Source organism: Pteronotus mesoamericanus, unplaced genomic scaffold (genome assembly GCF_021234165.1).
Source record: "Pteronotus mesoamericanus isolate MK-2021 breed Mesoamerican mustached bat unplaced genomic scaffold, CSHL_Meso_final contig_74, whole genome shotgun sequence".
Taxonomy (NCBI): domain Eukaryota; kingdom Metazoa; phylum Chordata; class Mammalia; order Chiroptera; family Mormoopidae; genus Pteronotus; species Pteronotus mesoamericanus.
The window spans coordinates 30,327,257-30,451,356 of NW_026555247.1; the positions used below are offsets into that span (position 1 = coordinate 30,327,257).

General features: G+C 38.5%; 2 protein-coding genes across 3 annotated transcripts; one reads left to right on the plus strand and one right to left on the minus strand.

Moving 5' to 3' along the window:
• Nucleotides 1-13,493: 13,493 nt before the first annotated feature.
• Nucleotides 13,494-71,862, minus strand: MBD2 (methyl-CpG binding domain protein 2). Of its 2 annotated transcripts, none has more exons than XM_054583676.1 (7): nucleotides 71,312-71,862; nucleotides 56,861-57,020; nucleotides 42,312-42,449; nucleotides 20,881-20,971; nucleotides 19,432-19,609; nucleotides 15,277-15,410; nucleotides 13,494-13,964 (listed from the first exon to the last, which is right to left on the minus strand). In XM_054583676.1, exons 1-6 carry the CDS (start codon nucleotides 71,845-71,847, stop codon nucleotides 15,284-15,286), a joined length of 1,230 nt encoding a protein of 409 aa, XP_054439651.1. In that variant the 5' UTR covers nucleotides 71,848-71,862; the 3' UTR covers nucleotides 13,494-13,964; nucleotides 15,277-15,283. The 2 variants fall into 2 exon arrangements, with proteins under 2 accessions (XP_054439651.1, XP_054439650.1); XM_054583675.1 differs by having other exon boundaries at nucleotides 15,272-15,410.
• Nucleotides 71,863-99,238: 27,376 nt separating this feature from the next.
• On the plus strand, nucleotides 99,239-119,607 carry POLI (DNA polymerase iota). The gene is made up of 10 exons (XM_054583677.1): nucleotides 99,239-99,372; nucleotides 100,755-100,877; nucleotides 101,542-101,706; nucleotides 104,390-104,542; nucleotides 106,549-106,785; nucleotides 108,531-108,709; nucleotides 109,636-109,727; nucleotides 112,048-112,178; nucleotides 116,740-116,945; nucleotides 118,602-119,607. The coding sequence occupies exons 1-10, from the start codon at nucleotides 99,264-99,266 to the stop codon at nucleotides 119,391-119,393; spliced, it is 2,187 nt and encodes a 728-aa protein (XP_054439652.1). The 5' UTR covers nucleotides 99,239-99,263; the 3' UTR covers nucleotides 119,394-119,607.
• The last annotated feature ends 4,493 nt before the right edge of the window (nucleotides 119,608-124,100 follow it).

Below are 124,100 nucleotides of genomic sequence, written 5' to 3' on the forward strand. Positions count from 1 at the left end.
CACGGGTAGTTCTGAGGGTGACTCCCTAGCGGGCGACTCCCTAGCGGGCAGGAAGGCATTAGCCCCGCTAAGGGCAGAGCGCAAGTCAATCTGTCCAAAAGAGGCTGGGATATGTGCTCTACAACTCAAACGACCCACAGCGTACGGCCAGGGAATCTACACGTTGGCACAAACAGGGATGAAGGAGAAACCGTAAGGGCTTTGGAAGCAATTGTTCTAAAGCAATAGCTCGATCACTGTCTAAAAGTCATGTAAAGACTTTTTTTCCAGTTTGCCATTTGTTTTTGTCATATGGTGGGATTTTTTTTTCTTTTTTTGCCATTTAAATGGGTTTTTTGGTGTTTTTTAATTTTTTTCATTAACATTCAATATTACATTAATTTCAGATGTACAACATAGTGACAGGACATTTATATAACTTACAAAGTGATCCCCTGCTAAGTCTAGTACCCACCTGACACCATATGACCACACATAGTCATTACAATCTTCTTGACTATATACCCTATGCTGTACTTGACATCCTGAAGCAACCCAGACCTCCCTAAAGAGGCCCGGCCCTTCCCAGACACCTTTGCTTTTAAAGTGGCTTTGTTTGCACCTGACCAAACATTAGAGCTCAGGGGCTGAAGGGTGCTCCCCAGAGGGGATGCCATCTGCCTTGGCGAGGCCTGGGTCCCATGGGAGGAGGTGGTGGTCTCCAACTCATCACTCCCTGATAGTCTAGGTCTGAGCAGGCAAGAGTCGGGAGTGAGCTCCTAGTCAGCTTTTCTCAGGGCTGTAATGGTCTCACCTATGGCACAGCTGCCCTAAAGCTCACCTCCTCAGCAGTGATAATCATTAACATCGTTAGCACCTCAAGCACCTCAACCGAGCACAAGCCTCGCCAAGGCATGCACCTGCGAAGAAACTGAAGTTACTGAGAAGTGATGAGCCTGAGCAATTTAACCTCAGGTGAATCTTTTCATCCCTATGAACAGTGGAAGAAGGATTTCTAAGCCTACATACACATGGATGTTTGTTTGTTTTTAAAATAAATTTAAAAATTTATTTAAAAAATAAATAAATTTTTTTGACCATTGTGGCTCAGTTCATTGGAGCATCCTCCCTTAACCTAAAGGTCACAGGTTCAATGATCAGTCAGGGCACGTGCCTAGGTTGCAGGTTCAGCCTTGAGTTGGACGTGTGTACAACAGGCAACTGATCGATGTTTCTTGCCTCAGTGTTTCTCTCCCTCTCTCTCCCTCCATTCCCCTCTCTCCTCTCTCTAAAATCAGTAAGTATGTCCTCGGGTGAGGATTTAAAAAATAAAAATAAAAATGAATACCTACAAAGCAGTGGGGTAAGATTTCTAAACTAGACACTTGATTTGACACCAAACATAGAAACAAAATGTAATTCAACTACTCATGCCTGTGACTAAACCAGTTGCCCGTTTCATGAAAATTGCAGTTGTGCCTCCAAAACTTCCCGGGTACTTTCGTTTGGCATCGCAGGCTGTCTTTACTACTGATAATTCAGTAATTGGGGCAGTGATCTGATTTGATGGGTGAGTTGGCCAAAATAATTGGATTGACAGTTTTCACAGATGAGGAGCTTACGTGCCATCTTTTGCGCATTAGCATCTCATGCATTTCCTTCATGGGTTCACAGAGCATCCTAATTATTCACAAAATTTCCCAGTTCCCCACTGCAGTTGTCACTCACAAAATATGCCAAGAAGTTAAAGCAAAAGAAATGCATAAATATGTAAGCACATATCAAATATACCCACCTTACTGTTGGCATCCTTCAGCCTGCAGAGCCCCGGCTTTCACTTACAACGGGTCCTGACGCGGTCAGTCCTAAGCCATGTCTTTTCCCACATGTATTTTGAATTACAAAAAAGTGGCAGAGCAAGCACCTGCCGCCAAACTGTAAGTCTTCATAGTCACTTCTACAATTTCTGAAAATCTGGGAGAATATAAATTTTCCCAAATTACACCAAAAAATAGGCAATTTATACAGTTGACCCCCCTGAACAACACAGGTTTGAACTGCACAGATCCACTTACACACGGATCCACTTTTCAATAAATATGATTAACCCTTCATATCTGGGGTTTCGAATCTGCCAGTCCAATCAACCATGAATCAAAAACAGTCTTTTCACATTCCCAAACGCAGATTCTCAAATTCGGTGGAAAATACATACTGTTTTCCATCCACTGTTAGTTGAATCTGCGGATGCAAAGGGCTGACTGTAGAGTCAAGTTATACACAGATTTTTGACTCTGCTGTTGTACTGATGAGAGAAAAACAATAGGAGGAGAAAGGAGGAAAGGAGAGGAAAGGGGAAGAAGGAAAGACAACCCCAACAGGTAACAGGTCCTTTGATGGAGACTAAGCAAGAATTATATACCAGCTCTGGGAAAGAATCAGGGCAAAGCTCTGAAAGAATATGGTAAATAAAACTTCAGAGAGTTATTTTAGAAACCGCCCTGGCTCTCCAAGACCTGTTTCTCAGAGAGCACATTTCATTTTAAGTATTTCACAGACATTGATGAATGAGCTGGCAATGCTCATCCTCAATTTTCTTGAATAAAAACAATTCAGAAGCTAGCTTGCATACTTTTTTACATTATTTTTTTGGAGAGAATGTAGCATTCAGGAAATACATTAAATTGATGACTTATTCCCCAGAGTACAGAAAGTTTCCCATTTACCTTGCCTGGGTCATTACCTCGGTTTGGTCCATGGAAACCTGAGCTATGGCAACAGCCAGTAAAAATGAAGACAATGAGGCCGCCTCTCCAACCAAAGCTAGGAAAAGGGAAACATTGAAGAAATAAAGTACGCCATTTAAGCAGAAAGGCAAAATGCTGAAGAAGCAATATTTTCTAAGATATCTTAACATGCTTTCTTTCAACATGGGACTAGTGCCCCTATTTTTATAAACTTTGACACATGGTTTTTCTTTACATTTTTCTTTATCATTCCCCATATGTGTCCTTGTCCTATATATACAGGTGAGGCAAAATTAGGTTTACTGTTGTGAGGATGCAAAACAGTGTTTATTCTGGTATTATTAGTTATTATTGTATGATTCTCCATACAAACAACTGTAAACCTACTTTTGCGCCCCGTCCCGTATTTCGATCCAGTCATATTTTCTCACTTTTCTCATTCTTTTCTAGTTCCCACATCACCTACCCCCCTCAGACTCCCCTCTTTCCGATTGTTAAAGGTCATGGTTTTCCTCTCAGTTCACGATTTTTACTGGGATGTTGCCAGGAAGGTTTTTCTTCCACCTCAACACCATCCATTCCTCCCCAGAATTGGCATGGCCACCATGCTGTCCTCTCTGTGAATAAACTAGTCTAATTCACATGGGCAGAATGGAGAGGTAAAAGCAGGGGCGGCCCTGCGTGGACCCTGGCACCTGGCCGCCCACACTGAAGCCCCAGCTCTGATGCCCACCTGTTGAGGGCCCTTGGTGAAGGTTCCCCGAGGACTCTGTTTCCTCATCTGCAAAACGGGGACAGTGCTACCTCTCTTGTGGGGTCACTGCGAGTCTAAAATGAGATCATGCCTATGTGCGGCAGTATTATTTATTATGCGATAAGCTGTTCTCTGGAAGCTCTCCACTTCATTGTTATATTCTGTGGACGTGAAAGGGGCTGTCACATGAAACACAGTCATGGTTACCCTGGAGGTGTTTGACCGGTGTCCCTTCCCTCTGCGCGAGCAGAAAGATGTGCCAGGAAGGCCTGGTCATGGCAGAGGTCATCTCCCTGCCCTAAGGTAGCACCTTAATATGGTCACAGGGTGACCGTGGGTTTATGCCTCACCCACCCTCTCCCCTTCCCATCTGCATCTCCACTCAGGGCTGTGCCTGTAGCTGCCTCACTGGGTGGAACTGACAGCTAGTTCCCATGTGCACTAGTCCGGCCTGCCAATTTCTGTCACCGTGGGAGATGAAGGCAGACGTCAGCATTGTTTTCTTGAGGACCAATGAAAACCTGTCACCAAAGCCAACAAAAGAGAGAAACTAGTCTGCCATCAGAGAAGAAAAGACATTAAAAACCAACATTTACAACAAGGAAGATGTTGTTATAATGTAAGTTCCTCCCTGGCCCACCGCTGACGGAGCTCTGTCTGTGAGCCTGCCTCTTCACAGAGCTTCGAGGGCTGCACGCCCCTTGCCTGCCTGGCCAGCAGAATGGTAGGCAGGTGTTGCAGCCAGAAAGCCCTCCTGTCCACCTTTGTTTCATCTTCGGACAGGCAAAGCTATTCTGCTCACTCGGGAGGGAACTACGTGAGAAAAGAAAAAGATCACTCCATATACTGGATAGGGAAATACTAAAATCAATGTCAGGATCAAGTTATGTTTTTGTAAGCATGTCATTAAAATGTTTTTCTTTTTAGTCCCACAAAGATTGTGGTTATCAAGCAAACAGCATACCCATAGGATGTTGGGTTAGGGCAGAGGACAAAGATGATGTCTAACTCATCGGGGTTCAGAGAGTATTTTGTATTTTCATTATTGTATCCGGCATAACCTTGAGCATATATTAAGGTGAATGAATGCAACTCTTTGAAGCAAAAAAACAGGAGGATTAAAAATAGAGCAATCACCCCATATGTGTATTTGACTTACATTGAATTTGGAACTTCACTGTGCATAGAATATAAGACTACTCCTTTGTTTGATTCTCTCAATAATAAACAAGACTTTTAAGATGCATTAAGATGATCAAGATTTGGTATTAAAACAGAGTGAAATAATGTCCTTCAACAGGTAAATGAATGGCAATGGATAAAAGAACACCTACAGCAATAAAAGAATGAACTTTAGATACATGATTTGTTCTCAAATGCATTATGCTAAGTGAAAGAAGCCAGACTTATAAGGTTATATACTGTACGAATCCATTCATATGACATCCTCGGAAAGGCAAAAGAATATGGGGACAGAGAACAGATCCGGGGTTGACAAGGTTTAGGGAAAGGTAGTAGCTGATTACCAAGGGATAGCACAAGGAAATTTGGGGCAAGGGGTGATAATAGAACTTTTCTGTCTCAGTTAGGGTGGTGGACATAGGCGTCTATCATTGGTTAATACACATAGCCCTGCATATCAGAAGACTGAAGTTAATATAATTTTTAAAATAAATATTCCCCTAAAAACCCAGGATGGTATCTAATCCTTCAGGCATGCAGGACCACTTCACACTTCTCTGCACTCTCTCCAACCCACTCCCATTCCCCTCTGGAGAGTGACATGTACTTGAAAGGCAAAATAAAATGCTCAGGTAGCTCCACGTTTTGATAAATATATTTTCACCTCCTGTGCTGGAACCTCAGGACTCTGCTGCCCAGATATGGTGAGTCTATTACACAAGTAACATGTGTCAAGGGTTTTTCTCTGTCCTACAGCTTCACTGAGTAGGTCTATCCCTTTTACTAGAGTCGTTAGATTGGAACCAAGAAAGTTCTGATATGACATGGATAAAAGAGTGGGTTAAAAAAAAGTCTAAAAATATTAAATTAAAGGTAGGGAAGACACATGACTATGTAATTGCTGCAATAATTAAGTATTTTTGCCAAAGTTTAATAGGGATCATTGCTTTTTTCTTTCCAGGAGGTAAAGTGCTTGCAAGATTACTCAGTTTGTGGCCTTGTTGTTTGTTCTCACACCATTTATTTGCTCCAGATTAAGAAAAAAAGAAAGCAATTATGTCTTAATTACCTTATATAATTGCTGAAGAAAGAGCAACAGAGAGATTCTCTCGCTTATTTTACATGTTGACTGCAAGAGTAACAAGTGGGGGGTTGAAAAGTAAGGTCCTACCGGAATGTCACTGAATGCTCATTGCTCTTTATGTATTATTGTTCTAGAATATCTGAATATTATTTTGATCATCAACAGAACTTGACTGAAGACCCTGGCAATAACCAAGTTTGTATCTGCTCCTAAAATACTTAGCACAAGATATGCAGTAAAGAACTTGGCCTTGTCCGAAGATTGGCTGTTGTCCTCTGCTTCAGGGCGGGGGTGGGGTGTAATCTATGTTACACTCAGGAGGAGTGTGTCTTTTAGGGTGGGGCCTGTCACACCCAATAGTCTGGGGCAGAGAGACTCAGGATGCCAGAAAGACCAACCATGTGACTTGGGATGAGTGCTTTGGGTGACGCTGCACCAGTCATCCTGGAGACATTTCACCCACATGGGCAAGCAATCAATCAATCCATCAATCATGCCTGCGTAGTGTAGCCCCAGCAAAAATCTCTGGACACTGAGGCTCAGGAGAGATTTCCTGATTGGCAATACCTTGTGCCTATTTTCACACATTGAGGCTGGGGGGTAGTGTGTCCTTACTCAACAGGGAGAGGATGATGGAGCCTGTGCATTGGAACCCTCCCAGACTCTTGCTCTAAGTTTCTCTTCCTTTGGATGATGTTAGTCCGTCTCCTTTCCCTGCAATAAACCATAATCATGAATATTCATAATCATGGGCCTTCATTCCCATCATAAATAGCACATTCTACTACGTTGCTGTTTGTATTTAGCTTTTAGTGAGTTCTCTGGGTCCTTCTAGCAAATTATTGAAACTGGCGGTGGTTTGGGGAACCTGTAAACTTGGAGTTAAGTGTCAGAAGTGGTCTCATACAGGACCGTGCTTTCAGACTTTACAGCTCATTCCAGGTATGAAATTCATAATCTCATCCCTATATCACTCTTTAAAGTCATTGTCCTGGAGGAATTTACAAACTAGGTAAGGTGAGAAATAGTTGAGGAAGAGGCAATATGGAGTTATACACAATGTGTCAGGTAGAGTCATCCCACCAAGAAGGGAGAGATCGGAGGGAGGGACGCATTGGACATCCTTCACACAAGAAATGTAATGCTCTTGGGCTTAAAGAAAACCAGGGACTTGAACCGATTGTGATAAAAAGAAGCTAAGTCTACGAAGAAACCAGTAAAATGAAAGCACAAAAGGTTTAGTGGGGAAGGGGAAGTAAGGCACAAAAGAATATTTAGCAACTCGAAGCAGGTACCGTGGTTGACTCAGGACAGTTCCATCACTACCACATCATTAATCAGAGCCATTTGGAGTAATCCCAAATTCCCTTTCTCAGCAAGCGGTTTAGCAATGGCCATGTTACCCAAGTCTAGCCCATGAGGTATGAGGGAAAATGTTTGGGGGCTTCTAAAAAGCAGGCATAGGAAGAAACAGTCTATCTTTTCCCTTTGGCCATTGTCATGTCCCAACATGTGACCTGGAACTGACTTGCTCCTGAGAAGAGGGTGAATCTAATGCATGGAGAGAGGAGGCCAAGGGCAGAGGGTCACACAGAAGCAAGGCTGGGCCCTGAAGCTCTGCCCTGGGATCTGTCTTCCACCAGCAATGTCTTTTATAGACATTTACTAAAAACTTCCTTTAAAAAAAAAAAAAACATTTGAGACTGATTTTTCTGTTATCTGTAGCAAACAGTGTATGGCAAACAGAATTGCCCCTCAAAAACGTCCATCCCGTCCTCCCCAGAAACTGTAAATATATTAGGTTATAAGGCAAAAGGGACTTCGCAGATGCAAGTAAGGTTGTGAACCATAAAAAAAAAAGAAAATTTATCCTGGATTATTTGTAGTGGACTATCAAATCTAATCAAATGAACGCTTCACAAGAGAAGTCTTTGTCTGGAGTCAGAGACGTGAGGCGGAAGTGGAGATCAGACAGTTACAAAACATAGGAAGCGTTCGGCCCCCTTCTGTCAGCTTTAAAGATGAGTTCAAAGAGCCCCGAGCCCGGGCCCGTGGGCCGCCTCTCGCAGCGGAGAATGACCCTGCCTAACAGTCAGGACGGTTGTCTGCCACACACGTCAGACGCTTAAATAAAGGGAAGAGATAAAAGGTTTCCTTCTCATTCGAGGGTAAGAACTAAATTTAGTTTTGGACATTTGAATTAAGGGAGTACTAAGGGGATATGTTCGTAAAAATATTACTTCATTGCCACGTTTTTTTTTCCCAAATGTCCTCTGACACACCTAGTTCCAAATATCCTGGAGCAGTTTGAATTCTCTCCATTCTTTACCTCTCACCCCTATTTCTTTCCTCTTAGTTCTCTAGCGGTCCTTAAAAATGTGGCAAGAGAGACTAGATTTCATTTTTTAAAAAAATCAAAAGAATAAAGACTGTGACTATCCCCCGAATGAACTTAAGGTTCCAGGAAAGTTGAATGTTTTTGACTCGCTGAGTAATACTGCATCCACCCCCAGTGCTGTTTTCAGTGTTAGGTGACTAATTCGTCCTCCTCCCAGCAGCCCCCGAGGAACCAAAATCTCGTTCGCTCCAGTGAGATACGATAGTTTTTAAAAGTATGAGTCACAGCGTAAGGTTGGGGTTTCCTCATTTATAACATTATACTAAATGACTCTGCATTTTGGGGGGAGGGGAGACGGAGGAGGGAAAGAGATTTTTAAAAAAGACATTCATTCCCATCATAAGTAGCACATCCTACCATGTTGTTTGTAGTTTCTCCCTTAGGTTTCCAAATGTTTCTGTTTTCACGCAACTAGCGACTGCTGGGTGCGAGGCCCCCCGCATAAATCATGCGGTGCCCAACCAGGCCCTCGGCCTGCCGCGCACCCGCGTGCGTCCTGCTTTGGTTCTCTGTGTGAGCAGCATCTGTCCAGTCAGCAAAACGCTGGAGAACTCCCCTCAAAGCAGATTCCAATCTTGAAAGAAATCACTGGGTGTTTGTTTTTTGAGAGAAGGAGTTGCTACCATTTATGAAATATGTTACCATATCCCAGACACTGTGATATATTTTCCCTATTAAGAATTTTACGGAAGTCACAGGTACCATCCCAGGCATAGGGCACGTTGTCACAAAACTGCCCAGGATGGCAGGGTGGCGAAGGTCATGAACCTCAGAAGGGGAGTCCTGCCCTGGAGGAGCGGTGTCAAAACCAATACATTTTACATAAAACAGAAGCATGTGTCCCAAAGTCATGGACATTTAATTATACATTATATACATGGACTACTCTCCTAGTGTATTCTGTGCTTAATGAAACACTCAAAAATTAACACCTGAGAAGGATGAGACGAAGACAACTATGAAGAGGTTAGATGTGTTTCTGGCAAGTGAATGTTTTACATGTGTCCTAGACGCATGCACCCCACTTTGAAGTTCCGGGGTCCATGGTCCATTTGTATCTTGCTTCCAGGCTTCTTACAGCGTCAAGTTCATGAATGGTTAAAGAAAGAAATGGAAAGAAATGGAAAAGCTAAAAGTACTATAGCAGGAAGAAAAATGCTGACCCCCGGGATAAAAATAACTCCCAACATGTTGTGACTAAGACACTGCACCTGTTCCCACCTCTGATGAAAGATAAATAATCCTCGTGAAGCTTTCTCAGCAGACGAGGCCTCTGGAACAGCTTTGACTAATCACACATAAAAGAGCCGGGTTTCCTGTAAAGAATCCCTCTGCCCTATATAAGCCATAGTCACACTGGACTTTATAAACCTGTTGTTCTGTCACAGAAAGGCAGCTTGAGACATGAGTTGGGGGCAGCTTCGGAAGGTTTCCTCGTGTTCTAGAAACAGCAGACCTCTCCAAATTCCCTTCTCTTCACCTTAGCTTGAGAAAGGCTTTTCGCCTGCCTGGTTCTTAGATTCCTCAACTCTGAAATGGGGGTAATAACCTGTGCCTATTACACAGCTTATAAATAAATAGGTTAAAACTCAAACATGACATTGAGGGGGTGAAGGTGTTCTGTAAGTTATAAAATGCTATATAAGTGAGAGGAAATAAAAACTTTGGTCCTCTTGCCATAAAAGCAAAGCCAAGTAATTCACAGAGTAGTTTACATATGCCCTTCTAGAGAATCTAGTGTGTTAACTTAAGATATTCAAGTCCACCCCAGGCCCTTTGAGGGGTCAGACTGAAAGCCCGCTGCTCCAGTTCCCAGTTCCTCAGCCACTCCCAGCTGGTCCCGTTCTAAGTGACCGATATAAATGCCCAATCTGTGGACTTCACGGAGGCCATGAAGTACACGCGGTAAAGGGGTCACGTCTGCACCGCAGACGTGAAGGCAGGAAGGACAGGGGTTCTATGACAGCCCTTGCAAAGGCCTGGAGGCTATGACCTCATGAGGCCTAGGGTGGCCCACCCCCGATTCTGTGGAGAATCCTTTCACGCCTTCTGTTCACTAGCGATGCCGGCGGAATAACTGAGCGATTGTCAGAGTAGTGAATCAGAGTGGTGTCACTGGGTAAACTCTGCAAGTTTTGGGTCCCTAAACCTCAGTCCAGATCCCTTTGTGTCTGGGAAACACAGGCCAGAGATGTCCTCCCGGATGAAGTCATTGAAGATGACTTACACAAACATTTTTAAAGCTTCAAAATTTATTGCTGTACATTTTCGCATAGCATTTACTATGGAAATACTAATAGTGCAAATATTTATTTTGGACTTTGTAGCATTTGAGAGGTCACAAAGCTCTTTGATCTTTTGCAATCATTTATGAAGATCTGTATTACTCAACTTATTTCTGAAAATCAAACACTCTTATATTCAGACATTATATAATGCATTTTAGGTCTCTTCTCTAGAACAAAATGTTACCCTGAAAGCCACAAGGGATATTCCTTTCCTTGATAATACAGACTTGCAACACTTGTCCAACTACAAGGCTCTTTGTTCATCCACAGATCCATCAACAAATTATTGACAAACTGTTACATGCCAGGCACTGCGCTAGGCTCCGGGGACATTAGGAAGACGCAATCTCAGCTTTCATGGTGCATACAGTCTCCAAGTAGAAACAGACATGCAAACAAAATGTACAATAAAATACAGTAAAGTGCTTCCTTCCACAGAGTTATTTACAAAGTGCAGTGGGACCTTGGAAGAGGGAAAAAGGTCATCTGCCTGGAGAAAGCAGGGAGAGCTTCACAGAGGAGGTAGCCACTGAGCTGAGACTTGACCAAGGATCAGGGCTTTGCCATGTAGACAGGCAGGCAAAGGGAATGACAGGTTCACAGACACAGAGGCCCAAGGGGCACTTGGAAGAAGCAGGTTACGCAGTCTTTCTTGAGCCGAAGGTGAAATGGGGAAGAGTGTAGGAGGAGCTGGATAAGTGGGAGGGATCAGGTCATGACTTCCGTTTATTCAACAAACATTTATTGAGTGCATACCCTGTGCCGGGCAGTAGGCTAAGTGCTTGGGCTATAACAGAGACCAAGAGGGACACGCCCTTGCTCTCGTGGAGCTTCCATTCTAGTAGAGAGACAGACAAAAAGTGAACAAATAAATAAAATACAGATTTAGAAAATTTCATCAAAGGAAATAGAGTACTGAGGCAGAAAATTAGTACTGGGGGGAGGAGTCTGAGAGTATTTAGGGCTATCAGTAAATGTCTCTTGGAAGTGACAAAAATGACACCTGCAGGGACCATAATAACGTGCTCTAACAGCGGCACTCACTATGCGCCAGGCACTGTGCTAAATAACTTACAAACAGTATCTCATGTAGTTCTCACGACGACCCTATGAGGTAGGTATTATTATTCCTATGTCACCGACGAGGAACAAGCTCAAAGAGATTAAAGAACCTGACAAGTCACACAAATGGCAAACTAGGGTTCAAACACAGGTTCTCTTCCCTTCAAAGTGCTCACTCTTAAAAATTATCCTAAGCTATATACACAGATAAGTGAGGAATTTTAAGCAGGGAAATGAGACACATTTGCTTTGAGGACCATTCTGATGGTCCTCCACTTCTCCATGGAGGAGAAAAAGGGAGGGCTGGAGAGGAAAGAGGGAAGGTTAAAGTTTTTCTGAAAGTGCAAAGGAGATAAAAGGAGGTCACATGACGGCAGTGGCTGCGGGAATGGAGAAGAGACACAGACGTGAGAAGTGCAGTTGCTGGTTCTAACAGGATGGATGGGATGATGGAGGCAAGGGAAGGAGTGGCCTCTGGGATCCCTCCTGGGCTTCCGCCTTGGGCAACGGGGTCGATGATTTGCTTTCACATGAGTTGGGGAATGCGAGATGGTGATAAGTATGTGAGGATAAATGATGAGTCTGATTGTGGGCAGTCGTCCTGTGGGTATATTGGGAACACCTGCACTTATGAGATGGTCCCTGGTTGGACACCAAGTAATGGCTTTCATACCTGTTCTCTACCTGAGCAAAGTATGTAAGAACACAAAGTTTTGTATGTGTGTACATTGTGTTTTTGCTTTTACAAAAAGACATCTTGGTTGGATTGCTTTGTAAAAAGAACATATGATCACCAAGATGAAGTCACCCCGAGTCTGATTACTAACGGAGAATCATGGACTTAGGGAAGGCCGAGAAAAGCCTTCGGACATCATTCTCACTAGTCATACCAGTTCTCCAAAGAGCTCGAGACGAACTTCCCACTGCCGCCCCGGTGAGGGCGGTCTGCCGGGCCCAGAGCCGCTCCCCTCTGCCCAGAGCCTGCAAGTCCCTGCCCATCCACCAACGGGGCTGCTCCCAGGACCTTGGCAGCCTAAGGCCCTGCGATCAAAGTTGAATGTAAATCGGGAACTTCAAGAAGGGCTTATTTACGTAATTTGGCATAGGGTCCAGAGAGAGAGCAGCCCAGACCTAGCCAGCTACAGACTACTTTTATTCTCTTCTCTCCCTTCCTCGGGAACTTGAAGGGTGCTGGAGGTAGTGTTAATCAAATGTACGCGTGACACTTTCATGGGATTGGTCACATCCTTGACCACATCATTTCTGGGTCCCATTTTAAAAGAATTCAGAATTAAGGAGTACATAAGCCGTCACAGACAGAAAAATATTATTTTTGCTCTTTCTCCTTAAATTTGCTTGTAACCACTGCTTCCTTTCCTTGGTATCAGACAAACTTATGTTTTTATCTGTAGAACTCATTAATAATGCTATGCAATTTTAGTCATTAGATATCAAGGAATTCAAGTGGTGATGAAGTTACACTTACGGGTTTTAACAGAAAAAAAAAAAAAAAGTTAATGCTTTGGAGGCCAGGTATTGTCTAGTGAAATATTACAATCCAGGTCATTACGCAACTGCGCCTAGAGAGACGCCTTGCTATGGCAAACAGTCTGACTTGTGCCTGCTAACTTAGTAAGCTGGCAAGGAATTAGAAAATGCAAACTGATCTAGAAAAAACACGGGCTTCTAGTAACATTGAAGGGTACCTGTGTACCCAATTCCTGTCCAAGGGCCAAAAATGACTTATTCTTACAGAACTAACAACAGTACTGGTCATAGGCAAAGGGAAAAAATGACACATGCTAGGTGGCAACTTAAGAATTCTCGTGAAAACACAGTTCTCATGACACCTGGAAGCCTGTTGCAAATGTATAAACTACTTGCTACCACCTCCATTTCAAAGCTAAGGCCCAGGGGTCAGAGCTGAATGGAAATCAGGAATGCCGAGGACAGGCTGTCTATTGCGTGTGTTCTTTAACAGAAAGAATCCCAATCAGTCTGTGAATATAATCATTTATTTGTCTTTACAGCGATGATGGAAGAATGTACAGATGTCCTCTTTCAATAAAGTATAAAAATCTGTTTATGTACAGTGAAGTCACAATAATCTTTAATTGGGAAATTTATTGGTTCTCTTGATCCATTCATATTAAAACTGGGTGGCAACAAACATTTCTCATAAGTGCTACATTTCCAGTAGATTGCACCTGGCATCCAAAGCTCAGCTTCATCTTAAGGGTCCTGCTTGATATTACAAAAGACTACTTTTAAGTCCTAGGACTCAAAATAAACATCATTTTTTGAATAATAGATATATACATCAAAAATACATCTAAAAAGGCATTGGTTAGTGCTATTAAAAAGCTCTATGTGCTCGGGTACATTTTTTTTTTCTTACAGGCAAAACCCAGTGGAAACGTTTTGGTTCAATTCTAGGAATTTACTCTTGGGGAACATCAGTCGAAGTTACCTGTAAGGAAAAAAGAAACAAACTTAAGTAATTCAATGATTTCTCAGGTGAGGTCAGCAAAACTTGAAAGAGTAATCAGAGGCTAAATTTCCCTTAGCACCATCTTTTTAAAGCCTTGCTTAGCATTGAGTTATACGGTGTTGTGCATAAAAAGTGCTCAACTCGTCCCCTCATCTTGCAGGCTCAAAGACATGGCACCTCCTCAGGGAGCCTTTGTGGACCCTCCCCGGCAGCGCCCCTGCCACCAGCTCTCAGAGCGCCTTTATTTTTCCTCTGACAGCACACAGCACAGTTGGTAATTGCATGGTTATGTGAGTGTTTATTTAATACGGCTCTGTGGTAAGGCTTTGTGAGCACAGGAACTGGGCAACTGTGTCCATCACTGCATCCATCACTGTGTCCCCAGGCCCTAGCCCTGAGTGCAAGGATGACACTCGGGATGAGGCACGTGCCCCGAGGCTGAAAGGGAAGGGAGGAAAGGTTGAAAGCCAATGTCAGGGTTACAACTCTGTGGCTCACTCTGCTCATTCCCTCCCTCCCTCCCCTCTATCCTTCTCCTCCGTCCTCAGATTTCGCGTCCAAGGACAAAAAAAAAAAAAAATCAGGTACGCATGGTAGAAAGTCAGACAAGACCTGTCGGTAGAAAGCAGGACAGAAGCTGGGAAGCACGATGCTGCACAAACGCTTGGAGATTTGAACGTAATCATTTAAAGAGAACTTACACCCAGCGGAACAAAGTCCATGAAACTCATTATGTGAGATGAGGACGGGATCAAATTCTGCATTTGTTAAAATAAGCTATTTATTATAATTTGAAATGTCCTCATTCTCCCTGCAGCAAATCCATGCTACAAAGAATCTAGAAGAAGGGAGGGGTTTTGCCTACTTTGCAGCCATAATTGTAAAGGGGAGACGACAGACCCCAGAGAGTTGGTGGGGTGGAGGTGGCAGCCCCCTTCACGCCTTCACGTTCTATGGCCATTCCTCCCTACCGGGCTGAGTCCTCTTCTTCTTCCCCTGCTTTTCTCTAAGGACACCTTGGTGGTTTTTTACTGTCTTAATAAAGGTGGCGCGATCCCTTTCAAGTGGCTGTGGGGCCATGATGTCTTCACAGAATGAGAACAAAAGGCTGCAATAACTATCTGGGCCTTGACTACAGAGAGGCGCCAAACAAGGAAGAGCTCATGCACCACCCACGCGAAGGAGAAGCCTTCTTATTCCCCACGGAGGAAGGCGACAATAGGCCACCGCAAGCAAAGAAAACACCGGCAGGTCCAAGCCCCTCTCCCTCTGTGGTGTTAGTTCACCTGACCGTATTCTTAAGCTTCATCTCCACTCTCCATTTCAATATCCATCTCTTCTGTATCAGCAGCTCGTGACAAGATGTCTGCCATCAGGGCTTCTTCCAATTTCTTACGCACTTGTTGTACTCGCTCTTCCTGTTTCCTTTGTAACAAGAGAATGAAAAGACACGGGTCACTGGGCAAGTAATGGAAATATGAAGCTGCTACTGAAGTTCATCTTTACTTCAGAACCATGAACGTTCCTGAGGAAAACACATTTCCTTCTCCCTACACTTTGCAAAAGCTGCTTCTTGCATGAAACAGCCATGAAACCCAACCACACAGGAGGTGAGCGGCATTCCTCCCCTTGCAGAGAGTGCTGGTAGCAGCAGATTTATTTCAGTGACCTTTTCCTCAACTTCAAGAAGTTCAAGTACATGAAGATTTGGGGTTATTCCTATAAAGGGTAATCAAAAATATCTTGGAAGCAGGGGGAGAACAGGAAGTAACATGGAAAATAAAGAAGAGACTTGTTCAATGAAGCGCTGAGACGTGAAGGCAGAGGGTGGGGTGAGCTGGGAGGCCGCTCGGCATTCGGTGGCCAGTACGGGAGAGCCAGCCGGGCTCTCTCCCGGGTTCCCAGGCCTGCTGGCAACTGGCCATCAGGAAGGAAAAGACCACACGCTCCTCTGAACCGAGGGCAAACAGCGAAAAGCAGATCTCGAACTGAAACGAGCCGAGTAGGTCAAGAACAAGGCACAAGTATCTCGGTGTCTTGGTGACTGCAACCCTCAAAAGAACTAATAACATCAAGTTATTAAACAGAAATGGCTCTGAACTATTAGAGGGAAAACAAAGCACAGGGATAAAGACTACTGGTGTGCACTTTATCTCAAAAAATATTTCAGAGCAGAGTTGCTTCCTGACAGGCTGAGTAAGGGACTCCTAAAACAGCTCAAGCAAACAAGGGAGGTAAACAGTAAGTCACATCCTGAACCACGTGGAGAGGCAAAGGTGAAGAAACAGAAGGAGGGAGAAGACTGGTCCATAAAAGTCATAGGAAAAAACAAGGGAGGGAGAGAGGGAGGCAGAGGCCCAGGCCGGAAGGTTAGCCTTGACTGGAAGACAGAACCTGTCGCCTCCCGCGAGCACAGGAGGGTGGGAGGATGGTCGTCAAGTGGGAGGAGAAGCCTCGTGACAAGAGGTGCAACAAGGAACACTTAGGGCTCCACGGGAAATAAAAAAGTGGGTTTCCTCTATCAGCAACCGAGGAAGACAAATTGCAGCGACGCCCACACCTGGGTAGCAGAAGGGGAGAGGAGTGATGTTCCAGAAGACTCCTCAGGGTCCCTGAGAAGTCACTCCTTGGGTGCTCAACCAGTTGGAAAGTTACATTTATATACTCCAGCCCACGTCTCTTTATCTCATGAGATGACCCCCACGGTAGCGAAGTTACCACATATTGTGTAACCACAAAAACCTTCTATGGCATCTTTATTAAACTCTAAAAACAGCACAAAATGTTGAAAGGTATAGACTTCCGCTTTTTAAGTAAATTTTCTAAAACAGGGAGGCTGTCAGTGAGTTAGTCAGAGTCCTACTGCCTCTGTCATATTAAAAGAAACTGGAGTTGAACATATTTTCATGTAGTGCAGCAAGGTCAAGAAGAACATATTGTTTATTTCTTATATAGTTAGTCTTGCCTCCAGCTCAGTGACTCAAGGTTTATGACAAATGACATATGGGTCTCATTGGCAGTCTCTCACTCCAATAATAGAGCATGAGAACGTATGTGACTGCCCTCGAGTAATTCCATTAGAAAGACAAAGGAAATGGAGTGAATGGTGCTTTTGGCTGGAGAAGGACGTCTTAGACCCTAATATTGCCATGATTCTCTTTCGTCTTGGGAATTACTCCCCACATTTATGAAAGCTGAAATTGAAGCACTTTCCCACTGGGGTAGGCAGGATTCTAACACAGTCCCCAAGTTGTCCCCTGTCCTACCCCTGCATAAACTCCCTGTATAATCCCCCTCAAGGGTAGGTGGACCTTGTGAGTATGGTGGACTAAAACTCCATGATTAGGCTACTAATCAACTGACCTTGAGTCAATCAAAAGAGAGTATCGTAGAGATGCAGACCTAGTCAGAAGAGCCCCTGAAAGGTGCTGGCCCTTCCTGAAAGAAGCTGCAGAGGGGGTGTGGTGGGACCCACGGGACGAGGAACTGCCACCGGCCTCGAAGGGCTGAGGATATCGCCCACCTCACAGTCAGCGAGAGCACAGGGACCTCCGTCCTACAGCTGCAGGGAAATGAATTCTGCAACAACCACTGGAAACCGAAAGGGGCCCCAGTGGATGCAGAAGGAAGTGCGGTCCAGCAGACACTTTGATTTCAGTCTGTAAGGCCTGGGCAGAGAATCCAGTCGGGCCTGGCCAGACTTTGGACCTATGGAACTGTGAGTTATAAACGGGCATTGTTTAAAGCCAGTAAGTTTATGAGAATCTGTTACTTAGTATGAGAAAACAAATACACACATGGATGAAAATATTATCAAAGAGGCTGAAAAAATATATACTTAAGGTTGAGATCTTTAATTGAAAGTTTAATATAAACAGAATATTGGCAACACAAAGGGCAGACAATTCCACTGGCAGTAATTTATTTTGAACCTGTAATAATTCAGCAAAAAATGTTTGCTTAATTATTTCTGTTATGATACTTACATCAAATGGACAATTTACTAAAGTCTGCCTTAAAAGGAAATCATCCAATGGCTTTGAAATCGTTTCCTTTCCTATCAAAAGATCTGGTGTTGAAGCCACCAACATTCCCAAGCTATCGCTCAGACAACCTCAGTCAACACCGAAATGACCTGGTGAAATCCTGCTGATTACTCATTGCAAGACAGAAAACAACTTGTCTCCTGAGTAATTTCCTTCCTTAAGGGTAAGTTAAGCCAAAAAACAAGTTGATTCCTCTCCTTGATTTTACATTTTGTTTTTCTTTAACACTGATCATAAATTCTATGTAATCAAGGCATCTGAATGAATGCGGCATTGAACCACTCTGCATCTTTGTAAATCCAGACAGGTTTAAACAAAATTATAAACCTAGCTAGACTCATGCATTTAAAAACATTCTCACACCACCTTATATGGATTCAAGGAAAAAACACAAATATAATACATATTTGTAAATTATATGATTCCAAAGTGCCATCTGCTGGTTTTGTCTAGGAATCAGACCCAGGAAAGCTTTCCGATTTACATCAGAGGATAGAAACAATGATGTAGACACACATTGCCATATTTTTAAAGGAAATACAGTATGCTACACTATCATTATAAACTAATGGTACTCGAGTTCACAAATCCCTTCTAGGAATGTCTTTGAGGTCTTCATATCTAGAGTAGTGCTGCTTCTCCTGGGCAACAGTTTGCTTCTGCTTTCTGGGCCTTACCAGTTTGAGTTGTGCACTTTCCTTCCACTATTAGCAGCTCAACACCTGATTTGTGGCTCAGCCTCAGGAAAAGTAAAAGGTGTTAATAGATTGTGCCCTCTCCTTATTCCCAGCTCTGTTTTATTGCCTTACCCTTTGTTTCATCTTTCCCATTTGCTAATTTAGCGTGTGTGTGCGTGTACATACATGTGTGTCTGTCTCTCTCTCTGGAACCACCTTAAATCTTTCCTCGAAGGTAAAGTAGAGATAAATAAATCTCTAAATCGAGCTAAAGTGAGGTAAACATAATCAAGGTAAGTAAATTAAACATGGAAAACACAACTGATCTTAAAGGAGCATGCTTATGCTTTGCTTTAAAGAGAGACTGTTTTGCAGATACACCAGTGCAGGAAGCAATGCAAAAAGGCATAGCCGGTGAGAGGGAGAACCCCTAACTGCAGAAGACGCAGCAAAGATGATGAGCAGAGTACAACTGACCTGTCCTTTGGACATGATCAGGATGACGCCCTTATCCACACCACGTCTGCCTTTTTCAACATGTGTTTGTTTTAAATGTCTATGTCACCTTCCACTGCTTTCAAAAAAGCTCCGTAAATAGACATACGTAACTTTCCCAGTTACCTATGTATTACTAGAGATTCCACTGAATCCAACAGGCAGTAGAGTACGCAATTTTATCGAAAGTAAAAGACAAGTTTTGGAGGTCAGATCAAATGGCCTTACCTAATGTCTTCATCTGTGACAATGAAAGCTTTGCAGAGGGGTTGAGATGTGTTGAGCCAAACAGCGGGGTTCTTCTCCACAGCAGGGGAGACTTGCCCTGTGATGGGTGCAGAGCTCGTGTGCAAAGCACTGGCAACAGCAGATAAGAGGGTCTCGTCATTACTGCCTGGACCGACTCCTGCAATCAGAGATTCATGCTTGTTGAGGGAGATTTCCAGATGTGCTAAGCAAACCTTGTATCATCGAGAACCACCAATATTTTTATGTTCGTTTTATATTCATGTATTTAAAATTGAAATAAGCCAAAGGAGCAAAGGATTATATAATATCTCCTTAATAGTTATTATACACCAAAAAATTAACATTAAGGAAATGGTAACAAAACAGCTAAGCACTTCAATAGAATTTTACCATAACTTTTAAAGTACATTTTCCAAATTTTTTTCTAAACTTTATAAAAGTTAGCTACATTTCCTCAAGCAAGGTTAATGCATTCCTGAACTGTTTCTGGAATGGTTTCTCCTGTAGTTTTTACATTAATTTCTAGCAATATCTCAACACTTATCTTCTTTGTTTCAAGACTTCAAAGGAGAAATCAATGCAAGCATGCTGTGCCTACAGTTTTCAGCAATGTTTTCAAACACCTAACAGAATATCCAAGTTAATAGATTCACTTAATGACTGCACACCTTGCCTCCTTTTAGGAGACTGGCCACTATGGCCACATTTAAATGCATTGCTTAACGTCATAAACTTGTTACACCGGTTAAAGCAATATTTCCAAGGACAGAGAGATGAGACAACATTCTAACCATGAGTCAGGAGGACTTTTAAACAATCCACAATACATCAAAATTTAGATGCTGAAGTTCTCATACTTGAAAAATGCTTCTCTAGAACTCGGCATTAACATGACACGGCAGGCACAACAGCAACTGCGTCCCCCACTCCAGACCCCACGGGCTGCGGCTCCCGGACGAGGGCGCCTCGGCTCCCACTGCCGGCTCCCACTGCCGTTTGCAGCAGCAGTTTGTGGAGGGAGAGGCGGAGGGGAGCTGCTAGCTGTTCTTTCGATAAGAGACAAGAGCCAGCAAGTGCCGGGGCGGGGCCAGAGGCTGCACGAGCAGGAAGCTTGGGGAGTTCTGCCACTCAGCTGTGTTTGGTTCTAAAAGCAGCACACAGGTTAATTTATATGAGAAACCTAACCTAAAGCCAACATTTTTACACAGAAAAAACGCCTTAGGTAACAAACACTGCCCTGAAGCCTCCCTGTAACATACGAACGTGTCGCGGACATTGTCCCCTGGGTTTACTAAAACACAAGAGGCTGTCATCCAGCAAGGCATCCATTCCCCCGAGGAGACCTCGTCTAAATCACTGCTGACTCCACAGAATCTAACACAGAGCCTGGCACACAGTGGGTACTGCTCGACTGAACTGAGATAATACCTTGAAGACCTTTAGGTAGTTCCATGGTTTTTATAATTTGTTCTGTTACATCTGATGCACTAAGTCCTTGTAGCCTCTTCTCCCAGAAAAGCTGTAAGGCAAAACATCACCGTTAATAGATACATTCTCGGAACAAGAAAGTAGCGCATCGATGCTGTTGAATAATGAAATTGAAATCATTTCAATAGTTGCCTAATTTCCCCATATTTTTCTTACAAAAAGCTAAATGATACTCCAAACAGGAATTACTTCAACATATCATCATTCTTTCAAATGATACTACTAAAAAAAAAAAAAAGTTTTGTTATTTGATGCAACCTGTTCACTTACACAGTACTATAGCTATGTCATATATTATATATAGGTCTTTATAAGGCATCTTCCAGAGAATATAACTTGAATTTTTAAAGCTTCATTTGGCATAAAAATGTAAGGTTATACCTTATCAGGGGAAAGAAAACGAATTACATTACATAAGGCCTCTATATCCAGTACCGTTAGGGACAGAACTCTTCCACCTGTGATTTTTCCAAGACAATCAAGTTTAGCCCTTTAGCATACTTTAAGGAGGAAAAAAAGGCCATTTTTAATGGGAACTTTTCTAAAATGTTTTAGACACTTCCTTGCTATTGTTAAGGCCGATGCCGCGTCCCTGAGCGGCCGCCTCCCTGCTGCACAGAGCCTGGGCCCCCTAACCCGCTCAGGGCTGCAGTGGGGCCGCCGGAGGCCCTTCGTGCCCTGGGCGGCCACTGAGCACACAATTGCTTCTCCAAACTCTAAACGGGCTGAGGCAGCTCTGCCGTTTGATTTTATGTCCCTCCAATAGTTCACTCTCTCCTGGTTAGCTACTACTTCTCACTACTGTCATTGATCCGCTCGGCATGTATTTTTCAGCTCCTACTATGTGCTGTGTTTGCCCTGTGGATGCAACAGTAGGTAACGTAGTGTCTGGGTCCTCAAGCCTTCATCTTTCCCTAGCCTGTTTCATATCCACCACAGGCCACAAAACAGACAAAGGTACTCCGTAGGACTCCCTATGTTTGTCTTTAACCTTGGATACCCGAGGCCTGTCACAGAGAGGGTATGGAAAAAAGGTTCGTGTGAATGACTCAATATGGGCGTAACTGGACTCAGAATGAGGGTCTTGAGGGACACACCAACCCAAGCTGAAACCCCAGCTCTAGGTGTGTGGCTTTGGACACGTTCCATAACTTCAGAAGCTTTGATTTCCTCTTCTGTAAACTGAGGCAGCAATGACTACCACATAAGATCCTTGTGGGGATTAAACAAGGCAGGACATACACAGCACTGGTCACAGAGTACACCTAAGGTTTGGGATGTTTACTTTCTGTAAATTTGAACTATTCTGAGGGCTTTCTGGGCTTCTAATTCTGACCTCCAGATATATAAAAATAATCAGATGACTGCCATCCCCCGCCATACTGTATTTCATTTAAGATACAATAATAATTGTATTTATGGCAGAACAGTAACATGTTGGATTTACAATAACCTCAATGCTAGTACCAAGAGTAACCTGCAATAGAACGCTTCCCTCTCCTTTGAAGGCCTCTGGTACGTGGTAAGACCTCCTTACATCTCTCCCCACAAATTACGTCATGAGCTGAATATGTAGTCAACATATATGAGAACACAAATACATTAAGCATCGTGGGTGCATAAAAGTTAGGGGAAGATTATAACTGACGAATGTGACAAATGTCCCAAGAAACCCTGCCTGCTTTCTATTTCCTCTTTAGGGGAATAACATCATCTAAGTTTTGAATGTCACAACTATAGAAAGAGACAAGGAAAACAAAAACCAGTTAATTTCTAATGAAAACATATTCAGAGGAATCAGTGAATATGAGAATAGTAAGTACTTTTATAATAAAATTTTATACATAATTTAATTTGCAAAAAATAAATCAACACTACCAAAAAACCAAGTATGAAAATTATGTACAGATAAAATTAATAATATTTTACATCTAAACATTCCAATTCTAAAATATCAAGTTAAATTTTTTACTTTCTATCATTTTTAATTCTTAATTTTTAAATTCCTATTAATCTGAAGGAAAAAAAAACAATGAAAAAAATTGAGGACGGAAAATTTTGCAAACTAAATCTCGGCCTGAGACACGCATGTGCGGCTGCACATTACACTCCTGGGACTGCCTCTCCTCAGACGGGCCCCGAGTACATCCGAAGTCGAGCCTGATAGGCAAGAACGGCCTCTTTATAACCGAAGCGCTTCCCCCGTGAAAACGCACCTCTATGTATTTACGTAAGTGTATGTGTGCTTATGAGCATTTCTCCAACCACGACCCCCAAAGGAGGTGGAAGAAGAGGGAAAGGTCAGAGGACAAAGGGAGGCGGTCTGAAGAAGCCAGCATTTGAGGGGTCAAGCTCCCCCTGCCCTCGGCTCCACCTCTTCTCTCGCCCATTCAGACCTCACAAGCTCACCTAACTTTCATGAGAACTGAAACAGTCTCTATGAAATAATGTTTACACCTTCATGTCGACACCGCAATATAGGGTGGGGCAAAAGTAGGTTTACAGTTGTGAGTACATGAAACAGCTTACTCTTGGGTTATTATATGTTAATTATTGTATTATTTTCCATACGAACAACTGCAAACCAACTCTTGCCCCACTGAATATATTCCTAACTCCCCTTCTCCATATTCATCTTCTCAGGTTCCTACCAGTCCTGTTCGTTTTGAGGAAGGGGTGTTCTTTGTACTTTAAAATGTTTTTTAAATTCATGGAGAGCAGGCATACTGCTAAGTGAAAGCAGCCAGTCGTTGACAGACTATATGATCCAATTTATGGGACATTCTGGAAAAGAAGAAACAGCAGGGACGGCGGCTGGGGCCGGAGGGAGGGCCTGACGACCCAGGCCCGCACGGGGAATTCTTCAGGGTTTAGGGCTGTGCTCGCTGATTTTATCCAGGTGATACAAATACCATTTTCTACTTTCCCCCAAGCCAGTTGCTCAAGGAATGATCGACACGCACTGTCTCCATTCCTTCAGGCCCATCCCCTGAACAGGAATTCTCGCTAAATCTACTCTGACAGTCCGTCAGTGACTCACCAAATTCAATGCTCTTTTCTCATTCTTTGGTTACTTTATAGCCCTGAACGCTTTGGAGGCAGGCAGAGGAAGAAGGAGGTCTTCCTCTGCCTCCATTTAAAATTTCCTGGTCTGTTCATTTGTGAATTCCACATTTTTACTAGGTGATTAATTGTGGGCATATGGAGTTCTTCCTAGTGCATTACTTCTGGAATCATTATAAATCTAAAAACAAAAATACTGAAAAGAGGGGTCTCCCTAAATTTGTAAGGAGCCCCCTCCACGACAGCTACCTAGTCTCTTGCACCACACTTTCATAAACACTGTTGCTTTCATAAATCCTAACCTACGCCCTGAGAATCTGACCTTCCGGTCAGATCCGATGACTTTCTCAGCTTCACCTGCTGCCCAGTGTGAGGCAAATAATCAATGGAAAACTTTTAAGGGGCAATGATGTAATATTTGGAGAGACTCCCAGAATGTGCTAGCGCCCTTAATAATTACACCCCTTCTCATCCCCCCACTGATCGGACCCTCCAGGTGCCTCTAACATCTTGTTCTCTTTGTCACCCTCCAGTGTATAAGGAAACTGACAGCACCCATCTGCGTATCACTTTATGTTGCCAGCAGCCTGGGCAGCGACCGACGCAGTGAGCTGATGGAGAAGCACAGGATGGGATTAAAAGTTCCAAAGCCACAAAGTGCCTAAAATACCAGTGACCGAGGCAGGGCAGCTTGGGAGAAACCATTTACTGGAAACTGGAATCCATCTCTAGGCCTTTGCCCTACATGGGCGCAGTAGGCACCTCCCTGACATCAGTGGCAGCACAGCCAGACTCTGTCTCCGAATCCCAGGGGACAGGCGTGCTGGTGTGAAACGAGAGGCACTGCTTTAGCGAGAGGAACGCTCAAACCTGTTTCCCGCAGGTAAAACCAACCCAGAATACACCCGTGGCCTTTCCTTCATTGCTGTGGATCTACCTGGGGCTTTGAGGCATTTGTTCAACTTGCCTAAGGATATCCAAGAAGAGGATGAGGAAGAAAGAGGGATCACAGACAAGCCTCACAACTGCTCACAAACACACCCCATTCTAACGCGCCGGGCACTCGGGCTGGTCACGGTTATTCTTAGTTCTGTCCTTCACCCGAGCTTAATCACACATACTCTGGAGGGATCTGCAGTCATCTGGGGTGGTCAGACAGGAGAGTTTAGTGGAAAAAAGTCATTAAAGCAGCGGTCCCCAACCTTTTTGGCACCAGGGGCCAGTTTTTCCAGGGATTGGGGGGCGGGGGGGGTGAGGAGAAAGGAGGTAGAGCTTCCCTTGAGGCCCCATTTCCCAATAGCCCAGGGGTTGGGGACCCCTCAATTAAAGGATGGATCCGAACTCAACAAATGTTCTTCTAGTGCCCGTTATACTCAAAATATTCTAAGGGTTACAAAGATAACTGGTAACCGCTGCCCTCCAGAAGTTGACTGTTTGGTGGAAAAGTAGCAAAACTCTACAAGGAAGCCTGTAGTAAGTGCAATAATGAAGGCACAAAACTAATTCCAATTTGGGAGAATCGGGGAAGGCTTTTAGGAAGAGGTAGCTCTTGAAAAGTGTGTAAGAATCCAACAGAGGAGGAAAGACCATGCCAAGCCAAGAAAATAGCTTGAGCAAAGGCACAGAGGTGAGACAGAGAGGACAAGCCAGTATTTCCTCATTTTTATGAGGAAGAACAAGCATAGTGGTTTCTTTAAAATGCATATTCCGAGGCCTCAGCCCCCAGAGATTCCATTCAGTATGTCAAATCCAGTGGATAGCATGGACAGCTTTTAATTAAGATTTCCCAAAACTGTAATTTTCTTGTTATTTTTACCCCTTCTATTTCCATACTGTGATGACAGTAAAGCCTTTGGAAAAACCTCAGAAGGGCTTTGAGCATTTTTCAAGAATAGAAGGTAGAAGAGAATCAGGGAACACAAGCTACATTTCTGTTTTGCAATGAAGGAGCAAAAAGACTCAAACCAGCAACAACGGCCTAGAGCAGAGTGCCTGTCTCAGCGATGCTGATGTTTGGGGTTGGATAACTCTTCGTTGTGGTCGTGCAGCATCCCTGGCCTACATCTGCTGGATACCGGTAGCACTGTCCCATTTGTGACAACCAAAAATGTTTCCAGGCATGGCCAAGTCTCCTTAGTGTATGGGGGAACTGGGGGGGTGGGGCAGGGATGACTTGGGGGCAAAATCAAGTCTGGTTGAGGACCACTGGTCCAGGGGAAGAGGACAGGAGGGCAGGTTTACAACGGCGGGGCCCATTTCTCGGAGCTGAACGGAGGGGAGACCGCTCCGTTGGCACACGCAGTCACTGCAGCCAGCTCCTCTCCCCACTTCCCCGGGGACGCGTTCCTGGGCCTTAGAAGAACTACCCCTAAGTGGCCTGGCGCTTCTTACTTTAGGTGTTGAGTGTAATGACTTTCTGAGAGGAACACGGCTATAAACAGTAATTATTTTTAAACATTCAGACACACTTTATATTCAGTGGTCTTTTGTGGGCTGGGCTGGATGCTAGAAACATTTATATTATCATTTGTATTGGAGATTTGTATAGTTCCGAACAACTGAAACCTGACAGTTTATGTTTCACCCCATATGCTAGAAAGCATCCGTATGTACAGAGTTTAAAAGGAACTTTCTGACAACATAAACATGTGCTAATCTGTGACTGATACTAAGAAAGGCACAGCCCCATTCAGAATACCCTCAGGAGGTCGAGCATAGGTAATGTAACAAAACAGAACCAAGCATGAACATGTTAATTTCTGTAATTGCTTAGTATGTAACTATCAGTAGGGCCTGGCCAACTTTGAACTAAAAGCCCAAAGAAAAAGCATCTCATCAAACTGAGCTACAGAAAAGCTTAAAACTTACTTTAGCCCTCATTTATCGTCTTAAAATGCATCTTCCTTTGCCTTCTGAAATTATAATCCCCATGTGAAAAAAAATTATAAAGAAACACTGCAATTTCAACAATGAAAGTACATAAAGTTTATCTTTACCTCATATATCTGAACTCCTACCTCTTACTGTTTATTTTAAATACCATAAACTGAATGTTAGCCCCTAAGTCAAGAAGCCTGTAATAATCAACTCTACAGCAAACTATAAAAACCAGGAGCTCAAGTAGAAAGTCCCAGGCCTCTTCAAAGGCCCCCTCACCTCAGACTCCCTCCGCACTGTTTCCCCGGAACCTCCTCACTCGCCTCCTGGCTCCAGGAGGAAGTTCTTCGCTACTTTCCAAAGACTATTTCTGCGCTCGGCTCTTGGTCACACCTCCTCCAGCCTCCTCCTGGTCTTGCCTCAACAATTCTCCCAATTTTTCCTCTCCTATTTTCCCTTTCCTTTTACTCTCCTGGGGCATCTTCCCCGGAAGTGAGAGATAATATTAAATCACTGATAACCTAAAAACTGCTATTCACACTATTTCTCCCGCAAACCATCTCTATCTTCCTCTTCCACTAGGAGAGAAGCTTCGTCTTATTTCCTCACCTGCCATTCATCTTTCTCCTTCTAACCTGGACCTGCCAAGGTCACAGTAACCTTCTAATTTCCAGATCCAACTCCTGATTCAAGCCTACTTTGTCCCACTTCTCTGTTGTAATCGCAGGCTGTCAGAAAACTTAGGCAAGTCTGCCTTTTACGATGCCTCTCTGTATGTTTCATATTTTTGAACATTAAAAATGAAAACTTCTAATAGGAATCATCAAAGAAATAAGATTATTGGCATTTTTCCTAATGACAACGAATACATAAAATACCTAAGATGTGACATATACCTTTAAAATCTCACTGTTCTAAGAGTTTAAATCGGCACAGTCTTCATCTCTGTCAAGAGCATGATGCTAGACACGTAGTTGGCACTTAAGTGTTTACACGATGAATTTGTGGCTAAGCAGAGGGAGTACAGAGTAAGAGAAGGAACATTAGTTTGGGAGCTTTATTCCTGATTCAGCCACTGAACAGACATGCTGTCTTAGGTAAATCACTTGATCGTTTTGCATTTTCACCAATAAAACAGGAACACCAGTATACTGCCTTAACTATCTCAGATGGTTATCAAAACAGTGACAAAAAAATGAGATAATTCTTTGAAAATATAAACTTTTTACTTAAATTGCTCAGGATGCTTTCTAATGTTAGGATTTCATAAATTCAGTGAATAGCTTATTCCCTTTCCTGAGGCTTTTACTAAATCTAACCAAAGAATAAAGGATCTTATCATGTATTTGTAGATGAAAGCAAAACCCGGAAAACGTATACTTCATATTCACTGACGCATGAAAAGCTAAGTATGCAAAACACTGGGTTAGGGCTACACAGAGGGATGAAGGTTCCTGCCCAGAAGGAATTCCCGTCCAGTTTGTAAACTGCTCTTCTTCAAATCAACCCCATATGATATTTGGGTTGTCTAATTTTGGTCAGAAAAACCAACTTAACTTAAACACCATGGCCTGCAAACATCAAAAGTCACCACGAGCTACCCCCTTATTTTCTGAGAGTGGCCCAGGAAGCAAGGACTAGACAATAACAAGAAAATTATTACGTAAATCAAGGAAAAACTTGATTCATGTGGCCAGGCAAACTACAATAAGATCTCTTGTTAAGGCTAAAGATAACATTTGGGGCAAAGGAGGATGGAAGAATGAAGTGAAAGGCTAAAAAGACTTGAAGGGGATGGGGGCGTCCAGATCACCACCTGCTGGGGCTGCCTGTGTCAGTTTTGTCACGATGCGTCGAACTCACACGATGTGGGCCTGCAATACTTGCCATGTGCCTCGAAAGGTACCACTATCCTAAGACGGCCATGGAATAAGAGCACTTGTTCCCAGCGCCTGTTTCTCATGTGCTACTCCCACCGGAAAAGTTGTCATAGTATTAACACGTAATCGGTGCATACAGAGACTTATGTATGCTCCTCCATTTCACTTATTTGTCACAGTTCCACACACTTGGAGCTATCTGTTCAGTGTTTTTTCTTCCCCTTATTATACTGCAAGTTTTATGTGGACAGGGTGCGTGTCTGACATTCGTGTTTACATAGCACCTGCAATAAATGCTGCTGAATAGATAAATTAATGATTTCAAAACCCACTCAAGGGCAGGAACTCTGATCTGTAATAAAGAACGTTCGGTATCACTATTGCTTAACAGAAGAGCTGACCTTCAGAGAAAGCTTTCTTTCCTTTTTGTGATTTTGAGAACACGTTTATTAAAGCTGGGGACAATGAAACAAAGGGCAGGCTTAGACAAAAGAAGCCACAGGAGAGAGCCTAGGAGGGGCTGCTTTGCCTCTCTAGAAACATGGGCCACGTTGGGCTGCTGTCAGCTCGCTGGAGAGCCAGAGACAAGGGGGCCTTGGGAAGAGATTCAGGGTTAGCCCGGGACAAGCTGCCGCCGCCCACTGCTCCCCGGGGCCCTGAGGGTTTGGGAGAAAAAAGTACAGGCGCACGCCTGAGCCGGGAGAAAGGTTCCAGAGACAGCCCGCCCAGGAAAGTGTGCTTGAAACTAATTTCAGTAACAGAAGTTAATTCCTCATATTTTAATAGTGGGACATCAATTGATACTACTTCTTTTCTAATATTGATAAATTAAGAAATATCAACTTTTAAGAGGTATATATTTACTTTTTAAAATATGACATTAGGCAACCAGAAAAACTAATATCAGGTTACAAATCCTCAAAATTATCAAAAATACGGATTTAAATGGAAACCCATACCACAGAACATAAACATAAATACTAAAAAATGACAATAAAATATTAATAAAAGTATATAAACACAATGTCAGAATCAAGACCAAATATGTCTGTACTATCAATAAGTATAATGGAAAACTCACTTAAAAATAAAAAAAAGACTGTCAGATTAGATGGGGGGAAAATCAACTATATGTTTTATGCAAGAAACATTCACTAAAAATAAAGGAACTCAGAAAGCAGAAAGCTAAAAAGAAAAAAGAAAAAGCAAAGAAGTAACAAACAAATAAAGATATTAAGAAAGGTTTCAATATTACTATAAGATTACTGCAAGGCAGTAAGTGTCAAATAAGACAAAGCATAACCCATTATAACTAACGAACTTCTATATAATAAATGCTATCTTAATAAACTTGTTGATAAAAATTGGAGTTTGAATTTCCGTGGGGGAAAGTGGCCATATAAACTGAGTTCAAAGCTTGTTAAGAAAACTCTCCCCAATATTTCATTTCACCTTTCATCTAGATACTACCAAAATCAGAAAAAGGGGTATCACAACAGATGGATACTATATTAAAAATATTACTGGAAAATATTATGAACTTTATATCATTAAATTTAAAAATTATGAAATGCATATATTCCTAGAAAAACATGTTCTCAAAATCTATGTAAGAAGAAATAGAAAACATGAATATTCATCCATGTACCTATTAAATTGAACCTGTAACTTCAAGCTTTGCCATTTAAAAAAAAAATACTTAGGCTGAGAAAGCTTCATGATTAATTCTTTCAACCTTTTTAAAAACATACCTATGTAACACAAACTCTTCCAGAGAATATTAAAAGAGGGATAACCTCCCAACTTATTTTACAAGGCCAGCAAAGCCTTGATACTAAACCTTGAAAAGATGATTATCAGAAAAGAAAAATGCAAGCCCATCTCTCTCATAAATATAAATGCAAAAGTCCAAAACAAAGTAACCACAAATCTAAACAGCAATAATAATGATAATACCTTGGGACCACATTGGGCTGAATCCAGGAATTCAAGGTTGGTTTCACATTAAAACAAACAAAAACACCAAGCAGTACAATTCACCACATATACCAATCACTGTAATTTGCTACATTAACAAAACAAAAAATAAAAAGTCATTTTATCATTTAACTAGGTAGAGAAAAAGAATTTGATATAATTCAATACCCATTCATGAAAAATATCCTCAGTAAAAAACTAGGAATTTAAGTGAATTTCCTTAATCTGACAAAGGGTATCTATTTAAAAAAACCTACAGCATCCATCATATTTAATAAAGAAACACTAAAAATGTTGCCTGGTATCACAAATGAGATAAATACATCTGTTTTTGCTTTTATTCAAGATTGTGCTGAAAACTCTAACTAGTGAAATAAGTCAAGGAGGAAAAAGGGTTTAAGGATCAGCAAGGAAGAAATAAATTCACTTGCAGAAGACATGTTTGTTCACATATGAAAACAAAGAGACTCAATGAATAGTCAGCGAATTTAGGAAGATAACTGAATACACAGTTGATCTACAAAATCAACTTATTTGTATATTTTAGTAACAAATAGGAAAATTTTTAACATTTAATGGAATCAGAGTAGCATCAAAAGCATCAAATATCTAGAAATCAATTAAATATGTTTAAGAGCTGTAGACTGAAAACTATAAACTACGAATGGAGAGATACACAAGACTCGTGAATTTAAGACTTAATGTTATTAATTCTGTCCCAAACTGATCTATAGATATAAATCCTAGCAGGTTTACAGAAAACTGGACAAGCTGAGTCTAAAATTTATATGGAAATGCAAACAGCCAAAACTAACCAAGGTAGCCTTGAGGAAAGAATAACAAAGCTGGAAACTCACACTACCACATACTAAGTCTTTTTTATAAAACGACAGTAATTAAGACAATGTGGTACGGGTAAAGAAGACAAACAGACCAATAAAATAGAACATAGCACAGAAACAGATTCACAGGTACAATTAAACCAAAGGAACAGAACGAGAGTCCAAAAAACTGACTTTCACAGGACTGTCACACTTTCTCATTTGACATTTCACATATAACGGAGGTGACAATGTAGAGCAAACAACAGTCTTTTCAGTATATGGTGCTGAGTCAATTGGGGGGAAAAAAACCCCACCTGACATCATACACAAAAGTCAATTCCTGATGGATTGTAGAGCTAAATGCAAAAGTAAAACAAGGCTTTTAGAAATCAGGGAAATATACTGATACACTTGGAGTAAGCAAAAGAAATTTTTTTTATTATGATGAACTAGTTTATTGGCGCAAAGTTAATTCAGCAGTTCCAAACAGAAACAAAAGACACCATGATCTCATACAATAGCTATCTGCTGTTTATACTTTATTTACAAAATGTTTAATTTGTACAAGGCCCTGGAGCAATGAAGAAAAGTATGAAAAGATCCTTAATGTTTTAAGGTAATAGAATAAAAGAAACAGGGTGTTGAGCTATTGGTCACAAATGAATCAGACATGATCTGTTCTCAAGCCAAGTAAGAGATTAAAAGTTAGTAATTAAAATAAACAAACAAATCTCCTACTTTCCTATAGTTGTTCAAAAACTGTGGCCGCATTTGAATATATTTCGTTATCTGGGCAGGAAAGTGCCCAGACAGGCCTAGGATGAAGTCGAAATAAATGCACACGGCATAGATGGAAGGGAAAATTTCCTTAAACATGTCACAGAAATACAAAGGAAGAGATTGATAAATTAAATTATATTTCTTTACTTTCTGTAAGTTGAAGTACTGAAGTATTACACACAAAAAAAGTATATAAAAACAAAAATATAAAAAACCACGCACAGAGCTCACTGAAGTTTCACAAAGTGAACACAGTCATGTAACGACCACCTGGAAGAAGAAATAGAGCAGGACAAGCACTGCACAAGCCACCACGCGCAGACCCTCCCAGTCTCTACCCCACCTCCCAGCTCTAAATCATGAACTTATGTTTATCAAGAGACTAAAAGCATAAAAAAGGTAAGCCACACACTGGGAAAAGATACTTGAGAAATATATCCTACAAAGGACTCATGTTCAGAATATATAAAGAACTACCACAAGTCCATGAAAAATAAAAAAAGACCAAGGACTTAATTACATAATACAAAAATGCAGAAAAGACTTGAATAGGCACTTCAAAAGGATAGCTATATGGTCAATACACGTGTACACTGTGCCCAATATCATTAGTTACCAAGGAAATGCAAGTTAAAACTATAATGAAATACTCCTAAGCACATATCAAAATGGTTAAAATTTTAAAGACCGACAATACCAAGTGTTGCCAGCATTCAAAGGAAATGTACATGGCTGGTAGAAGTGTAACTTTGTATAATCACTTTGGCAAACTATTTGGTATTATTGAATGAAGCTGAACTATGCATACTCTATGACCTGGCAATTCTACACCTACCTATAAGTGCAAAACTAAAAACATGCAACAGAATAGTCACTGAGGCAATATACATAATAGTCAATAAGACAGAACCTAAAATAAACAACAACAACAACAACAAAAAACAGTCAATTCAGGGAACAGAAAAACCAAACATCAAACAAGTAAGAAATATCCTTATAATTAATATATTCTGAGATGTAAAAATACTGAGGTTGTATCTGTAAAATAAACACAACCAAATTTTATATTTAAAAGCCAAGAAAGAGCTACTAGAAATTAAAAATAAAATGATCACTAAAATTAAAAATTAAATAATGAACTACAAGTTAAAATCAAGAAAATGTCCCAGAAAGCAAAACAACAACAATATTCAGATGGAAAATACAAAAGTAGTCATAGAAAAATTCTAAGATGAGTAAGACCCAACTTTCACAAAGAGAATAGAAAGTTGGGGATTTCAGAAGGAGAGGGAAAGAAATGACACAAGAAAACTTATCATGCAAAGGAGGGTATCGCCTACTGAGTGTCCAGTGAATGAAAAAAGGCCTACCGAGAACATAGTAATTAATTTTTAAAAATCATAAACATACTAAACCCTTCCAGAGAGGCAAAAATAAACCATAAAAGAGGAACAGATTCCACATGGCACTGGGCTTCTCTTCAGCAACACTGAGGCAAGAGAACAATGAAGCAATGCCTTCAAAACTCCAGACAAAAGGATTTTCAGTCTAGGATCGTTTACCCAGACAAACTTCATTATGTCCAGGCAAAATAAAGTGATTTCTAATGGGCAGGTTCTCAAAAACTTTACCTCCCATTATATTTTATTTTAAAGCAACTGAAAGGATCTGTCACAAACTGAGCATATATGCTGAGACAGAGGAGACAGAAATCCAGAAAACAAATTCAACCACAGAAACACAGCAAAGGAGATCCCCTGAGCTACCGCTGCCCAGCAGGACCGGAGGATGGGTCCAGACTGAGGGAGAGCAGAGGTGACTCCAGGAAAAACACAAGAATGAACCCCATGGATTTCAGCATAAGGAAAATATTACTGATGTGCATGTGGCAGAAATGTTAAAGCATTAGGAAACATTAACTAAAGCCATCAAGAAAGCTTAGCATACAATTCTCTAGATTAACAACAGCAAAGAATTATGAAAGCCAATTCTCGTGATGATGATAGGGCATTAATTGCTCTACTCATGAATATGCTGTCACAATAATAAAAGTCTTGACTATTTTACCTGTTTAACTAAAATTGAGATCAACAATGTTGGAAGCATAAGAGCAAGGGAGGCACAGAACTATTTACTCATTTACCAATGTAGGAAGTCAAGAAATAATGTCAAAAATTAACAACTAAAGAAACAGCATAATAAGTACATTCAGAAATATAGAGAACCATTTTTCTATAAAGGAAATTATTATAAGGGAAAATAAACCAGAAATATTATTATAAAGAAAAATTACCAGAATCAGGAATAAATGCTTCTGGAAATGAAACTGGAAGACATAAGAGTATGAAACTACTGTTTTGAAACCTAAGTTTTTTAGTCTTTTTTCCCTATATTCCTGTTAGACAATTTTTGAATTTCAAAAAATGTCATAGATCTCTCCACAGGATAGCTGAAATATTTTAAAATGGGTAAGAAAAATACATGATGATTAGAAGTGTCCATGAATGAATACTTTTTTTTTTTAAATTCACATATCATCTTTCAGATGTAACGCTTAACTCCTTCAAGACTGACAAGTCTCCAAATTGGTTTTTGCATAGGGCTCCACCCCATCATCTTGTACTCCCTGGATGTCCCACAATTGCTTTAAGAGTATAAATTTCCTACTACTCATATTTACATTTCATTATTTTAAAAAAATACACTGAGCTACCCCTCAATATTTCCGTATTCCTGTTAATAACATCGTTCTCCCAGGTACCTGAAGACTCTTACCTAAGGCTCTTCTCCCAGGCCCAGCTGATCAGTCAGTAAATTTTGTCAATTGTTTTATAACCAACATGAAAAAAATCTTATTTATGCCTTAACTTCCTACGGTTTTTCCAGTGGTCGTTCAGCCTTAAGTCAGTCCTTATATTACATGTAATAGCCAGATTAATACCTGTCTAGAATTTTCTCCCCATACTTTTGTATTTGTTTGTCTCCCTCTCTCCCTATCACACTAGAAGATAAGTTTCATGAGAACAGGGACTATGTTGTGTTCACAGCAGTATACCCACTACTTAGAAAAGTAGCCTGGCACAAATTGAGAGCTCAACTAATAATTTTTGAATTTAAAAACATTAATTAATTCATTGATTCAACAAATACATATTAAACACTGACACAGTAGACACAGTAGATAAAGCAATGAATAACTAATATAGTTATGACCAGAAAGGAAGAAAGGAGAAACAGTAAGTCTAGACTTGATGACTCAGAGGTTTTTTGAACAGATGAAGTGATATCTAGAGGGAAGAGTAGAAAAGAGCTAATTATACGTGGGAAAGAAAACAGCTTGAAACATGATCGGAAACTGCAAGATCAGGGTGCAGGAGGAAGATGAATAGCGCATTCAAAAATTTGCAAAAAGTGTGATTCAAGTATAGAACCAGAGAAGGAAGTGAGGCTGGAGAAGTAAGTAGAAGCCAAATCACAAAGGACTTTATAGGTAATGTTAGGTGTTTAGACTTTACAAGTCATATTTAGGGTTTTTGACTTAAAAACTAAAGGGAAGCATCAAAACGTTTTCAATAACATCTTTGGATCTTCATATCAGATGGAGCTTCTGGGTGCAATATGAAGAATGAACAGAAGAGAATAAGGAAAGAAGCAGAAAGATGAACTGAAATGATAGTTACTTGGTACAGAGATGGACTAAGTGAATACTTAGGAAGTAGAGTCAATAGGACTTGTGGGCTGGGTAGATCTTTGGGGTAAAGGATGGGAAGAGTCAAAAGTGATACTCAGGTTTCTGACTTAGGCAGCAAGGTAGACAGTAGTACTTAAAGCACATATTGTAGAAGAAAAACTAGAATAATGATGGAGTTTAGTAAGATAAATTAGAGGTGCTGATGAGACTTCAAAGTGAACAATGTAGTTAGCAGATGAATTGATATGAACAAACTGAAGGTCAGGCTAAAGATGTAAATTTGGAAGCAATAATAAGCATATAGATAACTGAAGCCATGAGAATGAACGGACTCATCACGGGTTTACATAAAGAGAAGAAAGCATAGTATTCCATGGGAAGCCCCACCGTTTTAAAAGACAGAGAAAGAACAACCTAAAAAGGAGGCTGAAAAAAAAACAAGAAAGGAGGAAAACCAATCAAGTACAGTGTCACAAAATAAAAGAGTATTTCAGAAGGCAGGGGTCGTCACAAGTGCCTAATGCTTAAGCAGGTCAAGCAATTTATGTACTGAAATTTGTCCATCCAATTAATAAGGATCATCAGCAGTCTTGATGAGAACAGTTCAAGAGGCATAATGGGAACAAAAGCTACAGTTCAGAGAGTTAAAGTAAATGGTAAATAAATACAACTCCAAGAAGTTTGACTGTAAAGCAAAAAAGAAAGAAAATTCCTAAAGGCAATAAGAAGATACATCCAAGTAAAGTTCAGAGGGGTAATAAAATAGCTACACCCTTGTTCAAAATCCTCTAAACATTTATTTGCAAAATTAAACACAAATGCTTTAGTCTGTTTAATATCACAAGTATTCAAATAAATGCAAATTTAAGATGAAGTAACATTTTTATATATTGAATTATCTCAAAGCAGAAAAAGTATTAATAATACTCAATGTCACAGAAGGTAACCTGAAACTGGAATGCACATGACTTTTCAAGACTTTTAATTTGGTACAATCCTTTGTAAGTAAATTTTCCAGAAAGTTTCAAAAATCAGATAGTCAATTATATTTCTGGGAACCTAGCCAAGGAAACATTGTAAAACATGGGAAGAAACTGATACACATAAGGATATTTACTGGAGTACTATCTACAATAGTGAAAAAACTGGGAATAACAATATGGAAGTGGTTAAATAAATAATGTTAGCACAAGACATAGCTCTAACATGCGTTGTTGGAACAACGCATGCAAATTATATAAAACATGGATAAAATGTATGCATGTAATGTTAAAAATTTTTAAAGTATGCACATACAAGTATATTATGACCATGTTTTCAAAAGATGCATTAAAATATTGAAAGAACAAAAAATGTTAAAATGTTATTGTATTATATTATAAAAAGGGAATTATGAGTATCTTGTCTATTCCACATTTCTTTCTCTTTTAAGTTATTTGCTTTATTAAGTAAAGCAAGTAACATTTTTAGATTGTAAAGACTGATCTTCAATGAAACCCATGGCGACATTCTCAGCTCCCACTACTTCCCAGGAAAACTCTGATCTCCCACCAACCTGTCTCTGCATTCCTTGCCCATTCCCACAGAAGAGCCTTCCGAGCACTACTCTCCCAAAGTGGAATGTCCTCTCCCTCCCATTTGCTTTCTAAATCCCATTCAATCTGCACAGTTCAGGGTATTGCATCTTTTCGAGAGATTTCCCCACACCTCCTAGCCGTAGTAACCTCACTCTTCTTGAACACCAATGGCACTTGTCTATACTATTTATTTGACCTTTTGCACATTGTACCTTCCCAACATCACCCAGAATAATGCTTTTAAGTAGTTCAGGACAACATGTCATCTGTTTCCTCTGCACCCTATGTTCACTGAAACATTATTCGCAAGAGCCAAAAAATGGCTCCATGCCCATCAACAGATGAATAGGTACAGAAAATGTGAGATCACTCACACACTCACACACACACACACACACACACACACACACACACACACACAGAGGACTGTTACTACTAGCCATTAAAAAACAAAAAAGGAAATCCTGCCATTTGTAATAACATGGATGAACTTTGAGGGTATTATGCTAAGTGAAATAAGTCAAACAGATAAAGACAAATACTGTATGGTTCCACTTATATGTGGAATCTAAGGTAGGGCAGGGGAGAATAATGGGGGGAAAATGGGGACAACTGTAACTGAACAACAACAATAAAAAATTAAATTAAATTAAATTAAAATTAAAAAGCCAAATTCATAGAAATAGAGAGCATATTGGTGATCGTCAGAAACAAGGATGTGGGGGGAGGGGGAGTGGTTGGTCAAAAGGTACCAACTTTCAGTTGGTATAAAATGAATACATTCTGGGTACATAATGTTCAGCATGGTAACTACAGTTATCAATAATGTATTGTGTACTTGAGGTCGCGAAGAGAGACCTTCAATGCTACTACCACCACCCCCACCACCACAAAAAACAGTAATTGCGTGAGGTGATGAATGAGTTAACTAATGTGAGTGTGGTAATCATTCTGCCATGTGTACGTGCATTAAGTCCTCTCATCATATACCTTGAACTTACACAATGTTGAATGGCAATTATATCTCAATAAAACTGGGAAAAATCATTTTTAAAAAAAGGCAGACTTCTGGAATGGTGTAAAGGAAAGTTTCATCTTTCAAAGAAGAATTAGCAAACAAAATAAAAGAAAAAACTAAGATCACATGGAAGATTTAAATTTATTTCACTGATTTAAGTATTTACTTCTTGGTTAAAAAAAAAAAAGGAGTATTCTGTAAGAAATGTAATTAATATTCAAAGACTATCAAAAATCCCTAAAGCCGATCACCATCCTATAGTCTAACAATTAAAAGTAATGCGTCAAAGATGAAATTTCTTTGATTTGAGGATAAAAGAAAAATAGCAAGAGACCGGAAAGCATCAAAGATGGAAGCATCGAGAAATAAGGAAGAAACAGAAGTGCGAGTTCTTCAGATGTTGAAAGAAGAAAACTAGGAAAGATACTTTTAACAACAAAACCGCAATTCAGCTAGATTTAAAAGAATTTGCGTATTTCACATATCTGGCCAAATAAGAGCCTCTCAATGACCTCATAGTTTGGGATAACAGTCTTACAGTTGATTGAGTCCCCTCCACCCCACTCCAGGTTTCTTTTTAAATTAGGAAAAGACAAGCACTCATTAAATATGATGATAGTGTATATAAAATGTCTATTTACCCTACCATAACCAGGTTTTACAAATTCCACCTATACCTTACATTTTGAATTCTAGGCAGAAATTGCTGCTGAATTCTGTTTAATGCACTTTGCTTACATACTCTACTTTGTACTTTTAAAGCTAAGGTATCTTCAAGGATTTAATACATTAGAAATTAATAATTTATATATTTTCTGGAATTCAAATTAGACCACCATATAATGACCTAGGCATAGGATGTCTGTTATGTAAGACAGAATTATTAATTTCTATGATTGCTTCACATCTAAATTAAGCACTTCAAACCTATTCAACATAGAACCTCGATTAGGATCCAAATATCTAATCCTAGTTCTGTGTCTGAAAATTCAACACTTTAAAAGGAATTACAATACCACTAGTTTGAATACCTTACTAAGAGAATGTGAAATGGTTAAAAAATAAAAACATTTATATCTAAGAAAACCTCAAAAATAGAAACTTTATTATCTAATTATTTAACTTCGTGATCAAAATAACTTCTCCAAATGGAATATTTGGCCATTTATACTACCATAGTTCAATGAAGCTAAGCAAAAGGTTGCAAAATTGGAAGAATCATTTTTACCTATGTATTTTTTGCTATCTCCTCAACAATTGATTAACAGTCATCTGCCATGTGTATGTTAAACTATAATTAAGATCAACATCTTTCCTTTACTAAAAAACTTGCATGTAAACTGTAATGGTCAGAACGACAGATCATAATTTTAAAAACATTAATACAATAGCTGTCTCTTTGCTATTTTTCTGTATTTGCCCACTGCACAATCCTGTGTTTTGAAATCTCGCTAGTGAGATAGTAGGCAAATATTACCTTAATTCTTACATTGAAGATAAAGAAGGGGAAAGACAACTAATGTCTCAGTATAATCAAAAACATCCAACAAAACGTGTCAGGAGACTTGAGGATAAAGTGAAAAACAGTCCAAACTTTTGAAAACGTAACCTAAACAATTTTAACACTTCCTGTCTATGTAAGCTACAAGGTAGATAAAACCCTCAAAAGATGTGGGTTAAAACGACATGCTGTTTGGGGGGAAGGCAGGTTGGGAGGTAAGATTTGGCTTTTTTTTTTTTTTTTACATTCTTTTCATTTGAGAATAATCTCATAAACCTTAATAAAAAAAAAAAAATTGAAAATACTCAACACACCAAAGAATAAGGAGGAACTAATCTGGTTACTTCAACTTCAAAAATCTAGGTTACCAATATCTCTATAGCCATATAAACACTCAGCAAATATAATCACAAGTAAAATCTGTGACTGAACTTAGGTACAGAAAACAATTGAATTACTGTTAAAATGACCAAAATTGGTCTTTCTACTCAATTGGTCTTTAACCAAAATATTTGGGTTTATAAACCATATTGAGAATGATCTGGCAAAGAAAAGATGAGAATAAAATCTGCTACATACAACCTGTCCTCAATAAGACAATGCAGATTTCCAACACAGAACTAACATTTTAGCTAATTCACTTTCTTTCTTTGGGGCTTTTTAAAGTAAACTGTCTTAGCCAATCACATACTTTCAAATTTTTCAACAAAAATCTTTACAAGAAAACGATTTTAAAATCACCAAAAGCCAAAGGACAAGACGTTCAAGACTTTAGAGAGCATATAAGAAGAATACAATCAGGAAATGGCTTTCAAGGCGGGCAAGGTTCAGGACGGCAGAATCCGCTCCCTGCTGTACTGCACTCACTGACCCGACTGGCGCGGCCTGGGCCTGGTGACGCTCTGGGTGCAGTGGTAAAAGGGAAGGGAAAAGCCTGGTACAAAAAAGCTGACTGGCTCAAAGAAAACCTCAGCGGTGACAAGAGCCTAAAGGCACATGCAGGTACGCATCTTTTATATTGGATGTGATACACTTACATGGCCCCTGTTGAATCTCTTGGGGACCAACAGTAAAGCAAGTTTAGAACTTCAAATCTTGAGACATCTATAGCAAGATGCTGATCCAATGTGGCTCCAAATATCTTCTGTTTTCCTGGCTCACCTGAAGAGGAAAAAACACTACAGAGGATGTGGGAACTGAATTTCTTTATGTAGTTTCTTCTAGAGCAACTGTCTGAAAGTTTTGGCCCAATCCTTTATCAAGGCTGGAGATGAGACACTTGAGGGACTAGTAGAAAACAAAATTCAAACGAAAAGGTGGAGTGAGACATCTCAAAGGGGAATACGAGAGCACAAGATCATCGTCGTAGGTCAATCAGTGTTTCTCATCATAAGTGGGAGGAGGCAGAGAAAGGAGAGGAAAACAATGCACAGAAGTTTCTCCCTCCACTCCCTCACCCCAATTGCTACTAAAATTCACGAAGTACCTAAACTTTTTGACCGCAATTAGGGAGTGAGTAAGCAAGGTTACTTGGAAAGTTTAAGCATTTTGTCAAGTGTCCCTCCCCTGGCTATGTGGCATTGTTAAGCAGCAGGGAGGCCTTTCAGGTAACACGTTTTTCCAAAGAAAAGATTATGGTCGAATACACCTTGAGTCAATAAAGAAAGAGAATAATATATCCAATTTATACAAGTCACAGGACAATATATACCATATTTACAAAGTTTATTTAATTCTGTTTTTCAAAAGGGGAAGGATAGCTTTCATGTAATAAGAAATCAGAACAAAAAGTAGTTTCCAAATAAGAGAGAATATTTTTAAACTAAGCAACACAAACTGCATCCTTCATCCCCTTCGGAAATACTATCCCTAGAAAGATGATCTTTAAAAAACTAAGATTAGCGGAATCAAGTCTGATATACATTACCACACAAAAGCATAAAAATGTAGTCTATAATATTAAATTTAGATTCATTTAATTAACTCAGTTTTTTTTCTTAAAAACACTTTACCTAAATATTGAATTATCAGTTCTTCTCCAGCATTCATGTAATCTCCTAGGACATAAAACAACTTTCTTTCCAAATATATTCCATTTTAACCAGCATTTACTTGAATTATTATCTGGTAAAAATACCAGAATTTTCTGAAAAATAAGACTGGAGAACCAATTAGATCCTTACCTGACGTGGCTGTTCATTCATTCGTTGTGGATCTGATTTCACTTTATTATTAGGATGATTTGTGACTTTGGTTACCGGTTGCTTGAAAATTGATGCTGTTTGTCTAATTGGCAACGTTGTATTTAAGTCTGGTTTACCCTGTGGATATAAGCATGTTTTCATTAATAAATGTTATACATAAATATGATTAGGTGAATTCTTTTTTATTAATCCAAAATCCCTTACTTTTAATCAGATTATTCCAGATTTCTCAATATCAATATTTTCAATACTCTAAAGTACATTTCAAGTACTGTATAACATAAGATATATAGGGTGGGGCAAAAGCAGGTTGACAGTTGTTTATATGGAAAATAATAAAATTAAATGACACGAGAATAAACTGTTTCATACACTCACAACTGTAAACCTATTTCTCCCCACCCTGTACGTCAATTTTCATTGTTTTTAATATACTTTTAAATGTAAGAATATTTTCTACATACAGTTCATAATTAATTTGATTAGCAAGATACTAAGGACTTCCAATGAACAAATATGTCTAAAGCTGGGTTATACAAAAGGAAGGAGAGCTTTCAGGTCAACAATCGGGACAGTGAGCAGTTCTACATTCTGAGAACGGAGGGGAGAATGGTGTACTTGGCCATTAAAAGACCAACAGCCCGATCGGCTGTTAGTTAGGAGGCCAAGCTTCCGTAACACCACATAACTTAACCTTCTCCTCTTGCGTAAAGATAATTAAAAGTGAAGTTCTAATTCTAGTAAGCAATTCAATTTTTAAAAATGTAGTAAGAAAATATTACTTATTTTACATTTAATACTTTAAAAAAGAAAGCTGAGCTTCAGAAAGTTGGGCAACACATTTATCTAGTTTTAATAAACCAGGAAAAAGTTGTAAGATGTGTTCTAGTGAAGTACAGAGTTGCTACTAGGTTCATCGGGAACACTGACAACAAACCATGGCAGGGTGGGGTGGCCGGGGAGGTGACAAAGAACAATAAAATGTGCTTAGGGCCAAAAATATGAAAGGCCACATTTATCTAAAAACAATATGCATCTGATATTTTGATATAGAAATATACTTGGTTAAGTCTACAGGTCAGTGAACTTTTTATCTTTATACTTATCTCCAGATAAAAATTATAATCATCAACTCTCAGACTCCAAAACAGTGGTTCTCAAACTTGCGCATTCAGCAGAATCCTCCCCCCCCCCTCCGCGGGAGCTTATAACACTCAGACCTCCCTCCCAGAGGCTCTGGTTCTGCAGGTCTGAGGGGGCCTGGGAACATGCATTTGTGGTGCAGTGTCAGCGGCTACCGCCGCCCCAGGGACCACACTTGGAGAACCATCGCTCTACCAGGTTGCAAACTGGCGGCAGGCAAACGAAGTCCAACCCACGGATGTGCTCCGCTCAGTTTTTAGGGTCTTTAAGCGAACAGCTGCAAATCTGGAGGCTTCACATAAAATCCAGAATTCTAGCTTCTCTTTAAAAACTGGAATTCATTTAGCCACACTAGGCCACGGTTAAGTAGTGGTGGCTGCCAACTTGAGGAGTGAAGGCTAATCTTTTGGCAGAACTTCTCAACAATTCACATTGTGTTATCTGTCTGAGCCCCGTAGGTATTGAGTTGTGACCTCTGTTTAAAGATTAGCAATGCCTAAGAACATAAGCATCACAACAAATCTACGATTATAGTATTATTTGCACCATTACCTGTGTCTCCCCCCCCCCCCCCCCCCGGCCCCAACACACAATCCTCTTCTCTGTATGCACTGGGCATACTTGTCATTCCTTTACTTCACTCATTTTTTCCCAATGTATGTTCTTACCTTAAAAGATATGTTCATCTTAAATAACTCTAACGATACTATTTCTCAGGTATTCACCTTTCTTTTCTTTATGGATTAAAAAAAGAAACTTTAATTTAGAAGCATAAAAACGTGGCCCACAGGCTGCAAAAAAAGTAACCACTTAGGATACCATGTCTAAAAAAGTGGGGGGCCCTGAAATGTGTATTTTTTAAAACTCTGTTGGTAATTCCGTGATACCACAGCTTTGGACACTTCTGATTTATGACATCTGCAGCATTCTGCGGCCCTAGGTGAATCCACCCAAGCAACAAAATAGTCGGTATTCAATCATTAAGGAGCTTAAAACATAAATGCTTATGTAGAACTTTTTCTATCACTGATTGGTTATTATTAGTATATATCACTAAATAGTACCTTTGGTTTTGCTTTTGTTCTTTCATTTAAATTCTCTCTCTCTCTCTCTCTACTGGTAGAACAAAGATGGCATCTGTAGACACAACAGTGCACTGCAATTGTTTGCATGGACAAGCACCTTCCAGCGGTAAGATCCTCCTCGTCACAAAGGATGGCTGGCAGAGGCTATTCTAAACTACATGTCCTGAATCCACAAAGACTGGAAGGGCGCATGAAACGTAAAAATATTGGTGCTACAATGGTAAGATCAATCTTCCTTTCATTAACCTATGTTTTTTAAAAATATAGAAAAGATGGCTAAAAAAATTCAAAATATGCAATTAACTTCCCCTGTCTGACATTGAGACAGGCCATTCTTTCTCCAGTGGCACAAAATGAGAGACTATTCAAGAGTGCACTGATCTTATTATTATTTTTCTCCTTTTAATTGGTCTTGAAAGCTCTGAAGACAAAAAAAATGTTTTGCTAATTAATTTTGTATTCCAAAACAGTATCATGTAATCTGAAAAGCTGGACCAACTGGTTTTCCGAGAAACTGTCTCAAAAACAGTAAATTTTATTACCACCCTGCCCTCAGGACTGCCAGAGTCACTGTTAATTCATGCCTGCTTGTGTCTGCATTTTCAGAACTACCAACCTGCCATAAACTTAGGAGCTATAAAACTAGCACTTTTTTTATGGGGCAAAATTAAAGCTATTCCTACATGTATTTGAAATCTTCCCTCTGAATAGAAGAAAAAGTGAAGAGGTTCCTTATATTACAAAATTAAACTGGCAAAACAGAGTTTTTCTCAATATAGCTAGCTTTCAAATCAAAGTGTAATGTATTTTATAATTATATATATATTAGGCTGAAAGTAATTCAAATAACTCAAATAATTTTGAGGGTCTATTCATTCCCCCTAGTTGGTGAGAATACAAAAAAAAAATTTTTTTAACTTTTACTTCATCTCTTTCCAGTAAATATCTGAGATGGCTCTTTTACACTCAGAAAGAACAAAGATGCAAAAATTAATTTTTAAAAATAGGAAAAGGTGAAAACAAATTTCCTTTTGAAAAGTATAACAGTGATTGACACTAGAGCTGAGCATCAAATATTAATGTGTACTTTCTAGGGGCCGGGATGGAGAGAAATTAAACTCTATACATATCATGGACAGAAGGGAGGAAGCATACCAATTAATGAAGAAAACACAAGCTGTCCTGATATTCAATCTAAAAAAAAATTAAAGGCACTGAACATCACAGTGAATATTAAGCAAATTTTAAGTGCTTTTTATGTTCTCAATAATCTTCCATAAAAACCAAGAAAGTAACATTTAAAGAACAACCCAAGTGAAGGTGATTCTGAAAAGAACTAAACCAGTGTGGTCTAATTATTGTGTAGCCTTTCAGTGATCTAACTAGATTAAGGCTTTAGAGAATAATGAAAGAGGTGGATGAAAAACATGTCATAAACCAGTGGTTTTTCTGCATTCCTAACTCCTAAGATTTTTTTTAAATACACACACACACACACACACACACACACACACACACGCACACGCACGCACCCCCCTACATTTTAAAGTAGACATCAAGAATATTTCATATTTTAATGTAAATAATTTCAAAGGCTCCATTTAAGTACTTTAAATACTGACACTTTAATAAACTGTTACATCACTTCATATCTAAAAGAATCTAAATATACCATATACTCACCACCATTTATACATGAACAAACTCAAGTTATGTATTTCTCTTTTTCTCTCTGAATAATTCCATTCCCAGAGTTATTTCCTATTTTAAACTTGAAAACTTTACTTGATCATTTATCTCATGAAATTACTTTTTAAACTTTCTGTGACCATAGAGTTCTTAATGATAAAAATAATCTGATTAAATTATATAATTGACCAAAAATGGTAAATTACATTGTAACAAATTCTTACACCTAACATGAAAATTAGATATATATGCTAATGAAAAAGATTTTTTATTTAAAGATAACTTCATGGCCTAGAATGAGTATTATTATTTGCTAGAATGGGTCAAGATTTAGTATTCATTCTATTCATATTCATTTTTTGGATGTAACACCAAGAGACCTTGTTCACATAAATTTAAGTAGAACGACTTTTATTCTGTCACTCAATCCATTTGAACTTCTTTTCAGTTACAAGACAAAATATCACTTGTGTATGATCAAAAATTTTAACAATCGACATCTACACTAAGACCTCTGTAAATGTAGCAAGCAAAGAATTATACTAGCAGAAAGACTTCACTGCTACCAAGTCATTTTTCCGTATCAACACCAATATTTCAAACTGTCCCTTTATTGGAGATCAAACTTTTTGTACCAAAGTAATAGTGCAACAAGTGAGAAGTGTGATCTTCTGTAAAACTGAAGGTTGACTATGAAAGAGGAACTGGGGAAAAAAGAACCTGCACTTCTCCTAGGTAGATCCTCAGATCCACTGAAATGTATGTACATGAGTTAGGACAGAGAAACAATTCCTGTGAACCCATCCTTGTGAGGGACACCCTGTAAGGCTTTCACATAGCAGTTTGCACAGCAAGGACTTAAACTACATATTCTAAATACCATATTTCTCAGTCTGGCTTTGAGACAAAGCTACTGTATGACAGTTCAATTGTACAGATTGTATGTACATACTGTATCTTTAAAATTGATACCGATTTTGCATTTTATTTTAAAAATTAGCCGGGTTTGTTTTTGTGTAAAAATGCTGCTCTATCTATCCAAAATGTTCTAATAAAACTGATACTTCCACATATCGTTCAATTATAATTTTAATTTTCTGGCTTTGTGGGGTTATACCACATAACCCCAAGAGGTATTCATGGCCCCAATATGAGAAATAAAGACTATTTTTCTAAGATCACTTAGAAACAATAACTATTCCTAAGGTTCTTGTAAAGATCAAATGAGATAACACATGTGTAATGTTGCTGCTCCTATTGCAGCTTTATTCATCCAGTCAACGAACAAATACCGAGCGCCTACTGTCAGGCACACGCCACAGACTGGGTACACAGTCATTAACAAAATGCCAAAACGCAGGCCTTGCAACTTACATTCTGAGGGGAGAAGGAAGACAGCAATTAACAAGCAGGTTTACAATTCATAGTCATGTTGGTACATGAATTCTGAATAAATAGCAGCCATTTCTATTATGAGCATTAACATGTTATTGAACATGCTACTAAAATTTAGAAACGTAACCTACTATGCTTTCCCAGAAGGAAAACTATCCCCTGGTTCACACAAGAGGAACGTGAGTGGCACCTTTGGGTCAAACCAGGATTATCCTCAAAGAGAAATTTCAGATTTGCTCCAGAATATGGACAGTAGCCAACAGCTAATGCCTTCTCATAAAATCAAAAGCCAAAAAATACAAAGAATTTTACGATCCTTCAGGTTTTTTTTCATTGAAACAGAATTTACACATCATAAAATTCACCATTTTAAAGTGTACAATTAAGTGGTTTTTAGTATATTCACAAGATTGTACATTCACTGGTTTTTGCAAAAAGCAAAGAAATATATATCTGGAATCCATAGTTTTGTACTGAAAATCCACTTATGTAACATCCAAAAACTATTTTTAGGATCAATGGATCTTATTTTAAACATAATAGAATGGATGGACTACAACTTGAGCTCATTAAAAAAGGACTTACACTTGTAATTAACTGAAGAGGTGGAGGACTGAAGCTCATTGAAAACAAGCTTTGAAGAGCTCTACTTGAAAAATAACTTCTTGGAGCTTCAGTTAATATGAGGTCATTAAAAGACTGATGGCAAAGGATGCTAATGAGTTTCCAAGGGGTACTTACAGCAGCTGTATTCCAACTGAGGCATGTACTGTCTGGAATTCATTGTCTCCTTCACATCTGGGTTGGCACTAGCTGCCTACACGTCTTTAGAATTGTTGAAACTGTCATACACACTGTTTTCTGTAGGGCCCAATTCTTTTGTTGAACTAGTCTACAGTCAGATGACTCTTCAGGACCTAAGTTAGTGAAATAGACCTTAATCATCAACAGAAACATGGGCGTCCAAAATAAATCTTGACAAAGCCATGCCATGGGCAACCATCTCACCAAATCTACCTTCATTATTCACATGAACGCCAAGCCCTGACCATCTCTAAAGATCTATCATACCTGGACACACTTGAAGCACTAACTTATGACATGATAAACCTGCTGTAATACTGAATAGGCTATTCTCATCGGCAAGCCTATTTGCTCACATGGCGAACTTTCTTCTGGCACTTTCTGCTCCCTAGCAATCTTTAACCAATCAATACCTAAATACGTGGCTCACGTGGACCAAAAAAGAAGGAACAGTGCTTTTAGCTCATAACTTGTTAGTTATGTTCATTAAAGATAAGTATTCTTTATTAGGGCTATTTCTCCTTATGAGAAAATTAGATGTTTTTTAGACAAAAGGCTACTAAGTAGTTCTAGTGTGTCCTTTGCACATCTCACCCTTTCTTCATTCATTAAACAAGCGCTGTCCAAGTCACCATCATCCCTGCCTAGACAAATATAACTGCCTCCTTAACTGGTCCCAGGTTCCATTTCTGCACCTTTACAATACACTGTCCACACAGCAGCCAAAGCATCCACACTGCTCCCCACACAAAGCTCACAAACAGCGTTCCAGACCATTCCTTATGTGACCTTGCCAAGCCCTGTGATTATGTTTGTCTACTTCCTGGACCTCACCTACCTCCCCTCTCCCACTCACTAAATACCTGCCACTGGGGCCTCCTTTCTGCCCTCATACGCTAAACGTACCTGCTTTAGGGATTTCGCACTGGCTATTCCCTCTGCATGGAATGCTTTTCCCTCTGGTTTTTGTATGGCTGACTCCTTGTCATTCAGATCGCAGCCTAAATACCAGTTCCCTCAAAGACTTTCCCGATCACTCAGCCTAAAATAGCCAGCTTGTCAACCTCAATAATTCTTATTTAATTCACTGTGTAGCATTTAGTATTTAAATTGTCTATTAGTTTGTCATCTCACTAGAATATAGGTTCCAAGAACACAGAAACTTGCTCTACTGTATTCCCAGAATATGGAATAATGCTTAATTATGCACAAATGTGCTAAAAAAATTCCTGTAAAACAAATGATGAATGTCTATTACACATTAGGCCTTGTGTTATGTAGTCCTTACCCTTCAATAGTCTCATTTTCTGTATTAAACTTACAGGTGCCACATAAGTGGGAAATACTATTATTTATGTCATCTGCAATATCCATTTCTAAATTAAGCATAGTCATCTGTATTATCAGCCTCAGGATTATAGATATAAGAGAAATGACCCCTAGACTTGTCCCATCTATTACTATTTAACAGGAAGTCATGCTTATAGAACAGCATATTCCTCTGAGTCACACAGCCAGTCCTACAAAAGCATCCCGCGGGAAAATAATCCTGTCTACAGATGGTGTTTTTTGGCAAAGTCACTGTCAATTATTGTTTGTAATAACAATCCAGCAGAGGTACCCATGCCTCCCTTCTAAAAAGTCAGGACTAGCTCTGGCCAGTGTGGCTCAGTTGGTTGGGCGCCATCCTGAAACCCCAGAAGGTTGTGGGTTCGATTCCCAGTCAAGGCACATGCCTAAGTTGCAGGTTTGATCCTAGGTTGGGGCACGCAGGAGAGGCAACTGATCGATGTTTCTCACAAGAGTGTTTCTCTCCCTCCCTTCCCCTTTCTCTAAAAATCAATAAGCATGTCAGATGAGGATAAAAAATTTAAAAAATTTTTTTAAAGTTACAACCTTTTTTTTTTTTATAAAGTCAGGACCAGTTATTTTTCAACTGTGTATTCTACTCTAGCAACTATCAAAATTAATCCTATCATACCTCAAATCCCTTAGTAATACCAAGTAGCCAAGTCTGTCAGATTATACATTATCATCCACCACTCATTCCAGAGCATTCCACCATACTTCCACCCCACAGTGGCTATCCAACTTTGTTTACCTCAACTAAAAGTAGAAATATAGTTTACATTATGACTCAGTACACACAAGTATGTAACACAAGTTGCCTAAAATACCCCCCTTACTAACATGATGTACAATTTTCTAGTCCTCTCTTATTTCATTTTTTAAAAATTCTAGTCCTGAACAATTACACTGATTTAATGATCTGAAGTGTGGAAACCAATCCCACCCCCGCGATCCTTAACACTGTACACTCTTTAATGACTGATCAGCAGGCTTTCCTATATCCTCAATATTTTCTCCAAACATTCTCTCCAGTCCCTGGACTTACTGAAACTTGGCTCTCCCTTGAGTATCTCCCCCAAATTTTGCTCAAATGAAGGCTTTTCCTTTTTCTCCCTCCCTCAGCACTACATAGCTATGGGCTGGAAGTACAACAGTATGTATTTTTTCCTTTCTGCCCATTTTTCTCAAATCATTTCTCCATTTTTGCTCCTTCAAAAACCTGGGCTCCTTTGAAGCTTTTAGGACCTGGCTATACTTCTGCTTTCTCCTTCGTTCACTGAAGATTTTAGTTTGTTTCTTGTCTTCCTCTCCATCTCAATTCTTGTTCCCATTCTTAGAGGCCTCAGTGCCCATGTGGATAACTCATCCGTCTTGTCCTCTGACCTATTCTTCTACCCAGCCTCACACACCTAACATCATAATCACAGACTTGCCAACCTAGTATCTACACCATCTCCAGTACCTTAGGCAAGCACCCAGTGCTGCAATTCCCACTTCCTATCTTTGCAGCTCACTTAGCACTGCCCTCTTTTTGTACCCCGTCAATATCTCCTGTCTATTGACTGTGTGGTTTTTCCACTGTTCCTTAACTCCTTCCACATTCCTCCCGACCCAGGATAGATCCATGGTCCATCTCTGTCATCACTGCACCGCAAATGTGCTGAACTTTCCTGACCTCTGATTTTTCCACTTGTGCTAGACACACCATTCTTCTTGACCTTTCCAAAGTCTTTACAATGGGAGCTTAACTCTCACGTTGGACACGTCCCTGACCCTATTAGTTCTTCCAAGTTGGCCTTTTTCAACCTTTAAAAGAAATAATACTGTTTCTTGATTGTGCATTCTCTTCTGAATATTGTCCGCTCTTCTCCACCATCTCTTTCAAACTTCCTAAGAGTATGCTAATCATTTTTATGGGAGGCGGTAAATAAGCACATATGTGTACAGGTTTCTAAGTGCAGAGCAGCTTTGGAAGGACACACACACACACACACACACACGTTAATAATAGTGTCCTCTAGATAAAAGGACTAAGCCTGAGAGACTTCATGAAGAGGAAGGTATTTTTCGCTGAATATCCTTTCACCATGTGTACAAACTAACTAATCTATCAACTTTTAAACTTTTAAAAGAGCAAGGCTGTATTTTGCTTCTGATTTCCCATTTCCCAGAAACTTCCTGACCTTATAAATGACTTCTGGTCCTTCCAGCCCTCAAAACTGGTATTTAAAGGTCACCAGATGCCTTCTAAGTTGGAAAGCCAACAGATACTGCAAAATCCTTATCCTTCTTGATCTCTCCATGGCATTTAACAAAAATCATCTTTCCTAGGCTTTCAGATTTCCACATTCTCCTGTTTCTCCTACCACCTTTCTAGAAGTTCCTTATTTTCCATAAGACTTATTCATTTATTCTTTTTCTTAACAAGAAGTGACAAGATACTTTTCCTGTTTGCCCCTGGGTTGGGCGATCTCAATACATTATGGCAAACCTCTATGACAGGAGTTTTCAGAGTACAACCTGGGAGTCCCTGGGATCCACAAGATCTTTTCAGAGTTCCAACAAACAAAACTATTTTAACTCAATCTTCCTCACAGCATTCCCCAAACTTGTTCATCTTCCCCTACTTCCTATCCCCCCCGCCCCAAATTATTCAAGCCAGAACTGTATTCCAGGCACAAGACCCTCTCCACGCTCAGCAGGTACTTATGTGTGCTCATTCTCCTGACTGAGTCTCCTGTCAAGACCTTTCCCTACCTCCTGTTAAGACATTAATGGAAGCCATCATCATTTTTCTAGACTACATCAGCCCAAACTGCTCTCTCCACCTCCAGTTTCAACGTTTCCCAACCCATTCTCCACACGCACCCATTTTATACCCAACACCCAAGCTAATGCCCACCACTGAAGTAGCGCACTTGTTTCTCGAACTGCACAGATGCCATCCCCATGATACAACAACCCTGCAAGAATGCATTTTTAGGCTGCTGTTGAAGATACCTGAAACAAGCACCTGCTAGATCCTTCGGTGAATACCGAGGACACGGCCATACAAATTCAAGGCTGTGTGTATAATCACAATAGCACATTACCATAAACCAAGGTAATTCATGAGAAATGAATTATGACAGACTTGTATCACTAATTCAAGAAAGTATGATGCTCTTTATTTCAAAATGTATCAAATTTATGTGAACAGAGAAATGTGGTGAAAGAATTGAGTCTTTCCAAGGTATTAGTAGTACTGACAGGGAAGCTAAAAAAACTAGTTTCATACCATATTCATATTATAAGAAATTTATAAAATACACCGTATGTTCTATTAATGTTAGAGAACTTGAATTTTATTAGTTTTGTAGCTTTGATAAATATTTTGGTAATGTTGTTAAGAGCCAGAAACACAAGGAACTGAGTTTAGTGTTTATACATTTGAAACACTAAAATAAAAGGATTGTCTAGCAACAAAACCAAGCTTAAGTTCCTTAAACATATCTTGCATTGAAAATTACTCTTCTTTATCCAATCCCAGTGTTCTCCAGCTAAATTTTTAAAGAAGTATACATTTTAAGAAACTAACTTCCTTCTTAAAATGCTGAGAATCGTTATCTCTGAAACCTTGAAACATCTCCTCTTTGAAAAATAAAAGCTTGCACAATTGCCTAAATAATATGAAGCTTTTTAAGCAAAAGTTTTGATGTCCTATGTACATACTGAGGGCCACACCTCTAGAACTGTGCTGTCCAATATGGTAGCCGCTAGGAATATGGGGCTGTTTAAACTTTAATTAAACTAAAAATCCAGTTACTCAGTCATACTAGCCACATTTCAGATACTCAACAGCCCACGCGGCTGGTGAGCGCAGCATCCCCATCAGCACAGAAACCCCTCCTGGACAGTGCTGCTCTCCAACTTCCCCCTCTGAGTAAGCTCCGAGAAAGCCACTCAAGACTTCAAGTGTCACTTGATGTTGATGACTTTTGAATCATTCTCTAGTCTTTTTCCATTAACCTAATGGAGTATCTTCAGTATTCTACTTAATATCGCAACTCTACTTTATCAGCTGGAGAGGTAGAGATTCTGACTGAAATAATTATGGCAGCAACAAGAAAATCAATAAGGTACAATGTCTACAAGAATAGAATAGATTTTCAGAGTAAGGTTAAGACTGAGACAGAGACAGGTGAGGATAGGTACTTCAAATGCCTTAGTAAATATTAATCAGAAGACAATTCCCACACCACTGTACCCACTCATCCTGAAATAATTAAAAGCCACCTTGCAAAGATCTTCAAAAGGTATCTTTCCAACCACACAGAATGTACTGTTCACCCAGTAACCTACCTTTGATATGGAAGATAACATAAAATCAATTTATAATCCATCATTATAAGCTACAATTCACCCTGTTTCAAAGTTTATTTTATTAACTACATTTCCAATTCTTTGAAGATAGGAGATAAAAAAAAAAAAACCCTCAAAACAACAGAATTAATAACGCACTTTAGCCAGGTTTACAACTACAAAGCAAAACATGACCTCAGAGTCCTGTTATCAGGTCAAACCTCCCCGCTTTCTCTATACTGCATTATCATTAAAATAATAATAATAGTTATTATTAATTACTCACAAATACATTTTCTGCTTTACAGAGATATTTCATGTTGGTATTACACTAAGAGAACTTATTTTAAAAAATGCAAAACTCCATTTTCTGACTACTTAACAAAAATAAAATCAGATGCAAAATAAGACCATGCCCCAAAAAATTCAGAGAGAAAGCTTTAGAAGACAGTGACAATGGAAAGCATTTCCAAAACAATGTACAGTATATTAATTTAGTCAATAAACATTTATGACCACTCTAAACGTCTAAAATGAGGCAGATATTTAATCAAACATGAAGCAAACATTTATTAAGTACCTACCGTGTTCTAGGCTTTGGGCAATATATACAGAAAAAACAACAAAAAAGACATGGTCCCTGCCCTCACGGAGCTCACAGTCTATTGAAGCTGATGAACAACCACAAACACAACAGCAAAGCACCAGAGAGGCGTATGAAGAAGGGACTGGATCTGCCTGAAGAATGCAGGGCAGGCGTCACAGAGATGGAGACAATGGAGCTGTGCCTTGGATGAGAAGGAGTCCCAGATGAGGGGAGGGGGAGCGCATTCCAAGCAGAGGGAACAGCACATGAGCAAGCAGAATCTTGAAAGCACATGCCAGCGTGCAGGATGATGCAGTCCAGCGCAGCTAGAGCAGAAAGGTGCACACAAACTAAAGAGACGAATTAGGTTTCGGTTTTTAGTGAAATCATAACTATCAGGAAGTTTATCTTCACATTACACTTAGTGTAGCCTAACTGTGATTCTGGTAGCAATAAGGTAGGTTGAAAGCATTCCAATCATTTCACAAACATTTGAGTCCCTTCCATAAATACCCAGCATCATGGTTACATTTTTTAAAAGGCAGTTTAAAAAAAATCTTAATTTTCCTCTGTATATATAAGAAGCAAAATAAACATAGCAAAAAGTTTTCTTAAGCTGAAATGCCACAGCTTTGCCTATACACACTCAAGGTCCTAACTTTTGCTAACGTGAGTTACCTATATTCCTATCACTATCTCATATCTTTTTTAACTTCTAATTATCAACCTAGAGAGGCAATTTCAGCCTTCCCCTCCCACTCTGCCTCTCTAAACACTCTGCCAATGTCCCATGGAAACCTATGAAAGTTGCCAATGCTACAGATGAGGAAATAGTGCATTCTAACCTCCTCCGTAACAATTTTTGGAATTAAACTATTGTAAACCAACTAGGAAGCTGAATAGAGAGAGATTTGAAACAGAGGCTCCATACCCTTCAAGAAAAGAAAGAAGATAAGGAGGAGACCAGCTTGGGGCAGAACGTTTACTACACAGGCCACAGGCAAGACCGCTTACCTCGGTAGCTTAGTGCTTTACGGAGGTGCAACAGGGAGAAGAAGGGGAAGAACATGGGTCAAGTACTAGGCTAGGTGTTTTCACACTAACCCCTATTTAAGCTAAGAGAAGATTTTATTACTTTAATGAGAACTCAGAGGCCAACAGAGGTTAAGGAGGTTGCCCAGGACTGCATAAGCTAGTAAGAGGCAGAGCCAGAGCACCAAACTCTGCCTGCCTGGATCCAAAGCCCCTCCCCCCCACTACAGGGCCTCAGAGTTCCAAAAAGGACAAGTGGCATGCAGCATTATGGCAGTCATGTCCCTAGAAAGAAAAGGCTTTACTTTTCCCTTTACCATTCCACTTTCAGTGAGAGAGAGAGAGAGAGAGAGAGAGACACACACACACACACACACACACACACACACACACACACAAATTCAGAGAAAAAGTGGTTATAAGATTAGTTGCCCTTGGGGGTGAAGGGCAGGGAAGGGAGGTTAAAGGTTCTCTGTAAAGATACGGGTGCATTAATACAATTACATTAGCATTATAGTTCAAATGCTACTAGTGTAAATTCCTACACAACAAGCTATCAACTAAGCAGCTCAATAAAAGAGCTAATGGAGCCAATCTCAGTATTAGGATGAGAAGATTATCCATGAAAGTCATTATCCTCAGCATGACCACATGTCAAAATAAAAACTCCCCTTTCTCAAATCCTAATCCTGAAAATGAGCAGGTAACTATAAACTATGTGAGAAAAATATTTGTCGCATTAAAATGTTGTCTCTCTTGGGGCAACAGGAACCATTTTAAAGAAAGAATAAAAAAAGGAGACAATTAACATCAACAAAGAAATCTTTTGTAAATAGTTCCAATGGGCCAAAAGTGTGATGTCTGTTGACCTAGACAGACATTGAAACGTTGTTTTCAATGGTGCACAATTTATTTAGGCTGCCCCCCCTGGTCAGTACTACCAGAAAATTAATCAGACTTACAAGTCAAAATGCGTAGCAGGGGGAGGAGAAAAACAAACTAGAATTCAGACAACCAAAACTCCAGTGTTATATTTAAACTATAAGGTACTTTTTGGAGAGCTTTTGAAATAGCATACAGGTGTTGTAAGTAAGTTAACCAACCTTATTCTGATTGAGAGGATCATTCCGCAGTCTCTGTTTGTTCTTCTGTAATTTACTAGGCATCATCTTTCCAGTTCTGAAGTCAAAACTGCTGAGGTCAACAGTATTTCCCAGGTACCTTGCCAACTGAGGTTTGCTTCTGAACTTCTTACCACTAGGACTGGAAGAAAGACAGTGTTAATTGTACAAAAGACAGCAATATTTACCCTAGACTCTACAGAAACCTTTCCTTCATGGTGTCCTTCCTGGTCCCAACTGTTACCACATCACAGTTTTACGTGTTTATGTTTTCAAAGAAATGTTGACGTTTTACAGGAACTTTGTAACTCCACTAAAAAAAGAGACGATATGCCGTCTGCCATGCCGCTCCACCAGGTACGCCACCGGAGCGCAGGACCCATGGTACTACAGACTGTCCCACCGGTCACTCACTCAGGGCCCAGGCTCCCACTCCGATTTCACTTCCTGTACGAAATGCTGTCAAAGCTGGAAAATTACAAAACTGCTCAATTTATATTGAGAAGGCTACACTGGTCTGTTCTAAATTTTTTTTCCCCTGTGTGACACTGCCCCAAAGTCTTCTCTAAATTTTCTGAACCAAATGTGTAGAATAAACTAACTGTTAAAATCAGAGGGATACATAACAGGAGGGAACTGTGAGAATTCTACAGTACCTCTCAAAGAAGCCAACATGTTATATTTAGAACTTAACCTTGTACCAACTGACTATTATAAAAGAAAAATAATTCAACAGGAAGACAAAAGGGAAAGAGCTGCAAAACTAAGCAATAAAATATTGCCCTGGAACAGCAAAACTTATGCCTGGGTCAAATCCAAACCAACACACCCCTCTTTGTCAAACTCTGGTATTCTGCCACCACCAACTTCAAGACAACGGAAGATCATATCAACATTCTTTTTCCATAATCACATGACGTAAGTATTCCTGAAACACAGTTCAAAGTATAGAATTCAGCCTAGAGACGAAGATAACCAGTAACAGAGTTAACAAACTAGAACAAAGCAGACAACAAAAACACAGCAGACGAAAGGCCAGAAGATTATATATAAGCAAACCTCAACTCCCACTCTAACCCTGATTTCAAAACATGCTCAGTATCATCAAATAAAATAGCCCGTAACCCTCAGTACTGTCCAAAACTTGAGTCATCTCTGCCCATCACCAACTTCGCCCTCAAGCCTGATCTCCCCGCAGTGCCCTCTGCTGCAGCCCCACGGCCCCAGCCCCTGACCCTCAGCCAGAAAGCGCGTCACAGCGTTTCAGCGCCTCTCCACCCTCAGCCACACACCCAGTCCAAGTTCTAAATGTTTAGACTCCTCAATGCTGACAGAACAGCTTCAGCTCCTAGTAACACATCAAAACCCTTCCATCTGTTGAGATATTTTTTTTTTTTCTAGACTCTTTTCCCACTAGCCTGGGGTACCCTGCATTCCAAAGTCAAAGTCACCAAAATATGCCATGTGCCTTTGACTTCCAGCCATGTCTTTCCAGATGGAAGGATGAGCATAAACAATCCTGCCTGTCATAAGACCAGCTAAAATGTCACCTCTGCTATGAAGTTGTCTGCGATTCTCCACTCTTAGTTAGAAATAATTCTCCTATCCCTTCAATTCTACCTCTTTTCAACAATAATTCCTATATATTCTCTGGATGAGTTGAACAACCAGAAATCACAATGCCACTTTTTAAAACCCTCAAACGTGATTCATATAGACCAACACAAAACAAAGTAACTTTCTGAAAGCCAACACTATTATCAGTTGAACAATAAGGAATATGGTTTTCATTGCCAGGCACACTGAAATGGCCAATTCTATGCTTCGTTAAAAGTTACATTGCATGAATTTAAAAAACTGAACTAGAAAATATTTTCATGATTCTATTAGTAACACATAAGAAAATATTACTGAGACCCAAATTAATTTTAAAAATTGGTAAAGATTTCTCTGCTAGTATGTCACTTATATCACTACAATTAATATTTTAATTAAGCTAAATATACTCTGGTTTCTCTTCAGACAGTATAAATCTTTTGCCTTTTACTGAAATAACTATATATGCCTTATAATTAGATATTCCAGTTACGAGTTAAAAAGATTCTGACAAACTGTTTACTGTACCTCAAAAGTAGGGGGAAAAAACCTCTCGACAAAATAAAATAAAAATTCTCAATCAGCTATCTCTCTAATAAGACCTCCTTAGTGCAATAAAAAGCTGAGTGTCAGAGTGGACTTTGTTTTCACAGACTAATGTTCCAAAAGATGAATATTAGGGTGGGAACTCCTACCAAAATGATAAGCACTATTACTCTTAGGCTATAGCTTAGAGACAACCAGAATGGCATTTCTGAAAGAATCAACTGACTTCATTTCACAAATTAACCCCACAATAAGAAGTTCGTTATGTAACAGGAATGCCAATCAGGTACTGCAGAGGAGAATATACTCAAGCCTCGCTAGAACATTCTTCCATAGAACAAAACTCATCAGAAATCTATCAATTTTAGTTACCCTTCCCCCAAATTAAGGAAATCTAAATACTTAATAACTCAACTAAGCGTCCGGTTGCCAGCAGAAGCCAACTCACCCTCTCCAGCGGCATCTCCCCTGCAGGGGGGACCCTGAGACCTGCCCCCTCCAACCGGTGGTTACTGCTCCTGCAAGTGCAAGGGATGCAAAGGCACCTCCTGCAAGAAAAGCTGCTGCTCCTGCTGCCCCAAGAGTGCGAGAAGCGTGCCCAGGACGGGGTATGCGAAGGTGGGGAGGGGCAGACGCTGAACCTCAGAAGGGGAGCTGCTGCCAATGAGACGAGGACCTGCCCCTCCGTGAAACGCGTGTGGACAGTGCCGGGAGGCCCGGTGCCACCTCTCCCTGTGGGGAGGCTCGGCTGTGTGTCCCCTACCCCAGCTAACTGTTGGCAGTGACAATAAATCCTATGAATGGCATTAAAAAAAAAAAAGAAAAAGAACTCATGAAAAGCGATGACACAGTTTATGATCTAGATTAGCAATTTGGTATTACTTAAAATAGTTCCTGTGTTTAGTGATTCTGAAAATCAAGTAGGAAGTGGTATTATAAGAAAGGCGTGACATACTCTACTGATAAACTAAATGAACAGTGAAGGAAAATGGTGGAAATCCAGTTTTAACTATTACCATATCAAAAGAAAGGTGGGCCCTGGCCAGGTGGCTCAGTTGGCTGGCGTATCATCCTGTCCCAGTCCCATACACCAAAAGGTTGCGAGTTCTATTCCTGGTCAGGGCACATGCCTAGGTTACAGGTTCAATCCCCAGTCAGGGCACATACAGGAGGCAACCAACTGATGTCTCTCCTCTCTCTTCTTCCTTCCTTCCTCTCTCCCTCCCTCCCTCCCTTTCTCACTCTAAAATCAATGAACATATCCTTGGATGAGGGTTTAAAAAAAAAAGTTGGAATACCAACTAGTATTCAGTGAGATAAAGACAGGCTTCTATGAAGCATCTAACTGAATAGCCACAGGTGCTGGTCACACAAATGGTCACCTTCAGAACGCTGATACGTGGCATTTCCTTCTCCGTAACTGCTATAGCGTGTGCTTAGTGCTTTAACACAAGTTAGCTTGGCTGCCCTGGTGTATTTGAAGATCAGGGATCTTCTCTGCAGGAAATGAAGGCAATCGTATAGAAAAAGACTAGGTCCCATGAGAAGTTAAGCAGGTATTCTGCCCACCACATACAGACCATCTGCACAGTGGCAAAATGACCTTGGAAGTGGCCGAGAAAGCACATGCTAGATGAACATAAAAAAAGAAGTCATTTAAGCTCTGGTCTTACTCAGACTGACCAAATCATCATGTGTCTGTGTTCTGAGATGGCTGTTGTATGTCCCAGTCTCAGACACACCAGGAGTTAATGTGACTAAAAGCACATTAAGGCAAATTGCTTTAAAAAATAAAATAAAATAAAAACTCTGGTAGCCTACTGAACAATATTAGTCATTTTCAGTTTTCTCTGTCCAGAGTAACTGCTTCTAATCCCAGTAATTAATACTAATATTTCACTTTCACCCACAAAAAACATTCCCTACCAACTGCACCCTGTTATATGCCAATCCTGAACCAACTTGAGATCTCGCCTTTTAAATTCTACCCACTAAGTACCCTGAAGAAAAGTAATAATCAAGTGGAAATCAAAAAGATGAGTTATATTTTTCCACTGCACCTAAGAACCTTTCTTCACTTGAACTACGTCTTTGCTTGCTTTCATTTTGATTAAACTTTTTAAAGCACTTCTTAAACCAAACTCTATCTCAGAGGTTTCTAACTACAGATTATCAGAACAAAATTTAATTTGGCATATGACTTTTAAATTTTAATTTTTAAAAAAAACCTGAGATACCATTAAGTAATAAATTACAGCCACCTTAGTTTAACAGTATTCACATTTTCTTACAATATAAACTCACCTGTAACCAAAATCACCTGAACTACACAACTGTGATATGCTGTGCCACTCTATGATACACAAACTAACTCTTAGGAAGACTTGCTGTTTGCATGTGAAACTGCACTCCCATAGAATAGAACATATCTTTTCATGTTGCTTTGGTATGGAAAATCATGACATTTAGTCAAACCATTATGAGGGGACCAGAAGTCTGAGCAAACACAAGTATCTTCAAAACGTCTGTAACAGGATGAATCTTGGGAGGTGGCAGTAACCTGAGTGGAGCAAGATGAGCTGGCAGATGAGGGCTAGCAGCCCTATGGGCGGTGGGCCGTTAGCCGGGGGCTGAAGGGCATGTGCAGAGGTGCGCCCCTCTCCAGCAATGCCAGAGTTTTTGTTAGGGCAAATAAAATCCTCCACACAGGAAACGCTGTAAGCTACAGCACTGGAAAAGTTTGAGAATAAGGAAACCTCAACTTTCTATCTTTCCTAACTCCTTCAATGTTAAAGTTTACCAGTTACTTACAAGAGTATTGAAAGAAAAAGACTTCTCTAACATTAAATAGCAGTCGTCTCCAGAATTCAGATTTTAGCTGAGACTAAAAATCTAAAATTGATATCTTTTTGGACTTAGGTACTGAGATATTGCAATTTATAAGAAATATGTATTTGGTCATCTCATATACATGTGGTCTTCATCCTTTCCTGGCTCACAGTTCCCAAACCCCTTGAATTTCCTAAATGATAAAAGCAATGATGGCGTTTCTTGCTTTGTTAAGGAGGTAACTTTTGGATCTCACCCAAAGGTAGTGCCTGGCTGCCAACAGCAGCCAACCATGTGGTTAGGGAACGGGAACTTCCAGTCCCACCCCCTTGATTTCCAGAGGAGGGGAGAGGTTCGAGATTGAATCAGTTGCCGGTGGCCAAAGACTTAGTCAATTATGACCGTGTAATGAGCCTTCATAATAATCCAAAAGGACAGCTCCTCAGCCCTTTTTGGGAGAATGTCCACTCTGGGGAACCAGAAGGCTTCCACATGCCCCAAGCTCCAGGACAGAAACCCTTTCCTTCAGGACCTCGCTCTGTGTCTTTTTATATGGCTGTTGACTTGTGTCCTTCAATATCCTTTGTAATAAATCAATGATCTACTGAATAAACAGGTTTGACTGAGTGCTGTGAATAGTTCTAGAAAATTAATGGACTCCAAGGAGGAGGCTGTGGGAACCTCGGACTCAGATGGTCGGAAGTTCAGGTAACCACCTAGGCCTATGCCTGGCATCTGGCTGGCATCTTGAATGGAGCGCAGTCTTGTGGGACTGAGCCCTGAACCTGTGGAATTCATCTCCAAGTAATACCGTGTCAGAATTGAGGTGAATTCTCAGACACCTTGCTGGTGTCTGGGTTTTGCTTGTTGGTGTGGAGAAGCTACCACACACATTTAAGAATTAAGTCTGGGAATCTTTTTCAGGTAGAAAGCATAAAATCAGAAAACTGCCAAACCATTAATTCAAAGACTGTATACCACTGCTTCAAAACTACAAGACATACATGCAGAAAAATCTATCTAAAAGCAAGTTCTCCACTCCCCATTCTGTAACTCCTTTCCTGACAACCTTTAAATGTAACCCTTTCCTAAAATGAACCATCCTGAGCCCTCCTTTGGTTGGTTCCTGGTAAATTTTATCTACTCTTCTCTTACTTGTATCTTCCACCTCTGATCAGTTTCTAAAGCCAGTGCCTTCATTATCACCTTTGAATCCATCCTTCCTTTCCATTGTCACTGTCTATATCATTTTTTTTATCATGGTCTAAATCACCGTGATAGTCTGATTTTCTATTTGCTAGTCTCCTTGCCTTCTAAACTCTGCAGACTGCTCTTCCTAAAGCACCACGATGAGCATTGATCAGATTAAAGCTCACAATGGACTTTTAACTCATTAGCAAAAGGGAGCCAACTTATCTTAGCCCTACATTGGAGATCCTTTTTAATCTAGCCTCCTCTTAACCTTTCAACTCTACTTTCCACTCCTCTTACCCAGTGACATTTACTCCTACCCTATTTATTCACTTTTTACAACATGCTGAATGGTTTCCCTCTTCATCTCTCTGTAAACCATATCTTTTACCTGGTCCATAATGCATGACTTCACCCCCGACCTCAAAGACACCAGAAATACCAATCCACCTTGTACCTCTTCCATAAGCCTTCACAAAACCACACAGCAATCACTGCCTGTATCAGGCAAATAAGCATGAACTGCCTGTTGGCATCTCTTATATCTTAGTTTGAAACACTGAGTCTGTATAGTTACAAAACTTCCACAAGTTTAAATCTTATCTTCACAAATAGCATACTGAAGTCGTTATTTATGCATGTACTATTATGATGCCAAATTCTCTTCAAAATAATGAAGACTAAATCAGGGATAGTGAATTGGGGTATGGATGAAAGAAGACGGACAATCGTTGAACTGGGCACTTGGTAGTTTTTTTTTACGTGATTCTCTCTTCTTTTGTATATATGTTTGAAATTTCCTATAAGGTTTAAAATATAAGCATTAAAGTACAAAGGCTGAGTATTTCCCCTAAAAATTAGAAAGTTCTTTTTAAAATATGAAGAGTTCAACCCTGGCTGGAGTGGCTCAGTAGATTGAGCACTAGCCTGCGAACCAAAGGGCCGCCAGCTGGATTCCCAGTCAGGGCACATGACTAGGTTGCATGAGAGGCAACTGCACACTGATGTTTCTCTCCGTCTCTCACCCTCTCTCTAAAAATAAATAAAATATTTAAAAAATAAAAATAAAAATATGAAGAGGTCAGGCAAGAATATCAAAGCATTTCTTTAGGAGTTGGAGTGGGGATAAGGGGATGAATTATTTTAATGTATTGATAGGAAAAAAACTATTTATAATTTGTCTACTAATAAAATGTAACAGCAGTCCCCTTTTCCTTTAAAAGTTCAAGGAATCATAGTATAATTTTAAATAACATAAAAGATCTTAAGTATAATTCAAACTGTACCAATCATTCTCATTCCACAAACTAGCCCATATATAACGAAAATTATGCACAAATAGCATATTACTGGTAGCAAGTTCTATTATCTCTATATTACAGTTGTTTTTTTTAAAGCCAGGATGATCCACTAAAAAATTTTAAAAATGACCAAATACAGAATTCTACCCATCTTGACAAATGCCTTAAGGCACACACTTTCTGAACAAGGAAAAGCACTGTTATTCTGGTTAAATAGGGCTCTGGACACCGCAGTGGAAAGTCAGAAATTAAATATGTCTTGGAATTATTTCAAAATAAAATTGCGGAGGATGGATATTGATCAAACAAGATTGGCTGGGAGTTGTTAATTGTTAAAACTGGTTGATTAGCACATGGGGTATTCATTACACTTTCCCATCTAATTTTGCATATGTTTGAACTTTTCCATAATAAAAAGTAGTTAAATATACCCCAAAAACAGACTATAATTTTTTTAAAAAGAGGCCAGGGGCCTCCAAGATAGGCCTTTTGACAAAGATGCATACATCATTGCATGCATATTAAAAAACTTTTAAGGATATTCACTCTTGCCTTAATCTATGGATTCTTCCAGTATAAAAAGAACAAGGGAAAAAAAAAATCAAGATACATTATTCAAAAATCTTTAAAAGAGGATGTTTCATTCCTCACATTTATAATTCACTCACAATTGTTCCTGAAAAACACTAAGTGCTCAATTTTAAAGTCTAATTTTAAATTACACTTACCATTATTTACATTCACACACAGTTTATGCCCTCAAATCCCCTCAAAAATATGCCTCAAATCCCCCCCAAAATAAGTCTGAGTTTAAATTTAAAAAAAAGGCAAAATCATAAGATCCACAGATGTTATTCAAATTTCATTCTATTCCATTCATTTATTTTCCTTCCTTGGGAAGTTTTCAGGGGGTTTTTTGTTCTGTTTAAGTTCTGATGAAATTGAGTAAAACTTCATTTTACAATTTATTAGCCATTTCTTAGTGGAAACGGCAAACAGCAATAAAAGATCAATAAACAAGATCTGAAAAGTGTATTAATAATCCTAACCAAACAGTAACTCCATGAAATTACCAGTTTATGATTTATTTCTAATTCATCATGCAAGTCTGAGAAAATCTCAAACATGGGATACAAGGTTATGAATTTTTTAGTCCCATTATAAAATCTAAAAAAAAAAAAGTTTTTTTTCTTTTGCAAATTGAACCTGTTTCTGTTCCATTAATTAAAACCAAATTAGGACTTTCTGTCTCACAAATGGAATTTTCAAAGCAATTTGAAAACATCGTCTATCAATTTCTGTTGGAGATTATTTTTAGAATGTCTGTATCAGTTTCTTTTGAGCTATGTATTTCCTCTACTTCAGGTGTTGCAGGGGGACATTTTGGCAGGTAAATTTTGCATGTTAGATTCCAGAAATCAGATGTAAGACAGATGGCAATGTGGTACCCTAACAAAAACTCCTCCAGCACATCACAAAAAGATGTAATGGTACTGCCGAGAGGGAGAATTTCGGAGCGCAATTTCCACCACACCTATGTCTTTTTTTAATGGATCCAGGCTTCAATCAGGTAGTATCAAGGGGAAAAAAAGACTAAAAGCAAATCAAAACTTTCAATTATGCAATAAATGCTTAAGAAATGTTGCATTTCTTTCCTTTCTCCAACTAAAGAGATTTTTCTAATTCGTCTGTAGAGTCCATTTCAACTATATCTCAACTCTGAAAGAAGCATGTGAACTTTCTGCAGGAACCGTATAAATCTATCTCAGTAAGCTACATTTAGCCTGCAAGTTACAATTTCTGCTAATTTCAGTAAACTCTTTTAAAATGAACACCTATAGCTTGCTCCTTAGAGAATGTGTTGCCTACCTAAATATCTAAAAATTAACAGGAGTCAACCTGGGTTAAACATATTTGAGAAAGGGTAGGGGAGAGGGACGCAAACATTTCTAAACAAAATGTTCACTTCTTTTACTCAGAAAAAAATTCCTTTAATTAATGGTGATATACAACAATTTTTCCATTTTTTTCTCCTCCAACATTAGAGTTAGAAGACCACCTTCTGGTATAATGACTTCACTGCCAAACATGATTTAAAATTTCGATTTAAAATTTACCCTTTGTCAACTTCAAATTGCAAGTGTAACAGTAAATAATTACATTATTTTAGTAGCACACCAAGCTCTATGAAGTGGATTAGGGACAAGGTGTTGCAATATTTGATAATACAAGTAGAGGTCTCTACTGGAGGCTGAACCAGATGGTTAAGAGTCCTAGGGTTAAACCACCTTCATCAGGATTCTAACTCTGCACTAACCAGCAGTATAACCTTAAGTATATTACTTAACTTCCCTATCCTAACTCCCCACATGTAAAATGGAGATAACTGTACCTATGCTTCATAGGGTTATAAGGATGTAACAAGATAATACATGAAAAGCATTTAGCAAAACAGTACTAACTGCTGACAAAGTTATGAGAGCTGTGACAACGAATACACATAAAATTAAGGTACACAGACCCTATACTATATCCTATACTATACAGTCAATAAAATGTTATTGTTCATTTCTCACTGTGTCTGTGCCCTATGAACATTTTTATCTACCTTTTTCACTGTATCTGATGAGCATCTTATTTCTTATACAAACTAAATCTCTAATATTAAAAAGCTCTATCTCTAACATTAAAAAAGAAAACAGCTTTCTGTCCTTTTATAATACCCTCAACATTAATGATAAAAATTAGAAACTTGAAAATGTTTGCACTTATTAGTAAAACATCTCTATTCCATCGTAGCACAACACTACAAGTAATATAAAGCAATGGCTAATAAGCCATTTAAGACTTCTTTAACAAAATTTTTAGTTACATCAATTGGTAAACATGTATTTAGCATCTGTGTGTTCAGTACCGCACCTGGGGGAAGACGACAGGTCTGTGAGAAAGCCTCAGATTCTACGGAAATGAACATGAGAGTAATACAGGGGCTACCAGGTTTAACTACACAGAGATGACCCAAAGAAAATTATCATGGGAAAAAGTTTATTGGAAGTCAGAGATTTAACATTTCAACATTTAAGAACTGTGGCACTGGGTCTCTCCCATGGTTTATTCATCTAGTTTTTTCAACAAAGACTACATGAGCCTATTTTTTAAGACAAAAAAGGGGGGGGGGGATGTTAAATTTTAACGTCCTCAATGATTTAGAATTCAAGCTCATACTAGCCTTCAGAAACAAATGGGATTTTTCTTTTTTTACAATTTTCACTATACATTTTTAAAAAACCTATTTACACATGTTTAGCCCACAAAACTTGAGTCACTGAACTGTTTTCCTTAATTGGTTCATAAATCTAAAGCTTTAAGAGCTCTAGGTACTGATTTTAGTGTTCTGGAATTGACTCCTTACAACACTGAGGTAAAGGTACAATCATATTCACTTTACAGACGGAAAAACAAACTCCGGCACTGGGAAGGGTAAGTGTCCTGCTCAAGGGTGCACCACAGGGAAGTGCCAGGTCAAAATACCAACCCCAGGCCTCTCAACTCCTGTGCTCTGCTGCCTTCTAAAGAGACTTCTATTTTCATCTGTATCTCTTGATTTTACAGACCTCAATTATATTGCATCCGAGTGCTCATCTTTCCAGATCAAGACGAAATCTTTTTTAGTCTCTCTTCATGCACCTGGCTCCCTATGACTATTTTATTTGTCCTTTGGTTCAACTGCCTTTCTTTTGAGAGAAGTGATCAGATGCAAATGCATCATAATTTTGATAGGAGTAAAAAATGTTTCAATATCCTGTTTGATAATATATTATGGTAGTAGCTGTAACAGTTTATCATGACTCCCTGGTCTTTGACCCAGTTTTACACAAAAGTCTAGAGCCCAACAAGTTTAGGCTTGATAAAAAAGGCATGAAATAGCTACTAAAGGTTCCTATGTAGAGGAAAACAGTATTTCAAAAACATCAATCTTCAAGTGCAGGAATCCAAAAACTACAAATAACAGGAGTGAGGTAGACCAGTTAGAAAATGACTGTTCAAATTATGGGGTTCATATGATGGCAACGAACTTTTTCAGAAACTATACCAGGGGATCCAACACTTTATGAAACCACACCCTTTTTAAAAACAAACTTTGGATGATAATACATGAACTGCCACTATACTATCAGCAGTCCTGACAGAAGGCATAATTACACTGCTTAACTGGCAACCAGAGGCACACCTTCCTATTAGATTACTTTGCAGTCTCAGGAAACAACCAAAACGGCATTCTACCAAAATGTGAGGCTTTCTTGATGAGCGTAAGTCCAATTAGTAAGTGTTAAGACACACCCTACGTTAACAGACACAGATTTCTTTATATTAATCTCCCCAGGGGCAGGCTAATTCAGGAGTTAGCACTATTAAAATCGGTGTGAACAACTTGGTGCAGGTGTTCACATTACCAACAAGAGAGTTAACTCTTAACCCGCCTATTAACAGAAACGGTGTGTTTTGAGCTACTGGTTTTTAACGGGTTGGGTGTCTATAGGGATGCTAATATGCAAAGTGGTTACTACGGATGGAAAAATAATGTGTTCACCTTTACTATGAATAGGTGATCTCCATCATTCATTGCTGAAAGCGGAAGTCAGTATTACAAGTATAACATGCTACACGTGTCCTCCTGCCTCAGAACTTAACCTCAGGAGGAAATTAACACTGGGTATTACAATCCTACATAGTAACTGACACTTTGCAAGTAGTCAACAGAAAACACTCCTTCTTGCCCTGAACTAAGCACATGTGGCACAAATCTGTTCAATGTGTCCTTTAATTTTGCATGAACAAGTAAAGAGCATATTATGTTGTACTGCCTCATAAAAAGACTTAAATTTCAGAGAGGAATTATCACTATATTGGTTTGCGATTCGTCTTAGGTGAATGTTTGAAAAACATGTTTTAAACTAATATGTTTTTCTACCATAAAATATTTACTGAGTTTGTATTAAAAAAGTAATCATCAAAAATTTACAGCATTCAAAACAATATTAAGTGGTCACAAATCAGATTACAGCCACCTGCCTTTGTGAAATAATTTTTCCAGCTACTGCAAAGAAAACAACAACAACAAAAAATGCTATGCAATAAGCAAAAGTTAGTTTGGACACATACATCACCCCAAAACCAAACCAACCATATCCCAGGAGAAGTATCACAGTGAGTGAAATCCAAAGTTTAAGATGCTCTACTGAGAACAGATTAGTCTTCTATTCCTCAAGGAGTTCAATCCCAGATACAGGATATCCCTGTCAAATATATTTGGCTACAAGACATCAAAACACAGTTCACAGAAAAGTTCTGTATACTACCTACTTAGAAAAACAGAAGAAACTGTTAATGAAAGGATATGCAAAAACAAACAATTGTAAATAGCACTACCTGAAACAAGTGAACTGGAGAGGAGTAACAATCTGTTCGACAATAACTTTCTTAGTATTATTTAAGTAAAATTGATATTTAATGATGGGAAATACAAAACAAGATAACAGTCTTTGTTTAAAATAAGTTTTCCATTTTACCATTTAAGATTTGAAGATAAGTGGTCTTAGATAAAGTGACAAAATAAAACACGACTTTCATTTAGTGAAGAGGTGAAATTAATTTACTGCAACTATTCACCCATATATTTGAGCAATTATCAGGAATATATTCATATTTACATAATATCAGTAATGATCATATTCTTGTGTGTATTCCTGTGTAAAAACACACACTTGTGTATTTATTAACCTGTTAAATCTAAGAGTATTCCCAATTCATATACACACACACACAAGTATATTTTCCCAGGGGTAATGTATTAACCAACTCGAGGTCAGAAGATTGGAAATCCTTCATAATGTTATTCCAATGGCCAAATGTCTGACATTTGGTTGCAACATCCAAATATATTCCCTGAAAATGATTCAGTCCACCCACAAACACAACCTGCAAGCCACTGAATATAACATGTTTCTATTTTCTTCTGTAAATGGCATGACTTATAAGAAATGTTAGTAAACTTGTTGATAAGAAAATTCCACTGATATCAATAGCCACAGGCACTTTCCTGATGTTACTGGGTCATCCAAACTCATGACACAGACAGCATGACCGCAGCACTGCAAGAGCATCCAAGCTGAAAACCTTGAATCATTTAGACCAAGGTTTCTCAACATTGGCACTGGTAATATTTTGGGCCAGAGAACTTTTTGTGGAGGGAGCAGTCCTGTGTATTACAGAATATTTACCAGCATCCCTGGCCTGTATCCACTAGATGCCAGAAGCTGCCCCTTCCAAGGTGTGACAACCAAAAATGTCCCTAGACATTGCCAAATGTTCCCTGGGACTAATTTTGGTCTAGGAGTCTAACAGTTTATTACAGTGTTTAGTTTTTCAAGTGTGTAAGTTCTGCAACACCAAGAGAGCTCTAATAAACTTAAGGCATTCCAAAGAACTACTTTATATGAAACTTTGCTGGATCCCACAAAGTAACTAAAACCTTGCTCCCATAGGTAGCTAATTCTTGCACATGTGCATGATTAAACACTCTTGTGATGATGAGTCTGGGACAGGCTGGGAAAGGAGCCAACAGTGACTGGATTTTACAGTTTCCAGTTTCGATGAATTACACCTTTTAACCCTTCAGTAGACTAATCATCCCTGCCAGAGTAACCCTTTCTTCGCAAACTATGGTCTCCAACATCTTCATCCTAAGATGCTCGGTTCTGGGCTCTCACCATTCAAAGTGCCTGTCACTGCACTGGGGTCAACTCTTACCCAAGGACTCAGGAACCTTCTACTACCAGGCCAGCCTGTCTTTGCCACTTCGCTCGGACCCTACTCTCTTCTAAACTACCTCGCCCAGGTCAGCGCTTGACCCTTGACCCCGGCCTGACCCCGCCGCACCCTTTCACCCCCCCCCCCCCCAGGGCGTTACCTGAAGTAGTAGACATCGCTCTTGCCGGCACTGAGCCCAGATTTTCGGATCACTTCCTCCTTCTTCCATCCGGGGGGGAGGGCCGGGCAGTCCATCCTCTTCCCGCTCTCCGTGGCCCGGGGTCCCCTGGGCCCCGGTCCCGCGCTCCCCGACGGGAAAGGGACCGGCTCCCGCCGGGGGGCGCCGCCGCCACCGCTGCCGCCGCCGCAGCCGCCGTCGCCGCCAAGGCCGCTGCCGCCACTCGGGGGACGGCCGCGGCCCCGTCCCCGGCCACGGCCCCGTCCCCGGCCACGGCCACGGCCCCGGCCACGGCCACAGACGCCGCCGCCCCGGCCCGCCTGCTTCCACCGCCCCCGGCCACGGCCGCCGCCCCGAGCGCCTTCCCTGCGCACGCCGCTCACCGGGGACGGGGCGAGCGCGCTGCCCTGGCCCCCCTGCTCTATGGCGGAGTCGCCGCCAGCGCCGCTGCCGCCCGCCGCGCTCTCCCCCTCCTCCTGCTCCGGGCAGCAGCGGCCTCCCCCCGGGTGCGCGCGCATCCAGCCCCCTCCCCAGCCGGCGCTGCGCTTCTTCCGTAACCGAGCCCTTGGAATCCCGGAGACCCGCCCCGCCCGCAGAGCGGTGCGCGGGGGACGCGCGCAAGCATCATAGAGCGGGCGCGCACAGAGCGGCCCTCCCTCCCGGGGCGTGGCCCCGGCCACCGCCTCTTAGGTCCTCCAAGCGCACTGAGCGGCCATATTGTCTCCGCCTCCTCAAAGCCACGCCCCCGACCCCACCCGCTCCGCCCCCAGCCGCGCCCTTCCGGTGCCTGTCCCCACCCCACGCGGAGTCCGGAAGGCGGTCACCCCCAGTCACTTGGGAGCGGCGCGGGGGGGGGCAGGGGGGAGGTCAGGGGTGCTGCGGTTACTGTGTTTCAAAGAGGCCTAACCTCCCAGTGTTTATTTTACCCGCGTTTGCTTCCGAATTAGTGAACAACAAAGTATACTTTATATTCACTAACTGGATTATTCACTTAACGGAGTAATAAATACCCTCATTCTAGTCTCTACAGCAAAGGTTGCTGGGGAGCGCTGATTGAAGGAGGCAAAGTGCACCTTTTTGATTAGTATCTCTGTCCTCCAAAGTCTTGCTGCCGGGCCTTAGCACCCTGGACTGATTGTCCTCCTAGAACTTCGCAAGGCCTGTAAGGAGGGAACTGATAACTGGGAACGTTCACTCCAGTTCTACACCGTCTACCTGTAAATTCTCCTTTAAAAGACCAAAATCCCTGAACCCATGTAGAATTTATCAAATTTCAGGGTCTTTTCTTACTTTGGACTTCCTTGACTAACGCCCTTTGGCAGGTATCAGTGACCTTTGACTTGGTAAACACTGCTTCATGTTGAAAGACCAACTTAGCCCATTGTCACAAGCTTTTCCGAATGTGTGTAATTCGTTTGGCTCTGCCCGCTCATCATTCGGAAGTAATTTTAAAGAATAATGCCAAGTTGATTAAGGACACTGATTTAAATTTTAGAGAAGCGCATTTTCTATTTGTTCTTTAGCATGTATAGAAATGTGCTATCGACATCCAAGGTGATGTGTTACGGAGTGTGTGGAAGACTAAAACATGTACATTTTATCAGATCACTGATCAATTTTCTTCAGTTTTTGTACACATAGGACCTACAAGTTGAGGGCCAAGTTTAATGTGCAGAAAAAAATTGATTAATATCAAGGAATGAAAAATCAAAATTTATTTGATTTCTCTTTGCAATATATACAAACACGAGCTCATCCACACCTACATGTCCATCTCTGAGTCTCCCTTACACTTCTTTTAATGTCCTTAATGTGAAACACTTCAGGAAATCTATCTAGAAATGTATCCAGCAAAGAGTTGCAAAGTTCTCAGGAGAGAGGTCAGTTGTGGAGATGTGCATTAGAAGTTAGCTTTTGAAAGTTAAAATTGAAGGAGAAAAAAAGAAGAAGAGGAAAGAAAGAGGAACCAGAAACTGAATCTTGAGGGACACCTACATTTAACGCTCAGGTGAAGGAGTAAAAATCAGAGAAATATGAGTTAAAAGTGTGGATAACAAAACTCCATAAGAGAAAGGGCTTTGATTTGCACACCTAATTAAAACTAAAGGGTAAATGTGAGCAAATATCCCAGTAGAAATGATAGTTGAGACAATAGATGGGAAATTTTGACCTTTCTGTGCTACGTCAAATCAAATGATATAGTGGATATAAGAAACGTGTTTAAAGAAAGAGATCTCTATCAATTTAAGCATTTTGACTCCTACTTCCTCAGATTCCATTTGCTAAATCCCAGTAGAGCTAGTTCAGTGTTCCTTCTGTTAAGAAAAATCTAATTTAGACATTTCAAAACATTTTTGGTCACATTTCTATTTTTCTGCTGTGATACCATAAAGCAAAATGCCAAAAGGAAAAAAAAAACCCACTTATATATTCTCCAAATAAAAGAAAATAACATTAAATTATTGTAGGGACTGCTAGATTGAGACCCTGAAGGTACTGACTAAGGACAGATGCTAGATACATGAGACAGAGCCCTTTGTTTCTCTTAAAATACTGGGCAAATAATAAACTTTTGTAATTCTGGAGAACCACATTTTATATCAGTCCTTGAAGAAGAGCAACATTGTTGTTCTCAAGCAGTAAAGTTGTGACAAAATTTTTCAATTTTATCTGTCACAATGGGAAACATGCCAGCCTCACTTTATGGAAAATGTGAAACACAACAACAAGAGAGAATTTTGTTTAAAATCTGGTCCATTACACAAACAATAGAGATTTAACCACCTCTGATCTCTGCCTCCCAGGTATAAAAGCAGGTGCCGAAACACCAATTTTCACCCTTGAAAGACTATTGCGTTTAAAAACATTTTTCTTCTTATTGTTTACCAAGTAAAGCTGAGGGTAAGCCATTAAAGAAAAAGTAGTTTTCAAGAAAAGTAAGTGTTAGTTTGGATTTTTATTGAGAAAAAGAGAACAAATTCAAGAACTGTTGGAAGATAATGGCTGGCTTTGAGACATGCATATTTTATTGACAAATATATAACCCTACATTTGAGTCTTTGAGTGTGGTAAGATGTTAAATGAAAGAAGGATTTAAATATTGCAAAAACTTACTTTTTCCAAACAGTGTGGTCAGAATTTATCAGGACATTACATAGGAATGAAGGCATAGCCGAAAAACATGTCCAGCTCTAATTAGCAGGTTCTATGATCACTGAGTTGGCCCAGCTACTGTTCACCTAGCTCCCAGCTGAAACGAAATGCTGCTGGGTGGCAGGTCAGGAGACCAAATGACACTTTCAAATACATGCAGTAAAAATAAAGATTTTTTTATTTATTTATTACCTTGCCATGATGACGGAGACTCTTCCACTGCATAGTTCAAACTAAGAAGAATTAATTATTTGAAAAGCAGGAGGACACAAGAAGTAAATTTTGAACCAAAGGAAATTATTTCAGAAGATAGTGTGTGATTTGTTTAAATTTTCTGCTAGTTGTTTCATTAGTCATAGATAAGTGGCTAGTACAATACTATTTAGTGTTTAAGATCAAGGGATGGGGAGATGCTTATTTTATTTAACTTCCCAAAATAGGAAACACTACCAGTAGAATGAAAATGACCTTCAGGTTTCAAAGCCCTAAAATACCATTTAACAAGCCAAACAATGGTTTTTAACCTTTTGTCTCCAAAACACCAGAATTCTAGGACACATGATCCATGAGAAATAAGGGCTGACTGTGGCTGCTGTTCGGAAGAGGGGAAGGAGCAGCCACTGAGTAAGTCAGAAAATAATCTTGCCAGGACACCTCATGCCCCCAAAGTCTCACATGGGTCTCAATCAAGGGCTTGTCTGCCTACCTGCTTTCAAATTACCCTATTGTCTGTCTCTGATTTCTTCACCCTTGATCTTGCTGCTTCCCACCCCCATCCCAGAACCTTTCTTTAGCTAAGTCCTCCCTACCCCTCAGGTCTCCCTTAGATATCACCCTTTCCATGGAGTCTTTCCTGACCTACCCAGCCCAGTCAGTCCGCACCCTCCTGGGCTGTGTGCTCTGCACCATACTATCGTTAGGTATTTCTCCATCCATTTACTGTACTTTATTGTAATTAGTTGTTAAATCACCTTTCTTCCCTACCGGCTTGATACTGAATGTCAAAAGTTAATCGACTAACCTGCCTGATTAGAACTGGAATATACAGAATCTCTCCCTCAATGCCCACTCCCTGCCCCCCCCCCCCCCCGTCCACCACAGGCCTTGTTTTCACTCTTAGTCTTTATAACTTGGACAAGAATAATCAAGACTATATCAAGAATAATCAAGAATAAATAGACTAAATAGGCAGCAAAATGCCAAAGAGGAAGAGAAGAGAGGAAGTGGCTAAAATAAACAAACACAGACCCTCTCTGTTTCAAAACAAGAATAGAAAAGACACATTACCTTCTAACAGTAGTATCGTGTGAGTGCAGAAAATTGTCCTTTTAAATCTTATGTTTCAAAATCATGTTAACATTTTTACTTTTTTCCTGCGAAGTTTAGATAATATTCAAATGAGTTCATTCCAAACTTAGAATAATAAGTAGATGATAAGATCTGAATGGTCTAATAAGACAGACAGATAAGATACTGATATAACTATTCTGTAAAGAGAAGCAAGTTTTGATATTTTACCATATGTATATTGCAGGGGGGACAGGGAACACAAGGAAAATCAGTCATTCGATTGGAAAGAAATATAATTTTTTTTCAGGTCTCATTTTTGCCTAACCTTGCTTTATCATGGTACAGATGAGATAATGGAATCATCTCTGAACATACTTTGAAATGTGAACCTCTTGTTACTGTCATGAGAATGTGAATTTTCTTTGCCAGAGAAATCTCATTTTAGAGTATATGCTATTTAATCATTCAAGATTAGCAAGATTGGGGGTGCATATCTTTGCAGGGGGAATTTTTGCATGTCCCTGCTGAAATAATTGTCTTGTTGGAATAAGATCATATAATCATTCTGTCAAATTTTTATATTTCTTTTTACCTATTGATACTTCAGTGTTGATCTTGTCTTCACAACCAGGGGCAAATCAAGTTGTGTACCATTCTCGCTCCCATAGAAGCAGCTCAGACCCAGACCACTGACTTCTCTTCCTTGAACTAGCATGACAATATCATCACTAGATTCCTCAGCACACAGCCTGCCCGTCCCTCACTCTCAGGTGTTTTCTCTCACTATCATTTTGATCAGACAGCTGCATTCTTAGGTTCTTATGGTACCTTCTCACTGTATCTTAACCAGGTAAAGCCCTTCATTGGATTATACGTCAAATGCTTCACCAGGTTTGCCTCGCTATTTGGAAGTAAATTGCTAATATAATGTCCTATAACCCCAAATACTTTAATGTGTAATTGTTACAAACAAGGACATTCTCACCCATAACAACCACAAACGACCATCAAAGAAATTAACATTGATGTAAAATCACAACCCTCAGGCCCCCATTTAAGTTCTGCCACTTGCCCCGACAACGTCCTTCATCCCAAAAGGAGCTGGTCCAGAATCATACAGTGCGTTTAGCTGTCGTGTCTTTTTAGTCTCCTTCAATTGTGGGACAGTTCTTCAGGGTTTGGTTGACTTGCATGACCTTGAAGCCTTTGGAGATAAAAGGTCAGTTATTTTGTGGAATGTCCTTCAATTTTTATTTGCCTGATGTTTCCTCATAATTAAATTCAGGTATTAGTGTATCTTTGGCCAGGACATAGTGGAAGCGATGCTCTGTTTTTCTCATTATATCCTATTCCCCGACTCAGGATTTCAGTTTGTTCCATTACTGGTGATGTTAACTTGGTTCATTTGATTAAGATGTTGTTTCGCATGCTCTTCCAATGTGAAGCTATATTTTTGCCTTTGTGATATATATATATGCTAAAAATTTTTAGTGATAACAAAACACAGTCAAATATATTATCAATCAACTTTTAATTCATTGGAGGCCAATTTAAGTTGGTGGCTTACCTCATATTTGCACGGAGCTTAGGATGTTATTTATTACCTTCCTCAGATTCTTACTATATAATTTTGAACGATTCTTCATATTGTTTTTTCTTTAGGGGACCTGAGTTTTCTGGCCTGAGATTCCTTTCAGTTACACCTCTGAGCTTAAGGAATTATTAACGCAGAATGATAGCCCTGAAACGTTCACAGCATTTATTTGCCTGGGGATAAAGCGTCTGCATTCATTTTCTATTGCTGGATAACAATTGCCACAAATCTAGCATCTACAAACAACACAGTTATTATCACACAGTTGCCATGGGGGACGGCTTAGCTGGGTCCTCTGCTCTTGGTGAATTCAAGGCATTGACTGCGGCCAGGGTCTCAACCCGGAGCTCTGGTCTTCTCCCAAGCTCACATGGTGGTTAGCAGTATTCAGTCCTTACAGCTGTAGAACTCAGGGTAGCTTATTTATTTAAGACCCACAGAAGAGTCTCTGGATTCTGCTTCTGATCTCAAGATCTTCTTTGAAAGGGTTCACCTGGTTAAGTCAGGCCCACCATGGATATTTTCCCTTTTGACTGACTCAGAGTCAACTAATAAGGGACATTAATTACATCTGCAAAATCCCTTCACCTTTGCTAACTGTATTAGATACTTGAACTTCTTGTATTGCTTTGCTGGCTATTGAGTTTGTTACTTGGGTCTGACTCAGCTTTTTCTCCTTTCAGTTTTAATTTAGAGTTTCACATGTCAGAACACATAAAGTGGTACAAGTAAAAACACTGTTACAACATGTGTGCACCATTGTGAAATATCAGGAGAGACTCAGATATGTCTGTTTTATGTGAGCTTACCATGGAGTAAAAGTTGTGCAATAACACGTAAGTGCACAGCAGATTGAGTTGTGATATGTTTGTATTAAATCTTCCTAAAGCTTGCTGAACATTTTTGGTGCTTTTTGACTACCTTTTTTGGTAAGGAATGAAATCAGTTATTCAATGTTGTTAGTGATTCCTCTTAAAGGCAAACATTTATTAACATTCTCTCAAGCTTCGGGGTCAGTTTAATTGAAGAGAGAATACTCAGTTTACAATGGACATTGATAGACTCAGACAATAGTGTGGTGATGGCCAGAGGGAAGGGGGTTGGGGGCTGGGTGGAGGTTGGCACAGGAGCGGGGAGTGAAATGCGGAAATTGGTAATAGTGCCAACAACAAACATAAAGTTAATATATATATATATATACCAGTTGAAATTGCTTATCTGTATGAATGTGGAATTTCTGAAAACTCTACAAACCAAACAAGATACAGAAATGGACACTGAGGTTGATGCATCAGCGACCATCACCCACAAAACGTACATAGCAAGTCTGTGGTTACTATTCTCTGGTTACATTGCACTTATCGATAAGAATTAAAAATATAACCTTATAAAATAAATATGTAGTACATTCACCTAATTGTAAATATACAATTTCCCAAACACAGTAGATTCCTTGGTATATGCCTTCTAAGTAACAAAGATTTTCCCTCTTGGAATGAGGCCAATTTCCTAAATCTAAATGTCCTAAAATATTAGGTTTTTCAAGATGTTTCTTCCCCCAGTCTTAGTGAGGTGTATTTGAAGTGGGCCAAACCACATATACCTAGCCAGTATAATTTGACCCGTCTATACTACTTTTGCACATGACAGCTGAGAGCATGAATATTTCCATCAGCCTCAAACATTTTTTTTGTCTCTTTGTAATCCCTCCCTGCTTCCATCCCTTTGCCCAGAGAACCAACCATGACCTACCTTCTGTCATTACAGGTTAATTAACTTTTTTTGGAATTTCATATAAATGGTATCACCTGGTATGTACTCTTTATGCCTGGCTTCTTGCGCTCAGCTGCTCATTTTAAGATTCATCTATGTGGTGGTGAATATCAATCATCCATTCCTTTTTATCGCTGAGTAGTATTCCACTGTGTGGATGTATCACAATTTATTTATCCCGTCATTATTAATGGCCTGTGGGTTGTTTCCAATTTTTGACATTACCAATAAAACCAATAGGAGCTTTCACATACAGGTCTTTTTGCAGGCATATGTTTTCATTTCTCTAGGGTAAACATCTAGGAATGAAATGACATAAGGGTGTTAACTTTTAAAGAAACTGCCACACTGCTTTCTAAATTCACTGAGCCATTTTGCATTCCCATGAACAATGTATGAGAGTTTTAGTTGCTCTACATCTTCATCTTCTCTTGGTATATAGTCAGTTTTTAGAAGTTTAGTATTTCTAATGGGTTTGTAGTGGTTTTAAGTTACATTTTCCCAGTGACTAATATTGTTAAGACATCTTTTTTGTGTGAAGTATCTATTCAAATCTTTTGCCTATTTTCTTCCTGAATTGTCCAGTGTGTTTTTAATGTGTCTTGGAAAGACTTGGCATTCAAATAACCCATTTCATCATGTCGAAAGTTTTGGCTCAGGAAATGAGAAGTCAATCACTTTGTCACCCGCCAAATTTGAGGGGACAGTTACTTTCCTCTCTGTATGACAGGTGTCTCTTCTGGGCTGATCTGATTACTTAGGATGTTAGATGTCCTTCACCTCTGTAATTATATCTGTCCAGCCAGGGCTTGCTCTGACAAAGTGTTCAGCTCCATTTGGCGCCTCTCTAATTTACGTATCAGGCGGTAGATATTATGATTGGAGATGTGAGTACTAGAATTGATGCAAGGGCTATTGTAAGCCTCCTTGCAATCAATGTAAAATGGGAGCAAGATTTTTTGCGTTTTATGGCTATTCTTCTAGGGAGAACATGTCCACTTAAATAGAAGCCTTTCCTCTAACTGTATCAATAAATAATAATATATTGCCAGTAGAAATCTAAGGGGAACCTTTTACTTACCCCTAGACTTGGCATTATCTATCTAAAACCAGAGGTTAATTAAGAAACAATTTAGCTCTCTTTGCTCACTACCTTCCTCCAGATAGATATTTTCGATTCTAATAGACAACAAGTAGTATCTCTTTAAACGTGACTAGCTGTCTGTCTCCAAGCTGAGTTGTGAGCAGAACTGGACTTTGAAATAAATACTGCCTGATCAAACAAAATACATATAAAAAATATGGAGGCAGATCTGAAAACAATAGCGGTTACTTATTTTTCCAACGATTGCAGCTTGGGGAGTGGTGGAGGTGTTATGTATTTGCTCCTACTATTTTCATAATGAAGAGGACTTCCGCTCAACTCTCCCAGAGTCAGTGTATTTACTTTCTTTCTCTTTCTGTTTCTTTCTTTATCCTCTCTTCGCTTTTTCCCCAAGGCAAGAACAGATATTTATTTAATTAGTGTAAAGAGCCTGACGGTTATAGGGCCAGGCTGGGTGTAAAGCTTCTGTGGCTGAGCACTTAGAATCCTTCCAGGGCCGCCTCCCCCAGGGCCTTGTGGGCTCACCATGGGTCCAGGTTTCAATCTGTAGGACAGGCAGATGCATTAGGCCTCCTGCAGGCCCCCCACAGGCATCCAGCCTCTCAGAACCAGCTTCCTGCCCTGCTATTGGGTGGAAAAATCAGGTTGGCTGTTTACATGGGGTTGTTTATCTTCAACTGACTGAGGGTAGAGCAAAGCAGAAGGCAGGGGAGAGGCCTCAGGATAAAATTTTTCCTTCAAACCTTGTTTAACCACGAATCAAGTTGAAGATCAAACCACCCTCTATCTTCTGGGTCTATATCTGAGCTAGTAGAATCTGGAAGGAATTTGACCTATGGGTTTTGAAATTCAAAAAATAAAAAAGCTCGTCTGACTTAAATAAGTGTGTGTCTCCATTCCGTTCCCTTCCTGGCAGCGTGACCCAGCTCAGAAGACATGCACAAAATGTGGGTCATGGCGAGCTCTGTTTTTTTGCCCCACCCTCCCTGTATGTGCCTCTAAGACCAGACTCCCTCCTCTCTCCCCTAATACTTAACTATTGAGATAGCAAAAGGCTGGTTATTTCACAAGCATTTGCTGAGACTTGCAAAAAAAAAAAAAAAAGGGAAAGTCTAAGTAAAAACAAAACAAAACAGTCATTTCAAGGTAGAAAAGGCTGATTCGAAAGCATTAACTAGTTACATTATAATCTGATAACAATGAATTGATCTCAGCAATTTTTCCAGAATAATGGATAAAGGTGACTCAGGAAAAGGGTGACTTTACTGGACCAGGTATTTAATGGCAGCAAATCTGGTTTGTTTCTAGAGCAAATGCCTTCTACTTCTGTTTAGTGAGTTAGAAACACAATATTTTTATGGCATGCATTTTTCTCTTCACATTGTTTATTCTTTGTGTATCAGGATTATAGCCATAGTGGTTCTGAGAACCACAGTAATTTTTATGAATTTAACCTCCATGATTGGTAAAGGATTGCCATATTGTTTTTTACTTGGGGGAAATTTTTATTAAAGCAAGAAAAATAAATGATCTGGTTGAAAATCAGGAGCATTTGAATTATTATTTCTTAAAAATTTGCCTCAAATATTAAAAAAGAGGTCAACAACAACCTAAAACTGACTTTATGCTTCTCATATTTAAACTTTCTTGGTTAGTAAGCTGAAGGCACAAACTCAGATAAGCCTCTGTGAGAATTCAGTAATTTTCAGTTTTATTATAAATTTATTACCTGTAAATATGTGTGTACAGTCCTGGACCTGGTCAGTCAATCCTTCACCGAGGACAATGGAATATCTCTAGTGCATGAGATTACAGAAAACCCAGCCCTGAAAGAAATTTTGGTGGCTTTCTCAACTCCCATATCCTACGACAAATGCCCTGAACTTTGCATGACAGTCTTTTCTCTGATTGAAACCAGAAATACTTCCTGTTAATTCCCTTGAATAGACAGTTTGAATTAGAGTGCACAGTGAAGACATTTCTTTCAGAACAATTCGAAAATCTTAGATTTGTGAGCTTCAATTTTTCCCATCCTCTTACCTTTCCTAAACTCTACCAGTGAGGTTCTGTTTGAATGGACATAGAAACAATTCAGCTTAGTGTCCAAAAGGACATCCTTTCAAACCTCAATGCTACAGACAAGTTCATTGATTGCGTAGTTTATCTAGAAGTTATGCTGACATAATTGCAAGTCTAAATTCTTAGATCAGCATTGAACTGAGCTTTCCCAGGACTGTGCCACTATTGGCCTGTTGTGCTGTGTTGTATCTTTATAATGAAATCAATTGAAATACAGGAAGTGCTAACAGTTTATATTGGCCGTGCACTGACCTTGAAGCAAGCAATAATCTGTTCAGACTTTACAGAGATACTAGCTGTTGATGCTTTTGCAAAATCTGCAACTCTGTAAGATGATTTTCTGACAGATATTTCAAAGGTCAAACAAAATACTACATCACCTGTAATCTTCGTATGTTTTCTTTAAGTTGCCTCACCCTTTGTAAACTTGGCAATTTATACTCTACACAATTGGTACTTTTAAAAAAATTTGACTCCTGGGATTGCATTTTCACCACACCAAAGCATGCTGGAGGGGGCATGAATGGGAGCAGCCCAAGAGGTAGACTCTGTCTAGGGAGACAGTTTGCTGAGATTTAAAAAGTTCTCGTGTAGCAACCAGAAAACCTGATTCTGCCTAACAGCTCAATGACTGTGAACAAGTTATTTAATCTTTCTGGTTTTTAGTTTTCTCATCTGTAAAATGGCCCAGTTGGACTGGAAAATCTCTATGACCCCTTCCAACTCTGAATACTTTTGACGATATACTATTATAAAATACTCTGACATTTCTTCTAAAGCCCTTTCACATAGGCTTTATTGTGTTATCCTCCAAGAATCCTTAGGGTATACAAGACAAGTCTTTATAGGATAGAGGAGTTATGTATGACTTTAGATGTGGTTGTGGGTAGTTAGGTAATTGGCAAAGATAACCTGTTCGATAAATAGCAGCACTGGACCATAAACTCAGGTCTTCTGACCTCAGCAAATTCCTGCATACACCATGAAAGGACGCAAGAGAAAGCAAAACTTGGAATCACTGATCACATGCACAAATCACTAATACTACTGCTATTTCCTTTAGGTACTCAAACCACTCTAAACTCAAACCAAAAGTAAATAACGGAAATTAACGAAATGGCCAGCACTCTATTGTGATATAAATATAAGGGTAATTACAAGAGATTGAAAGATAACAGTAGAACCCTGGGTGAGTAAATTTGAAGCTGTAACATCGAGAGAAAAGTTATGACTCACTTCTGGCCACTCCTTACAAGAAATGTAGTGATAAGGCACGGGGGACAGCAAGGGGGAAGAGCCATGAGGAAGACAAGGAATTGGGAAACTCTCGCCACTTAGCTAGGTAAATTGAGAGACTCATAGACTAAAAAAAAATGTGAAAACCAATAGGATACAAAAAACATAAATATGTACTATGTAGAAAGGAATTAAGATTAGGAAAGAATATAAACTTGATGGTTAGATTGCAATAAAAAATGTTTGTGACTGCAAAATTATATGCCAAAAAGAGTGGTAGGGTTTAGGAAATATATGCCGAAATATTTAAGGGTAAAGGACATGCTGCATGGAACCTACTCCCAAATAATTCAGAATAAATGTGTGTGTGTACATATGTACATGGCAAAATGTTAAAAATGAATGAATCTGGGTAAAGGACATATGAGAGCTCTTTCTACTATGTACATGAGAATACTATCTACTACTTTTACAACCTTTCTGTATGTCTAAAATCATTTCACAATTAAAAGTTAATTAAAAACGGGGTAATAGGAACATAGTCACTTAGCAATTAAATAAGGTAGGAGGACTCTTAACAGAGCTGAGAAAGACTTCATATTATATTTCATAAACAGAACAATGGACCCGAATGATAGTCTCCACTTGTCCTCTAAGTGGCTCTGACGTCTTGGACTACTCTTTGAAACACTGTGATTTTAGACTAAATCAGTGATTTTAAACTGTTGTGTGGATGCTGGAAAAGTTATTTCAGGCCCAGAAGAGCAAAGCGAGAGCTGCTCTCAGCCTGCTTTCCATCCTGCCCCTGTTCAACCAGAGCAGCAGCTCTCTGTGTTTCGGATGCTCCATCCAGTTGTATTTGAAGAAAGGTTTCCACTTCTTCAGAACAATATTTCCCTCAAAGCCACTGAACTAGAGGACCTGTAAGAATGATTTCAATTATGAATTCATGGGTTTCAATTGTTTGGTGGAAAACTATGTTATATCAGAGGCTGGTAGAGCAGGCCCTATGGGCCAAATCCAGCCTACAGATTGTTTCTGTAGCATCCACATGCTTAGAATGATTTTTACATTTTTAAAAGGTTGGGGGGAAAGAATATTTTTTGGCCCATAAAAATTACATGAAGTTTAAGTTTCAGTGTCTATAAATAAAGTTTGATAGGAACACAGCGACAGCCATATGTTTACATATTACCTATGGCTACTTTCACTTCCAACAGCAAACCTAAATAATTGTAGCAGACATCAAAAAGCACCGATATTGATTATGTGACCCTTACAGAAAAAGTTTGCCAACTACTGTGTTATATAAAAGCCAGTATAAATTATAAATTTCAAAAAACCCAGTGACTTCTGTAGAGATACTGAGTTCAAAAAGAAGGTGACCCTTTAAGAAAGCTCAGCCTAACTGGGGTACGTTAATGTCTGAGTCCAATCATAAATTGTATTTTACTCATTCTAACACTCTAGGTTTCATTTTTGAAGTTGGTTGTGATTAGATATTTCATTTGTGCACCTTTCCACAAGATTTTGGTCTTGTCCCATAGAATGTCAAAAGGAACTTCTGTTGTTCCCTCTGTATCTCCCCTCCCCCGCCCCTGTGTGCTTGCTTTGTAGAAGGGCTCTAAAAGAACCCTTTCCCAGGGGTGAGGATTTCAGGCATTTGAGCAGGACTGTGGAGGCTTGGAAGGACAAGACATCCCTGGTGTGACCCTCAGATCGCACCCTTTCCATATAAGGTTCCCCTTAGTCCCACCTCTTCCTTGATTCATTAGATAGTCAGTTACTGCACAAATCAGGATAGAAGCTTTCTGCCTTCTGTTGCTATCTGACCCTCTTATTCCTGGCTGGGGAATAAAACCCCACTCAGTTCTGTAAGGATATGGAAGATCAGCACAGATTATAGACTGAAGGTGATAGGGATGTTTCTGTCCTGGTACATGGCTCCATTCTTGAGGGAGATGCACTAAGCTCCTGTCTGGCTCAAGGTTTCTGTGAAGATCAACAGTTAATGAAAGAGGAAAGTTATTTCGTAATGACAAGCGAAAGCGTTCCTGAACTGTGGCAATGTAACTATAATGTATACACAGTTATTTTTATTAAGCTAAAAGCAAGCCAAGGTTAAAACTGAGAAAAATTATTAAGTTGGTAGTCTTGTTTTTGTTTTTGTTTTTGTTTTTTGTACATATATAAACCCATAATAGACAGCTTGGTTGCCCTAATCCTGATAGATGCAACATCCACTTTCCCTTCCCAATGAAGTGAATTTGTTTGCTAGAACTGCTGAGACAGAGTTTCACAGGCTGCGTGGCTTAAATAGAAATTTATTGTGTCACGGTTTTGGAGGCAAGCAGCCCACGAACGATGTCAGCCACGGTGAGTTCCTCCTGGGAGGGAAGGGTACGTTCCAGGCCTCTTTCCTTGACTTGCAGATGGTTGCCTTCTCCCTGTGTCTCTTCATGTCACCATCCCTCTATGAGTGTCTATGTTGAAATTCCCTCTTATTTTAACGACACGAGTCATATTGGATTAAGATGTGCTCTGGTGATCTCTTTTTAACCGGATTACTTCTATAAAGACCATGTCTCCAAATAAGGTCGCATTCTGATGTACTGGGGGTTAGGACTTCAACGTAGGAATTTAGGTGCCATGCAATTCAACCCATAACCTGAAGGATGGTTTACATTGTGAGTTTAGGTACAAAGCCCGTTTCTTGCAGACTGATCCTTCAATGACCTATTGATTGTAGCGAAAAAAGCTTCTTCCTTCTTTACTTTCTTAATTTCAAGTCAGGCATGTCTCATTTCCTTTGCTGACTCTATCACACTGAAATAGAGAAGAAGCTTTCCCTCTGCAATACTGCAAAGAATCATCAGTAAATTAAAAGACCTACCGTGTGGAATTCCAGGCATACCCAACTTGGTGTTCTGCTCTTTCAAGACACAGATCTTTCCCAAGAAGTTAGGACCAACAGGTGAAAATACACCTTACCACTTCCTTCCAAGAGCATAGAAAATGGGAAAGATGTGGTTATGGTTAAAGTCAGGCTGCTTGCTGGCATAGCTACACAGCACAGTGTAATCAGAAGCCTCCAAGAATGGGTGTTCACTAATTTAAAGAGAAAAACAAAAAGAATATTTGTATTAGGAAAAAAATCAGTGATAGAACACATACAAATACCAGATTCCATGTAGTTCTGCTGGGGAGCACACTTTTTAAGAATCACTGAAGAATTCCCTTTTCCTCGTGGTTGGAATATCTGTAAATGTGAAAATTCAAAATAAAGTATAAGGATAATAAAATCGAATAATTAGATTAAAATCATAAAGTTTAAATTAGAATTTAAAATTTTATTTCTAAGAATAAATATATTTTTCAACATTAAACAAAATCTATTTGCTGTTTTAATAAAAGCATTCCAGCTAAAATAGAACTGCAGCAGTCAGCCTTTCCTATCGTTCCCTGAGTACGTGCACCACCAAAGCTTAAAATACAGCCTTCGTTTTCATTTGTCATGTACTAACATGTACTGCACACCTCAATGCAGGTAATTACTGAAAATGTCTTTGATGCAGTAAGACAGGTTCTTCCTAGTTCTCTTCTGACTCTACAAGGTTCAATCATAAACTCTGGAAGTTCTCACTTTTCAAAACAACTCAAAACCCTTTTATGACGCCTTCCTCAAATTTTTGTTCAAGCAGCGACCAGTTTAGTTTTTAGCTGTACGTCTCGCCTGCTACTAACAATTGCTGACTGGTGTGAAAGCTCTGTAGGAAGCTATCAATGAGGTGCCCATGTGCTCGCAAATAATCGTTAAAGACTGAAAAACATGTGTTGTCATCTCCACATTTGTGGTGTTGAACAGGAGCAAAGGCCTGAACATGAAATCCTCGGTTACATTTTGCAGTAGCTTGATTTTCCAGCCCATGCCTGTGTTTATTTGTGAATGCCTTTCCACTACACAAAGGCTGAAGGTGTACCCAATGGGTTTAAACCAACAGAAAGAAATAGTGGTGACAGCGGCTGGATCCCAGTTGAATTGAAATTATTAGTACAGTGAATATAAAGAAAAGGAAACAGTCTACCATTTTGTGAATACCTACGCATTGACAGGTCAGCACTTGGCCAACTTCAGCGTGCAGACAGATCAATCCAGGGCATCCTCTTTTTGGAGAGGGGACTTAAGTGCTTCCCCCCCAACCTTTATTGAGGGTTAATTGATATATAACATTGTATTAGTTTTGATATACAATATATTGATTCCATATTTGTATGTATTGCAAAATAATCACCACAAGTCTAGTTAACATTCATCACCACTCACAGTTATATTTTTCTGTCTTCTTAACAAGCCTATTCAGATTCAGCAGGCCTGGGGCAGAGCCTGAGATTCTGCATTTTTTAACAACTTCTCAGTGACTACTGGCTGCTGGTCCCCAGACTAAACTCTGTGTAGCAAGAGCCTAGCTCCTTCAGATTTAATACTTAAAAAGAAATTTGGGAGATAGATCTTATTCTCTTTAAAACAGACATTGAAAGAGAGGTTAAAAAGTCCATAAATGAGGAAGGCTGAAATTTGTTGCATAGCAAAGTTCCTACTCTTTCTGGTACTCATAAATAATATCCCAGAGGCATAAGAGATGCTTTATTTTCTTTTTGAACACTTGCGCCTCAAATATGCCTATTCACCTGCGATATTTGTCTAAAATTCAGGCCCCCAGTCTGTACCCCGACCTATTAAATTAGAATCTACAGAGGACATGCTTAGGAAAAGATATTTTAAACTAGTGCTTGGATGATTCTTGTGATCAGGAAACTTTAGGAAACACAGATCATCTAGGTCACTCTGTAGTTTTGACAACTTACAGGGCAGCGACGTGCTGTGTCTGTTAGAGAGCCTGAGAGAACACCGTCTGCTCAGGCAAGAAAGAGCTCAGAGCCCCTTTCCGTGCATTTCCGCATCACTGAGAAGGGCTGTGGGGACACACAGAATGAAACTTGCTGGTTTCATGACGTAGGGGATAGGTTTCAACCTGTGTCTTGTACTAGGGCGCTCAAGTACTGTATCTAATTATGTCACTTTTAATTGTAAGGTGCAAGCAACAACAGCCACAAAGTTTTCTTTTTTCTCTTTATCAAGTGAATGATCTTTGTCTACCAATCCAATTAGAGAGCATCTGTATTCTAAAATGAAAGCTCATCTAAATAATATTTTCCATACTCAAAGTCCATAATTAATTTTTTTTTTTTTTTTAGTAAGACCTCTCAATGAGCTCAAAATAGGGTTGATTATTTATCTCTGCTTTGAGAGGTTAACTTTGTGCCAAGGAGTTTATCATAAATATTTCACTATAGTTCTAAATGGTACATAAAGGGCCAAAGAAGGAGACTTTTTAAAGTAAACGTGAGTACTTCTTTAGATTACTGATATTTTGTCCTGGCTTTAAAAACAAAACATTTAGTGTACGGCAGTACATTATTAAAAGGTAATCTAGGATCTTGATATAGTTAAGTAAATGTTATTAGCTAAATACGTTCTGTTACTAACAAAATCCAATAATTTAATAGCTAGAAGACTTCAGATTTTCTTATATATTTCTATATTTTAAAGAAAATATATTTACATATGGCCATTTTCAAATTAAATATCACATTTCCTTTTAAAATTAACAGGATATTTCAAATATGTCAAAAGACATATACTAAAATCTTATTATGACATAATTCACCCTATTAAGCATAGAATTTGTTGCCAAGGAGGTCAACCAATATAAATAGTTACGTCAACCAATATAAATAGAAATTTGGAGGTAGCCCAATCTGAATTTGAAGCCTCGCTCCAGCCACTTACTAAACTTTTATGAGCCTCCATTCCCTCATCTGTAAAATAGGGATGATTCCTTGCTGAGTTATGCATCAGACTAGAGATAGATGAATGAGCAAACATGTGGTAGATGATTACTGAATGGTAGTTATAAAATAGGCTATAATTGCTGAACCGACAAAATGACCTCCTTTTAATGATTATCACTTATAAGGTAATTTCAAAGAATGAGTTCCCCCGTTTCCCATTCAGCAAAGTTCTTGTGTGCTTACTTCCTCCATTGGAGTACAGTGAAGTCACATAGTAACTACATTTTACTTACTGAAATTTATCTATATGCACTTAACAAGAAGGAAAAATAATGGAAAGAGGGGGATAAAATCCCTGATTTTAAATTATCTAGGCAAAGTAGCCCAACGTTCCACTCAATGAACAAATATCTGGCACAAATACGGGAGAAACGTGAATCTTTTTCTCAGTTGGCCTTGCTTCCAATGGACCTCTCAAAGTATGAACATTTTGCTGTACAAAGTATAGTTCTAGTGTCTTAAAACACATATTCCTTTACAAAATATTTCTAAAGCACAAGCTAACAACTGCACTTTTTCTTCTGCTCAACTGAAAAAAACAATGCTTTGTTTCAAAGCTGGAGGAAACACTGGCTGCATGGGAATTATTGAGAAATGTTAGCTCTCTCTCTGAAGTAACAACTTCCTGGGGAATTTTCCAATGCAATTTTAAAAAATCTTTTGAAATAATTTTAGACTTGAAGGAGTTGCAAAAATAGTTCAGAAAAATGTTGTTTACCTTTTACCCAGTTTCTCTAATATTAATTGCATGGCCATAATTATCCAAAGCAAGAGATAACATTGGTACAAAGTTATTAACTAAACTACAAAACGTATTCAAATTTTGCCAGTTTTCCCCCAGTGTCCTTGCTCCCCAGTGTCCAGGACTGATCCAGGATCCCGCCTTTCATGTATTTGTTATATTTTCTTAGTCTCCTCCAATCCATGAGAGTTCCTTGTCTTTGTTCTTCATGACCTTGATCTGGGACTCCATGAAGGGAGAGAAAAGTATATCAAGTCAGCATGTTTAAAAATGTCTTAAATAGGTACCTATTTCTTAAGGAATTCTGTGGAAATCCAAGACTGGGATATTTTGTACAGTGGACTATTGATTAATACGTCATTTTGTCATTACACAAGTGAAAGTAACAGAGGCCATTATCTTAATGAATGTAACTGTTCAAGTGACACCCAAACAAACAAGCTGTGCTTGCTCTTGGGCAGTTACTACCTTCTAGCAGGAGCCAGGTCAGACAGCGGTGGAAGAGCCTGCTGGTAGAGTCTCCATTTCCAACACCTCAGATGGACTGGAGATTCAGCCTTCTGAATTGAGGTACCATTACCATTGATTTCTTAATAATTTTTCTGGATTTTATTTAAAAGAAAGTAAGCTAAATCTTATAAGCAATAAGAATCATTTCATGCAGAAATTCTTTTAAGGAGTGATGATTTTAAGAGCAGTAATTATCTCTTTGGTGCCAGTATGTTAACAAATATCTTTCAATTATAAACATTAAATTGGCATTAACTGCAAACATGTTTAGGTTTAAAATTTTGGTAACTGGAATTCAAAATATAATAGTTATCTACTTATCTATGTTAATTAATAAAAAGGCAATTTTTTTTTGCACTTCTGGATACCAGTAGCAACATTTAATTTTTTTCCCCAGGTTTATGTAAGACCCATATTTTGCTATGAGCAACACACTTCAGATCAAAAGGCACACACAGACTGAAAGTAAAGAGATAGAAAAAGATATTTTATGCAAATGGTAATTTTAAAAAGCTGGAGTAGCAATACTTATATCAAACAAAATAGACTTTAAAACAAAGGCTATAAGAAGAGACAAAGAAGGACATTACATAATGCTAAAGGGATCAATCCAGCAATAGAATATGACCTTTGTAAACATTTATGCACCCAACATAGGAGCACCTAAATATATAAAGCAAATATTGATGGACATAAAAGGAGAGATTGACAGTAACATAGGCATAGTAGGAGATTTTAATATCCCATTAACATCAATGGTAGATCTTCTAGAGAGGAAATAAACAAGGAAACAGGGGCCTTAAATGACACAATGATCCAGATGTCAGAGGGGAGGTTACGGGGGTGCTGGGTGGAAAAGGGGAAGGGATTAAGCAAACACAAAATGAACAAGCAAACAAAAAACAAAACAAAACAAAAAACCTCATATATAGACAACACTATGGTGATTACCAGAGGGAGAAGGGGTAGGAGAAGGTAGGAGAGGATCAAGTGGGGATTAATGGTGATAGAAGGAGACTTGACTTGGGTAGTGAGCACAATACAATATGCAGATGATGAATTATAGAATTATACCCCTGAAACCTATATAATTTTATTAACCAATGTTACTCCGATAAAGTCGATTTAAAAGACACACTAGACCAGGTGGATTTAATTGATATTTTGAAGTATATCATCTCAACACAGCAGAATATACATTCTTTTCAAGAGTGCTTATGAAACATTTTCAAGGATAGATCCCATCTTTGATCACAAAACCAGTCTCAATAAATTTAAGAAGACTGAAATTATAACAAGCATCTTCTCCAACCAAAATGGCATGAAATTAGAACTCAATTACAAGAAAAAAACTGAAAAACACACAAACATATGGAAGTTAAATAACATGTTACTAAATAGTGAATAGGTTAACAATGAGGTCAAGGAAGAAATCAAAAGATATCTTGAGACAAATGAAAATGAAAACCCAACAACCCAAAATCCATGGGACACAGAGAAAGCAGTCCTAAAAGGGAAACTCATAGTAATATAAGCATACCTCGACAAAAAATAAAAACCTCAAATAAACAATCCAAAAAATGGTTTTTCACACATTTATTGAGGTATAATTGCAAATAAAAATTATATACATTTAGGTGTACACTGTGATAATATACATATACTTTGTGAAATGATTATCACAATCAAGTTCATTAATGTGTGTGTGGTTGAATATAAAGAACTCTTTTCATTTCTTTTTTTTAATTTGTAAAGATTAGAAAAAAATATTGCAGCTTATTTAGTTTCTGGTTCCTGATTGCCTATTTTTAAAAATAGACTTTTTATTTTGGAGTAAATTTATGCTTACAAAAAAGTTGCAGATATAATAAAAAGTTCTCACATATCCTTCCCAGTTTTTCATGTTGTTGTTAACAACTTACATTACCCTGGTACTTTGGTCAAAACCAGAAACCAACATTGACACATTTTTTATAAACTTGAGACTTTATTTGGACTACACCAGTTTTCCCATTAATACCCTTTCTGTTCTGAAAATCAGTGCAGGGTGCCATACTGTATTTAGTTGTCATGTCTCCTTAGTCTTTTTCAACCTGTGACAATTCCTTTTATCTTGTCTTTCATGACCTTAACCCTTTTGTTAAGTCCTGGTTAACTATTTTGTAAAACACCTCTCAACTTGGTGTGTTTATCTGAGGGTTTTTTATGCTTGCATTCAGGTTATGCATTTTTTGGCAAGAAGTCTACAGAAGTGATGCCGCATCATCCTGCATGTATTCTTTCTGGGCTACAGGATATCCACAGAGAATTTGGTTAAGACAGTCACTGCCAGGTTTCTCCACTGTAAACTTACTCCTCCTCTCTTTTTACCCTCTATTCTTGAAAGCAAGTCACTATTTAGTCCACCTGCAAAAGTGTGGAGATTAAGTTCCACCTCCAGGAGGGGGTCTTTTCTACATACTGGGTGGGGCAAAAGTAGGTTTACAGTTGTGAGTATGTGAAATGCAGAGTTTATTCTTGTATTAAGTAATTATAGTCTTATTTTCCATATGGGCAGCTGTAAATCTACTTTTGTGCCCCCCCCCACCAAAATATTACTTGGAATGCTTCATAACAAGCATTTGCCTATACAGGACTTTAAAAATTTAAACTTAAGCTATCCAATTGACGTTGAAATATTGTTATTTATTTATTGAGCATATGTTTTTGGAAGGTACTAATAAAGTACAAAGGACACTAGGTCCCTGCCTTAATACAATTTATATATTAGTAAGGAAGAGATATTAAAAATAAGTAAAAGGCAAATATAAAATTACATATTGAAATACGTGTTATAAATGTTACTCAGCATGTCGTGAAAGAATGTGGTGATTCTGGGGGTGGCCATCTGAGAGACTGTGGTTTGGAAAGGTCAGTTAGAGGTGTTGTCATTTGAACTGAGAACTAAAGAAAGAGAACAAGTCGGTTCTGTGAAAAACCTTTCGAACAGCGGAGTGGTCTGAAGTCCGGAAACTGTCCTGTGGTGGTTAATTTCATGTGTCAACTTGTCTGAGCCACAGGGTGTCCAGATAGTTGGTTAAACATTATTCTGGGTATGTCTATGAGGATTTTTCTGGATGAGATTAACATTCAAAGAGACTGAGTAAGGCAGATTGTCCTCCCCAATGTGGTTGGACCTCATCCAATCTATTCATGGCCTAAATAGAAAAAAAAGGCCACAAATGAGGGAGAAATCACTCTCTCTGCCTCTCTCAGAGTTGGGGCATTGGTCTTCTGCTTTCAGACTCGAACTTGAACTAGAATATACATCATCAGCTCTCCCAGTTCCCAGGTCTTAGGCTTAGAGTGGAAGGATATCATCAGCCCTCCTTGCTCTCCAGCTTGCTGTCTGCCGACTAAACGCATGCATGTCTGCAAAACAGAAAGGGGGCTGGTGTTCGGTGAAGCCAAGTGCAAGCAAAAATGATAAACCACTACGAGAAGGAGAAATGAAAGGTGGATCCTGCCCCAGGGAAGCCTTGAGGACCGTGGTGAGAAAGGGGTTTGAATTTTACTCTAAGGTTGATTGTTGGAAGCCTTTTAAAGATCCTTAGTAGGAAAATTACATTATATCATACATTATTAAAGGAGCACTCTAGGACCCACAGATGGTAAGGGGCTGGTTGCAGGAGGCCGCTGCTCTAGGCTAAGCCAGAGACGGCTGCATGTGTGGCCTGGACGAGAAACGCATCAGCACGCGTGCTGAGAAGGGGAGGGTCTGGGAGGATGATTGGAGAAAGAACTGGCAGGGCTCCTGTATCATCGTGTGCTTTCCTCTGGTTTTCATTAATTTGAAAAGATACAGATATTATTCTTATAGAATTTTAGGAGATTAGATTTGTCCTAGGGAAGGGTAGATGTCAAACTCCTGAAGAAGGGCACAGTAAGGTATACAGCGTACAAGGATGTTCACTGCAGCAAAAGATCAGCAAGAAGCGTCTATCAATATGGAATTGGTAAAATAGTGCATCCATGAAAAAGAATGCAATAAGTTTTTCTGCAGGGAAAAGAAATGATGTTCAAGATAAAGTAAATTTAAAAACCTGGTGAAGGAGAGTCTGCATACTATGATCCCACTCATATGAATTAGAAATGATTATCACTATGTCCACGCTGTATTAAATATTATAAGAAAAAATCTGATGAAGTTTATCGATATATATTGTTAACAGTGGTCATCTAAGGTGCAGTGGGGATTATGATGGATTTTCACTTTATACCTGCTACTTTTTTTTCTCACTGCAATGTCTTAAACAATGGATGGAATTTTTTTTTTTTTTTTACCAGAGGCACAGGCAGCGTATTTTAGGATTAATAAGTACATTAATGGAATCTTTAAATCAACTACAAGAAATAAATCCTATAAATATAAATATTATTTTCCTTTATAGAGAGCTTATATTAATTTAAACCAGGAAAATGGAGGTTATTGATTCAATTGAAATTATTAACATTTCCAAAATGATGTTGAGACCACATTAATTCATTTCCTTCAAATTAACATCAAAAACAAGTATATAAAGTTTTGTTTATGTCATTTATTCAGGCAATGCAGCTCACAATGGTCTTGTGGTTTGGTAAAGAAAGATACAGAAATTTATATGTGAAACGAAACAAAAAGTTTCCATTTAAGTTGCACTTTAAGAAAAGACACAGGATGGTTATCTCTGAGCCCCAGGATTATGTATTATTATGATTTTTTCTATTGCTTACCTCCTTTCTGTATTTTCCAAATTCTTCATAATTGCAAATTACTTTTGCAGTCAGAAAAATATTTTATAATTGTTACATTAAAGTTAGGTGTTTATCTGTCTAACACAGCATACCCGGCCTACGTCAATCTGCTTGTACTTTCTATATGACATCAAGTAGTTCTCCTTTTCTCCATGACTGAAGTTTGCAGACGTTATTTACAAACTGTGACCAAATGATTTGTATTGTGATCACATTGGTTCCCACCTCTCTTTATCCAAAATGATGAGGCAAATTCCATTGAGTAAACCCTGACAAGCAACATTTTAAATGTCATTATTAAAGTGACTATGCAGGCTTTTCATCAGAACTGCAGAACCACAAAAAAAGGTCAAAGAGAATCTGACTGTTAGAAAAACTCCAGCTTCTTACACCTTCTATTAGCCACAATCACATGGTATGCAGCAAATATTTTTAGGTTACACTGAGAACGCTTGAAACTGAAGCTTTGGTGTGCAAGAGTGAAAGACAAACGGGTGGGAGAAGGGAGGAAAGAAGGAACGGGGGAGGGTTCCTTCATGACAATTGTAGTTTTTATGCAAAGGGTTTCAGATCCTTGGATGAAAGTTATTAAATACTGTGTGACATGCACATTGTACAAAAGCGTATCCTAATTATAGTTTGCTTTCAACCACCTGCAGCCTTTCTGTTTTCTGGGTTTTGCCTCTAAGCCTCGTAAATTATTTATGACTCATTAGCCTTTCACCCAAGGGACACTCTGTAAGCTCCATAAACGTTTGTGTATTTGTCTTGTACCTTTTTTTCTCACAAATGCATTCATTTGCTTTTTGGTCTCAGAATGTAGATTCCCACAGTGAAAAGCAATTAAATAATACTTGCCTCCTTCTCTTATATCCTCCTTTCTCTAAAAAGTGCCACTTATAATTTAAGAGCACATATTTGAAGACCAATTCTTTATTACAAATGGGGACCTTGAACTGAGCAGGGTGTTAGGAGCAGGGAGCAGGATGGTATAAGGACTACTGGGCCAGAGTGCCCCGACTTTGGCCTAACGGATACTTTGGGCTGGATAATTCTTTCCCGGGAAGGGCTGTCCTGTGCACTGTAGGGTTATTATCTCAGGCCTCCACCCACAAGATGCCCAGTGGTGCAGAGCTAAAGTTCCCTGATGTGACCACCAAAAGTGTTTTCAGGATAGTGCCAAATATCTCCTAGGGGACAAAATTGACCCTGATTGAGAACCACTGCACTAGGCCAAAGACCTTACAAAACCAAGCTCTGGGTGCCTTTGCCAATTCAAACTGTTCCTTTGACCCCATGGTCAACCTCTGCCTACCTAGCCACCCACCAACATGAAATACAGACACTCATAATACTCACACACTCTTCCAGTTGAAGACCTCAAATGGTGTCTGGAGTTCTTCCTCCGAATGCTATGCGGCCCATTCAGCTAGGAGGAGGGAAGCAGGCACCAGTGACTCCCCCTCCCTTCACTGACGTGAGTGTTCATGCTTATCACTTTTGAGGTACGTAAATGTACAGTGTCTTGATTTCTGATGCTCCAAAATTCCCCTAGTTTCTTTGTCCACTAACTATACTCGGCAACTCCATGCTTATGAATACTGTTTCAAGCATAATTTTATTTAATTAAATGCTTATTCTGCCTTGTAATTGTTTTTGCACTTACATATACAATTAAGATCTAGTCTTAAAATATTTATTTCCTGAAATTACCTTAGAGCCTATTACTTAAAACTGGGGGAAGGTTATAGCATGTAAAATATAAACAGACCAAAACCATGCCCCCCTACTTTCCCTGATTCATCCCACAACAACAACAACAACAACAACAAAAAACACGTATTAGCTCCTACGAGTTTTATTTTTATGCCTCCTAATATATTCAAGGGGTGTTTATTCTCCCTACTCCAGGTTGGCTGGTTTTTGATGCACCAAGGAAAATGGGCAGAGGAAACAACTTCCTTCACTTCAGAAACATTACTAATGAATTCTCTGTTATGGAAAACTAAAAAGCGGTTCTACCATTATTAGATTCATAACTTTGAGTTAAGCAGTTTAGTCTGTGCTGGCCTATTTTATCTTTGGTAAAGTGAAAATGATACCTACCCTCTGGCATATTGGATGAAATTATCTGTTTTAAGCTCTTAGCCCTGTGCCTGACATACAGGCATTTTATTGAAAGTGTCATTTTCCATGCCACTTCTCCTCTTTGTTCCCAGCACACTGGCTAAATAATTTGTGAGGTCTAGCGCAAAATGGAAATGCAAGCTCCATTGTTCAAATATTAAGAATGTCAAGATGAAAACAGCAGAACATTAACCCAAGCGTGGGGCCCTTCTAAGCACTGGGTTTTGAGTTCCTGCATAGGTTTTCACACTCATAGAGCCAGCCCTGCCCCGTCTGCTAGGGTTTTCAAAGTTCTATTCATCTATTCTTCTACTAAATTAAGAGCCACTCTTCCATTCGACAACTGACCGGGAAATAAATGAAACTAAACAGGGCTTTATTACGTGCTGCGTTCCAAGCTGGCTCATTTTTTCTGAAGCTGATGAGTGTGGTGAGCCCAGGGCTCTTCTAGAGGAGCAGTTTAACCTGCCATGGCATTTCCGGAGTTTGGATCATTCTCAACATGGAGGAATTTTTTTTAAAATACCTTAGTTTTCTACAGTTGGACCCTTGAAAACAGCCAAGAAACACTTAGTGGCCAAGGAGGCACTTAATTCAAAAGCTCTTCTGGTAGACTTATCAAACAGCTTTCACAAAGAAAGGAGCATGGCTCTAAATCACTCTCTTAGACCCTACACTGGAGACTCAGGGAACTGGTGCAGATGTCTAAGAGGAAGACTTGGTCCCCAGCCCACTGTGTCCTGGCTCGGCCTGTTTTTCCTTCTCCTTTGTGGATACATCAACATGTCCTTTAACGGTGTTCTCAGGGTTCTCACATCCTCTTTGTAAGAGGGGAGTACTGCGAGAACAACATATGTACTGAATGCATGTATACACACACACACAAATTTCCAAACTTCCTCCGTTGGAGGAAACACACACACACAGGCTCACAAGACATCTTCACAGATGGCAGTTGTATTATGTACATTGGGATATTATCTGTTAGTTTTCATTGAGCCTGTCATTTATGCTCAGGATTTTATATTTTTACAGGGGAGAAGCTGAGGCTCGGAGTACTTACCTAACCTGCACAAAGCCACACAGCAAGTGAATGGGTCTGGATTAGAGATTTCCTCTGACTCCTAAGCTTATATATTAAAATTCTATTCAGTTTAGTTGATTAGAAATTGAGAGTTTCAATTTGGCACAGTCCCTTTGACGTCAAAGAACAAACAAAACGCAATACACTTAAACTAATATGATTAGCAAATGTGTTAATGTGGCTGTCTTGCTCTTATGTCCCCACCCCCACCACTGTAAATCGTTCAGCGTCTAACCGTTAGCAATTTTCCCAACAACTGACTGAGAGGACAGGCTGGCCTCTAGGTAAAGATAAAAAGCAGTAACACTGAAGACCTCAAGAAAACAAAGAGCTGTTGGAAACGCAATCCCTCACTTCGGGCCTCGATTTAGCGGGAGAAAAACCTCTGCACGTGGACCCACGCAATTCCCAGCCCGCGCTAGCACCCGGGCTACTCGCTAGCCGGATGGCACCACGCAGGCGCGAGGGCCCAGGCGCCTAGGGAAGGTCAGGCCACGGTTTCCCTGGATACCAGGCGGAAGCTGCCGGAAGCTGCGCTGTGGTTGGCCGCCGCGGATGGTGGAGCTGGGGGTGGAGCCCGAGGAGGAAGACAGCCGCAACGAGGAAGAGGACTCGGTTCGGGCCATGGAACGCGCGCAGGCGGGGGTGTTAACCGACTCGGCGGGTGCGCGGGGGCCTCAGGAGCCTGGCAACCTCCCTTGGTGTATATGAGGAGGGCGGGGCGGGCAGACGCCCAGGGCGGCGGCCGCGGCCGTTGGGGTGCACCGTCTCCGCCCCGCTTGGTTCATTTCGTCTTCCTGGCTCTGCCTAGACGGCTGCCTTTGGCTGCCTGGTTAAGACCCTGAGAGGGATGGCTTCGCCTAGTTAGGCAAGAGTGTATTTGTAGTAGCCCCTCAAAGAGGCAAAGGAAAGCCAAAGGGACTCCCGGGAGGTTTAAAGTTGCAGAAGTGTTGAACCTTTTCTCGCAGTTTGGGGGTGGGGCTGGGCCTCAGTCTGGTTTAGAAGGATTGGGTGGGCTTGGAACCCACGTGTCCGGTGGTCGCCTCTCTGGTGACCCACTTCCAGCCTCAGGGCTCTCCTTCCCTGCCCTTTTTTTTTTTTTTTTTAAGGTAATTAAACTTTTAAATTTTGGAAGTTTTAGAATTACCGAAGTTGGACAAAGAGTATTCCCTAATGCTAGTATCTTACATCACCACAGTACATTCGTCAAAGCTAAGAAATTAACAGTCATAATACTGTTAACTAAAATATGAACTTTATTCACATTTTACCAGTTTTTTCCTACTATGATATTTTCTGTTCCAGGATCCAAACCAGAATAGTACACTGCATTTAACCTGCCTTGTTTTTAAACTGGTGTTAACAGTTGGAATTTCATCTTTCCTGTGTCTCCTGCCACCCCCATTCCCCGTGACATAAGCTACTTTTTTTAAAATCCAAGAAATATTTACTTTTTTTTTTCAATTTATTGAGCATTTATTGATCGTCTATTATATGCCTGGCACTGTTACTGAGTACTGAGGATTCAGCACTGAACCAAATATTCCTGCTTTCATATGGAAGCTAAATAGTTCACTGGAGCCTATAGGTTCTATCTTCTGCAGTTTTGTATTTCTGATTTTTTAAAATTTAAGGACATGACACTTAGAATAATTTTTAAGTTGGTTGAAATCTGCTTTTAATCTTTTCTACCCCTCTAATTTACCATAAATTTTACTGGAAACTCTCAAGTGAGAGGATAGTCTCTTTTGTCATCTATTGTTGATCAAGACTTTTTCCCCTCGTGTATTAACTTCTTAAGAAAAATACAATGCATAAAGAAATGCTAAGTAAACAGGACTGAAGACCCTACTGTAGATGAATTTGCTCTCATGTCTTTGTAATTTTTACATACTTTAGCAGATATAATCAATCCAGGAAGAAAACTTTAAAAATCACTTGGCATTATTTTTTTCTCAGTTACCATGTTTTAAGGTACTGCCAATTGCTAAGAGATGATAAGCAGCCTGAATATATTTTTGTATTTCTTTGCATATTGTACATCAGGTTATGATCAAGTGGCGCCAGCAGGAAGTACTTCATCCAGAGTCATAGTACATGTGGATCTGGATTGCTTTTATGCACAAGTAGAAATGATCTCAAACCCGGAACTAAAGGGCAAACCTTTAGGTAATGATGGACATTGATAATATTTTGTTGTATAATAGGATCAGCACTCGTTTATTATGTCCATTGTATTCTGATTTATTAACCACAGTAGGAAGGATTTGGGGGCTCAGAATGCCGCCTCACTATCTAACCTTTTCTGTAGATGAATAGGAAGAAGAGTTCAATAATTAGAACATTTATTGGAGGAGATCCTTGATAATTACTGTAGGTTGGTACTTCTAGCAGAACATTGGTTTATATTCATTAGACAGTTACCCAGAAGATAAGTGAGTTTCCAGTAATTAATTGTACTCAATTATTTTAATCTGCTTTTATTTTTTGGTAAAATATGGGCTAGAGTTATCTATAGATTTTTATAGAGTTAATTCAATATAAATTAATGTGGTTTTGTATTGTCTGAAAAAAATTCTACAGTGATTTTATTTGTATCTCTTTGCTGAAGACTCCATAGAATCTATTGATTTGTGAAAATTTCTGTTAATTTTACTTTAAAGAACTTTGATGATTAGAAGCTGTATTTTTAAAAATGAAACAGCTTTTTATTTTTTTATCAAAACAGATTGCATTACAATTTACGATTATAATATAGGGTTAGTAAATTATATTTTAAGATATTTCTTTCAATTCTGTGCAGTTTTCTCATAAAATATTTATTTTTTTATAGGGGTTCAGCAGAAATCTTTGGTGGTTACCTGCAACTATGAAGCTAGGGGACTTGGAGTAAAGAAACTTATGACTGTTAGAGATGCAAAAGAAAAGTGTCCACAGCTGGTGTTAGTTAATGGAGAAGACTTGACTCGTTACAGAGAGATGTCATATAAGGTTACAGGTACAGCTTATAGGCAATATTCTTTTAGCAGTAATTTTTATACAGGCTGCCTGTTCATTACATGACTCTTTGAATAAATGTAAAATGCCATAGTTTCTTTTTTGCTAATAACTTTATTTAAGGTTTTGTTCATTTCTTAAAAATTTATGTGAGGATGACTTTATGTAAGTAATTTTGGTACAAAATGTAGAGTTGGAAGGAGTTTGAAGCCTGTCATGACTGGTGTCACGTAAATGTGAGAAAAGTGCAACAAATTTTAAAAGTGAGAAAATGGGGAGCTATACTAAGGAAAGCCAAATATTTTAAATTTTGAATTTAAATGAATTATGCGGAAATATGCTATATTCTAATGCATTAACGTTAGTTGAGAGAGGCTTCTGTAATGTTTAAGAGAATTAAAAAACAATTTGTTGAACTCTAGCTCTTTGTTTATCTTTTTTGTTACTATTTGTTCATTTTTTATTTGTAGCAGTTTCCAGATGAAAGGGTTAAATATATATACTATCCAACAGCACTAACAAAACAAGGAAAAAAAACACAAGAAAAATGGACAAAGAATACGAATAGGTGGTTGACAAAAAGAGCAAACACAATGTCCTACGATTATCTGGATAAAAGAATGCTCAAATTCATTATTGTCTAAGAAAATTTGAATTAGTAAGATACTATTTTATATCCATCATACTTGCAAAAAAAAAATAAAGAATGTGAGAAAAAGTAGAAACACAAAGTATTATAGCCTTTTTGAAAAGCAATTTAGAATTGCTTTTCTTTAACATCAAATTTTTTTGATGTTAAAGATACGTATTATATTATTTAACCCAGTGATATAACCTCTGGCAATTTAAGAAAATCATAAGGATGTATGTACAAAAATTTGTATTGTAGCATGGTTCATAATTAGTAAGCATGAAATGAAAACAAATGTTCATCAGGATGAGAATGGCTAAATAAACTAAGACTGGTGGAATATTAAGTAACCATTAAAAAGAATGCATTGGTGCTGTGTGTTTGATTCATAAATATATACCTTTTTAAGTGAGAAAAAGATGCAAAAAACATGTATTACATTTTTCCATATGTATAGAACAATAGCACGAACCCCTCCCCCACATATATATGTGTATATATGACCAGGAAGAGAAACATGAGAGGATATATACTACGTTGTGAACCTTAGTTACCCTCTGCGGGGGAAGAGGCAGTGCTGAAATTGGAGGAATGGGGAGAAAGGACAGCCAGGCAGAGAAGCCAAGACTGTACTCCCAAAATAGTACTTGTGCATCTATGCAAAATTGTATGTGTCTGAATATTAAGAAGTTAATTTTTAGTGTACACAGAAGAGGTTATATGATGCATAGAATTGTGCATCTTGCCTTTGTTCTTGGTGATCTTTCATGTCATCCATATAGTTCCTCCTCCTTTTTTTTTAATGACTGCAATGTTCCATTGCACTTTGTTCCGTACTTATTTAACCAGTCCTCTAGTGATAGGAAGACAGTATGTCCCACTTTATGCCTAATGTCCCTACATAATTATTAGTACTAGCTCTTTTTGTTTAAAAAATGTCTTGTTTTAAATGATAAATTATATGGTTTCCCTGATAGTGATAGACTATTAGGCTGTTACCAACTTTTTGCTCTTACAAAAAATTCTTCAGTAAACATTTTCATATGGAAATTTTGTCATACTTTTATAAGGATATTCATAAGTTAAGTCCCTAGAGATTAATTGCTATAACATATCAAAGGTAATTTACATTTAAAATTTTGAATACTGCTATATGTTGCACTTGTATTTTATTGCTAGTATGTGTGAGAGTGTTAGATATTCTCAAATTGTAAAGATTATCTCATAGGTGAAAAAAATAGTGAATGTTTTCTGCCATCCAGCTGGTATCAACAAGTGATTCAGAGAGAAATGAAAATTCTTCTCAATGATTTCAAAGTTGTTATTAGTCTTAAACCTAAAAATGAGAATTGATAGTCCTTTTGAATTTATATCAAATTTTGGTTCAGTTCAGGTTAGTAAACATTAGACTTAAGGACTAGGTATTGGGCTAAATGTTAGATGTTCAAATACATGTAAATTACAGTCCATCTCTGCCCTTAAGGAATTAACTGGGGAATGGCTAATTAAAATATTGAATTGTGGTGTATTTTGAAAATTAAGTGAGTCTGTGGCCATACCACCCTGAACGCGCCCGATCTCGTCTGAAAATTAAGTGAGTTTTCTTTTTGGCTCAGTAGTAATTGGAAATTATAAATTTTGGTTTTGCCTTTAAAAACTGTGAAAAATGTAGCTAGAATATATTATTGTTTTTACTTTTCTGGGCAGACTATAATTTATTCTTTCACCCACTGCTTCACAATCATAATTAGCTATAAGCATTGATATTTAATGTACTACAGATATAGAAAGTATAAGAGATTTAGCTAAATGTATTGTTATGAGTATCTGCCCAGGAAATACCATTTTGTACGTACTTTGTTGGGAAAATTTTGCCTCTACTCAAAATGTGGTTCAGAAAAAAACAAATCCCAGTTAACTGAGGACTTTATTAAATATATTGTGGAACTGTGACTATATGTAAAACCTTTATAACGTATTTGATGTAAGCATAAAATAGTTAAATTTATTCTAGTTGTAGCTTCAGTTACATCTGTGCTCCAATATTATATAGAATTGTTGGAAGAATTTAGTCCAGTTGTTGAGAGACTTGGATTTGATGAAAATTTTGTGGATATAACAGAAATGGTTGAGAAGAGACTGCAGCAGCTTCAAAGTGATGAACTCTCAGCATTGACTGTGTTGGGTCATGTATACAATAATCAGTGTAAGTGATTTTTTACTTACTCTATCTAGTAATTTTAAAGTACATATGTTTTTTTTTTTTTAATTAATTTATTTACTTTTTAAATACATTTGTCTCTGCCTTCCCCCCACCTCTTTCCCTTGCCCCCTCCCACCTTCCCTCCCTCAGCTCTTCCCCTTTGGTTTTGTCCATGAGTCCTTGCTATATGTTCCTTGACTTTCCCCTTCCCTTCCCTTTCCCTGCCCCCCCTTCCCTCTTGTCTCTGTTGATTTCTTTTCCTTTCAGTGTTGCTGAAAGTACATATGTTTCTTAATGTTCAGTGTGTTCAAAAAATTGAACATTGTAGGCTTTTGTTGGAGGTATAGCCATATTTCAGTAGTCTGTCTAGATGACTAAAATATGTGTTGCTGTGTAGCTCGGTGCTCTGTACACTTTTCATTTCTCCAACACAATCCTTGCATTGCCATTTTTAAGTGTTACGACACTTTAGAATGTAATTATGACTCTTTAGGTCACTTGAAAGTTACAGGAGTTGGCTGATAATATGCTTTTTAGAATAATTTTTTATTCTCTTAAAACTATCTTTAAGCAAAATTTTGAGATAGATGAAATTTGGCTTTGTTGCTTTTGCTTTTGTTCCCCCAAGCCCCCAAGACCCTCCTGTCAGCCATGACTTCCCAAGGTCTCCCTTTTGGAAGCTCATCCCGGCCTCCCTGCCATCTTTTGCACGCTCCTATTTAATTAGTTCAGATAATCTTTGCCAGCTCTTAATATGAAAGCAGAATGGTTCATCTCCTTCACATATGGAAGTTTAAGTGGCTGCTGGTGTTTGCAGGGGGATATTTGCATTTGAAAATAAGCTACAGGGCAGCTCCAGTGACTGTCCAATTAGACTTTGAAATATCCTGGGACTCCACTAGTGACTTCCACACTATACCACCGAGAAGACAAGCTACTCTGCTCTTGTGCAAGACTGGCGCTGACCACCTCGCTTCTAGGTCTCTGCAGGTGCTTCCTCTCATCCCCTTTTTCTGAGAGCTGGTGATCAGTCTCCTTTCTAGTTCTTCACTTCCTTGGTGCTAAAGAAAAGGGGGAGCTACAGTTCTCTTCTAGAGGAAGACTTTTCTTATCTTTTGTACCTGTAGTCTGCTGTCAATTACAAAGACTAAGCAGCAAGAATGTTCTAGATATGTTTCTATGTAATTCTTAAAGCAAACTCAGACTTTATTGCTGAGAACATAGTACAGACAGCTAGGTTTTATATCCTAAAAACAAAATGTCTAATTTTTCATGAATTCTCCCACTTCCCCACAATGCTGTTAAAAATTTTTAAACCTACAGAAAAATTGAAAGTAATACAATGAGAATATTCATTATATCCTCCTTGTACATATATCTGTTACCATTTTTCCACATTTGCTTTATCTTGCTCTTTATTGATAGGTTGACTGATTGATGAGCCATTTGAAAGTCAATTGCAGATATGACATCTGATTTGTAAATACTTCTGAGGATAAGATTTGTCTCATGTAACTGTTAATACCATTTTCACACCCAGTAAAAGTTGTTTCTAGATAATTTCCCTATGCTTTTCATAAAAGAGCTCTTAAATATGCACAGATCTAAAATTGTTTTTATGTAGCTAGTGTGTAAAGTTTAGATTCAGACCTTTAAAGCTGTAATGTTTGCTTTCTTACTAACCTAATACTTTATGCTTTCTTACAGGTAAACATGAATAAAAGTTTTACTAATGTCAGTAGGAATTTCTTATAAGAGATCAGTTTTCACAATCTGTTCATCATTAAGCACTCTTGTGCATTCTCCGTCACAGGCCCTATAGTTATTTACTTTACAGAATTCCTGTGAAGAACTAAATAGATTAGTTAAGTGGGTGACAGTATGGTGGGGTGTTGGAGTGGGTGTTGAATATAGGTTAAATAAATCCTGTACCCTTTTAAAACTCATTTGTAAAAGAGGAAATTAAAAATTTTTGTGGTGACTTTTGACAACATTGGCTGTTTTTATAGCTATAAACCTTCATGACGTCTTGCACAGGAGACTACTTGTTGGATCTCAGATTGCAGCAGAGATGCGGGAAGCCATGTGTAATCAGCTGGGTCTCACTGGCTGTGCTGGAGTGGCTTCCAATAAGTTACTGGCAAAATTGGTTTCTGGTGTCTTTAAACCAAATCAACAAACAGTCTTATTACCTGAAAGCTCTCAAGCTCTCATTCATAGTCTGAAACACATAAAGGAAATGCCTGGTAAGACAGATATATTTGAAAAGTATGTATTTTATTGTATTTCCTTAATTTAAAAATAATACATGTAACTAATCCTTAGATCTTATGCACTTTGCTCTTGGAGAAAACCAAAAAAACCTGTTTTCTGGAGGGAATCTGTAGTAGGAAACATATAGAGTACTTTTCTAGTCTCATCTACTTTTGTAGAGTTTGAATGTGATCATGAAAGTTATAACCTGGAAACATACTCATATAGTCCTTTATTTCCAATCCCTGGTTTATACTCTTATACTGTACATTGCATATAAAGAGGACAGTTGTCTTTTATTAACTCTTTTTTTGGATTATATATAAAATAGTAGGGCTACAAGGACTTTCTGAAGCATTTAGGCAAAGCTTTTATTTTAAAGATGTGGAAGCTGATTTTTTTTTTAAGGGTTCAGTGATCTGTTCACGTAGAGTTTGTATCATTGAAGATGAATACTTAACATTTTTGTAGACCATCAATAATGGATATGTTAAACTTCATTTCTATGGCATTGCTGGAGATAGAGATGTTATAATAGAATTCTATGGAAGTGAGTGAATTTTTAAGACAACTGATACTAAACCTGCAGATGTCATAACTTCACATTTTTAACCTATGTTTATGACATTCTGAAATGTGTTACTCCCTTGCCTCCCTTAAAGTAGTACAGTTGTAAGTTCTTCGATGAACCTGAGGCTGTGTTCTGAAGAATAATTAATATGTCAGGTTGTAATACATTGAGGACTATATGCTGATACATGCCTCTATAGCTTGACTTTACTTTTTGAATTCTTGAATTTTTTTTTTTTACTGGTTTTTTTCTTCCTTATTGCCAACTTGCTAGCCCACTTTTATTTCAGCTGTGAAAATATTTGTCACTCCATTTTAATAATTTCCCTGATACATTCACCCTCTTTGATTTACTACTTTTACTGTTCAAGGCAACCAGATAACTGCAGAATTAACTTTTTAAAAATGAGAGGAGTAAAGGGGCACTAAATTGACTAAGCATTTTTTCTGTGATAAACTATGCGTTTTCCAGCAAAAATTTTATAATAGAAGTTTTGCTAATGAGAATTTTTTTTTGTTGGTTTGTATTCTGGTTCTTAGTTGTATTCAAGTGGTAAATATTGCCAGATATGACTTGTAGATAAATGTCTGGTGTTGTGTATAAAATCAGCTAGGTTAACTATTAAACATATACTAATTAATTTTAATTGCTCTAGAGATAGTCTGTCTTTGGGTGTCAAACCTTTTGGCATGTCTGGGCCACACTGGAAGAAGAGGAGTTGTCTTGCGCCACACATTAAATACACAAACACTAATGAAAGCTGATGAGCAAAAAAAAGGTTTTGAGTAAATTTATGATTTTGTGTTGGGCTGCATGTGGCCCATGGGCCACGGATTGGACACACCATGAATATTCAACACGATTCTTGGAGTACTTCCACAGTGGTCTATATCAGGTGGTAAAAATTTCATTTTATCAAGACAGAATGTATTGGTTGTCTCTATGTGCATTATATTATATTAAGAATATTTGGGCTGTTGGGTTTTTAAAGTGGTTCGTATAACTCACAGACCCTGAGCAGAAGAACAACAATCTAATTTTTAATGAAGTTTGATCTTAACAAAATATTATGGGATTTAAAGATATGGTTGATACAGTATTTTCATTAGCTTTATTTTAAGGAAAAAAGCTGTTGTAACACTCGCTGCATTTCTCTTTTTTTTTTAGGTATTGGTTATAAAACTGCTAAACGCCTTGAAGCACTGGGCATCAGTAGTGTGCACGATCTTCAGACTTTTTCAAGCAACATACTAGAAAAGGAATTAGGAATTTCTGTTGCTCAGCGTATCCAGAAGCTCAGTTTCGGAGAGGATAATTCTCCTGTAACAGCCTCAGGACCACCTCAGGTGCATGATAATGATATTTTAATTGAGTACTGGTTGTGACATTGTTTGAGATGAAGATTTCTGGTTTATTGCTGTATTTTTACTATTCTAGTTTGCTTATTATGTTAGTAGTACATGATCCCTTTCCTATGAGGAGGCTAATTTATTGTAATAGATTTTTTTAATTGACTGATTTTGAGAGAGAGAGGGGAAGGAAAAGAGAGACATCGATTTTTTGTTCCATTTATTTATGCATTCATTGGTTGATTCTTCTATGTGCCCTGATTGGGGATTGAACCCTCAACCTTGTCATATCAGGACAACACTCTAACCAACTGAGCTACCCAGCCAGTGTATAATAGATTAATAAATATTCTTAAATTGAACCTAAAAATTAGTATTTAAATATAAAGTTAGCTATTTTGATTAAATAGCCTATATTACATATATGAGGCAAAATATTTTAATTTTTTAGTAAGTTTTGTTTTTAGAGTAGTATAATGACTTAGAAAATGGAGAAAGGTATAATCATCTAGTTCACATTGATTTTGTATCTTTGTGGCAGGTGCTTTACTAAGTACTTTATATACATTATCCCATTTAGTTTTCACAAACTTTTGAGCTAGTTCTACTGTTTGTTCATACCTTTTCCCCTCTCTTCCTCTTGTTCCCGTTCTTTATTAAGATGAGGATACCAAACTTTACAAAGGTTAAATAACTTGCCCAAGGTTAAATTCAAGTCTAAGGAGATTAAGAGCCTCGCCATAATTGTAAAGTTTGGAGTGGCTGCTAGAGCTTTATAATTCTCTTGACTTCCACTGCATTTTCTAGTGGAGTACAATAACTTAGAGATAAAAAGAGATAATATAAAAGTGAACTAAATGGCGCTGATATTTGGATATGCTTATTTGGGTTTACAATTATCCTTATTTGTGCTTCTTTGGTAGTCCTTTAGTGAAGAAGATTCATTTAAAAAATGTTCATCAGAAGTCGAAGCTAAAAGTAAGATTGAAGAACTACTTGCTAGTCTTTTGAACAGGTGATTTTCCATTTTGCCATATCCTATATTTTCTGTATGTAGTATATGGAAAGACTGTGTTCTGCTTTGGAACTTACAGATTAACTGGAGACTAAACAGTGTAAAGGCAAATCATTTATCACTGACTTTCTCTACATTATAAACTATTGCAAAGGTAGTAACAGATGCTTTTAACTAAATGCAGTCCATCTAGTTCAATTGATTTTTAATGACAACGTGGTTGTATTGTGGATCTTAAGCTGCTGATAGTTACCTAATGGGGTTTTATGGATATGTCTAGAATCCTGACACCTATCAATTTGTGATGCTTGAGGATGGGTAGCGATTAAGCGCAACAATGAGGGAGAAAGCAGAAAAACCTTATTATCTCCTTTGCCTTAGACTATGTGAGAGAAAATCGAGGCAGACGAAAGAGTAGCTCAGTGGGCCTGTGTGGGAGCGGCGAGAGTGACTGGGTGTATGCAGGGTTACTGCTCCGTAGGTATGTGAAGAATGTCAGCTGGGGTTATGCATGGATACAATAGCCTAGCGTAAATGGAACAACACATGTACCTTTCCGATGCCCCTTTGCCATCATATATCTATTCTCAATACTCTGTGGGAGAGTATAATCTCTTTTCCTCTTATTTCTTTCATTTCTCAGAATGAGGTGTGAGGGACCTAACAGTTTTGGGTAGGTGTGCTTCTGTAATGATGTCTGGGTGGCTAACTGTCTAGAGAAAAGGTTTTGGATGACTATAAATATGAGAAAACTGATAAAGTGAAATACCTACAACTTTGCTGTCACATGTGGTGTGGTTCTCAAGTCTTGGGCAAAGCCACGCAGCTCATCATTTTGCTGCATGCAACTGGGGCAGACAACGGCCCAGCTCCAGTGACATGAGTCAGCCTGGGCCCGTGATATGCTTGTGAAACTGGGTTATCTGCTTTGCTTCAACGAAATATAAGGCTGCTATGAAAAGCCTAGGTATTGGAAATAGTTCTGCGCATACAAAAAACACAAGAATTATGAATTTTATAGGTTCTCGTATTTGAAGAATCAACTCAGAAATGAGGCTAGGTGCTCTGAACCTGTGAAATACTAACTATTAACCATCTATCCTTATCTTGGCTTGCCATTCCCTCTTCTATACTATATCCCTTCATTTCAGCGATTGAAGTGTAATACTATTTAAATAACTGGCAGAATGCATTTTCCTTCTAGAGTATATGATGACTTGGTAGGAATGTAAGAGGTATTAAATCATCTACTTTTTAATTCAATTTATAGGCAATAGTTTAAGATTGCTTAGACTATATCCTTTTTCTAGTAGGCCGTCATTAGTTATAGGAGCCAAATCATTGTCTTTGAATTGTGTAATGACTTAACAGAACAAGCTTAACTGGAAGATACTGAAACTAGTAACATATTTACAGGAACTATTTGGGATGTTTATTATTTTAGTAAAGTAGCAAAAGAAATTTTGTGATAAAAGAATGAAAGAAAAAAATAATTTATTACAAAAATTGAAGTTTTCCAATTCAGAATCTTTGATTTTAGTATGTTTAACAATGTATGATATTTGTATTTTGTATTTGTGATTTTAATGCATTGTCATACATATAGTGACATGTATTTTCTCTTACTAGATTTCTACTCTTAAAGTCAATTTCCTATATCATTAAAACTTTTGTTTTCAGCCCCAAAACCAAAACCATTTGGTTGGAACGCTTTATAAGATACATGTATATGTACTTATATTCCTAACTATAGAATATAATTAATCTTCCCAGTTACTGCTCTAATATGCCACATAGTGGTGATATTATTACTGGCTCTCTTGGATCTATTTGGGGAGTGCTCTTTGATAAAAGTAACCTCATTTTTTTTCTTCCTATAATCATATATTTTTTAAAAAATGTGTAAAAAATTGTTAACTTTTCATATCTTTGCTTCTGTCAGTGAATGATTCTCTCATTTTCTTTAATTTCTTGTTGATTTTAATATTCTGCCTTTAGTTACATTTTGGACTTGGATGATAAAATGGCTTGTTCTAATTATGCTTTATTTCTGTTCTTTTCTCTGATTAGCACTCAATTTTGAGTGGGGCCTGAGGGTCTTACACTTAAAATTTCAGATCTTTAGTGTGTAGATTTTGAAAAATTTATTTGGGCTATTCAGGGACCTTTATTGCATACTGTCTAATTATCAACCATACTTACAACATTATTGTTACTAAATCTGGCACCTTTAGATCAATTGAGTTTATTAGACAATTTTTAAAAATCTTTAGGTAATATTTTTTCAAATAGTTTATTTCCCCTTTCTCTTTATTTTTAGAGTATGCCAAGATGGAAGGAAGCCACATACAGTAAGATTAATAATCCGTCGGTATTCATCTGAGAAATACTCTAGCCGCGAGAGTCGTCAGTGCCCTATTCCATCCCACATAATTCAAAAGTTAGGAACAGGTGTGGGCCTTTCTAATCCATTAGTTGGCAGGTTGGACTCTTAAAAAGCAAACTTTGACTTAGAAACATGCTCCACAGATGGAGGGTCTTCATAGGAAGTTAGCTATTAAATCCCTTTATTCTATCAGAAATTTTTACTAGAAAACTTTTTTTTTTAATAGATTGTAAAAGTAAAGACTCACTTAATAATGTTTCCTAACCTCAGAGAAAACAAACTTTGACAATTTTATGTTATGAGATAACTTTTTAATGAGCTTTTAGATTGTTTCCACTTTCTTTGGCTATTATGAAAAACGATGCTGGCGAGTCATTGGTCAGATACGTGCCTTTGTTTATCTTGCGTGGGTTACAAGAAGTGGAACTGCTGGGTTGTATGTTAAGTTGAACTCTAAGACACTGCCAAATTTTTTCCAGAGTGGGTTTAACAATTTACATTCTCACCAATAATATATTAGCATTCCAGTTTTTCATATTCTCACTGACATTTAGCATTGCCAGATTCTTTTATGATAGTCATTCTTGTGGCTGTGTAGTGGTATTTCATTGTGTTTCTTTTTTCTTTTATGGATAATGCTTTTGGTGTTAGATCGAAAAATTCTTTGCCTAATTCAAAGGTCACAGATATTTCTTCCTGTTTTTTTTTTTTTTAAGAGATTTTAAAGTTTTAAGCTTTGAACTTAGATCCACTTTGAGTAATTTTTCTGTGTGGTATAAGGTAAAGGTCTTAGTTCTTTATTTTGCATGGGGTATCCATTTGTTTCAGTAGAATTTATTAAAAAGACTGTTCTTTCCCCATTGAATTGTCACTGCAGCTTTGTCAAAAACTAATTGGCCATAAATGTAAAAGTTTATTTCTTGACATTCTTATTCTACTGATCTATAAGTTTATCCTTATACCAGTTCTTCCCTGTCTTGATGTAAGTTTTGAAATTAAGTAGTATAACTTCTCCAGCTTTAATTTTTTCAAAATTATTTTGGCAATTCATGGTCCTCAGCTTTTGTTTGTAGAAAGATTTTAAGGTAGGAATTTGATTTCTCTGTTTTTTAAAAGTTTATCAAGATTTTTCTGTTTATTTTGAGTCTTTTAGTAATGTGTATCTTTTAGAAATATATGCATTTCATCCAAATTGTCTAATTTGTTGTCATGGATTTGTGAATATTCCTTTATAATTCTTCTAATTTTTATAAGGTCTATAGTGATGTTCCTCTTTCTTGATTTTGGTAATTTGGTATTCTGTTTTTTGCTTTGTCATTCTAGCAAAGATTTGTCAATTTGTTTTGATCTCTTAAAATCCAACTTTTGTTGTCATTGTTTTCTCTATTGTTTTTATACTTTTTATTTTATTTATTTCTGCTCTGATCTTTGTAATTTTTTTCTTTCTGGTTGCTTTAGGCTTAATTTTTCATTTCCCCTTTGTTTCTTAAGATGGAAGCTTACACTATTTATTTTATATTTATCTTCTTTTCTAATAATTCAAGCTGAAAGTCATACATTTCCTTTTAAGCAGTGTTTTAGCTGTATTCCATGAATTTTGTTGTTTCTTTTTTCATTAAGGTGAAAATAGTTTCTCCTATCCCTTCTGATTTATTTTTTGATCCCTAAATTTATGTAGAAATTTGTTGTTTCATTTCCAAGTATTTGATGATTTCCCCTATTTCTTTTTGTTACTGAATTCTACTTTAATTCCATGTTTATCAGAGAATATACTTAGAGTAATTTCAGTCCTGCAAATTTATTGAGCCAAATTTTATTGCCTGGTAATAAAATTTATGATAAGGAGTCAGCTGTTAATGGTTTTATCAGCCTCCTACCAATCAGGAGAGAATAACCACACGGAAATTAGAATGGGAAAGTTTAATAGAATTATTAAACTGAGGTAGAAATTGACTATAAAAGTGTAAAGAGAACACCAAGACGATGTATTAAGGGCTGAGGAGAAGTACCCAAGGAAGGACAAACTTGGAAAGGGGGGTTCCCCCACCCCTCAAAGAGAAGGTGTGGCTGCAGAACACTGGGTGGTGGAAAAATCCTTTTAGAGTTACCTGGCCCAGAGTTGATCCAGAGTTATTGGGCAGAGAGAAAACCACCCGCTGATCCACGGAGGAGCTGAGGCTAGTAGGTGGGCACACAGGAGGAATGGATGTTGGGAGTTTGCTCACCGGCAGGGCAGGGCTCGAGCTGGGATATGCAGGGTTTATGTGGGAGAGCTTCTGTTAGCAGCCCTCCAGGAGGCAGGCAAGGTGAGGCTGGTGGTGGCTGTGCTGAAGGAATCCGCTGGCACAAAGTCAGAAGGTATGGTGCCTGCACTGGAAGATCTGGAGGAGACAACCCTTCGGAATTGGCAGGTCAAGGCTGTTAGGTTGGTGTGCAGGAGGAGTGGGGGTTCTGTTTACAGCACTGGCCTGGTGTGTGCAGTGTTTGAATTGATGGTGCCATGGTTACATGGTCACTAGGCTTGGGTTAGGGCTTGAGGTTGCTAGGGGACTGAATGCACCGCACATAGGTACTGCAAACAGACAATGTAACAGGAGCGAAAAAAGTAAATTACAGTGCATTGGAACCAGGAAAAGAAGCCTCTTTTCTCCTCTAATGGTCCTAAGTGCTCTCTACTGACAAAGGGTAACATATTCAATGTAAAAAATTTAGAGTCCAACCCATTATCACAGAGCACATACTGAAGGGGTGAATTTGGAGCTGAGAGCCAATAGTGTTAGTAGGTATAGTTGTATTCTCATTCTCCTTTATGTGATGAGTCATTTGTCTCCGTTCAGCAGTTTGACTATTATATGTCTGAGTGCAGAATTTCTTTGTATTTATGTTACTTACGATTTACTGAGCTTTTTGATTCTGTAGAATAATATTTTAATGAAATTTGTGGAGTTTTTGACTCTTACTTCTTTAAGTATTCTTTTTCTTTTCTCTCTCCTTCTGGGACTCTCATTATATATACATTGGTATGCCTGAACATGTCCTACAGGTATGTGAGTTCTGTCCACATTTCTTGAGACTTTTGCTCTTCTTTCTTGTTTCGATTGGATAATTTCTGTTGAGCTGTCAAGTTCTCTGATTAATCTGTTGTCTCAAAACTGCTGTTGCCCATCTAGTGATTTTGTTTGTTTTAATTACTGTATGTTTTAACTCTACAGTTTCCTTTGGTTGTGTAATTATTTTTTTATTGAGATTCCTCCTTTTTAGCAGTTATTATATTTTAATTATTTTAAATGATTTTCCTTAATTTTTTGAACATATGTTTAATAGCAACTTTGATGTCTTTGCTAAATCCAACTCAAAGTTAATTTCTATTGACTAGTTTTTCTCCTTGAATCAATCACATTCTCTTTTTTGCATATATTATAATATTTTGTTGAAAACTGGCTCTTTTGGATAATGTATTGCAGTAATTCTGGGTAATTTTAGATAATGTATTGCAGCAATTCTGGATATTTTTCATGTAGGCTTTAAAATTTTTTTGTAGCTTGTCTGGACTTAAGCTGCAGAGTACACCCTTTCTTATGATGTATTGCTCTGATTTCTCTGCTCAGCTTTTTAAATTTAAATTTAAATGTTCTATTTTAGCTTCCTAGGAGGTTACACCTCTGTCTGCCTAGTTTGGTGGTTAGCCACTGCTAGCTCAAATGCTGGGGCCTGGAAGGCTCCTGCTTCTGTCTGCCGATATGTGCACGGGTTGATTGGAGAGCACTTGAAAAACTGAGGCCATTTCAGGTCTGCCCTGGCTTTTATTTTCTGCTAGGCCCTCTTGCATCTCCACTGTGGTCAGGGATATGAGTGGAGAGCCGGGGCCGTCTCTGCCCTTCCCTCCCTGTGCATGCGGTCCCCCAGTCAGCTGGGGTTATGAGGACAGTTTACCCAGTCCTTCGATGGCTTTTTTATTTCCCCATTTCCTGGTTAAATTTATGGCTGATCCGCCAGTCTTTCACTCACCCCAGCCGCAACTGTGGTGTCAGGCTAGAGAGCTGTGTGATTTCTCCATTTGTTTCCTACCAACCTTGATCATTTCACTGGTAACACTGCTGGGTGTGAGCTTTTTCCCTGGGTTTCAAATCCAACCTGTTCTTTCTGGCGTCAACCCTGCTGCCTTTCCTAGCCAGTCTGATCCTGGTAGAACCACTGTGCCAGCTGAGCTGTGTAAAGGGAGATTGGAACAACCCCAGAACAGGCTGCCTTCTCCTCCCTTCATGCCTAAGTACTAGCAGCTTTCCATAAGTCAGTGCTTCTCACTTTATTTGCCTTCAGTTCAATTCCAGATGCTCAGAATGGTTGCTTTTTACAGTCTTGTTCAGTTTTATCAGTTTAGTGGGGAGATTTTCTGATGTCACCACTCTACCAATAAGCAGATAGCCTGTATTTCGAATCTTCTTAAACCTTTTACTCATTTGACATTCAGTATTAATGTTGAGATGTCTCAGTTTTGTGTATGCTGTCAAGATGTCCCAATGATATCTATTTAGGGTTTTAATTTAAATTAGAGTAAGCTCTTTATACTAATTATTATATAGTGTGTTTAGATATCAATACCATCTTCTTAAACATTTTATTTAGGAACTTATGATGTGATGACCCCAATGGTTGATATACTTATGAAACTTTTTCGAAACATGGTGAATGTGAAGATGCCATTTCACCTAACCCTTTTAAGTGTGTGCTTCTGCAACCTTAAAGTAGTAAAAACTGCTAAGAAAGGGACTATTGATTATTACTTAACACCGTCATTATCAACAACTTCACACTCTGGCAAGCGCAGTTTTGTAAGTACACTATTATTGGATTTGTGTAGTTAAATTACAAATTTCATTTTGTGTTTGATAAAATTTAGAGTTTCTTTTGGGTCATAGTTTTTGAATGACTTGTGTATATGATACCTATCATACTACAGTTGCTAGCCTTGACTGTATTGCACCGTGATCAAGAAGAAAATGTAGGTATCACTGGATAAAAAAAGAAAACCATTATAGAAATTTTCTTTTTAGCACCCCCTCAGTGTTTTGTTAAAGCATTTAAATTTTCTTGGTTTTGAAATGAAATTGAATTCTAATAGCAATATTGATAGAAAATGACTACTCATTAAACAATTGTCATATTTTCAGATGGGTAAAACAAAACTCTGTATATGGCCATTTGGCAAATGTCTCTTTACTAAATGTGGTGTGCTTTAAAAAATAACCATCTTTTACTAAATTGTCTATGCCTACAATGAACTCTTAAAGTGTTTTCATTATTTTCCTTATAATTTTTTATTGTTTAATTGGTCAGTATAATTTTAGTAATATTTTATTTACATTTAAGTTTAAAATGAGAACAGAATAGAAACTCTGCTATAGAAATAATGAATTGGTACTCACTTCAAATTACTTTTTTTCCTCTGACCAATTTTATTCCGTTTATTAACTAAAATTCTAAAAGGTGTTGACTTTTTACTTTATAATTTGTAGTATGAGAATTAAAGGTCTTTAATTTACAGTGGTATTAGAGAGGTAAGTATAGGTGAAAGTACCTTGTGTAATTCTGGTACTCAATAAATACAGTGGACCAAATCTCTTCTCCTTTCATTTTTTTGACGTTACTGTGTTGATATTTCCTGAGTTATATTTGACTGTGTATACATTTCCATGATACTTAAAATTATATGGAAATTGAAGTGAAAAGTTTACATGAAAAATTATACAAGTTAGAATTGAAGGTGTTTTTAAGTTTTTATGTATGTATAAAAGAGGTTAGTAAAGGGTAAAGGGGGTCAATTACATGGTGAGGGAAAAAGGCTTGACTTTGGGTGGTGGACACAGTGCAGTACGGAGATGATGTAACAGAATTATACACTTGAAACCTATATAATTTTATTAACCAATGTCACCCCAATTAATTTAGTTTTTAAAAAGTGTTGTACGTTAATAATGATTTTAGATTTTTACCATAGAAGTATTTTTTTTTTCTTCTTGTTAAATGATAAGAATTTAGAATAGGGATTTTTAGAAAACTATTCCATGATGCTCTGTGCATACATATTAGTAAATCTATTTTTATATATTTATACATATATATAAATACTTAGGTACCCCTCAATGAACCATTTACTTTTCTAGGCCATTATTCTTTTACTCACAGAATTGGAAGTTTGAATACATGATTGTTAAGACCCTTTCTATGCCTCTAAATGCATACCTACTTTCTGGCTCAGTGCTATTTTGGAAGGAAACCTTTTCCTAGAATAGTGAGTAAGGATCCACACAAGTGTGACTAATCGTGATGAATTAATCATCTCTAGTTGTTTGGAATTGGCTGAAAGGATTGAAATTATTGGGTAGGATAGAAACACATCAGTCAGATAGTAGGAATAGTTACTCTTCAGCAGCATGAATAGTTAAAGATATTAGATATCTAAATTATTCTGTTATCTTTTGTTCCAGAAAATGAAAGATGCTCATTTGGAGAATTTTTCCAAAGACAAAGAAACAAATTGGAATATTCTACCAACTGGAAGAATTGAAAGTATAAGAACTGGGGAGTCTCCACTAGGTTCTATAAATTTTTCCAAAGAAGGCAGTGATGAATTCCCACTCTCTTCACTTCCTGAGGGTATTGACCAAGAAGTCTTTAAGCAGCTTCCAGTAGATATTCAAGAAGAAATCCTTTCTGGAAAATCTAGAGAAAAAGTTCAAAGGAAGGGAAGTTTGAGTTGTCCATTACGTGCCTCTAGAGGAATATTATCTTTCTTTGCTACAAAACAAACGCAGGATAGTCCCTTAAATCCTAGAGATCATTTCTCTAATAGCAACAAGACACCCTGTGCATCTCCCTGTGAACCAGGAACCTCAGGCTTAAATAGCAGTAGTTCCTCTTATCTATCAAGCCAGAAGGATTATTTGCATTCCGTACACAGTATATTAAAAGATGAGCAAATGAGTCAAGGACCTAAAGAATCTCAAAAATCCCACTTTCCAAGTAGGAACCCCGCTGTGTCCATTTTCCATTCATTTCCAAATTTACAGAGTGAGCAACTTCTCTCCAAAAACCTCACTGCAGATAGCCATAAACAACTGACAGCAACAGTGTTGCATCATGCAGGACTTGCAGAAAACAGAGAGCAAGATTCTTCTGCTGAGAAAATTACTTTTCCTTCTGATGTTGATCCTGATGTTTTCTATGAACTACCAGAAGAGGTACAAAAAGAACTGTTGGCTGATTGGAAGAGGACATGATCAGGTTTCCACAGTGTACCTAAATAAACGTGCTCAGGAAAAAAGATCTAAAAAACAAGGGAAAGACATTGTTTTCAGATTAGCATTTTATTAAACTCGTCTAAATTAAACACTAATAGATAATCAGTAATGTAGCAATCCAATATAAAATGTCCCAAATAAAGCAGAGTAGTTATGGGAAGTAAATTCTGGCACAAAGTATAAAAAATTTATAACAGAAGAAGTAATATATAACATTACCTTCCTCTTATTTCTAAAACTATTTTATATTGCTTTTCAATAAAAAATATTTTGGTAAGCATTAGTACATTTTTCCATAAATTGAGGGGAAAGGTATATATGCCTGCGTATAAAATACAGACTCAATCATTGCTATGCTATAGCAAAGAACTTTTTTTCTATGAAAATTCAGCCAATTAAGAAACAGCCAAATAAATTATACTGCCAATTTACAGATTAAAATGTAGATATCTTTGAAGTACTATGTGCCATTTATTAATTAAAAAAAAGTGATGTATATTCAATCGATGCTTCTTACTACACCTAGAACCTACCACAATGCCTGGCTCACAGAGGACACTCAGTAACCACTGAATCAATGGATTGTATGGCAGGGACCAGCTTGGGAGTTGGGCAGGGGAGTGTGTGTACATGTTGAGAGAGCTAGAAGGAGCCTCCCATGCAGGTAGAGTAAGGGAAGAGTGGACACCGGAAGTGCAAGGTGGTGGGCCGATAAGAATTCTAGATGGTGGGAGAAGTCGTTTCCTTCTGGCCGGTCTGTGGGGTCTACAAGCAGTGGATTACATGTTTTTGCATTGTCCCAAATTTTGGAGATGAGGTTAAGAATGTCCCAACAAACATACAGTTAGCAAATTGATGGATGTTATCTTTCAACCGTTGTCACTGCCTACGCCTTTTGCCTATCAGATTAAAAATTGGGTAAGAATGTGGACATTTTATAATTTCTGTGACAGGATGTTTCTAGAGCACACCCAGGTATCCCTTAACACTGTTTAGACGTGTCCTATTTATAACTTCTGCAAATACAACTTAAAGAAAAGACAAAAATAAAGTATACAAGTGTGAATAAAGAATAGCCTAAAAATACTTTCTTTTTGTTAAGAAGTTTGAACTTCATGTCAGATTTTTTGAAATTTGAAAATTCCCTAACCATCAAGGATTTTTAATGGGAGTTTGAGGTTATTAAAAAGAATAACTTGTAGCAAGAACATCAGAAGTTGTTCACTATGCAAATATTTAGTACTGTGACCAAGGACTATAGAAGTTTCTACATGTAGTATTCTGATAAGGTAGTTAAACTCATGAGATTATCACTTTTTTAGATGAATCATTTTTAAAAATAGATCCAACAATCCTTGTAACCATTTCAGCCAGAAATCAGTATCTGACTATTTAAGTTATCTTTTGTCTGCTTTTAATAAAATAATCTTCTTTGGTGTTCTACAAATTTATAATGTTTGGAAGCATGAATTTATTTTTATTTATTCTTGATACATGCTGGTATCCTGTATCTTTGAATTCATGTTAATTCTCATATTCTTAAACCACTAGCCCTTCAAATATCACTTCACTGTTCTAAGACTCTGGGTCGCTGAAATGATGGGACTTTCTTTGTTCTTCATGTCCCTTAATCTCTGCTACATTTCATTATCTAGTTTGTTTATCTGCTACATTTTGGCTAATTTCCTCAGCTCTGTCTCTTGTTCACTTATTTTTTTCATAAGTGTCTAATCTACCATTTAAATCAGTAATGATGGTTTTAATTTTAATAAGTATTTTTCTAATATTCCTTGTAAAAACTCATACATATTTTATATTCTACATCTGATGGTTTCAATACTAAAATTTTTATAAGTGTAAATTTTCTGATACTTGTGTGTACCATTTTAACTTGTTTATTTGTGTGGCTCAACTTAATCTGTGGGAAGACAAGGGACCTGAAGTGTGGCTGCCTCCCTTCTGGGTGCTTTGCGTTTGCTCCCAGTGAGGCAGTGCCAATCCAGTGGCACCGCTCTAGCCCCTTCTAGGTCCTAACTCACGATAGTTGTCCCAATTTGAGCTGCCTGACCTTGCTACTGTCCTAAGGTTTTCTCTCCAGAGGTCAGTTGCAGGCCATTTGCCTTTAGGGTAAACTCTACCTTCCAAGCTGTTTGCCTGATGCTTCCTGCTCCTTTCCTGCTTTTGTTTCAGCGTTTTCCCCCTCCCAGTGTGAGGGTAGAGGGGCGGGGCTTAGAAATTTCTTTCACGTAGCACAATCAGCAGTGGATTACAAAGTGTTCTGTATTGGGGGACCTCTTAGGCATGTCTGTCCCACCATAGTGTGGAAGTACAAGTTTGGATTTATTTTTTCCATCTTACTATTTACTACCTATTTTTCCCTTGTTCTGTGCAATATATCTTTCCCATCTTTATCCCTTTTCTCTCTTTTTGGATTGGCTATTGATTGTTTTCCATCTACTGAATTGAAATTTAAACATTCTATTATAAGTATTGTACTTTTGATTCCCTTTAAAAATTTAAGATGCTTAACCTCTAAAAATGGTAAATATCTGTACCCTCTTTGCAAATGCAAGGATGTTAAAATATATTAATTCTAGTCAAATTCCTCTAGTTCTTAATTTAACCTCCCATTGGGATATTACTATTTTTACCAAGTCTTTAGGTTTGCCCATGTTATTCTTTTGGTTCACTTTTTTTCTTGCATCTCAGACATTCCTTCAAAGTAGAATTGTTTTTACTTTCTGAAATTATGACTTTAGCACTGCACATTTAAAATTGATTTCTCTTGGGCTGTTTTTAAGATACTTGAATCTTTGGAAATATGCAGTTTTTATTCTGTGTCTAGCTAGATTTATTTTTATCATGTTCTAAACATAGCTCACTGATGCTCTGTTCATTTTTTTTCATTCTTTGTTTCCATTTGGATAGTTTTTATTGCTTTGTCTTCATGTTCACTAATTATTCTTCCATAGTATTTCATCTGCTATTTCTGTTCAGTGTAGTTTTTATGTCACACATTTTATTTCTCTGGATGTCTGATTGGGTAATTTTTGTATCTGTGTCTCTATTAAATATGTTCAATTTTTCTCTATCCTCTTGCACATATGAATAATTAATCATAATAATTGTTTTAAAGTCCTTCTATAGCTCATATCTGTGTATATTTCTATTGATTTTATTATGGGTCATATTTTTCTACTCTATGCATGCTTGGTAATTTTTAAAATTGTATTTTAGATACTGTGAATTTTACCTTGTTGGAAAATGGTGGTTTTTGTTTTTTCATAAATATCTATGAGTTGTTCTTGGTAGCTTTAAAAAGTTACTTTATTGCATGTGACCAAAACAGCATTTATTCCAGGAACAATATTACTCTATTACTAAGGCAAGATCCTTCTGAAGACACATTATGTGCCCTGTGACTTGTGAGGTTTTTTTACTCTGGTCATAAACATGAAATATTTCTGGTCCTGTGCAGGCTCAGGAGACTTGTTCCCTTTGCACCTTTCAGGTGGTTCCTCTCCGCAGGTGTGTAATTTCTTGGACTCACCAGTCCAGGCCCCTCTCTTCGGCAATGCTCTGCGCTGTGAACTCGAGCCACTTCGGTGTCTCCATGTGCCAGCTCTGCCCAGTCCACAGACCACTAGGTTCTCTCTTGACTCTCCTCTCCCAATGCTGCACCCTGGAAACTTTAGAGAAGTGAGCGAGGACAATTTTAGGGCCTCATCCTTACACTTCTAAGAGTAATTTCTTCTCTAAATGTTCCTTTCCATAGCATCCTGTTCTTGTTTATTGGATGCAATATTTTCTCATCTCTGTAAAGATGTAGTGATAGAATTTCCAAAGATTTCCTTCTACTTGAATTTGCTTTCATTTGTTTGATGAAGAGTGTGGGACTAAAAATATGATTGTTTCTGCTGGCAGCTTACTCATGCTGACCTTTTTTTCTCATGTGTCCTGGATTTTGGAATGTGGGCTCACATTTGCTAGGCTTTATTTGTGGGAGTCCTTAACTGTGAGGTCTGGATACCAAGTGCCCCTCTTGAAAATATTTGCACTTGCCTCTGCCAGCACTTGGGAACCGCAAGCTTGGACCATTTTAATTTTTCATTTTGAAAATTAAACCCTAGATCTGGGCTGACTGTGGACATGAAATTCCCCGGGGATATTCCTATCCCCTCTTGCTACCCCATTAGTTTTGTCTTTTATTTTGTAGTTGGATTATTTTTTCTATATAGTTCACCATTTTGCTGAGAGAATAGTCCCACAAGGTTCTTGTCAATCTCATCCCAGTTACCTTGTGTGAGTCCAAGGGTTTGTCTTCCATCTACAAACTTAGATTTAATTATTTTGTTTTCTTAAAACATTCCTCTCTTTTGCATTCTACACGACTTGGAAATAAATTGTTCATTTGTGTGGAATTCACTCTCATCCTGTTACCTCACAGTGTTCCTTGGTGCTATTTTTTTCCGTATATAACCTTGTCCTATAAAGTTGACTCATGTTAACAATGATGTCTCACTTTGAGTTTACAGAGTTTTTCCTGTTTTTGATGTATAGAGGCAAGACTCTCATAATTTCGTACTTGGGGTATCCTTCCTTTCTTTCCTAAATTGTGTTTATTACATATTAGATATACCAAAGATTAAAATACTACTAATAAAGTATTTTTAAATATGTTAAGGT

Excerpts from the sequence above, each read along its gene's own strand:
- MBD2 (XM_054583676.1), bottom strand. The coding sequence starts at position 71,847 with ATGCGCGCGCACCCGGGGGGAGGCCGCTGCTGCCCGGAGCAGGAGGAG. Across the intron at positions 57,021-71,311 it reads AGCGATGTCTACTACTTCAG|TCCTAGTGGTAAGAAGTTCA; the intron begins GTAACGCCCTGG and ends TCTTTCTTCCAG. Across the intron at positions 20,972-42,311 it reads TGAATGAACAGCCACGTCAG|CTTTTCTGGGAGAAGAGGCT; the intron begins GTAAGGATCTAA and ends TTTGCCTTACAG.
- POLI (XM_054583677.1), top strand. The coding sequence starts at position 99,264 with ATGGTGGAGCTGGGGGTGGAGCCCGAGGAGGAAGACAGCCGCAACGAG. Across the intron at positions 99,373-100,754 it reads GGTGTTAACCGACTCGGCGG|GTTATGATCAAGTGGCGCCA; the intron begins GTGCGCGGGGGC and ends ATTGTACATCAG. Across the intron at positions 108,710-109,635 it reads CAGCCTCAGGACCACCTCAG|TCCTTTAGTGAAGAAGATTC; the intron begins GTGCATGATAAT and ends CTTCTTTGGTAG.